General features: G+C 37.9%; 3 protein-coding genes across 3 annotated transcripts; all 3 read right to left on the reverse strand.

Moving 5' to 3' along the window:
• Window positions 1–100: 100 nt before the first annotated feature.
• Window positions 101–3,504, reverse strand: SPINK14 (serine peptidase inhibitor Kazal type 14 (putative)). The gene is made up of 4 exons (XM_045795063.2): window positions 3,435–3,504; window positions 2,374–2,417; window positions 1,103–1,239; window positions 101–146 (listed from the first exon to the last, which is right to left on the reverse strand). Exons 1-4 carry the CDS (start codon window positions 3,502–3,504, stop codon window positions 101–103), a joined length of 297 nt encoding a protein of 98 aa, XP_045651019.2.
• An 8,913-nt stretch (window positions 3,505–12,417) lies between these two features.
• On the reverse strand, window positions 12,418–18,581 carry LOC148110094 (double-headed protease inhibitor, submandibular gland-like). The gene is made up of 5 exons (XM_087861901.1): window positions 18,500–18,581; window positions 17,008–17,131; window positions 14,684–14,726; window positions 12,997–13,106; window positions 12,418–12,540 (listed from the first exon to the last, which is right to left on the reverse strand). Exons 1-5 carry the CDS (start codon window positions 18,579–18,581, stop codon window positions 12,489–12,491), a joined length of 411 nt encoding a protein of 136 aa, XP_087718027.1. The 3' UTR covers window positions 12,418–12,488.
• Window positions 18,582–29,425: 10,844 nt separating this feature from the next.
• SPINK5 (serine peptidase inhibitor Kazal type 5) lies at window positions 29,426–106,124 on the reverse strand. The gene is made up of 34 exons (XM_087862455.1): window positions 105,994–106,124; window positions 104,948–104,961; window positions 104,665–104,690; window positions 100,281–100,408; window positions 98,536–98,608; window positions 82,849–82,976; window positions 80,962–81,025; window positions 79,941–80,068; window positions 78,174–78,237; window positions 74,593–74,720; window positions 72,731–72,818; window positions 70,531–70,658; window positions 69,183–69,264; window positions 67,442–67,569; window positions 65,588–65,669; window positions 65,117–65,244; window positions 62,341–62,389; window positions 60,281–60,408; window positions 58,385–58,472; window positions 55,658–55,785; window positions 54,947–55,010; window positions 53,787–53,914; window positions 51,970–52,069; window positions 50,472–50,599; window positions 47,290–47,362; window positions 46,277–46,404; window positions 46,046–46,124; window positions 42,318–42,445; window positions 41,466–41,538; window positions 40,239–40,366; window positions 39,277–39,373; window positions 35,470–35,600; window positions 32,993–33,083; window positions 29,426–29,604 (listed from the first exon to the last, which is right to left on the reverse strand). The coding sequence occupies exons 1-34, from the start codon at window positions 106,122–106,124 to the stop codon at window positions 29,596–29,598; spliced, it is 3,270 nt and encodes a 1,089-aa protein (XP_087718581.1). The 3' UTR covers window positions 29,426–29,595.
• Between the last annotated feature and the right edge of the window lie 38,055 nt (window positions 106,125–144,179).

Raw genomic sequence — 144,179 nt, forward strand, 5'->3', positions numbered from 1 at the left:
TCTCTGCCTCCATCACGTGGGAGGAGGGACGAATTCTAAGAGAAGGATTGTCATGATGAAGAGAAAAAAGATATCCTCTTGGGCATCCAAGTGCACTCAGCTAGCACTTTCCATCATTTTGAAACCTAATTTTCCCCTGAGATTTCCTAAAGGAAAAAAGCAGAATCAACATTTCATGAATAAAATGTCAGAACTACAAAAACTCTTTAAAATTATTTTATCTATCATCCTTATTTTATATTCAAGGAAACTAAGAGCCAAATCACGAAGGGAAGTGACTACATACAAGAGTCAGGTTATTGGCTTTCCTACCCAGGTATCCTTCCATGATTCTAATATACCATGGACGATATTATGACCTGTGCTACAATCTCTTTGAAAATAAGTTATTCAGTCTGGCCTGAGCTTGTGATCTAGAAGATACATCAGTCCTCATCTTATTCTCTTAACACTCTCATGCTTTGGCCCAATTACACATTCCTGTCATTGTTCCTTGTACAAAACTACAAAATGATTGTTGGGTTGAGGGCTCCAGTCTGATGCCATGAGGAGAATTTTAAGCCCTGTGAACTATACTGGCTTACACAGAGATCAAGTTGAAACCATGGTTTTGGGAGACCTCAGCGTCTAATCACTGATAATCATGTCCCATACATCCAAAAACCTAAAAACACTGATTCTTAGCAAAAGGACACAAACTTTGCAGTACCTCATCCTAGCTCAGAGTTTCAGACACGTAAGAGATTGAAGATATCTGAGAGAAGGCAAAACTGCAATTTGTCTTCCAATAAAAGAATTTCAGGGCTGAATGGAGTAACTGAAGCTTGACTTGGCCTATGGGAACTGACATCACCTGGCGTATGGGAGTGTGAGGGCTCAGCCAGAAGGGCCTGAAACACCACAGAGTACATGGAGTCTGTGTTCCACCCCAGAGGGCTTTCTATTACCACACGCTCTTCTGACTGGGGACTGATTAGTATCTGGGCAAACTGGAGCAAATTCCTGGCTTCAAGGCTGATGCACTTGGTAGAAGAGGTACATAGTCATTTCTGTAGGCTAAGTTGTCTTTGTTCTCTCCTCCCCCCACCCCAAGAGTACTCACAGGCTCTCAATACACAAGATGCAGGGGTTTTCATAGGTTACAAAATTAGTGCCACAGATGGGTTGATATAAATCAGGGCAGGGGTTCACGGTTCCAGTGAACCAACTCAAGTCTACTTTCTTATATGGACATTTCACCTGAAATTCAGTTGAAAAGAATGATATGATTACAATCTCTCCCACAGACAGGTAGGTCACGTCTGGACTTGATTAGGAAAATCTAAACACAGTCAGGATCCCATGACAGTCACACAAAGTGCTTACAGCTGCCCCTCCACAAAGCAGTGGAGGCAGAACCTATGTTCACCCCATCTGACAACTACGATGCCCTCCTTGTGAGGAGTTCCTGCCAGTCACAGGGCACAGAGGCCTGCTACCCTCTGGTGGGAAAGAGAAGAGTGGATAAACAGGATGTACTTGGGAAATTTAGTTTCCTCAATCTCCTTTATTCCCAGAGTATCAGACATGGGAATAGTCTTAGAGATTTTGTGTGCCAACCGGGCAAAAAAAACCCTTGAAAGCCCATAATTGGAGAAGATGCTTCACTGAAACCCATACGCTTTGATTTAAAATATGATTTAAAAATTTTATCCACTCTCAAAATCCCGAAGTCAACCCTTTTCTTGAAGTTGTGAAATGTGAAAGCGTTTAGCATAATGCCCTGCCTTTGTAGGGAACATGAAAAACAAAAGGGATGTGTCTCATCAGGGAGGAGAATCCATGTCCACTCACAGTGCTGCAGTCAGTGGCGACTGGAAGCAGTGACACGGGGTTGCTGGGACTTGAGAAGGTGGTCTCAGGGGCTCTATGAGAGCCATAGACACATTGATAACGTGCCTCTGATACAAGGTAGGAGAGAGTTTTGGCTGAGTATTTAGAGAAAGAGGGATCATATCCAAGCGTAGACACTCTTCTTCCTCTTTCCTTATCCAACATCAGCACCATGGCCAGGCCCCATCGTCTCCTCCTGTATGTGTGTCACCCAGAGAACCCCTCCACTTCCTCTAGTCCCCTGGCAATTGTCAGTGTTCATAAACATCTCCTAGGCTCTGGAGAGGGTTCTCTGGTTGTCAGAGGACCAAATCTTGGCTTGGTTCCCGGTTTAGATCACTCTACTCGGGGCTCTTGTACCAGCAGCGTACCTGCCACGTTTCTGTGGGTGGACCCTTAAGAATGCCACAGAGGGCATTCCTGAAGTAAGGTTATAACATAGCAAGTTCAAAGAAAACTCAGATTAGAATGTCAGTCCGGAGAAACAGAGTGGAAGATTACCTTAACAGTTCCATGTGGTGGCCACCACTCTCGACGGCCTGAAACTAAGACATACATGAGAATAGTTGCAGAACATTATATCTGGTAAATCCTAGCTTAATATGTTGATGGAACTAAAAAATTCTAATTTGTTACTGAGGAAGCTTGCAATATGAACACATTTTTATTTATACGTGCATTCATTTTTTTCCCTCAAAAATGTGGAATAATTCTTCTACTCCTGATAGATAATTAGCAAGCAGCCACTGCTCTCATAAATGTTGTCAGTCCAGCATACCAAATAAATTTTTGATTAATAGGAGTTAGCCTGGGCTTGAGATGATTCAGAACTGGCAGCCAATACATAAAAGACATGAAGAAATGTAGAGAGACCGTTAGCCCAATCCCCATATTTTACAGAGAGGGGAAGGACACTTGTTAATGTCCAGGAAGTCATGATAGACAGGTGAAAATTAAAGCTCTTCAGTCCTTGAGCCTAAGTCTCTTTAAAACTCCCTACAGAGCTCTTCTCTAAAAGAGGACAAAAAAGGTAACACCCACTCAAATTCATGGCAAAGCAATTTCAAAAGTTTTACGTCTTTGAGACGTGCTGTGCTGTGAGCATGTTGCCCACCACTGTAACATCATACCTCACTGAGTCCCCATGAGTTAGGTTTCATAATCTGCATTAATAGATGGGAAAACAAAGGCCCTTGTACATTGGCTGGGAGCCTTTTCTTGGGACCACACTCCATTGCCTTTCTCTCTATAGTAAAGTGATACCCTTACATAAATAAATTGAAAATAATTCCGAAGCATTCTTTCAGATTACAATGTCAGAGCTCACAAATCAACCCTACATAACAGCCAGAACCAGTCAAATCACTCACCAGAGGGGCGCTTGGGTGGCTCAGTCAGTTAAGCATCTGCCTTCAGCTGAAGTTGTGATCCCAGGGTTCTGGGATCGAGCCCCGAGTCTGGCTCCCTGTTCATCAGAGAGTCTGCTTCTCCCTCTGCACCTCCCCCTGGCTGTGCTTTCTTGCTCTCTCAAATAAATAAAATCTTAAAAAAAAATTACTCACCAGCAGATACTGCCCAGTGTATCAAGATGAACAACAAAAGTGAGCAGAATACTAGAAGATATTTGGCCATGTTTCCTCCTGGCGTGTGTGTCCTTAGAATGATGCTCTGAGATATTGCCTCAGGATGTTCCCCTCCAGTACAATCACTAGAGCAAGGTAATCAAGACAGTAAGACCATCTTTGGAGTGAATAGCCATCCTTAGCTTTCCCACTGTAACCACTGTATACCACATCTGGAAAGCCTATTATTTCATCCTTCCCCAAGAACAAAAGTTCAGAAAAACCTAAACTTGGTTCATCATAAATAAAAGTATAGAACTCAGTGACAGATCTGTGGCCACTTAGAAGAAAGAAGTAAATCAGAGGTTACTCTTTGGACAGAATTATATTATTTTAGTGGGGAGATATTTTAAGTGTCTTGAAAAGGCAACCCCTTACCTGAAGATTCACCTCAATTTTTTTCTTTGAGGGGATACAAAGAAAATGATGAGGCCACTAGAGGCTTCTGGACAACAAGACCTTCTCAACAGAGTAAGCAGGTCTGTACTTGCTCACAAAGCAGAGACTACCTCTTTGCAATAAGACAAAGATTATATTTTAGGCATACTTGGCTGTGCTGAGAATCTTCTGACATGGACTGCTCAACTTTCTTGGAGCATTCTGAGAGAGTACATAGGGAGAAATACCATTCCATCTATCTCATGGGGGCCCCAAAGTTATTTTCAACTAGACATCTGGAAAGGGAGAAGTCAGTGAGCAAATCCTCCTATGGGATTGCCTTCCCTTGTAGCAGCCTTTCTGACCCTAGAGAATGGTAGAGGCAGGTTCCAGGCCTGACCAAGGGACCACATTGAACTCCCCTATCTTCTTAACCCTATAAAAGTGACCTGGTCCTCCCTACGTGCTCTGGCCTTCCTCTCTGCTCTGTACCATATATGACTAGGCAACTGACATAAATTCCCAGATGCTACGGTGTGATATGTGATATCCGAGACACTGTAAAGTCTCCAGGGTACTCCATTCCCCAAGATGGTTGGAGGTTCTTGGCAGTGTCCGGAGCTGCCTAGCTGCCTACCTTGCCTGCTCCTGGGACAATGTAGGACATGTTTTTGCTAAGAACACCCCATCTCTTCCTGACATCGTCCCTGGCTTCCTTTGGGAATGAAGCAGCAACAGAGGAAGATCCCGCTGCATGAAAGCAGGATGCCAGATGCCCACTCCCCTTGTCACTATGTCCCTTTCGACCCACCTCAGAAAGAAGACAGAAGGAAGAGAGATGTAACATGCTCCTTCGTGGCTTGTGTCTCTTTTAAGGAGCAGGTATTAGGGCTGCAGGAGGGGGGAGAACAGCGATGTAGGAGAGAGAAGGCACTGAGGCATTGTGTGCTGGGTGGAGCAGGCCCTGGAGGCCCCAGATTCAGGGTAAATAAAAGTCAAACCTCTGCAGGAGGCATTGGGGAAGGAAGCACAGAGCTGCCTCGAAGACTTGGGGGTGGGAATGGATCACTGGACACCGGACAGGGCAGCCCTTGGCAGGCAACCCAAAGAGGCAATGGCATGAGGAAACGTACCACAGTTGGAAAGAGCACAGAGGCAAAAAGCAGAGTATGTTCCCCAAGAGTTAGTACTTCTGGCCAGCGTGCAAGAAAGGAGGTCGGTGCTGAATCAGGTCTCTGGATGCCATTTTCCGTGGGTCTAGCCTTGTTCTTGAGCTGAGCCAGAGACTTTGCAGCTTTGTGACCTGGAAGATTTGTGGTCATGGCTGAGTTTCCTCTTATCCGAACTTCCTGTCTCCATCTTCCTTCTAGTAAAGAACAATTGTTCTTCCACCAAGGAAATATGTGAACTTGAGAAAATTGGAAAAACAGGAATTTGAAAAAAGAAATAAAAAGACATGAATCTCAAAACCCAGACGTTAAACATATATTGAATTATATTGTTCCAGTTTTTAAAAACCAAATTTTTGTAGTATTGTATATTGTTTCCTGCCTTTTTTGCTTAGAAATGTACTGTGACGTTTTCTTGATCTTTAAATGTAGTCATATAGTACCTGAATTTAGATGCCTGTTGCCGTATTCTGTCAATATATGGGTTTTTATTATATTAATATTCTTCCATTGTTGCTCAATTAGGTTAAAGCAATTTTCATCATTATTAACAATGCTAGAATGAACAAATTTTTATTTACCTCAGTTACTTTATTTCTTATTAATTTTAATAAGTGCCTAAGAACAAACCTACTGGACACTTCCAGAAAGGACCCGAGTCACCTAGAATATGAAAGAGGTGGTTTTCACCCAATTTGTGGGTTCTGTGCTTGTAATCTAACATGGAACATTTTGAAAATACAGTGCCACCTTACTAAGAATCATTTTTTCCTCAATTCAGAGAGATAGATAGAGGGACTCCATTGCATAGAAAGCATTATAGAAGAAAAGGTAAAACATCATAGGAAACAAATAAGGCTGAAATATCTATAGCTTTTCCAAACTCTCCCAAAATCCAGTTGAATTAATAATATTGGATGAGGAGAATAAATAAAATTATGTAATCACATCTCCCTCAGAGAATCCTTAGTCTATGACTTCCTCATTGATCATACCCATGGCTTTATGCTAAAAGCTATAACTTGGGGATTTTCCCTGGATGGCAGGCTCCTTTTCCTAGTTATGAAATGATTTGATTTGTATGTTTGCTTATCACCTTTCAGGGATACCAAAATCCTCTACAAGATTTAACCTACAGCTCCGGTGTTCTCCTGCAGAAAGGAAAGTTTCAACTCCACTACTCAAATTACAGAGCTTTCTTGTCTAGCCCATTCTGTTAACTAATTTTATTCCCACCAGAGCACTGAACTGCCTTCCTTTATGTCCCAATAGCTGTCCTTCCCTTGCAGAATAGCCACCACACAGATGTCAGTCCAACCCCAGGCTATAGGATCAAGTCTTTTTCTTCTTAAGGATTTTACAGAAGCCGTAGGACACCCTTAGCCAGACTCGCATAATCTCCTGTTCCGGTCTTGAGCATTGACTGGGGTAACAGAATTCCTGACCTGTTCTCCTGACTGACCAAGATGGCCTTAATGGCCTTCAAGTTCCCCTCAGCTTGACAAAAAATTTACTCAGGCTTCTACCTGACTCCATTCCCCTGACCTCCCTTATCTTAGAGAATTTACTTTAGAAATGTTGTAACTGTGAATTCTGTTGCCTTGAGATGTAATTCTTTTCGGAAACCCCTCACCAGTTTTACAACCAGAAAAGTCTTTCTTGAGGACCTGGGCGGTGTCCCTTTAAAATTTAGCCATCAGGAAAGACCGAGAAGTTTATATTTCCTTTAGATAAAACCGAGTTTATATTTCCTTAGATAAAGCCATTTTCCTCTACCCTCCTCCAGTACTTTCTCACTAGCTCACCCGGACCTTAAAAATCTTCCTTTTTTTTTTTTTTTTTTTGCCCCAGCAGCATTAAGTTCATTCTGAGCTCTGGCTTCTCTTACCCAATAGCATTGGGAAAGTCTTCTTTGCCTATTTAATCTTACCTGATGTAATTTTCATTTTGACAGGAGCATCCCACATGCCCAAAAAGACAAATTTTCTTGTCTCTTTTCTTTGGACAGAAACACTGTTTTGTTGCTATTTCCTATCTTTTTAACACCAACACTCAACCTTGCAGAATTCAGGTGTCGGCCTTCCTACCTTTTGGATGCACGCTTCTAGCATAAAATGGAAGCACTTACTCCTTGTTAATCCTACTTCTTTCCTTAACTGCCCATTTGTTTACTCCTCTCTAGCATTCAGAGATCCTCCCTGCACTATGCACTCACTGGTCTCCTGGTCCCTGTTGGTAACTTCTGGCTGCCACTCCCTGTCCCCTAGGATTAACTAAGAGGTGGAATTGAGACAGGTCATGCTTCCCTTTTAGTGTCCTCATCTTTCGTTCTCCCTAAAACTCCCACCCCTGGTTGTACAGATGTACATGAATTTGTTTACTATAAGGGTGGAGAAAGGGAAATCTTTAAAGCGAATTACCGAGAAGGGGGAGAAGGTAAAAAGCCGGTAGGACAGAGATGAGTTTCTTCAAAGAGGAGAAGGAAAATAAATCCTTAGGGCAAGACACTGACGGTGAGCTCGCCCAGCGTCTGATCTGATTCCTCTTCCCTCAGGCTTCTATCTCTTTTCAAAGACTGATTTGCTTTTTTTCACTTCGGGGCAGCAAATCCTGCCCATGATCTATTACGGGACATCTGGAGGACAGGGTCTGACCGTCGAAACCGTGGGGGCCCAGGTTAAGTGTGGGCACTTTGAGTCAGCTCTCCTTTGCAAAGTTCTGATCATCCCACTTTCTTTTCAGGGCTGCCCCTGACACACAGGTACAAGCACACATACACAGACACACTTCTGCTCGCCAAAATTAAACATTAAGTCTCAGACGGTACAAGTTTTCAAATTCTATATTATGACCCGTTAGTGGGGTGTGAGATTTATTTTGTTACCACCACCATTTTAAAATAAAATATAGTAAAATGGAGTAAATAGAGTAGAATAACATAAAAATTACAGTGTAACTTCAATAGTGTGTGTGTTTCTAGGTATTGAGATAGAATACAATTTTTTTTTTTTTTTTTTTTTTTTTTTTTTTTTTTTACTGCGAGTCACATTCAGTAACGTTTCAAAACCCCTAGAATAAATCTACAGGTAAGGAAACAAAAATTTGCTATCTGCAAGCTGTGTACCTCTTGCAAGGAGAAAATAAAGTCTTTTTTCATGTTTCCGGCCGAAAGCCTGATATAGTGGTTTGTTCTTAGCAATTCAGCAAGCATTTCTTATATCCCTACTTGGAACCCTTCTGTCTTCCCCTTCATAGTTACTGGAACATCAGAGGCACTTAATAAGCTTACGTTTCTTAAAGGACTGAATGAAAACTTCCTCTAGTTGCAACATACCATGCTATCCCCCAGAATCAATCTAACTTGTACCAACATTGGAAAAAAGCAAAGTGTTGTGCTAAATGTTTCAAATGACACATTGATATTATGAACAGCCTAAGCCCTCGGGTGTTGTATAGTCTGGTGGGGTTGGCACAGAGGAAAAAAGCAGATGAGAAATTGTAATTCAAAATGTGCCAGGAATATGGGTTTTCAAATCAAGTACTGGCATTATTAATGCTGGATAAATGTATTTACACTTGTTTTAAGGCACAGAATATGCTCCATCTTGATAATCTTCCCCTAATATTGATATATAGCAATATAAATTTTACCCTAAGCACTGCGTTAGGAGGACTCCACAAGTTATATTACTCTTCTTTTCATTCAGCTCAAAGTACTTATAGTTTCTAATTTGATTTCTTCTTTAAGTCAGGGTTTATTTATTGCTGTGATATACACATTCCAAATACTGGGGATTTTCCAGAGATTTTTGTTTTGTTTTGTTTTCTTATTCAATTCAGTTGTGGTCAGAGGACATGTGCCATGTGATTGAATTCTTTTAAATTTATGCATACTTGTTTTATAGCCAAGAAAGTATTGGTAAATATTGGTAAATATTTCACGTGTACTTGAGAAGAATGTTTACACTGCTGTTGTTGGGGGGAGGGGTGTTCTCAGGTCATGTCACTGATAGTATTGCTCAATTCTGCCACATGATTGCTAATATTCTTGTTTTATTAATTTTTGAGAGATGGATATTGAAATCTCTGATTATGATCTTGGATTTGTTTATTTTTCTTCGCACTTGGATTCATTTTTGATTTGTGAATCTTGAAGTTCTGTTATGAGGTTCATAAACATTTAAGATTTTTATATCTCCTTAATTGACAACTTTATCATTATAAAATGAATTCTTATCCTTTCAATTATTCTTTGCTCTAAAATCTATTTTGCTTATATTAACATTGCCATTCCAGCTTTCTTTTCACTAATGTTAACATGGTAAATCTTATTTTATCCTTTTATTTTTATTCTATTTGTGCTTTTGCTTACTTACCTATTTACTTACTTACTTACTATTTTATTTTTAAGTAATGTCTATACCCAACATGGGGTTTGAACTCACAACCCTGAGCTGAACAGTTGTATGGTCTACTGACAAAGCCAGGTGGGTGCCCTTGTGCTTTTATTTTTAAAGTGTTTTTCTCATAAACACACTTGGGTTTTGTTTTTTTTTTTAAATCTCATCTTTTTAAAAAATCCAGTCTGGCAATCTCATCCTTTAATTGGAGTGTTTAGACCATTCATATTTAATATGATAACTGATATACTTACCATAACGGTTAATTTTATATGTCAATGTGGCCAGGCCACAGTGCCCAGATACTTGGTCAGACACCAGTTTAGATGTCACTGTGAAGATATTTTTCAGATACAGTCAACATTTAAGTCAGTTGATCTTGTTGTTATTATTGCTGTTTGTAGTTAAATTATTTATTATTATGAGGTCAACACCCATGTACCCACCACTCTAGTGAAGAGCTAGAATGGCTATTACCCTAAAAACCTCCCCCATGTTATTGCCTGCAATACACTGAATATTTGTGTCCCCATCAAATTCATATGTTGAACCCAATTCCCAATGTGATGGTATTAGGAGGAAGGACTTTTGGGTGGTGGTTAGGTATGAAGGCAGAGTCTAGAGAGCTCCCTTGCTCTTTCTGCCATGTGAGGACACAGCAAGAAGACAGTTCTCACCAGATACTGAATTTTCTGACACCTTGATCTTAGAATTGCCAGACTCCAGAACTATAAGAAATAAATGTTTGTTGTTTAAGCCTCCCAGTTTATGGTTTTTTTGTTATAGCAGCCCAAACAGACTAAGGGACTGCCTAACCACAGCCCCCTGTCACAGACTCTATTCTGATTTCTATGTTAATCATTCACAGGCATTTTTAATAGTTTTACTACCTATATATGCCCCCCTAAAAAGATATTTTAGCCTTTTGGATTTCCTCTTTGGTGAGGTGTCTAAATCAGTAGACTCTGAGTAAAGCACACTATTGCAGGGTGGGCCTCCCTCAATCAGATGAAGACTCTAAGAGAAAAAGCCTAAGGCCTCTTGGGGAAGGAGAATTCTGCCTCTCGACTGCCTTCAGACTTGAGCTGCAACATCAACACTTCCCTGAGTCTCCAGCCTGCTGACCTACTTCCCAGCTCCCATAATCACATGAGCCAATTACTTAAAATAAATCTTTTTCTTTCTCTCTTGTCTCTGTCTCTTTCTGTCTCTCTCTTTCTCTCTCCCTCTACACACACGTGCACACACACACACACACACACAATTGGTTTTGTTTTTACAAAGAACCCTAACTAACACAATTATACTGAGTTTACCATCTTGCTACTTGCTTTCTATTAGTTCAATCTGTTTTTCCCCTCATCTCCTTTGTCTTCTTTTGCACACACAAATATAGTATTTTTTCATTATTCCATTTTATCTCCTTTGCAGCATATTTAGTGTTGCTTTAGGATTTCTAGTATACATTCTTAGCTTCTCACAGTGTACCTTTAAGTGGTATTATACCATTTAACTTAGCACAGAATCTTAGAACAGTTTCATTTCTTTCTTCTTTCATTATGTTGTCATGCATTTTATTTTCACATATAAAAAATAAAAACAAAGTTCTGGCAACCTAGCTGCTATGGACAAAATTGTGTCCCCCCCAAATACAAATGTGAAAACACTAATTCCTATTGTGACTGTATTTGGAGATAGGGCTTTAGGAGGTAATTAAGGTTAAATGAAGTCATAAGAGTCAGGTCTTCCTTCCAGTTCTTATTGAACCTTTAATAATTCTTGAGTATAGCCTTTTTTACATTTTATAATAATCAACTTCAAAAGTGTGTCTCTGATTAGTCTACAAACTCTTTAAAGGCATGGATTCTTTTCCCGTTTGTATTACCTTTCCCTACACAACAGATTGCTTGACCTATGGTGATCTTTCTATGTGTGTTGTTAGAAAAAACACACAAATCTCTACAAAATAGCTGGCAAGCACTTGACTAGTCTTCACTAAAAGAGCATTATGCTGGGGTGCCTGGGTGGCTCAGTCAGTTAAGCATCTGACTCTTGATTTCAGCTCAGGTCAGGTCATGATCTCAAGGTCGTGAGATCAAGCCTTGTGGTGGGCTCCATGCTCAGCAGGGAGTCTGCTTGAGGTTCTTTCTCTCCCTCTCTCTCTGCCCCTCCCCTCCTGCATGTGCACGCTCTCTCTCTCTTTCTCAAACAAATAAATAAATCTTAAAAAAAAAAAGCACTGTGCTTTTGGACAGATGAATTTATAGGGCAAAACTTTGTTCCTATTTAAAGACTTACTGTTAGAAAATTCTTCTCTTTACCAAGGCAAAATATCTATCTTTGCATGTTACATTAATGACATGACTCCTCTCTGTGGAGCCCCAGAAATGAGAAAGTTCTGATCTCTCTATCTTATAATACTCCCGCATATACCCTCATCTTTCCCAGTTACCTTGAACTTTCCTTGGGCCTTTTAGTGACTTCAACAATTTAATCAGATTATACTGTTTTTATTCTCTTCCCAACATGATCAACAAAATGTCTTCCTTTGTGCATGCCACTTGTGACTGAGTCCTCTTTAAATAGATATCTAACATCTAATGTTATTCCTGATCTGATTAGTTTACAGTATTATGGATTCTTTATCTTTCTCCAAAGCTGAATTTTCCACTTTTCACTATTGTGGCTAAAGGTACTAATGTTAGACTCATGGTCAGATCTGCCCCTTGATTCACGTTTACTTAAAAATTGTGAGTTTGTTTTTAAAAATTGGATGCTAAGAGCAGATTCTTCTCTCACCAGTGTGTATACAATCTTTCCAGCTCTCAACTTGAGTAGAAATAGAGGAAATCTTTCCATGTGACCTAATGAGGGAAATGGCCATAGACATTCTCCTTAAGAAATAGTCACATCCAGAGACAAACCTGAAAGCTTTCTGCTGAGAATCTTTTATTGAAGAATCAAATCCATATATTTCCTCCCATAGCTGTCCAAGAGATTGGTTCTCTACGTGGAATTTGCCAAAGGGAACTCTGCGCCCTGGAGCATCAGGGCGACTCAGCACAGTCCTTGCTTTGCCAAAGTGTGCCACGACTATTCCTACAAGAGAAATCATTTTTTTTTTTTAAGGGAAGGCTCTGGAGATCTTAAATTGAGACTTTAATATTCTTAGATCAAGCCAGCCAAATGAACACAGTGCATGAAAGGTAAGAAATTAGTAACTGAGCTCCAGCATGGTAGAAAAAGCAATTCAATGTACTAGTCAAAGCCAGTGTTAGGAGCCAAAAAATCTATAAATATCTCTGTTATCTGCCACTTAGTAATATTATGATGTTGATCAAGTCTCCTTTTCCAGCTTCAGTTTCTTCCTACTATCCACTTTCTTTCTCTTGCCCTCTCTCTCTCTTTTTTACTTCTTTTTGTAAAATATTGTACTTACCAGTGAACCATCTCACTTTTCTGTTTTGTAGGAGCATCTTGCTTATTAGGTAGGATGGTTTCTGGCTCTGTGGGAAAGGCTTTTTCTGCAAATAGTACATTAAATTCAGCACTTACACAACAGCATTGCAAAATACACATTTGTTGGCATACTGCTGTCCATCAGATCCACAGAGAGGTAAGAATTCCATGGTGCATATCTCAGAATATCGGGTGCACTCAATATCCTGCAGTCCAAAAAAAGGAAAAAAAATAAAGAACAACTTCAAATTGTTAAATTATAGAAAATAAGCTTTTTTAAAGGCCGCAAGAGGTCATTTAGCCCTCAATCTTACAGGCCAAAAGACACATCCTCTTCAATTTACAAAATCTGACCCAACCATGGTGGCAATCTTGTCACAGTAAGAGATAGCTTAGCTTGAGGTTAGGGCTTCCCTCTCACTCATTCTCCACCAGGAACAGGTGAATAGAGTACATCCAGTGGGTTCTATATTGTACCTAATTTCCAAACCAGTCCTCTCCTTGCCACACACTTATCCACTTTTTTCAGGCCCTCTGGATATCTTGCCCGCATAGTTGCAGGTGTCTGCCAGTTTGCTGCCCAACGTCCATGCTTAGCTAAGATTTCAGTCACCCCCCACACTAATGTCAGAGTGATCTTTTAAAAACCAAATCAGATCTTGTTTTTTTGATTAGTTAACTGATTCCCCATCTACAGAAAGTTCCCTCATGAGCCGTGCTTACTTCTCCCATCTGTTCAGCATCTAACTCCAGCTAAACTTGACTGAATTCCCAGAGTGTTTCCTGCTCCTATACATTTCTGTGCCTTTGCTTAGGCTGTTTTTCTATCTTAGCTGACCTTACCCACTGTACCCTTCAGAACAAGTCCTAAGACTCCTAGTCCTCCTTAGAAATCAGCTTAACTATTTTTATTACAGTTTCATGACAACATTTCTCTCCCTCAAATTGGGTCAGATGCCACTCCTTAAAATGAACTGTCTTTACAACCCCCGGTTTTTATTTCTCTTGTCACATTTCAACCTCTATTAAAATCATTGACATCCGTTCACTTAGTTCTTTACTCCTGAATTGTCTTTACATTTGTTCTTGAATTTTTTTGTTTTTTAAAAAATAACTTCCTTTATTGTTATGAAAGTGTCCTGGAATCCCTAATGTCCTTTCTTAACCTGGTAATTAGTTGCAGTGTTAGAAAACAACCACATGTATACCAATCTGCCCCAATTAAGAGCTATGAGTAAAATTTGTGGAGTTTTCCTCTGGAGAAGTAAACTAACTGTGGTCAGGTCTTCTGTTTAGGCTGGCCACATGACTTATCCATCATTATACATACTCACAGACAATTTCTCTTTTTTTAATAATAATATTTTTTATTATACTATGTTAGTCACCATACAGTACATCCCTAGTTTTTGATGTAAAGTTCGATGATTCATTAGTTGTGTATAACACCCAGTGCACCATGCAATATGTGCCCTCCTTACTACCCATCACCAGCCTATCCCATTCCCCCACCCCCCTTCCCTTTGAAGCCCTCAGTTTGTTTCCCAGAGTCCATAGTCTCTCATGGTTCATTCCCCCTTCTGTTTACCCCCCTTTCTTTATCCCTTTCTTCTCCTACCAATCTCCTGGCTATTCCTTATGTTCCATAAATGAGTGAAGCCATATGGTAATTGTCTTTCTCTCACAGACAATTTCTAGAATGTCTATTTTAAAACTTTCATAAAGGGAGGAATTATTGTAACATTTTATATTAAGAATAAATGAAATTTCTGTGTATACTTACACATTCTTTATCCTGAAGTTTTCTGACTTGAAATCCTTTGTTTCTGAAAGAGAAGATTTTATTGAAAGGGTAATGCATTACTTGACATTTCACAATCCACAGAGTAAAATATAGTCATATATCATTCTGTACTCTCTGTCTTGTACTGAGGATGAGGAGCTCTGGTTAATATTCTACCCAGGTTGGCTAATGTTGACCATTAACACCTTTGATGGATGATCATTTTTGTAAACGAATGAAAATATAAGAAAATAAGATCAACACTAAGAGGAGGTTGGGCATTTAAAAAAATTAGTCCATGAATATTCAGGTGGAAATCAAAGGCATAATATAGTGTGAAAACATTTTTTGCAGTTAAGAAAAAGAAAATATGGGGGGCGCCTGTGTGGCACAGTGGTTAGGTGTCTGCCTTCGGCTCAGGGCGTGATCCCGGCGTTATGGGATCGAGCCCCACATCAGGCTCCTCCGCTATGAGCCTGCTTCTTCCTCTCCCACTCCCCCTGCTTGTGTTCCCTCTCTCGCTGGATGTCTCTATCTCTGTCAAATAAATAAATAAAATCTGTAAAAAAAAAAAAAAGGTTAAAAAAAAAAGAAAAAGAAAATATGTTTAAATCCATCTCTGGCATTTATAGTCTATGTAATTTTGTTACAGTCACTTCTTTCTATAAGATTTCTGTCTTCTAAAAGGAGGCTATGAGATGATAAAATCAGTAAAATCTCATCTTTAGTCTCTTGTGTTTTTATTGGTACATGAGTTTGCATATCCTGAGAGACTTCATTCTGAATAACACTTGTTATTACATTTGACTATAAAATTTCAGAAGGGTGAGAAAAGAAGGAGAGAATGATGAGAAGGAAGAAGAGCTCATTCCTGTAAGTATTCAGTCTGAATTAGCTGCATAGCTAAGATTTGACGTGTTTTATCACCATGGATCCTAAACACTATTATAATTTCTATCTTACAGATGAGAATACTGAAGCATGAGCTGGATTGGGTATTTGCCTAAGGTCACACATCTCCTAAGTGCAGTCTGGATTCTAATGCAGATGTGTGATGCCAAAGCCCATGATTTTAATCATTAGTCATAAGGTAGTGAATTCCAAATTTCTGGAATGGCTGGTAATAACCATTCTTTCATTCTCCTAGAAGCTGAGATGTTTACAGTGAGGAACTCATATGTAATTTGTGGGCTGCTGGTGGTGGGGGTCCCAACTATCCATTTGTACTTTCAATCTCCTCCCTAGACTTTTCCAGATAACCATAAGAAGCAACATGGATTTTCTCTGGGGTAGGAAGGATAGATCAAAGTCTTAAAATAGCACCCGTGGCAAAGAGCCTACGTAGAGAGAGCTGTCTTCTGAGCTCTCATTATGCAGTAAGAAAGGCACAACAGACTACTGGGTATTTACCCCAAAAATACAGACGTAGTGAGGAGAAGGGCCATATGCACCCCAATGTTCATAGCAGCATTGTCCACAATAGCTAAATCGTGGAAGGAACCGAGATGCCCTTCAACAGATGACTGGATTAAGAAGTTGTGGTCCATATATACAATGGAATATTACTCAGCTATCAGAAAGAACGAATTCTCAACATTTGCTGCAACATGGGTGGCACTGGAGGAGATAATGCTAAGTGAAATAAGTCAAGCAGAGAAAGACAATTATCATATGATTTCTCTCATCTATGGAACATAACTAGGAAGATCAGTAGGGGAAGAAAGGGATGGTAATCAGAAGGGGGAATGAAGCATGAGAGACTATGGACTATGAGAAACAAACTGAGGGCTTCAGAGGGGAGGGGGGTGGGGGAATGGGATAGACTGGTGATGGGTAGTAAGGAGAGCACGTATTGCATGGTGCACTGGGTGTTATACACAACTAATGAATCATCGAACTTTACATCAGAAACCAGGGATGTACTGTATGGTGACTAATATAATATAATAAAAAAACATTAAAAAAAAAGAAAGGCACAACAGAAGATTATGGAACTTTGACCAAATACATCTTCTGCCTGAGACTCAGCTTCCTGAAATGTAATGAGGGAATAAAATGTCTATAGGTAACAGCTAATGCCTGAGGAATAGTGTATAATGTGAACGAGAATTTGGCTGGATAGCAAAGAAATATATCTCCTTTAGAGATACAGCTAGACTTATTTATTTTTTATTTGAACAAAGCAAATGTCCAAAGGGTATTGGAGGAGCACGACAAAAGGTAGGATTTATCAAACCACATTGTTAGAAACCAACCAGATTTTGGCCAATATGGACTTCATGATCTTTAAAAATGAGGGGATCCAAATTGAGTATGATACTTACTTAGTTAGCATGCAAAACATGCATTCATTACTGTAAGTATTATGATCTGTGCCACATATTGGGTCCAGGTGCCTTGGGCATGGAATGTCAGAGCCTTTTGTTTTGTATCTGGAACAGTCCACCTATAATTGGAACAAAAAATAATGGCTTACATTGTCTTCCTTCAATTCTGTAGTCTTTCTCGTATCAAGTTGGTAAGACAGAGAAGAGAGTGGAAAGAGTACTAGCCTCTTTAAATTTTCAGCAAACACGTCTAGAAGACCTTATCTGGATCAGGTGCTGTGCTCCGGGTAGTTAGGTCAGACAGGTCAGACGTGAAACATTCCGTAAATAACATTAGAGTTAGCTGTTTCAGAAGGAAATTTTAGTCTCTCCTTTTTGAGTTACAGTGAGAGTACGATGGAATAATGAAAGGGAAAAATACTCAGAACAGTTTAAAATGTCACCTAAAGTAACAGTTTACTTTATCTGCTGTTCTCCTTTTGCAAAGAGATTCCTTTTTGACTTTTAAAGAAAGAACCACCACCAGGAGAAGCGGAGTAGGAATGATCTTACCCTCCTAGGAATTATTTCCATCTAGAGTGAGCTAGCTTCGCTACTTTCACAGCTCGGTTTACACATCAGCTCTGATTTCATTTTTACCAAGACCCCACAGAGAAGGTTACACTCACCTTTTTTACCACTGCTTGATCACCGGAAGAGACTGGCATGAGATGCATTAGAACAGAAGGAATCGGAGAAAGAGCAAATTCCACAGTTAGAAATGCAAGGTTAAATTCATCGTTCACAGTAACTAGAACCCATTTCTGCCATCCCTTGCCCAGGCCAAACCTAAGACAGGTCACTTCTTTACTCAGGGCCAATTCAGGACGAAGCCAGAAATGTATGTGACTCTGATTTAAAAAAACAACAACGTGGGGGAAATCCCTAGTCATTGGAGAAAGGGCTGTCACAGGTATCCAGTATTCCTGTGAACAAGTCCAGGGTAGGGTTGGGTTAAGGTCTCAAAGCTGCATAAGTTGTTTCTGAAAGGCAAGTCAGAAACCTGGAGTCTTGATCAGGAATTGAGCAGGCTGCCTACAGTCCTTTTATTTATTTATTTATTTATTTATTTATTTATTTATTTATTTATTTTAATTGAAGCATAGCCAAGGCAATGTGTTTCATTAGTTTCAGGTGTACAAGATACTGACTCACTAAGTCTATCCATTATGCTGTGCTCACCACATCATGCTGTAGCTCCCATCTGTCACCATACAATATTACAGTACTACAGACTATTTTCCCTATGCTGTACTTTTTATTCCCATGACAATCCTTTTATTTTCCTTCTCAGTCACTCTTCCTCTTCTAAAAGGTCTGAGCCTCACGCCCCCCTTTGCTATCAGACAAATCCAAATAATTAACTTCTCAATTTTTCTTCTGACTTTAACATCTATTGTTACTGAAGGTTGAACAAACTACAATTAACACAAAGCCATTGATGTTTAAAGGAGTCCTAACTCACCAGGTGGAGGGGCAGCCCACGCAGTGGCTACAAGAGCAAAGATGGCGAAAACAGTGACAGTCTTCATAGTGATGACGAGTGAGGCTGGCTGCTCTGAGGCCCACATACACGTATATATACGCACATGCGTAAGACAGGGTCCCACCTTCCTCAAGACTGACCTTTTCACTGATGATTGGTTGTTAATCCAAGCTAGGATGTTAATTTCATTTGTCAAGGAAAGCTTCCTTGTTACTTGATTTATAGGCAGCTGGAAGAGTTATACCCTGAAATTCACCTACCAGAACCGTCTTGCAGAATAATCCTCTGGTTTCTTAGCAAATACAACAGCATGGCTGTATCTGAGAACAAATAAAATCCTAGGTGTAGTAAAGAGAAATAAACAATAAAATGACATGTATGAAGGGTTTTAAGATTATATGAAATGCAGGAAAGTTGAAATAGAAAACAGGAGCAATGAGAGCATTTCTTAAAAATGTACAGTAGCATACGACACGAATACTTAGCACTGTAATACCTTTTCTAGAGTTCGAAGATAATTTACAATGTTCTATGAAGGCTTGTTAAGTGACTAAAAGGAACTTGTGAAATATGCAGACCAGTATTATTGCTACTTAGCAGATGGGACAACAAACACAGAAAGATTAAGTGTTTTCTATTTAGTCACAGAGTCACAGTTGGAAGAGCCAGTTCTCTAGAATTCTAGACCTATACTTCTCTCCTATTTTTTTTTTTTTACTAAGATATGCTACTTCAATAACAGCAACCAATATTTATATTGAAATCCAGATTTTAGCATGGTGTCTCATGTTTCTTAAGATTATAACTGTGATATTCTGTTTGACATGTTCTCCTGTGCTCACATCTATATATGTTCTGTCCATTCACATAACCAACATTCTTTCAATAATACAGGCCTATGGGGCACCTGGGTAGCGCAGTCGTTAAGCGTCTGCCTTCGGTTCAGGGCGTGATCCTGCCGTTCCGGGATCGAGTCCCGCATCGGGCTCCTCTGCTGGGAGCCTGCTTCTTCCTCTCCCACTGCCCTGCTGTGTTCCCTCTCTCGCTGGCTGTCTCTCTGTCGCATACATAAATAAAATCTTTAAAAAAAAATAATGCAGGCCTAATGATTTCCAATTACTTAGCACTTTCACCTCTATTATCTCATGTGGATGACACTATCTCATGTGAAGACATCAGCTCTCCAGAAGATAAAGTTAATACAGAGTTAAGCTAGAGTCAATTCCCAAAGGACAAACTCAAAGATTGGAGGAGTTAAGCAAATTGCCCAAAGCAGACAGCTAATGAGTGACAGAATCTTGACCAAAATCAGATCTTTCAACTTCAGAACTTATGATCTCCCAGTAACTGGTTGCATTTATTTCTAATTTTTTAAGACGTGTCTCTCTCATTCATACTTTCCATTCTCCAATACCACCTCTTTTTCTCCAACATAATTCTATAATTTTGGTTTATTCTATTGGGGAATTTGAATACTTACACCTCACCCATATTTCAGTGCTTCTTCAGCATTTGAAATATGTATACTACATTGAAATGTGCTCCAGAAACTTTTCTTAATCGGATAAATGATCTTCTTCCTAAGTCATAGTGGAGCATCTGATTAGAGTGACCAAGTTCTGAGTAGATGACAAAAATAAGAAAAATGGCTCAGGAAGGGAAAAATGAAAGGGGGGAAATAAGATCATCAGAGACTACGGACTCCACGATACAAACTGAGGGTTTCAGAGGGGAGAGTGGTAGGGGGATGGGTTAGCCCGGTGATGGGTATTAAGGAGGGTACGTATCGCATGGAGCACTGGGAGTTATACGCAAACAATGAATCGTGGAACACTACATCAAAAATGATGTACTGTACGGTGACTAATACAACATAATAAAAAAAAAAGAAAAGAAAAATGGCTCAGTGATGGTAGAGCTGGCTAGGTCAGGGGCAAGCACCTGGGTCTGTGGTTTTCAAACTTTTCATCACTGTTATTTAAGTAAGAAATGGAATTTTCCCTCTCCCTAAACATAATTTTATGAGGCGAGCGAGAAATGAAACAGATTTTTAAAAAGGCAGTCACTTAAATAGAAGCAAGACAGGATTCAAGAGGGCCTGCATTTCCACCACATAGCGTGAGTTTCCATGCAAATCCAGTTGGAAACTAATCTAGAAGACACACACAAAAGGAAGTGAGGCCCTGGAAGGGAGAGTATCTTGTCCATTCAGTGACATAGATCCCCAGATTCTAGTACAAGATTGATTCTGCTATGCCATATCTTGTCACACCATTACACAGCCCTGCGCGAACATGGGATGTCTGCCCCTACTTGCTTTCCCAGAGAACGTGAGTAAGTATCTGCCACCTGGGCCCTAGACTCAGTTCTCTACTGCTTATTGGATATTACCTTCCTGACACCCCAAAGGATCTTCCAGTTCAACATGTTCCTAGAAGACCTTGTTGCTAAATCTCATTTTTAGTGGCTTCTCTTCAGTTTCACTTTGTTAATATCTGTCAGTAGCAACCCAATCCAGGAAAATTTAGGAATCGTCATTTCTTCTCTGATTTTCACACTCACACCTAATCTCTCACCAACTAGGTTTTCATTTGAGTGTGTGCCTTTCTCTCCAGGAAGAATATAAGTATTGTTTGTTTGTTTATTATTTTTTAAAATTCAGAGTTCAAGAGTAACAGCTTATAAATCTATCTCTAAAAAAAAAAAATCTACTTCCCATGTTTCCTCCTTTTGGAAATTCCAATCAGAATGACAGAGAGTTTAACCCTGTCAAGAAATTCTAGTAAGACTGCATTTTTCTTTCTTCTTTTTGCCCCTACTCAGTAACTGTCTAACAGTTTAATTCTCAACATCACTTGGCATCAGGGAAATACAAGTCAAAACCACAATGAGTTACTACCTCACAACAGTCAGAATGGCTAAAATTAACAACCCAGGAAAGGACAGATGTTGATGAGAATGCAGAGAAAGGGGAATCCGCTTACATTGTTGGTGGGAACGCAAGCTGGTGCAGCCACTCTGGAAGACAGTATGGCAGTTCCTCAAAAAGTTAAAAACAGAACTCCTCTACGACCTAGCAATTGCACTATTAGGTATTTATCCAAAGGATACAAACACAGTGATTTGAAGGGGCACATAAACCCCAATGTTTATAATAGCAATGTCTACAATAGCCAAACTATGGAAAGAGCCCAGTGTCCATCAACAGATGAATGGATAAAGAAGATGTAGTATATATACACGATAGAATATTACTTAGCCATCAAAAAGAATGAAATCTTGCCATTTGCAACAGCATGGATAGAACCAGAGGGTATTACACTAAGCAAAATAAGTCAGTCAGAGAAAGACAAATATCATATGATTTCACTCATATGTGGAATATAAGAAACAAAACAGATGAACAGAGGCGAAAGGAAGGAAAAATAAGACAAAAACAGAGAGGGAAAAAAACCATAAGAGACTCTTAATTACAGGAAACAAACTGAGGGTTGCTGGAGGGGAGATGGGTGGGGGAATGAGATTACTGGGTGATGGGCGTTAAGGAGGGCACCTGATGGAATGAGCGCTGGGTGTTATGTGCAACTGATGAATCACTAAATTCTACCTCTGAAACTAATAATACACTACATTTTAATTAAATAGAATTTAAATAAAAATAAATAAAAATAAAAAACAATAACAGTATGTAGGATTATGTAAACTCAATACCATCACAACACATTGCCTAGATCAAAAGTTACTTCAAAGTGACTTCAAATTCACTCCCATTTCTGTTACCAGTTCTTTAACAGGCTTAAGATTTTATCTCAGAAAGAATTGATTGGCTGTGATTCTAGGGTAGCCAGCCCTCGAGGTGGATGTGCACTGCACGTGAATTCTTAGCAACCTCCAGTATGATTCCCCCACATAGTAGGGGTGATCAATAAGTGTAGATGTACAAAACTATCTATCCCCCTTTTGCTCTAAATAAAATTGTGTCTGATTCCAAGTCTTCTGCTGGGCTTTGGGGACATTTGGTCTCATTCATTACTGAAGTTGATGATGATCTGAGATGATTAAGGAGTGCACAAGAAAATGAGGAGAGGCCCTCTAAGCTCTGGATAGTCAAGGCTGCTGCCCGAATCCTGATGGTCCAAGCCAGCTGTAAATGGTTTCCTTCCCTGAGGTAGTTAGTTCCTTGATTCTGTGCCACCTATGGGACGTGGTGACTTTTGGTTGCGATTGAGAACTCTTGAATCCGGGTTTGGCAGACACCTTTTATAGTCATACACTCGGCAGTCTTTTGCCTTTCGGGGCTGCTGCCAATCAGCAGTGTTAGTCAGTGTTAGAACTTGGTCCCTTTCATTTTTCTTGAAAAGTTTATTGCTTCTCCTTTGGTTACTTTCCAAAGCACACAAGCCATTAAGAATCATTTCTTTCCCATTATTTGTTTTTGTCCAGTTTAACTCAAATATTCTCTAAGGCAAATGTACACACTGTTTTATAGCTTTGTGACAGAGGGGAAGGAAAGATACAGGGAAGAGTAGTTAACAGTTTTTAACTATTGCTTTTATTGTTGATGTTGTGTTATTATTTCATGTTTGACATATTGATATTAAATGACTATCAACATTCCATTCTTCTTTAGAATATTATCTTGTGCTAATCTGGGGTTTTGCAGTTCCACCAGCAATCCTTCAGTGGGCACTTATATCTGGATCCCATTCAACTATCTATTGCTCTTTTGAATGCATAGGAACAGCTTCTGGGTGGAGAAGGATGTGGCATTTCCTGCTTGATGTAGCCATATCTGTCCTGTGATCAAAGGCTGAGACTTAAGCAAATATCCCCTGTGAACACAACTTGTCCATTAACTCATTTTTAGAGACCTTGGCAACAGCAGTTCTGGCAACTTTCTCACTTAAAATTCCAGGAGCAAAATGGATCCAGAAGTAAAAATATAATTGTTGAAAACTTTTCATTTTATTACTGCTCCCAGGACTTCTTTCACATAAGTCAAGCCATTGGAATTCACTTTTCATTATTATTAATCCCATTCCTATACGCTAAAAAATCAGCATGTGTTACTTTCTCCTGCCACACATTCCATACATTTGGAATTGAATTATTCCACGAATAAACACAAGTGACCATTTCTGTAGATAATGAGCAATTTTCTGGATCACCATATGCAAAATATAACTGTTTTGTCTGCAAACATAAGAAGATAGATAACATTATTTGTCTGAAGAGCATGGAACTGGGGTTCATGAAGCCAGAGGGAGTGGTATAAGGAACATGAGATTAAAACACACTTACTTGAATTTGTATTTCTGATTTAGACCAACTTGGATAAGCTCAGAAAATCACTTTCGGGGCGCCTGGGTGGCACAGCGGTTAAGCGTCTGCCTTCGGCTCAGGGCGTGATCCCGGTGTTATGGGATCGAGCCCCACATCAGGCTCTTCCGCTATGAGCCTGCTTCTTCCTCTCCCACTCCCCCTGCTTGTGTTCCCTCTCTCGCTGGCTGTCTCTATCTCTGTCGAATAAATAAATAAAATCTTAAAAAAAAAAAAAAGAAAATCACTTTCCCTCTCCAGGTTTCAGAATTCCCATATTTGAAACATGCTGGATAAATTATCTTTAATTTTTCTCTAGCCCTGTTGCTCTGGGATATTATCAACCTGAAATAAAATGATCTTTTCCCGATTGTGACCTTATCAGTACGTATTACATATTTAGCTGATAAAAACCAATTAATTATTTGGAAGTACAATGCCAATTACAACAGTACACTTCACAGCATATTTTTCTGGGATCATGCTACTCATTGCATTCCTCTTTAGCTGCAGCTTTTGCTAGGATTTCTGAAAAATACCTCATGAATCTAGCCTTCCAGGGCGGGGACAAAGTGGAGAGACACAGAAGTTCATGTTTTCATGTAACTAGTTTGTTTCCAGCTATTAGTGTCAGCATTTTTTTATTTGTACCAGGAAGGGAATGCAGTTCCTTCTCTAAATTCCTTGAAATATAATGGTCTTCCCCTATCCTTGTAGGCTTTATGTCATTGACCAGAACTGAGAGTTTTGTCCTATATTCCCTTTTCTTAAGGGTCTAGTTTTACTCAATAACTTTTAAGAAGCAATTGCTCCATGCCAGACATTGTACCAGGCATTGGGGATATAATCATGAATGTTAAACGGTTTCCTCTTAAAAAACTCACGGTCTAGTGAGAGAGAGATAGATTTCTAGATAAACAAGTACACAACACAGCTGGCCATGCAGGTGTAAGGAGAGGATATTATGGGAGCATATGAAAGGAATAACTAATTCATATTCTTTTGTAAAAATTTATTTATTTTTAGAGAAAGAGTGCACAAGCGGGGTGGGGAGGGGCAGAGGGAGAGAGAGAAACTTAAGCAGGCTCCACAGCCAGCACAGAGCCCATTGTGAGGCTTGATCCTAAAACCCTGAGATCATGACCTGAGCCAATATCAAAAGTCAGATGCCTTACTGACTAAGCCAGCCAGGTGCCCCCAACTAAATCATATTCTAAGGGGAAAGAGGTCATGGAAGGTTTCCAGAAAAAAGCTATACCTTCAACGAGCAATAACAAATTAGAGTTTGGAGGGATGGATCTTGTGAGATGGAAGAAAAACTGGGAGAAGGACCAGGGGTAGATAAAAAGAGTATGTTAGGAGGGGACATGAAGGAAGAAGTTCAAGAAAATTATTCAAGGGAAAGAAGACAATATAACAGTGGAGGCTGGAGAGGTGAACAGAGGCCTTGCATGTCAGAAGAGTTTGGACTTTATCTTGGGCGTTAGAGAAGCCACTTATAGGTTTTAAGAATAATGCTATCAGATCTGGATTTCAGACCATTATTCTAAGTACAGTAAAGAATGCAGTGGAAGGGAGAAGGATGAAGGAGGGAGATCATTTATTAGCGATGATCATGAAGTGATGATGATGGCTTGAACCAGAGTTTATCAGTGGTGATCGACCCTATAGAGGATGAAAGGGGTGGAAGTAGACCAAAGCCAATGCCTAGGCTTCAGGTTTGTCTCGTTTTGCTTTGTTCTAGTACAGTGTGGTGGTTTAGTAGGAGTTTTCAACAATTTAAATTGGGGAATTAAACAGATCAGTGCTTTGAAGAGGTCATTTGGAGTTTTTTTTTTTTTTTAAAGAGAGAGCTATAAAGGATGGAGACAAGCCAGTCAGCTCGAAGGCCATTAGAAAAGTCCATTGGAGAAAAAAAGAGGGTCTAAAATTCATTAAAAAAAATATTACAAGCACTGTAACAGATAAGAATGGGAAAAGTATACACTGTTTTCTGCTGATTGCTTTGTGATAGAGGGCAAGGAAAGATACAAGGAAAACTAGTTAATGGCATAGAATGAACTAAAGGAAGACAGTGCATCATCCCTCAAAATAATCTGGAAGGAGCTCTATGGTCATATGAAATTTCCATCAAGGATGACAAATATTTTGTTTGACTGTTTTCCTGTCACTAATCCTCATTTGACAAAGTCCTCTCTGTTCCTTCTTCATGCTCAAAAGTGATTTATAGTCACATGCTATTTAGATAGAACTTTAATTTCAATACTGGAAAGAAAAAGGCACCTGTGTGCCATATGCCATCAAAGAAAGAACAAGAATGTCTTGCTATGCTTTTTTCCCCAGGAGGTAAACAGCCCTTGTCATTGTAAAGGCTGCAGGACATGCTCACTTTATGTACCATTCTCTCTCTGTATAATATATGACACTGGCCTTGGTCAAAGTCAAACAAGAAGGCCACAAAGAATATTGGATTGGGGTACAAATCTGAGTCTTGCCATGTGCTTGTCTCAGCTTCACGCACATATTAAATGTTTAGAAATGTCAACATTTATTATTTTCTATAATTCTACTCAACTATTCTATTTTTATTTTCTATTATTATGGACTGAGAAGTGTGGTTGGTGGTTAAGAGCATAAAAGAGGGTGAAGAGAAGACCAGTAAATTACAAAGAAGGACAAGAGTCAGATTCTCACCCATTACTGAGTTACAGCCCACAGGTCAAACCTGGCTCACCACCTGTTTTTATAAATATACTTCTATTGGAACACAGACAGGTATATTTATTTACATAGTGTAAATTCATTTACTTACACAACAGCATGATTGAGCAGTTGTGACAGAGCCTATATGTCCTACGAAGCCGAAAATAATTACTATCTGGCTGTTTACCAAAAAAATCCGCCTACCCATAGCCTAGACAAATGCTCTCCTTGGGTGTTTTTGAAGCCTTGAGAGAGGAGAAAACTTCAGGTGAGTTCCTTACATGAGAAAATAAGGAGTTTGATAGTATTAGACCTCTGAAAACCTATATTCTTAAAATGGAATCTGAAACAGCATCAGTTATATAGAGCAATGTGTAAGTCTGTGATAGCGACCAAGTAGAGGTGATATAGTTTTGCTTTTTCAGTTTCAACTCAGGATCATTTGTCACCTCCTGGGCTAGAATTTTAGGGCTGGTTTGTGAAATCTCAGTGACATGGGTCTGGTTTTCATTTGCCTCCCATCCATTGAGCCATAACTCAAGAAGCAACTAAAAAAATTAGTTCACTTCAAAAAAAAATTAGTTTACTTGATATTTAATGCAGTTATTTTGTTGTGAACATTTTGACACATATGACATTTTATATTCATCTGTTTGTGTCTGCCAAAAAAAACCAACTTTCAGCTTTTTAGGAATCCCAAGTAATGTGTTCAACACCTTCACATTCAACCCCAATCCCTGTACCTCAGTCCATTGTCTATTTTTCTTGGTCCCCATCCCATTCCTGATGTCTGTTCCTTCCACTTTACCCTTGACCTTCCCTGGGTCCCTGGGCCTTTCTCCATCCCCATATGTCATTCCATTTCAGACCATCCTATCCTCCACCTCACCCTATTCCTAAGCCACACTTTCCCTGGGGCGCAGAATGATTATCAAGGATTGGTTAAGTCTTTTTTTTTTTTTTTTTTTAAAGATTTTATTTATTTATTTGACAGAGATAGTAACAGCCAGCGAGAGAGGGAACTCAAGCAGGAGGAGTGGGAGAGGAAGAAGCAGGCTCATAGCGGAGGAGCCTGATGTGGGGCTCGATCCCATAACGCCGGGATCACGCCCTGAGCTGAAGGCAGACGCTTAACCGCTGTGCCACCCAGGCGCCCCCAAGGATTGGTTAAGTCTTAAGTGTGCGATAACAAAGGCTTATGTGCATATTACCTAATAATCATAATCATCATAAAAATACTAATGAAAGAAGGTAAAGGGTTTATTGTTTATAGCTCAATAAAATGTTCAAAATGACTAAAAAAGCAACTACTTCTCAAAAAATAATAGGTCTTAGTCATGGACACCCTAGCCATCCAGAGTTTCTGGATTTCCTAGAACTACCCAGGAAGGAGATACAATCTCATGTTACAGACTCCCTAAACCCTTCCCTTATATTCTGGAATTGCCAAAGAAAATAGCAACATTGTTTTCTCACTTTTTTTTTTTTGAAATGACAGTATTTTCATGCTTGAAAAATGATTTACAAGCCTTTTTTTTTTTTCTGTTTTCTTGATGATAACATAGGGAAAAAAACTAGTGTGGAATTGATTTTTCACACAGTTACAAAGGACAAAGATCACAAAATCCTACTACAATTGCCCTAGGGACAACTTACCTAAAAGACAAGGGCAGAGGTGAAAAATACAAAATTAACTTCCCCAAACCAAGTAGACCTGCCATTCTGGGTACAGTTCTTCTATAGCTGAGAATAACTTCAATCATGATGGATTCTGCATAGCTTTCCCCCTCTCTAGGATGTATTCAGCACCAGCCCAATATCTGTAAGTGAACAACGTAACTAGGTACAGTCACAGGACGCCAGTATCAAGATGCTGAGCACAACAGAGTTTCAGCACTGAGGCAGGAGCTTACAAGCTGTTCCGTCTCACCCCTACCTACTGCTTGTATTGCCTGGTTGATTTCTCACGTGCATGAGCTCACTGTCTGGTTTAGTGGACTCTAGCTACATGTAGCTATTAAGCACTTGAAATGTGGTTGGTCCAAACAGATATGCTGGAAATATAAAATACATATACTAATATCAAAGACCTGGTTAAAATAAAAGTTTATATTGATTATATTTTGAAATGATAATAGTTTTGACATACTGGGCTACATAAAATATATCATTAAAGTTGATTTTACCCATTTCTTTTGTATCTACTTGAAAACTGGAGATGACACATGATTTGAGTTCTATTTCTAATGGACCGTGCTGCTTTAGAGATATGCGACACACTGTTAATTCTCATTTCCTTAGTCTTGCCCCAGACCATGGGTCCGAGGCCCTGATAGAGGAAATAGTCAATACGCAACATGACTGAATATGAGAAACTACTGGTTTGTGTCTTTGGACGGTATCTGTGTGACACAGGTAGTTATGCTCTGTGGAAGTACAGAAGCGAGGCAGGAGAGCTGCCAGGTGACAGGTACCGAAGGTGATTCATAGCTGGTTTGGTCTTATACAGCTCTTGAATGCCGGGGAGCCCATACCTCCCTACCTCTCATCTAAACATGTCTTCCTAACTATGACAACAACTTGAATCTGAAAAGAAGTGAGCATTCTGTGTCCACCAATAGCTTAGCAAGACAAAAGGGTAGAGTTTTCGGCTTCTGTAAAAAAAAAACAAAACACCAAAAACAAACAAACAAAAAACAGTGTTCCTATTATCCAGGCAGTGATGAAGAAATCCCAGAAATGGTGTTCTGCTGGGTTTACTTTTATTGAACAAGTAGTTGAACAGATAGCATTGTGACCAGGAGGTTTTCAAGTACAGACAAATGGAGATGTCTCTGTGTACTCAGATCACAGAATCTAGGAGGAAAGAGACGGGAAAGACTGAAAGTCAGTGAGTCCATTCCCCCAACAGCTCTGTATTGTTTTCTATAGTAAATAAGACAAGCTCTGAAGAATTCTTTCTCTATACAGATGGTGAGGGTTAGGCGATTCAGAATTGGGGCATATATTTTCCCTCATGGCTTTCACCAATTCTTCCATTATTTGTCCTGGAAGAGAAGATGGATAGGTTAGGTGCTAGAAACTGAGAGATATTATAGAAATGTGGATTATACATTTATAGGTGTACTTCAGTCAAAGAAATCCATACATCCTTTCAGTCTGCCAAGGACTCACCATTTATGATCACTTCGCATTTTACTCAATTGATTCAGTGAATACCGGGCACCTAGTACACACTACCTACACACTACCACACTAATTCTGCCCTTGATCACATGTGACCCTCATGGTAATGAAAAGAGGTAAATGTCAGAGGAGGGAACAGAGCTCCAGAGAAGGTTAGTGACTTGCCAAGGTCTCACACTGGATCAGAACTTAAATCCAATTCCTCCAAAACTAATGCTTTGCTATTATAATTTGTTTGAGGCTATAAGAATTTAATCAGCTATCTTCCTTGCCTAACTTATCCAATATTCACACACTCTTGAAATTGACATTCAAAACATCAAATCAACACCTAAACATTTTTCAAAAGAAGGTAAGGGCCTCAGGAAGCTTCCCCCCACCCCCAAAACATGTTTATTCATTTGCTCTCTAGTATCTTCTGGGCATGTGCTAGGTTACAGAGCAAGGATTGTCAAGAAGTCAGGACAAGCCATCAAGGAATCGATAATGAACAGACAATTAAAATTCAGAGGGATAATTTCTACTAGACATCCAATATTAGCTTTCTGTACAAAGTGAGATAAAATGATACTTTTAAATAAGTTATTATTACAATCCACCCTCCCCCAAACCAATAAGCTCATTCCCAAAGATACCTTATGGTTCATCACTCATAGCATTTTCATATTGCTGCTAACATCATAACTTACTCTGCTAATATAACCTCACAGTGTCAGCCAGTACCACCTGGAACACCAGCAGCACTATCGTTCCAAGCCCAGACCTCCATCTGAGTTCTCACATCCACCCCAGGAGATTTCCTTCGGTTTGAGGGTGGCAATCGAAGGTCTTGTGATATCTTTGAAAATCTTTGTTATGGAATTGAGAATAGTCATTTATTCATCTCACAAAACAGTACTGGTATTTTCCTTAACAGAGAAATGTCCTTTCAAGGTAGCTAATTTTTATTTAATTGAGATATGTAATCCCTTTTCTAGCCCCTGGTTTTCAGAATTTCCTGACAACTAAGGGATGGTGGCAGAGTATAAGCTATGAAGCCAGAAAATCTACACCAGATGCAAAATAGAATGTTGAATAACTTTGATAATAGCAGGATCTCCCCCAGGCTGATTTTCTGTAAAATGGGAAAGATAATAATCCCTGTCCTAACCACAGGCCTACTGTGAGGGTGCATACAGGAAAGAGCACATAAAATTCTGAGCTACATAAATCTTAGTAGTTATTGAATAACAGAAAATACTTCTTAGGTCTTAAGCATGAGTACACATTCTAGGATCTTCAGTTTATTTTTCTAGGAAAGTTGTTGACTGCCTGGCCTTGTATTCATTCTTCAAATTCCGGACTCTCTTAGAGAATCTATACAGGAACAAAGTTCAGGCAATCACCTTCAGCCTCCAGGATATGCATGCGTCATAGTCATCAGAGCAATGCTGGGCCATGACCCACCCACTTGTCCCACTTTAGTGTATCCAAAATCACACCCCTGAATCATACAGAGGGAACTGAACCCATGTTCAGGACACCTTTTGTTCTAATGATTTATTCCATCATCTAACACCATAAGTAAGTCCTATCATTAATAATATGTTACATAATTCTAGTGGAAAGAAAACACCCAAAAATGAAAAGAAGAAACTCTCTTATAAAACCTTTTATGCTTAGCCCTGTCAAGATTCTTCCTTATTTGAATAAACACATCTTATCATTTTTATCCTACGGCAAATTTCTCATAAAGTAGTTTTGTCAAGTTGTCTACATGAGATCACAGCAAGATGTGGTCTAAAGTATGATCTTTAGGATTCACATAAAGATTATTTTTATCTACCATCCTGAATTACATGTAATCAGGTATGTTTGTGAGATGGAAGGGATATTATATTCTGTTAATAAAATAAGGAGCAAACCACTACGAGTTTATATGTAATAAGACAGCAAACACAATATGGGGATAGAGCAAAAGTTGAAACTGTCTCTTTATGGATATGTAAAGACCTCGAATATACCGACGACTGTCAAGTGCACATGAGGAAAATGAAGGTCGTCTGGCTTCACCCCAATACTCTGCCTTCCAGCTGCTAATGTAAAACCAAAACCACCTAGTTTCCATCTTTTGTTTTTCCAGTGTTCCATATCAAGACTCACTGAGTAGTTCTTCTGAATGTGGTCTCATCTAGTGTTGCTTAGGAGCCCCAAATCTGGCAGAGTAGTCTCCAATTGCATTATTGCCAGAGCTTTTTGTGGCCATGGCATGGAGTGAAACCAGTTGTGAATAATAATAAATATTTATTTAGTAAGTGTAATTTATTACAATATTTTGTTTTTATTGAATGTAAATATATTTTAACATCAAATATAAGGTTATTAAACTATAATCCATTATAATTATTAAACATACATAAGTGCTATGCCAGGATCCATTTCTCTAAGTTTACACTATGGATTCTTCTCTTTGTCTAAGTTCATACTTTGGTCTCTTTGGCATAATAATAATAGTGATAATAATAATAAATGCCCTTAGTTCATAGACACTGTGCCAAATGTTTAAAAGTCAGTATTTATTGAGTGTTTTCAATAACTTGGTGAGATCTTTGGTTTAGATCTTTGATTTGCCAAAGGTCTCATATATGAGAGATATAAAAAACTGGAATTTAAACCCATATTTGCCTGGTAACAAACATTTTCTCTTCTTTGAAAATTCCTACATTTCCCCCCAAGTTACATATCATCTTGCCTGAGGAAGAGCATCCTCGAATGCAGTTGCCAGGGAGAATCAAACTCAATAATGTCTGTCAAAACATCCTTGCAGGGATTTAAATGAAAAGGCCAACTTTTCATGTTGGGAAACAGTTGAATGCAATGCGAAGTGCAAGAACATGGGGGTTACATGGAAATGGCTGAAATTCAGTTCCGTCACTATGCAACCTCTCTCAATCTTTTCTCATCTTTTTATAGAAAATCACAGGAAATAAAACCTACTTTGTAAAAGTGTTATGTGAGGGACATTGCTCATAAACAATCTACTAATGATCCCAGTTAACAGTAAACATTTAAAAATATTAACTATTATATTATTATCCCTGCATATTTCGGTAATTACTTAATGATCTTCACAATGAAGACATGACCAATTCTGGGGTTATCTGACCCAGTATCATTGCCCTAGCCAGAGAAATGTCCATCAGTCGGTGGCAGACACAGAAGCGGAACCAATCGGCTCTGGCAGTGTAACCGCGAATGCAGTGTACTTACAGATGCTGGCACATTGGGAGGGGTTGTTTCCGGGATGCTGTTCTCTTCACACTTCCCTTCGCTGCGTATGTGTGTATTAGTCTGGTGTATTCTAAAACAGAGTAGAGGAAATTAAAAAGATGGAAAAACTGACAGTTATGATGAGAAAAGAAAACAAACAAGGATCAATGTGGGTGACATCTGGGCATCAAACCAGAACTGAAATTACAGGTAGAACCCGGGATCTGAATTCAACTACTTCCCAGTAGGAATCACCCAGGTTTTGTCTCTCTTCAGATTCAGCTCCAGATTCATTCCCCAGTCCTGGATTCATTCCATCACATTTCATTCACCTACATACTCATAAAATTGTTCAATGTTAGAAATAAACTTGGAGACCATCTATTCCAAAAGCCATTATTTTACAGACAGGAAAACTGGATCCCATGAAGAAGCTTCATTTTACTGAATACCTATAATGAGGGATTACAAAATACAATACATATATATAATAAAAATATATAAAATATATTTAGACTATTGATTTTATAAAATATAATAATACATAATCATACAGTTTGAAATGTATAGCTGGAAAAAATCTTAAAAGGCATGAATTACAATGTCTCTCTCTTAAGAAATATTGCATAGCAAACATTTGTTTGTTTGCCTCTGGTGATCGGAAACTCACTGTCTATCAAGGCAGTTTGACTTGTCTTTGGATATTGCTCAAGTTGAAATGGCTTCCCTCTAAAACCACAGAAACCAATACTCTTTCCTCTTGCCTGGGATAGCCTGGATCTTTCCTCTATAATATATACTACCAGTTCCTTTAGCTAAACAATCCATCCTGAGGCATGATTTGTTAATATTTTTACCATTGAAGTTTCTGACTCCAAAGTTCCCTTGACTAGAGTATCACTTGTTATGGGTTTACACAGTTAATGGGATACTTAAAGAACACTGGGTGGATAATTTAGGCCCTGACATCTGCAATAAAGGAAGTTGAAGAATTTCTGGGCTGAAGATATAAGGCATACATAGTAACAAATTCCTGAACGGTTGCATTCATTTCTTAAATGGAGATTTCTTAATTCTTTTTTTTACTATGTTATGTTAGTCACCATACAGTACTTTATTAGTTTTTGATGTAGTGTTCCATGATTCATTGTTTGCGTATAACACCCAGTGCTCCTTACAGTATATGCCCTCCTTAATACCTGCACACAAATTGTTAACGTTGCTTCATTTTCTTTTCTTTTCTGGAAAGAGGTAACTTTCTCCATAGCCCTAAATGTTTAAAGAACTACTACTTTGGATATAACAGTAGTGTAGTGGAGAGAAAAGAGAACTGTATTTATATCCAAACCAACAAGGTGAAAATCTCATCTGATCTACTTCCTAGCTTTGTGACTTTAAACAAATTACCTGGACTCTCTGAACCTCAGATTCACCCTCTGTACAATGAAGATAATAGCGCTTATAGCATGTAGTGAGGATTCAGCGAGAGAATGAATGTGCGAGTGTCTTACCTACACATGTCAGAACACATAAAGCACTCATATTCAGATATTATTCTAAGTGTATAAACTGCAGAGTGTCCCATCCTCACATTCTGGGCTTTGCTTATGGTGTCCCCAGAAGGCAAGAACATACACGGACTACAGTGTAAATCTGGGGTGGGGCGGGGTGGGAGTGGGATGGAAGAGTCAAGATTTGTCACCACGCTTTCACTGACAGCTGGTCAAACATGAGGCATGTGAATGGAGGTGAGGGTAAGACAGTATTTGAGCAGAAAAGCAAAAAGCTAAAACCCATAATGACAGTAGTAAAATAAATCCCTCCTATTTAATTTTAAATAAAAATGGCAATTCTTCTAAAAAACCCAGTGAAGCCAGCTGGCTCACAGAATGGTCTGCACTTCCCCAGTGGAAAAAGTGAACCTGATAATGATGAGATACTATGCCCACAGATGCACAGACAGCAATAAATCTGAGAACCCACCCTAGGCCGCCATTTGTTCCAGGGGGCTTTCTCTTGAATGATACTGCCTCTGCTCCAAGAAGAAGACTTGGAGAGGATGAGAAATATGTGACTATCAGGTAGTCAGAGGGCCCAAAAGAGATTACAGGCTGCACAGACTCAACATAGCAATGATTCTCACCTTTTTTCTTTTTACACAACATGTGGATGATATTCACATTCCCATGACTGTACACAGGCTAATAGAAACTTTATCTAATTGTTGTAACCCCACCACCTTTTCCTTTCTCTATACTCGGTAAAGTATATAAAAGCAACTTAATCAAAAGGATCATCTTCAATCCTCTCTATTTTATATTTGAATAAGATCATCCACAAAATTTGAATTTTTAATCGCTACGATTAGTAAATTGGTGCAATGCAACTCCAATTGATAGGAATGCAGTCCTGTGGGTCAACACCGTAGTCAAGAACCTCTACACTCGAAGATACGATAGTGCAACCTGTATACTTACAGGTTTTCATGACAGAGCATGCAGGGATTGTTGTATGTCTGGCCATCATCACCACAGACAGGCTGTAAATTCTTTGGGCAAAGGTAACCCATCTTGGGCAATACTCGGTACTGTTTGCACATCTCGGAGTCCTGAAGAAGTAAAACATAAATTAGATTTTTTCAATGGCACTCAGGAGGGATGGTCTTGGAAAAATCTTTTTTTGATTTCCTTAATCACATCTGAATACAACATTAGTAAAGGAACTGTAACATAGGTCGTAGAAACTCACTATTTAAAAATCAACAAACACACTTATAAATAACTCATGACTCAAAGTAATCATGATGCAATGCGGAAATGTTTTAAACTGAATGATAATAAAAATATAAACAACCAAATCACAGCATCTAAAGCAGTGATTTGAGGCAAAGTTGTAAATAAATACGTAATTAGCAAAGAAGAAAGCTTTAAGATCAACGATCTAAACTTCCATGTCAAGAAGCTAGCAAATAGGGGCACCTGGGGGGCTCAGTTGGTTGAGCAGATGCTTTGGCTCAGGTCATGATCCCAGGGTCCCGGGATCGAGCCCCGGGTCAGGTTTCCTGCTCGGCAGGAAGCCTGCTTCTCCCTCTCCCTCTGCCTGCTGCTCCCCCTGCTTGTGCTCTCTCTCTCCGTCAAATAAATAAAATCTTAAAAAAAAAAAAGAAGCTAGCAAATAATAAACAAATTAAGCTTAAAGAAAATAATAATACAGAAGAGAAATCTATGAAATAGAAAACAGAACAAAGTCAAACACTGGTAGTTTGAAAAGATTAATAAATTGATAAACCATTTGCAAAATTGATAAAAAGGCAAGAAATATACATTACCAATATTAAAAATAAAATGGGGGTTTCACTATATATAGATATTAAAAGGATAATGTGGAAACGTTATAGCTATATGCCAATAAACTTGACAACTTAGATGAAATTTAAAAATTCCTTCAAAACCACTTTCTGAAACAAAGAAATAGGAAATCTAATAGTCCAGAGGCATTCATTCCAGGTATTCATTCCAGAGGCATAAAGAAGTACTTGTTTGCTAGTTTGTTTTGATAAATGGTTCAAACACCCAGGGATGCCTGGGTGGCTCAGGCTGTTGAGTGGTTGACTCTCGGTTTCGGCTCAGGCCAGGATCTCAGGGTCATGAGATGGAGTCCCACTTTGGGCTCATGCTCAGTGTGGAGTTGGTCTGACCCTCTCCCTACCTCTCTGCCTCTCTTCCCACTATTTATTTTATTTGAGAGAGAGCGAGAGCACGCAACTGCACACACACACACGTGCATGCAAGTGGGGAGAGGGGCAGGGAGATATCCTTAGTATTTTCTTACGTAGTCTATCAACTCTGAACCAATTGTGGTTGATTCCACCTTCAGAGCAGACCCAGGATCCAAGCACCTCTCGTGACTTCTACCACTACTGCCATGGTATAAACTAGCATCATCTCTTCCATTGACTACTGCTATGACTAACCAGCTGTCCAGATTTTGCTCTTGCCTCCCTGTAGTATATTTTCAATATAAGAGGCAGAGTTATTCTTTTAAAAAATAAATCAGATTACATCACTCCTCTTTTCAAAACCTTCATTCAGAATAATAGTCAATATCTTTAATATGGTCTACAAAATCCTACATAATATGGCTTCCTATGGCTTTCTCTGAGGTCCCTCTAATTCACTACACCAGGCTCCTTGTTGTCCTTTGACCCCTTCCTTGACCTCTTTTCTTGGAATCCTGTTCTCTCACTTCACATGTATGGTATTAATCCGTTTAGGCCTCGTAAATGTCACCTCAGAATGCTTTCCTGTACAGTCTACTTAAAATTGTACTCCCTGCCCCACTCTGATCCCAGTATTTATATCATTATTTTATTTTATTTTCCCCTTGGAGTTACATTTTATTTATTCATAGTATCTACTATCTATATTCTTCAAACATGAACTCCATGAATGTAGAGAGTTCTGTCTGCTTTGCTTATGACTATTGTTCTCATATTCATGAACAATGTTTGGAAAATAATAGGTGTTCAATAAACATTTGTAAAATGAATGAATGGGTGACAAAATGAATAATGAATGTGGTCCTCTTCTCCAAGAGAAAGCTCAGCTCAAAACCAGATTGTACATTAGGAAGAACCTTGATGAGGCTTCTGATCTGCTGGCCGTATCCCATTTCTTGATGTAGGCGCTAATATCACAGCTGTGCTCACTTTGTGATACTGCATTTAGCTGCACACTCATGCTAAGCATACTTCTTATATATGACTATTATACTTCAGTAAAATGTTTTTTAAAAAAGAACAGATTTTATTATTCACGATAGCCAAGATACGGAAACAACCATCAGTGGGTAAGTGGATAAAGAATACATGTTACACACACACACACACACACACACACACACACACACACAGCACTGGAATATTATTCAGCCATGAGAAAGAAGGAAATCCTACCACTTATGACAACTTAGATGAATATTTAAGGCATTATGCTAACTGAGATAAGTCAGACAGAGAAAGACAAATACTGTATATGATATCACTTACATGTGGAATCTAATAATGCAAACTCAGAAACAGAGTGTAGAATGGCGATTACCAGGGAAGGGGATTGGGGGAAATGGGAGACGTTGGTCAAAGTGTACAAAATTTCACTTACAGGATGAATAAGTTCTGGGGGTGTGATGTACAGCATGGTGATTATAGTTAATCATATTGTATTCTACACTTGAAATTTGGCAAGTGAATAAATCTTAAATGTTCTCACCACACACAAAAATAGTAATTATGTGAGGTGATGGTGGTGTTTGCTAACACTACAGTGGTACATTTTGCAACATTAGAGTGTACTAAATCAACACATTGTACATCTTAAATCTACACAGTGTTATATGTCAATTATATCTCAATAAAGCTAGAGGAAAAAAGAACAGATTCTGTGAATAGTTTCTTTTCATGTTTATGGGATTCCTAGGGTAGTAAATTTCTAATTTACCAGAAATCTGTAATTAGTATATATTTCACTAGTACAAGTCATCTACTATCCTGCTTAAATTGGGCAAATAATAAGATTAAATTCATGTTTGATACTTTCCTTTCTTTTTTTTCTGGGTCATCAGATTAGATGCTAAAGTTTCACTTTTAGAGGCCAATTTGATATGCTACTTCATGAATATATTCATGAATATGCTCTTATTCCCTTTGCTCCTTTCTATTCCTGACTTGGCAAAGCTCTAAAAAAGCAAACCTGTTAGGCTAATTTACACTAAGGTATATGTTACTGATGGCCATCAGCTTGTATTTTGAATAAACAAGTTTTAACCACTGTGAATCGTGGATTAGTGGAATTTCACAAGTCTGAAAATGCTCCACACACTTCTCTAGGCTATTGGGAAGAGGGCTGATTTGGGGATGGGGAAAGAGAGGAAGCTGGGTGAGGAGTGTTTCTGGCCTGCTGAAATGACAGAATTGAGGCTCCTAACTACTTATTTGACCATATGTGCAATAAGCCACATTCATGACACATCCACGTTTTAAAATTCAATCGTGTACTAAATTGGCTTGGGACAGGGCTAATAATCTAAAAGAGTACAGAATACTGCATTGATGAGTCATCCCAGAACTCTCACTGAGCACGGAACTACCTACAAAGGGTTTGAAACTATGCTGAATTCGCCTTTCCAAGGCCTCTCTATGGAAATGAAGCTCATGGAGGGGGAGTGTCAACAGACCCCAAACATAAATGCATTAACTTAACACGTAGCTTTTCAGCAGTCATTCTTACCAGAAAAGAAATGGAGGAAGCCGGGCTGTTTTCCTCTGTAGATCTAATGTGGAATGATTTCTCTAGAATTCTTGCCCTTTCCAAAGCTTCTTTTTGACTGCAGAAGAAGACAAAAAGTAATTTACAGTTATAGGCACAAAGACTAGCACCTATAACTTCCAGTGTGAAGCTGTGCAATCCTAAATAAAATATGACAGAACCACAGAACATTCAACCAGAGGATGGTGTAAAGAAAAGTACACAATGGGGAACTGGTTTAGAGCACTCATCACTTAATAGATGTATGGCCTTGGACAAGTTGCCTAAATTCCTTGAGCTTAGCTTTTCTAGAACATCAAAAGAGGGTAGTATTGGTAATTCCTGTCTCCAGAAACATATTACAAAGAGTTAAAAAAAATGCTTATTATTATAATTGTGTTCACAGTGTTTTCATAACCATCGTCATCAGTATCTATCATGTCTATTGGTCCCCAAATATGGTAGTTCATCAAAATAACCTAAAAACCCCTTCTAAACAACAAATTCCTTAGCCCTGAATTTTCTGCCAAATAAATTTTGGGGGTAAAAATCTGTATTTCTGAAAAAGAATTCTCTGTTGAGTCTGATCTAGTTGTGGAACAAAGATTTGGAAGAATTTCTTATAGCTATGATCCTGAGATTTAAAAAAACATTTTCTCCAGGGACACAGCTAGGAACTATGCTGGTTAGAACTCACATCTGGATTTCCTGTCTCCTGTATCAGGTGTTCTCAACTTAAGGGCCTTGAATCTAAAGACTTATTTTAAAGACGCCATGGATTCATGAGCACACATTTATTTAATTGGCAACTTCTAAAGATGCAGTTCTCATGGGTCCTGTCCCCATGCTTTAATAAAAACACCTTTTGCACCGAAAAAAAAAATTAAATAAAAAAAAATGCAATTCCCCACTAGCTGGAGGGGTAACAGGATCCTCTTACTCACATGACTGTTCTGCACATGTGGCACTTATTTTTGTATAGTTTTCCATCAGCACCACGCACAGGGTCATTCTCTCGAGTGCACATGAGCCGGTCATTTCTCACGTACTGCCGAAAGTTACTGCACTCGTCCTAGAAAATGCGAAAGGGAAAATGAACAGGATTTTTCCCCTTTCTAAAACTTGGTTTTAGAAAGTCCCTTCTTAGCTCTGAGCTCAGACTCACTGCCCCTATCCTGGCAATGGAGACTAAGGAACGCCCAGACTTTAAACTCTCCATCCCCTGCTTCATTCTGAACCTCTCTGCCCGGGGCCTGGAAATGCAGGGGCGAACACTTGATAGATCATGTCTCCCTCACCCTTTCCTTCCTAGCTTCCTTCCTTCCCCTCATTTTCCATATGGGCCGTACTCTTTTTTTTTTTTTTTTTAAGATTTTTTTAAAAATTGATTTGTCAGAGAGAGAGAGCATGTGAGCACACAAGCAGGGGGAGCTGCAGGCAGAGGGAGAAGTAGGCAGAGGGAGAAGCAGGCTTCCCCTGAGCAAGGAGCCCGAAGCGGGGGCTCAATCTCAGGACCCTGAAATCATGACCTGAGCCAAAGGCAGATGCTTCAACCAACTGAGCCACCCAGGCGTCCCCCATGAGTTGTACTCTTGACCAAAGGACAATATCACAGGAATCTAATGCTACAATGTGATTATTACTGCAAAGGACTGAATGAAGATGTCTTCTTTGCAGTCTTGAAAAGTAAATAGAAAAGGCAGCATCACACATACACACTATTGATTCATTGATGCCAAGAAGGCTATCTGGAGGAAACAGAAAAAAAAGACATCAAGGAGAGAAGCTAAAGGGGAAAATTAGTGTATATTACCTGAATTGTAAAAATCAATGTCAACAAGCTACCCGAAGCCTCATTTCACATTTAGTGTCAGAAGAAAGCATGCAGTTGAGGTGGTAAAGAATTTAACACTCTATTTTTCAATCCATATTTCTCCCAAAGAGGAGAGCAATACTTGATGCACACTGTGGGCAAATTCTCTACAAAACTGAGAAAAATATTAAACCTTAAAGCCAGACAAAAATGTTGTTATAACCAAAATGAAATATTAGCAGTCTATTTTCTTTGAAGCAAAACATTGGCATTTTTATTATCCAAAAAACTGGAGGAGAATGTCAGATTCTGAGGATGAAAGGTAAAACAGTTATCTTCGCATCTTTTAAGAAATGACCTTTGCATCATCTGAGGGCTTGGCACTTGATTTCTCTTCGTCATTCTTTTTTCTTTCACTAGCTTCTCGCTCGCTGCAGAATAAAAAAGGATAGGATTGTTTTTCTTTTAGGGTTCTTGCCGAGTTTTTTAAATGAAATATTTCTCTAATTCTAAACCGTAGCAAATCTAACATTATTTTCTCATATCTAAAAAATACCTAAAATACTTTTTTTTTTGGTAACTACTGAGTCTTAACTATTGGAATTTTCATAGTGCATTTGGGGCAATGCTATCAACTTTCATAAATTCGGCTACTACACTGTCATCCAGAATGCTATGTTCCTAAAAGGACGTTGCATTTTTTCCTTAATAAAATATTTATATGGCTCTCATGTAGAGTTGCTTCATTTCTCCTTTCTCTTATTCATATTAATTTAGAACTGAACTCTCTAATATTGATATTCTTTATGTACTTATATTGCTTTCAAGTTTATAAATATTTGAAAAACATTATCTCCTTGAATCCCTATGAGAAGTCTATCATGTAGAAATTGTTTCCTTTACATACAAGAGGAACTATGTGGCACATGGGGCATGACTCAGCTGATGTGTTTCCTCTCTGAAGGCCAGGGATTTGGGCACCATCCAACAGCTGTCTCCCTGTCCCAGATGCTCCGGGTCTAATTATGCTTCTCATCATCAAAATAAACATTTCTGGCAAGAGTGTCCTGGAAGCTCACTGTCCTCTTCTAAAGTGAAGGCCTAGTATGTTTTTCATGTGCAATGCCCAGGGCCTTAAGTTTTAAATTAAAAAGATCTTCTTGCAAACAAGCACACCCCATCACACTGATCAATAAACCTCTTCACGTACAAGATGCTCTGACACATAGCACACTTGTTGACGTGCATCTTGCCATATGGACCTCGAACAGGGTTATTTTCTCTGGTGCAGATAAGCTTCCCTTCTCTCACCATATTCCGGAACTCGTGGCACTGATCCTGCCAAGAGAAACAGAAAAAAGATGTTACCATGATAGTTTGATCTCTAAAACTCAAACATGATTTGTGAGATATAACATAATACTTGGGGGTGGGGGGAATAAAAATCTAGAGAAAACAAAATTTTAGAGACGGAATGTGTTTCAAAGGCTCTTTATTCAATATCTGCTTAGGAAGCTAGAATCCTCTCCATAGCATCCCTCTCCAATAATTACCTTGTCTCAGGGGAATTTCACTACTGCGTCAGGCAGCCTGTACTGTATTAACATAATTTTTAGCAGGCTGAGCTCCAAACCTATCTCCCTGAAGCTGTACTCATTACTCCACACATAAGAAAGCCCTGGAATGAACTGATAGACGCTCTTTTGGCAAGACATTTAGCTCTGTTCCTCAAGAACAAAATAATATTTTATTATATGCCAGGCATTTTGTTGTGTGCCCTAATGGACTTACGAGTACACAAGATAAAACACTCATTATCTTCATTTTATAGATGATAAACCCTCATTATTCTCATTTTATAGAGGAGAAAATAAGGCTCAGAGTGATTAAGTAAAGTCAATGTTGGAATTGTGATCAGAGATCTGCTAACAAGCCTTGTTATTTTCTGTGCTTTTACCTAGCAGAGAATAAAACTCCTAAACACTTGTAAAAAGATAAAGCTGCCTTTTATATTCACTGAAAAATAAGAACCTTAAAAAGAAGACAGTGAAAATGAATCCACAGGATCTGGCCTCTAATGAAATTTTTGGACATCTACAGAAATTTGTCATAAACTACCTGTAAGCTCAAAGAGCCAAAGGAAAGACGAGAAAATTACCTTGAAAAATACTGCTAGTAACGTGGATGGCAGTTGCCCTCTCTCCCTCCAGCCCTCCCTCTTTTCCTCACTTCCTTCCCAGCTTCCTTCCTTTCTTCCTCCTTTCCTCCCTTCCTCCCTCCCTCCATTCCTTCTTCCCTCCGTCCCTCCCTTTCTTTCCCTTTCTCTCTTTCTTTCTTTTGAGATATTTTATCTATTTATTTTAGAGAGAGAGAGAGAGGGTGACTGGGAGGAGGAGCAGAGGGAGAGAGACAAGCAGACTCCACGCTGAGCGCAGAGCCCAACGTGGGGCCCGATCTCATGACCCTGAGGATCATGACCTGAGCCAACATCAAGAGTCAGACGCTCAACTGACTGAGCCAGCCAGGTGCCCCTGTCCTTTCTTTAAATTGTGATACCCATGAAAACTCTAGACCTACTTTTATCTGCAGCATTAAAAAAGTTCTCTGGAATTAAATACTTGATCAAAATATTAAATTTCTCACAGCCATCATTTTTGGAAGTTGCTAGAATTATTTACTTTTCCAGCTACACAAAATCTCACACACATATATGTTTATGATAACATCCATCTGCCCGTACTTCTGTCTTTGCTTTATGGGTGCAATCTCTGGCTCTTCTATCGATCATCTCTGTGTAGTTAACTTATTTGAATTTTTCTCAACTGAAAAACTGGAACAATACCACCTACTGCATAGATTTGGGGAAGGCTTATTTATTTTTCACTGAGGTATGATTGATACTATATTAGTTTCAGATATACAACATAGTGATTTGACATCTGCATACTGGCCACCCCAATAAGTCTAGTTACCATCTGTACCCATACAAAGTTACCACAATGTTACTGACTGTATTTCCATGTAGACATTATATCTCCCTGACATTTATTCTAGAACTGGAAGTTTGTACTGGGTAGGTGGCCTGTATGGATAAATTTATTATGATTTGTCCCTCATAACCGACCACATGGACCCACATGTACACAGGCAGGCTAAGGAACGCTGTTTGTGAGACTCATGCTGTGTGAATAACCTTGGGAGCCTGGTTGTTTGAAATATATTATCTGCCCTCCATACGGCCCTTCTGTTCTGGGTGCCAAGAGCCACAAATCTTGTCTCACACCCCCTCCTGCTCAAGGCTGGGCTGGACCCCTAGAAGGGAATCCAGGAGGGGAGGCAGACAGACATAGCCCAGGCTCCTTGAAAATATAGAAACATGGTAACATAGAAATGCAGTTCACTGTAAACTGCAGGTAGGCAGACAAATGTTTAATTTCAAACCCTATTATTTGCCCTGTAAATATGGCCCTTATGGGGAGGGTTGGTTGGAAGTCTCACCTGAGAGGAGGATGTTCAGCCCAGGCCTCTCAGCCGGGACTCCAGCCTGGCTGTTCCCATGGGCTTCCCCAGCTAAGAAGGTTGGATGTTGTAAGCACCTGATTTGATGTAACTTTGCCTTATTCTCATTTATTGCCTACTATGACTTTCATCTATGTCATTGCTTTTTTCTCCTGTGTTTCTCAAGTTGTCCTCGTCTTTCTTTTTATTTTCAGCTGCCTTCCTCTTCTGTTCCTATTAGGTTTCTATACTAATAATAAACTTTTCTTTTCTTTTTGAAACTGAAACATAGCTGTTGTGAATCTTTTGTTCAGAACAGCAGGCTTAAATATGATAATGCATGTGCTTTGTAAAAAATTTAACTTTGCAGATGTAGATAAGACCATAGCTCTCGTTTTGCCACACAAACACACAAAATGGATATTTTTCATATATGAATATACAGAGCATTTTTTTGTTTGAAATTTCTAAAATGGATATTAAAAAAAGAAAAATATTGACCAAGATTATAAATAGAATAGATGGCCAGTACAGATGATTTGAAGTTGTACAATAAAATCTTATCTCAAGACCAGTCATTTACCAAAATGCATAATAGATATTCCCAACATATTTTTTAAGAAAGAAAATTACTATTAATGGTTCATTTTGTAAGTCAGTAGAAGACCTAATGAAAAGTTCCCTCATGAACATTCATTAACCAGAAAACTTCCCTGGGGAAACTTGATGATTTCTCTTTTCTATCTGGGGTCCATGGATGGATTAGAAGAGATTGTGCTGTGTCATATTCTGTGTGTTAGTGCTGTAAAGCATCAAACGTTATTTTTAAAGCCCTAACTGAATACAAGATGGCACTGGAACGCCAAGTCAAGAATTTATGATCTGGAGCTTCAAGTTTTTGATATTTGCTTTCTTGTTTGTAATTTTGGTATCTATTTGCTTAATTATTTGTTTTAAAACTTCAGAGAAGAGGGGCACCTGGGTGGCTCAGTCAGTTAAGCATCTGACTCTTGGTTTTGGCTCAGGTGGAGATCTCACGGGTGGTGAGATGGAGCCCCATGTTGGACTCTGTGCTCAGCGGGGCGTCTGCTGGAGAGTCTCTCCTTCTGCCCCTCCCCGCACCTACACGCACATGCTCTCTCTCAAATAAATAAATAAATGTTTAAAAAAAAATAAAACTTCAGAGAAGAAATCCTTTTGATAATATCAATAGTTTGTTGATTGTCATTGGTCCTGCAAATAGGTGGTAATTATATCAGAGCTGCTTTCAGGGCATTGAATAGCATGCTATTTCTTCGCAAGATCTGGCCATGCTCTCCTGTTCATTATTATATACACAATGAGTGGGACAGAGTAAGCATTCCATAAATATTTGTTTAACGAATTAACCTTACAACCAAGCTTCCAGCTTTAGATATTAGTATATCTAACACATGCTACCTGGTTTTCATTGCTTTTTTCTCCTGTGTTTCTCAAGTTGTTCTTGTCTTTCTTTTTATTTTCAGCTGCCTCCCTTTCCCTTGAAGAAAAAATGGAAAGAACATTTCAGCCAAAGCAAACTCATTAGTGATTAGATCTGTTTTTAAAAAGAAGTCATTCTCTCAAACTGCTGAGAAATGATTATCATACTTCAATATTCACAATTAAAGGCCCATTTTTGAAAATACTCACAGTTTGTCCTTACACATAGCACACTTATTGCCATGTGTCTTGCCATCTGGACCCCGGACAGGGTCACTTTCTCGGGTACAGATAAGTTGTCCATTTTTCATTTGGCTTCTAAACTCATCACACGTGTCCTAAAAAGACAGAAAGATTATACTGGAAATGACTGTTTTCACATAGTATTTGATTGGGCTTGAAAAATCTGAAGATTTTGATTCTAGAGTTAGGCAGCCACTTAACTTGCTGGGAGGCAGTATAATGACCTACAAACACATCCACATTCTAATTCCTGGGACCTGTAAAAATTAGTCTTATATGGTAAGGAAAAATTAAGACTGAAGATAGAATTAAGATGGCTAATTAGCTGCCCTTAACATGGAGATATTATCCTGAATTATCTGGGTGGCCCAGTGTAATCACAAAGGTTCTCATGCGTTAAAGATTGAGGCAGGAAAGTCAGTATCAGAGTGATGCAGCATGAAAACAATTCAACTGGCCACTGCTGATTTTAAAGGTGGCCACGAGCCAAGGAATGCCGGCAGCCTCTAGTGATTAGAAGAGGCTATGAAACAGATCTTCCCTAGAGTCTCCACAAAGAAACACAGTGCTGCTGACACCTTGGTTTTAACACAATGAGACTTCCAAATTCCAGAAAGGCATGATAATGAATTTGTGTCATTTTAAGGCACTGTTAATAGTAATTTGTTACAGCAGCTGAGCCTCATTCTCCCTATGTATAAAATAAAGTTAAAAAATGTATTTGACCAGGTTGTTGAGACAATAAAGTAAACTACTATTTTAAAAGTGCTTTGCAATAATGTTAGACTGAAAGATTCCCATTTGGCATTAAATTTCTACACTGAACAAGTTACCAGCAATATTGACGTGTATGATGGCTTCTGACCTTCTTAGGGCAAAGATCTTGGTTGGCAACATTGACATTCTCTTTCCATATTTTTGATTGCCAAGCATTGACTTACAGAAAGACCATTCTTGTCAAAATCTAGTTAGCGACTCACCTTTTCTGATGCAGATTCAGTTTCATTTGATCTGTAGCTGGAATGCTGATTTTTTTCCTCTGCTTCTCTTTCCCTGGAAGAGAAAAGAGTCAATGGTCATCCTGTTAACCCAGACTTAGGTTTGGAAGTAGCATTTAAGTTTGGGTATCCTAAACCACCTCCTTCACAGAGAATCTCTGTGCATCCCTGAGGCAGATAGTCAGTTCGGTTATTAGGAATCTTCCTCATCATAGGGTATGTAAGGTAGATATTATAGGTAGATCAACTCAAGTAATTTCAAAGTGTCCTTTATTTGTGTCCAGATTTAACTCTGTCTAACTTCTGTCCTTCAGCCTTACTTCATTCACAATCCCAGGACAACACAGAACAGGTTTGCTGATTCCATTACCTCTTCTTGATATTAACCCATCAGATATTCAGAGGCAAGTTTCAGGTCTTAAGCCCAGTGTCCTCATCTTTTCATCATAAGTTGTGGTTTTTAATTCACCACCAACTCACCATTCTAATGCTCTGATGAGTAAGGCAACCCATTAGAATATTATTTCTTAAAGTATGGAGCCCAAGATAGAAAACAAGTAATCTAGAAAGTACCTTAGGATCATGTTTTGTTGTTGTTGTTGTTGTTAATCTCTTACTTTTCTGATAAAATATTTATGTCAGTGGTCCCCTAAGTTTTCATGTGCATTAAGAAACACTGAGATTTTTAAAAATTCAGATCCACTGACCATCCCAACAGGTTTACTGACAAGATCTAGACTGGGATTCTAGCCTGATTTTTAACAAGCCAGGTCATTCTTCTTTCAAAGTTTCATTTGGTTTTGTACACAAAACAAACATGTGTATGAATGTATATAACACGAATATATATATATTTTTTAGGGAGTTCCCTTTGTGTAGTAAAGTGGTAGTAAAACATATCCTGAAGATTCAAACATATATAAAGTCATGACATTTTAATCAAGTACTATAGGAAGAAGAGGGTACAGTAATGATTCAGTTTAGTGGAATTCTAGTGATAATCACGGCTCTGATCAAAAGCTCCAGTGACCTCTGATCACATATAGAATAAAATCCAATGTCCTTCTCTTGGCCTAAAAATGCCTTATTTGATCTCTCCAAATTCATTTTCTACAATTTTCCATGTAATAATTTTGGGACATGATGACCTCCTTTCTGTTTCTTGAGCTTGGTAATTTTACATCTTCAGAAGTTTGCATTAGTTCTTGCTCTGCCTAAAACTTTCTTCCTCCAGGGGCGCCTGGGTGGCACAGTGGTTAAGCGTCTGCCTTCGGCTCAGGGCGTGATCCTAGTGTTGTGGGATCGAGCCCCATATCAGGCTCCTCTGCTATGAGCCTGCTTCTTCCTCTCCCACTCCCCCTGCTTGTGTTCCCTCTCTCGCTGGCTTTCTCTATCTCTGTCAAATAAATAAATAAAATCTTTAAAAAAAAAAACAAACAAAACTTTCTTCCTCCGGATGTCCAGATGGTTCACTTCACTCAATTTTACAGGTATCCCTCACATATCAGGCCTTCCCTGAACACCACAAACAAAGCAGCAACTGAAATCCCTTTCTGTTGCCTTGTTCTGCTTTATTTTCCTCATTACTAAAAGGCCTTGTGCTATGTAGTTATTTCCTTATTTGTTTATAATCTGTCTTTTCTATATTATATTGTAGTTCCATGGCAGGAACTTTGTTTTGTTCACATCAAGAATGCTTGTCCATGAGTAGTGCCTGTTGCATAGCAGACAATCAAAAATCATTTATTGTCAGATGAATGATTTCCAAAGATCGTAAAAAATATTCCATTTGTGTTGTGTTTTGTTAAATACTCCAGGTGAGTATCTTATAACGTAGAAGACACTGATTACAATGGCAAAATTTGGTCCTCATAATTTTCTGCATCTGAGAATCATTTGTTCCTTAACCAAATTATCTACTATTAATATGTGATGCAAAAAGAAACAAAGTCATAAGTAAAAAGCTATCTCGATTATGTTAGTCATATCTGCAAAGTAGAAGTTGTGCAAAAGGGTAACAGCATAGTGTAAGAGATCATAAAATTAGTTATGCTGTTACGTATTACTGAACACGAATGATGGTGTTAAGAGTGACAATTCACATTTACTGCGTGCCTACTTTGTGCAAGGCACTGTATTAAGAGTTTTACATGGTTCTTCTCATTGAACTTTCAAAAGAAATATTATGTGGCTCTGATGATTATTGTTGCCTCTACCCCCATTATAATTACAAGCAGAGGAAGCCTGGGGAAGTGAAATAACCTGGCGTGGAACATGAAGCTGAAATCATCTGATGCTAAAAGCCCAGCACTGTTCTGCTCTACTGCCCTGCTTCTATTAAAGACTTCTCATAATGTGAATAAATATTAGGCTGGTATTCAGAGGAACTGAATTCTGGTTTCAGCTCTGAAGTTCACGCCCCCATGAACTTAAAAAAAATTTCAGGTTTTCTCATCTGTCAAATGCAACATTTGCATTAATTAGATTTTCTCACATGGCCTATACTGTCACAAGATTATAATTTCTTTTCGAGGAGAAAGGTGAAAACGGTGTATGTGTGGAGAAGCATTACTTGTTAAACACACATCAATTAAATGCTATACTTAATAGCATTATGCTATAGGCATCAAATTTTAGAACTATGAGTACCCATCGAGGTCACTTAGAAAACTACCTTAATACACAGCAGTGATTCTGTTACTTGCCTCAGTACCACAAATCAGGTGTGGCTGAGTTGGGTAATAGGGGACTCCCATTCACGATGGGAAAATAGAAGAAACACACCTTGGATTATACAATAAATGTGTTGTATACACATAAGAAACAACCCTCTTCAACTATGCCTATGAACTATCCCAAATGACCTTCACAAATTCTCCACAGGATTTAGGCCTTATATGTTCTAAGGCACAACTATCTACCATGATGGCACTGACAGGTCACAGAATTATGATAGAAAAAATAGACTAGGAATCAGACATTGATTAGCTGCCAGTTCTAGGGCTTGTTGTTCCTTAGGGGATACATGAAGAAGAGACAATAATTGGGAATTAACAAAAAAGAATAATTTTCCTGGAGGGAGTGGTAAGTAAACAAGAAAGAGCCAGTCATTCAGGAGGAGGTGGTGACTATCTTTCGCACTGCCGGTGGACAGAAGTACTTACAGTATCGCTTTACACATGGTACACTTATTGTTGTACGACTTGCCGTCAGCATCACGTACGGGATCACGCTCCCGAGTACAGCTGAGTTTTCCATTTTGCATTTTGTCCCGATACTCTGCGCATTGGTCCTGAAAAAGGAGAGGAAAGTCGGTCTCTGGATTACCTGAACTAGTGTACTGCTGTTAAGTTTAACAAACTTCACTCAAAACCACTTGAGTAAGAGAAGTTCTGATATACCTCCTCTTATATGTAACACCTTACCACTGCTCTCCACAGAGAAAGGGGGCTGGAATTACCCATATTCTAAGATGTCAGTTGTCATGGATAATAACACTGCTTTTAAGGTTCTACACAGGGAAATTATCAAGCTGGCTGTGATTTAATAGCATGTATGAAGGGTCCGCAAACTATAGTCTACAGGACTAATTTGTCCTGCTGCCTGTTTTTATATATGGGATTTTATAAATAAAACTTGAAACACAACCTCACTCACTCAGGTATATTTATGGCTGCTTTCTGACAACAACGGCAGAACTGAATAGAAGCAGCAAAGACTATATGACTCAGAATGCCTAAAATATTTGTTATCTGGTGTTTATAGAAAAAAAAAGTTGCTAAGGAAGACAGGCTCAAGCCAACTGTGGAGAAGAGAGACAAAGGGCCTTACCAGCTCTCCCTAAGAGTGAGGATGTAGCCTCCTTAAGGAGAAAGATGGAAAAACAGAAGAGCCAGAATTTATCAAAGACATATGTTGAGCCTGTGTCAGATTTGGAAGCAAAAAGATGGTCTTGATATCCCAAGGTCGTAAGAAGAGAAATCAAAGCTGTCATCTTATGCAGCGGTGTGCACAGGCCCGAGGAGGGGGCTTACAGGCAATTACTGTCATTCTGACCCTTCAAAATGTCTCAGCAAATGTGTTAAAAACTTGCCTAACTTATTTTATTTTATCCCTGTAAGAGTGCTGCTGAAGAAGGGAAACTAGAGTTCAGGGAGATGAAGTAATTCATTCCATGCTGCACAAGTCCTGCCTGGCAGGGGCAGGGTCGTACCCCAGACTATCTGGCTCTGAAAACCCTGCTGTCACCATATTGTGCTGCCTTGGATCCCAACAGAAAATCTGCCTCTAACACCCAGTTGCGCTGAGGGAAAGAGAGAATAATAATAGAAAAGGAAGAGCATGTGATGCTGACGTGGAACGCCTAGAAGTCTCTCCTGAGAGAATGCCATGGTCTCTCCTGTGATCAATTATTGGCATGAGAGCTACATTATGTAAAAAAGGGTCAGGAGACTGGGATGATGTCAACATGTTAATTATTTCCAGGTTTAAAGAAGTCAAAATGAGCCCTAGAGAGATGAAAAATTACCGAGATATTACCCTACAGTTTCAAGGGGGAAGTCCCCTGTCCTTCCAAGGACGCTTTCACACCCAGCATGGCATCCGCTCCCCTCGTCAGTGACTTGCGTCCACCCTGCTTGTGCAAATCAGAGGTTCTCTCACCTGAGCTTCCCCTCCTCCACCGCTGCCGTGCGAGCTATGCCCCGCAGCATTTCTCTGATCTTCCTCTTCTTTTCTCTTTCTTTCTTCATCTTCTTTCTGGCTGGAGATTAGAAAGGGGGAGGTAGGGAATAATAGATTAACAGTGGACTGCATTTCTGCGAGTTCCTCATCCTGTGACCAAATTAGATTTGTATAGAATTCACCAGCATTTACCGAACATCTACCATGTTGCAGGCCCTCCTCTGAAAACAGAAAGATAAATTACGTGGAGTCCTTCTGCCTGGAAGAGCTCTCCCTGCTGTACAGGAAAACCAACATGTACGGAAACACAATTGAGACCACGTGAGCGACTTATCAGCCCTTCATAAATGCTCACTGTGACTCCCACCTGGATTCTTCTCATATACCTCGGAGCCAAGAGGTCCAAGAATAATTATCTTTTCTACCAGATGTGCTCTTGTTCCTGGATTTTCTACCTTTCATGAAGAACAAAACAATGGCCCTGCTCCCGCCTCTCAGCTCCCACAGTTGTTGCCACCATGACACTGATTTCACGTCTCACCTTCTCTCTGATTTCTCTCACTCTAGTTACTGCTCCGGATTCCTGCAAACCCCTTCCACCACCAGCAGCATTCCGAATCTCAGTCCTTTCCCTCTCTTTTTTCCCTTTTTACTGCCAACATATCAATCTTCCCAAAGGAACCATATTTATGCCACTTACTCTCCTACCTGAAAAATTTTAGCAGCTTCCCACGATATATAGATCCATGATCTGGCATTCAAACCCAGCAAAGTGGCTAAGTTCTAATGAAATTAAATGACTTGTTCTTTACTATTAATACTGTTTCCTAAGTTTTAGAGCTTTACTATGCTTTTTCCTTCTTCTCCTCTCATTCCTTCCTGGACTGTTCCCTTCTTATCCAAATTATAAAGTCCAGGTCTACTCTCCCATAAAACTTATTAACTCTCTCTTCCTTGAAGTACTAGAACACATTGAACACATCATTTATCATTTAGTAATTCCTCCTTCGTATTTTTAAAAAATATTTATTTATTTATTTTAGAGAGAGAGCAGAGGGAGGGGCAGAGGAAGAGGGAGAGAAGCAGACTCCCCACTAAGTGCAGAGTCTGATGTGGGGCTGATCCCAAGACCCTGAGATTATGACCTAAGCCGAAACCAAGAATCAGATGCTCCACTGACTGAGTCACCTGGGCGCCCATCCTCCTCTGTATTATGTGAACTTGTACCCATGTGTAATCCTTAGTCAACTGTATGGTTTCTGAGAAGTCTATTTCAGCCATCTATGTACAATCATTATTCCCATTATACGTTGTCGATGTTCAGTAAATGGCTATTGAATGACTGAAATATTTTATGTGTACTTCTGAACTTTGTGTAAAGAACTTTTTTCATTTTGCGAAAAATGTGATATTTTCAAGAACACAGGTAGAAAGTTAAACTGACAGTAAAATATGTTTATTATCTTCCCAGAGGTATTTAAAAGATAATGTAGAGAAGTGATCCATCAGACAGCAAAGGACTTAAAATCTTACCAAGAAAGATGTTGTGATCTATTAATAGGTAGGCTCTATTCCAGAAATTATAGAGAATGTAATACCCTAGTCATATATTGTCTAGTTCTAGAATTGTGAAACTTGGCCTTTATAAAGAAAGATTTGCCCAAAAATGCTCTACAGGGAATCATTTGCTCCCTTTATATGTGAAGAAAGGAGAAACACAATAGACATTATCTTCCTGGCTCTCTGTCTCCCCAACTCTGCCAACCCCCTGGCATGAGCTTCATTTGTGCACTCACAAGACAGCTTTACACATGGCACACTTGTTGCCGTGGGTCTTGCCATCTGGGCCACGCACGGGATCATTTTCTCGTGTGCAGAAAAGATTTCCATTTTGCAAAAGGCTCCGAAATTCACTGCATGTATCCTAAAGGAGGAGAAAAGGCAAGAGTGTGGGTATTTTTTATAAATTACTTTGTTAGGTTCCTTCCAAGTGCTTCCCAGTAAAACAGGAACAGAAAATGACCTCTGGGTATTTTTCTTCCTGACAATTGTTTCATACAATTCCTACTAAACACACATGACTTAAAAAGAAGTTTCTCTTTCTTTTTCCTTGAGATTTAGCCCCAAATCCATACTGAATCTGCACCCACACATAAGAAGCCCTTAATAAGCTGGGTTCTTTGAGAACTGGCCACTCATCTTTGATCGGGACAAACAAATGACCTCAAACTTGAAAAAAATCTACTTGAATTAACCTTTTTGAAACCCAGAACATATCATCCCAGATTATTCTAGTGTGCCAATGTATTATTTTTATTTCCCCCAAAATGCTGGCACCAGAAATAATTAAAGATAAAGTGAAGAACACAACTGATGTGATCTAATGTGGTCATTCAAAACGACACAGTGGATTAGGAATAATGCTAGATTTGGGTCTAGAGGTCTAGGTTTGAACTCTTTTGTTTCCATTTTTCAACTGTGAGAACTCTGAAAAATAAAGATGTGGAATCCGATGCCAACAGTCCCACTGCAGTTTTTTCCTTCTCTCTGGATTTTAAATCTTCAATTAAAAATATGGGAATGAGGTGAATCAGATGTTAGCAAACTATGGTCTATAAGCAAAATTTGGCCCACCACCTAGTTTTGTAAATAAAGTCTTCTTGGAACACATCCACGCCCCTTTATCTGCATTATTACCTATGGCTGCTTTACAGCTATGACAACAGAGTTGGGACAGAGACTGAACGGCCACAACCTAAAATGTCTACTATCTGGTCCTTTAAGAAAATTCTGTCAAATCCTAGACTAGTTGAACCTTGAGTTCTCTTACATAGGCTTTCAGTAATTCCACGTTTTTTTTGTTATGTTTTGTTTTTGTTTGTTTGTTTGTTTGTTTTCATAGAGAAACTGCAAAAACTCATCCTTCACTGTGGTATTAACCTTCCAGGATAACTACCTTTTCAGCTTCTCTCTTAGCTTTTGTTCTGGATTCAGCTTCTTTTTCTTTTGCTTCTTGCTGGCTGTAGGAGGGGGAGAGGGGAGAATCATTCCTAGCACCTATTACCTATTATCCTAAAGGGGAAATCTCTCCAGATAGAAATATCTCATTATTTCCATACCTCTATCAACTGAGCTTGGGAGTAGGAAGGTACATGCACAGCTCTCCATATTGTTTTTTGTTTTTAATGTTGTTTAAAAAATAAGACACATGGGTCATAGCAAGCAGTAAACAAATTTTTAGCACCACATTCTTCTGGAAAATAAAGATATTGTTCTTCTTCCCAAAAAGCAATGAGGATGCTTGAAAATATTTACTAGATGTCAGCAAATTTTCAATTTGTTAGTGCCTAGTAATCACATCTTTGGATTATTCATGGTAGTATGTATGCAGAGAACAGGTATCCCAGTCCTTATATGCCATTAACTCTGGGGGAATCTGCTGTGAGCACATGGTCCTCCCTGGAGCAATTCAAGTACATTTTAGAACACTGAGAATACCTCAAAGAAATGCACAAAGTATATGGCTTTATAACTGTAAATCCTTGAACATCACACAAAGATAGCTTCCAAATCTACTTCCTTGAGAAAACCTTCAGTATGACTACCCTTGCCTGCCCCAGGCCTATCTTCTCCCACACTCAGCAGCAGTGGCTGAGGCTCGACTCACAAAAAGGCTTCACACATGGAGCACGTATTGCCATGCATTTTCCCATCTGGGCCTTCAATGGGGTCGTTCTCCCTGGTGCACGGGAGTCGTCCGTTTCTCACATAGTTACGGTATTCACTGCACAGCTCCTGCCAAATGAAGGTGGATTTAAGAATCAGGTAATTAAATACTGGATAACTCCTCCACAGCACCCCTCTGAAAACTGTGATGGAATGCTCCCAAATGTAGTGGATGCATCAAAATGGTGATGTAGAAGGTCAATATTACCAAGATACTTTTCAGGAACCCAGGTCACACATTATCTGCAAAGTAAGATTATGTTACTGATATCATTAGAAAACCTTCAGTTCAACTCAAATATTATTCAGGGCTAGGTACCGTGAGATATACGAAGAAGAATTATCTATTGTTCCTTTTGTAAAAAAAAAAATTGTGATTGGCAGAATAATAGCTCCTACCCCCCAAATTTGTCCAATCTAATACCCAGATCCTATATATTACCTTACTGGGCAAAAGGGATTTTGCAGATGTAATTAAGAACCTTGAGATGGGGAGATTCTCCTGGATTATCCTAGTGTCCCCAATGTAACTGCAGGGGTCAGTCCTTAAAATTGGAAGAGTGAGACAGGAGAGAATGAGAGAGAGTTACAACTGCAGAAGAACAGTCAGAGATGCGACGTTGTTGGCTTTGAAGATGATGGAAGGGGTCCAAGAGCTAAGGAGCACGATGGCTTCTAGAAGTGAGAAAAAGCTAAGAGACAAATTTTCCCCTAGACATTCCAGAAAGGAACAGAGCCCTACCAACCCTTTGATTTAGCTCAGTGAGATCTAGGTCAGCCTTTTTTTTTTTTTTTTAAGATTTTATTTATTTATTTGACAGTGAGAGAAAAAGAGAGAGAGAACAAGCAGGGGGAGTGGAGTCAGAGAGAGAGGAAGAAGCAGGCTCCCCACTGAGCAGGGAGCCCGATGTGGGGCTTGATCCCAGGACCCTGAGATCATGACCTAGGCCAAAGGCAGACACTTAACTGACTGAGCCACCCAGGCACCCCCAGGTCAGAATTCTAATGTAAAAACCAAAGATAATAGGTTTGTATTGCTTTAGGCCACCAGGTTTGTGGTAATCTGTTAGAGCAACCATAAAAACCAAATATAGAGTATTTAGAGTCTTTGGAGAAAGTGCATAGAAGCATCTATAAGTTAGAATAAAACCAACAATGTAATTGAGAAATAAAGGAAAATTGCTGGCATAATAGATGATAGAGCTATTAAGTATATTGTATAAATGGGGAAAATCTTTGGAGGGCAGCTAATACTTATTCTGAGCCATGAAAAGTGACCAGAATTTTGACAGAAGGAAGGGATAGTTATGTCTGAGTATGAGGGGGCCATACAGAAAGTAAAGTTCATTGCATGTATAATACTGAAGAATTAAGGCATGTGAGGGAATGTGCTGATACACATGGGTAAGTTCCTCGGGACTTCATAAAAATAATACACATAATAATATTTTATAAGTGAAGAAAATAAGACACAAAACTGTCTGCCTTGCTGGTAGGGAGACACAGCCAGTATTTGAGCCCTGGCAGCATAAGTCCAGAGTTCAGGTTTTTTACCATAACGTGACTGAGTCCATAAGACGGATACCTTGAATCAATGCTTGGTGTGTCCAAGAAGCAACAAGGCGGCCACTGTGGCTGGCACAAGGGTGGCGATGGGTAGAAAGTAGGAAATGAGGCCTGAGAGGTGGCAGACGTCAGATCATGCATGGCACTGTAAGCCACTAGAAGGACCTTGGTTCTTACTCTGAGTGAGATGAGAAGCCACTGGGTGGCACAACCTGCCTTATGTTTTTAAATAATTACTTTGGTTTCTGAGTTGAGGGTAGATTGTAAGAAACAAAGGTGAGAGCAGGGAGAACAGTTAAGAAGTCAGGTCTTCCAAATTATAAAAGGATACAGGAGAGGAGAAATGAAGACCTGAGGCACACCCCGTCAGAATCTTACAAATGGTGACAGGGTGCAAGATCTAAGGTGTATCATGGACATTATAGCCAGAACTTGTGGTCCAACTGCTGGCTCTCAAATTATTAACTTTATATATTTCCTAACTTCTTATCTGAGCCTCTGAGTCCTCTTCTATAAAATACAGACAATAATACATACCTTGAATGGTTACTACAAAGATCAGCCCTAAAATTGCTATACCCTATGGCGTATAGCAGCAACTAAATAATTAATAGCCATCATCATCATCATCATCATCATCATCATCATCATCATGATGTGAGAATGCAAACCCAAGGCTCAAAAATGCTGTTAAGTAATTTCCCCAAAATCTCACAGGAAATTAATTGGGATTAAAACTTAGGGTTTGTATGTTTTGTTTTGTTTTGTTTTGTTTTGAACTACCCATCCTTATATAAAAAGATAGAGAAAAATCTGAAATCTGCCTCAATTGGTTTGTATTCAAACAAGATAGCCATCTATATGTACTTCTTTCTTGGGGATAATACAATTCACATGGTCAGTGGAGAAAATGGTGACTGACCTCTTCTCAAATACACAAGCAACTAAATCAGAGGGAAGAAGGAATCTTCTCATACACAAGGATCCAAATAAATGTTCTCAGTCTGTAAAGTCACTAAGGACACTGGGATGAGGAGGCAGGAGCGGGAGGCTAGTCTAGGGGAATGGAATATTTACGTGTTCTAAAATCTAAAACAGTTACCTGCGCTGCTTCTCTTTTCACTTTCTCAGGCTTTGCTTTGTCCTTTCCTTCCTTGACATTATTTTTCTCTTCTTCTTCTTCAAGTTTGCTGCAATTAAAAACAAAAAAGATACAAGCTAAGCAGGATTTCCCATTCTCTATGAAAATGTATTTTATTTTATTTTATTTTTTTTTTTTAAAGATTTTATTTATTTATTCGACAGAGATAGAGACAGCCAGCGAGAGAGGGAACACAAGCAGGGGGAGTGGGAGAGGAAGAAGCAGGCTCAAAGTGGAAGAGCCTGATGTGGGGCTCGATCCCATAACACCGGGATCACGCCCTGAGCCGAAGGCAGACGCTTAACCGCTGTGCCACTCAGGCGCCCCTGAAAATGTATTTTAAAAAGGGATGAGGATCTTCCAGACAAGGTCAGATTCACTCTTCAGTAAAGATCTACCCAGTCTAAGAGATACTATCACTGTGCCAAATAATGCAGATAATAAACAAAATAATAATGAAATACAATCCACCCTAAAAAAAAACTAACATGATCTTTTATCAGTATTAAACCCTCAAGTAGTTTTGACTCCATCAGTCTTATTCCATCAATCAGTGACTTCAGTGATCTGAAAGAAGCCACAGTCACCTTGATTTCTAAAAATCGTGCAACTTTTCCTATGTAAATAGCAACCATATCAGTGAGGAAAGCCAGAGGTGATACCAAGACAGACGATTGGCCCATAGTCAAAATAAACCATGTTTCACTATAAAATTAAAATTTTAGATATTAGTTTAAGGGGATTAATATTCAAGTTGAAGTTCAAGTTTTAGAATAATTATCCAAGTCTAAGAAGATTCAACAATTAATATGATAGGTTGATCATGAGCTTAAGCTTCTGGCTTTCTTGCCATTTTCTATTGATACACAGCTTATCAAAGCTGGAAACTCTGTAGCACTGATCACATCTCATTTAGTCATCAGCACAGCATGGACAAATGGATCAAGTGAGAAAAGAGCCTTGATGTCCTGAATCTCAGGTCACTGTGTACACTACTGGCATAGTCTGTCAATCTCGCCTTTAAGGAAATATGTGCACATACCTGAGACTGGACAAGGACATGTGAAAGTTAAGGGACAACAATAACTTTGCAGCTTTTCAACAGATATTATTTAAACACTTTCCTCAGCATTTACCTTAGCCTGAGACTCTGTAGAGGATGAGGAATCTAAGAAGGAGGAGACCCTGAGGAGGTAATAGTCAATTTCTCCTATACTGTCTCACTCAATGGAGTTTTGGTCCCACTCACCAAGACAATGGCCTAAGAGTCCCTTGGACTCGGCTCACAAGAAGACATTTCAATAAACATGTATTGTATGGGCTTGCCTCGTACAGGTTTTACTCTCTATGCTAAACCACTTAACAGAGTGTTTATTTAAGCTGTGCACAGTAATGTCCCTGAAGGGATAAATGCAACTTTCTCCATTCCCTCTCTCATTCAGGTTATTTTAACACTTCTTTCCTACTGGCCTCATAAACCTCTATGCAACTGGTTTTCCCTTAGCCAAGAGCTGAATATATTCACAGAATCATAAAATGTCAGGGGTGAGAGAGACAAAGATATTACTGTATCCAGATCATCAAACTTATGGTGTCAGTTATGAATGATGATTATTAAGTGTTAAAAATATAAATTAAGACTTTCCCATGACTTAACTAGAGGATAGAAGGATAACTGGATACAGAATCACATTGTCACTGTGTGATTCATTATTACTTCATGTCTTGTCTCTGTGCTTTTAAACTTACATAGCATACAAGCCATGGTATATATTCTACACACTTCTGAGGAAACTGAGACTCAGACGTGATCAATGATGAAGAGATTCAGTGGGACAGACGAGGGTAGGTACTCACAATAGGCTTGCACACATGGCACACTTGTTTCCGTGCATTTTGCCATCGGGGCCGCGGACAGGGTCATTCTCCCTGGTGCATATAAGCATTCCATTCCTCACTTGGTTCCGAAATTCACTGCAGAGCTCCTGGAAAATATTTTCTCAGAATGACTGTCTACCCTTTCTGCACCTTTGCCTCTTCTGAGGAATAAGTGACGCAGAGTAGAAGAAAAACAAAAAGCGATCACAAGGAGCAGTAAATCGATAAGTCTTTACAAAGCTTCCATCATGGACTCAGAATTGTCCTTGCACTAGACTGGATCCAGAAATATTTCTCATCATCATTCTGCTCACACTCTAGGTGCAGAAGAAGGCTGACAAAATTAGCAGAGAACAATGTATATGTTTGTGTTATGTTACATGTCACAGTCTATAAAGGGGAGGGGCTTCCATGGACCTAGAAGAAGAGGCTTCCTGGAGGAATGAGAATACTGCTGAGCTTCCATGAGAAAGAAGGACATCCTGCATTTCCAACTACTCGGGTGAAACTAGAGGACACTGCTGAGTGAAATAAATGATACAGAAAAAAAAATTCAGTACAATCTCACTTATATGTGGAATCTGAAAAAGCTGAACTCATAGAAACAGAAAGTAGAGTGGTGTTTGCCAGGGGGTGGGGGAAATAGGGAGACGCTGGTCAAATGGTATACATTTCCGGTTATAAGATGAATAAGTTCTGGAGATCTGCTTTACAGCATGGTAATTATAGTTAACAATACAACAGTATTACGCAGTATAATTGAAAGTTGCTAAGAGAGTAGCTCCTAAATGTTTTCACCACAAAAAAGAGATGTATTTATGTAATAACGTTATGTGATGGAAGTGTTAGGAAATGCTAAGGGAGTATCATTTTACAATATATAAGTGTACCAAAGCAAGACAATATACACAATGTTAAACTTACACAATGTTGTATGTCAATTATATCTCAATAAACCTGGAAAAATTAAAATAAGAATAATGTGCAAAAAAATTAGTGAATCTCAATTTGTCTTTAAGAAGGCTGAGAAGGAAAAGAAAAACATGCTTAAATTAAGAAATAAAGATATATTTAAAATAAAGATATGGAGGAGAGGAAAAGTATGAGCGCTTGGAGAAACTGACACCTTTCTGGGAGTTCCTTGAAAAAGAAGAGGGATAGGGGATTTCAAACAGGAGAGGTACAGTAGGAGCAGAGGGAAGAAAAAAATGTGTTAAGACTGACTGGAAAATCTAAGATGATTTAGCAGCTCATCAGATATTATGGATAAAACAAGTGTCCAATTCTAAATTACCAATAAAAGGATGGTTTCAACTAACAGAAAGAAAGTTCATGAGAAAGTGAGTCAGTTTAAAGGTAGACTTTTATTTTTATTTTTATTTTTTTTAAAGAGGGAAGGATTTTTTTTTTTTTAAAGATTTTATTTATTTATTCAACAGAGATAGAGACAGCCAGCGAGAGAGGGAACACAAGCAGGGGGAGTGGGAGAGGAAGAAGCAGGCTCACAGCAGAAGAGCCTGATGTGGGGCTCGATCCCGGATCTCCGGGATCACGCCCTGAGCCGAAGGCAGGCGCCCAACCGCTGTGCCACCCAGGCGCCCCTAAAGGTAGACTTTTAAACTGTGTCTACTTTTCCCAAATAAATATTAGGCTATATTTTGCATTTATTAGGTAATAAAATCCATAAAGGTAAATTTTGTTTATGGCCGTTATATGAGAGTAATCTGACATCACATACAGTCAGATTTTATTGTGCTACTTGTGAGAAGCCAAATATGGAGAATATGCCTTACGGAGTAAGTTAACCCTCTCCTTCTTATAAAATGAAACTCAAAATGTGAATTATCATGCAATAAAACTAGTACTCTAGAAACTTCTACTTGAGACCCCTTTTGACAAGTGACAGGCTTTTTGCTGCTGTTGTTCATTTCAGGCATGGCAATTGAAAAAGGAAAACATTTCTGCTAATGAGGTATCTAGAATACTTTAAGAAGAAAAAAATGTCAAGGCATAGCATTAGCAGTCCCGAGAAAAATTACCTTTGTAGCTTCTCTTTTAGCTTTTGCTCTTGCTCTTTCTTCTTGCTGACTATAAGGATCAGGGGAAGAAAAAGAGGGAAAAAGAAATGGGTCTTAATACAGTTCAGTAGATTCTTAACATTTACAGTTTGATCATTCGTTGCTTTGACAATTCTCAAGCACCCCCAAGGATCCACTCACAGCAATTTGTAATTTTATTGGAAAATAAACTGAAATGATTCACTTCACCTCAAGAAACTAGTGTGCAAGAGAAAGTCCCTTAATGAGTAAACCCATTAGCTGCCAGCAAGTACACTGCAGTAATATTTTCCTATTGGCTGATTCTTTTACATCTGCAACAGCTCTCTACAAAGTGCTAATATTTGGCTTCTGGGAGGCAGTGTAGCATGGTGGTAAAGAGGACAGAGTCCAGAGCCATAAGGAACACAACAGATGTCTGAACCTCTCTGTGCCTTCCTCATCTTTAAATGCAGAAGGGGAAGGAAGGGATAGGAGGAGTAATAACCACATTCTTCTCATAGGATTGCTGTGAGCATTAAGTGAGCTGATACGTGTAAAGCAACTAGAGGAAATATCTGGTACATAATGAAATGATTGACAAAGGTGATATAAATGATCGCTATCATCATCACTGTAGTTATTATTAAGAGTGAACCCTCCAAAAAAAAGGCATATGAAGGAAATAAAGTGAGGGTGATAGCTCTTAACCATTTTAGGTAACTAACAGTGTTGCAAATCAAGTTTAGCACAACTGGATCTATAATCTAAACAATTTAATCCTGTTAAATATGTATAAAGTTTTCACCATAAAAGGTAAAAATGTGTAAATAATATGTAAAAATGTTACGTTTCAATCAACATAAGACTTGCTCATTGATTAAATTAAAACTTTTTTTTTAAGATTTTATTTATTTATTCGACAGAGATAGAGACAGCCAGCAAGAGAGGGAACACAAGCAGGGGGAGTGGGAGTGGAAGAAGCAGGCTCATAGCGGAGGAGCCTGATGTGGGGCTCGATCCCATAACGCCGGGATCACGCCCTGAGCTGAAGGCAGACGCTTAACCGCTGTGCCACCCAGGTGCCCCTAAATTAAAACTTTTTTAAATGGTGAAAAGACGGGGTGCCTGGGTGGCTCAGTCAGCTAAGCGTCTGCCTTCAGCTCAGGTCATGATCTCCGGGGTCCTGGGATCGAGCCTCAGCAGGGAGTCTCCTTCTCTTTCTCCCTCTATCCCTTCCCCTTGCTCATGCTTTCCCTTTCTCTCTCGAATGGATAAATAAAATCTTAAAAAAAAAAAGGTGAAAAGACAGTTTGCATATGGTATTAAAATGTGCAAAAAAAGACTATGGAGGGAAAAATTATTCTCAAAAAAGGCAAGAGCCTTTGCTAACATACCCACAAAATACGACATAGTAAATATTTCTTTTTGATAAGGAATTTTTATAGTGATGGGAGAAAATTACTAAAATACCTCCAACTGTGATGTTTCTCATACTTCTTTATATGGAAACTGATCTAAGCTTTACCATGAGTCTACGTTGACTAAAAAATTAAAGAAGCATTTTCTTTCCATACCGGGAAATTATCAGAGGAAGCAACAGAGCTGACCACTAGGTGGCAGAATTACTTCCTTGTCACCGAAAGATAAATATAAAGAAATGTAAAGAAAAAGAGACTGAGACAAACCTAACTACAGGCAAATATAATTAATTGCCAGAAGTTATAACGGCATTGCTAAATGATTGTATTACATTTACAGCATACAATGGAAAACATCATTTTCTTCATTTTTTTTCTGCACGGCTATTTCTCATTCCCAACTTCTCTGGGCCTTTATGTTGTCATCTTGCGATAATACAAGATCCACTTCATGTGTTTATTGTGAAGATTAAGGTAGCAAAACTTTTAGCAAGTATATGCCGATTACATGCATTCAATAAATGATGGTTATGATGATTTGGTTTTTAGTGCTTCTATGCCCAAACACTACTGGACAAATCTTCAGGGTTATAATGTTCTCCACCAGGGGAGACTGAATGACTGAATCCTTTCAGAAATTCTGGGTATATAGAAAATCAACTGGAGTATCCCTTGGGAATAAGATAAAAAAACCTTAAGGAATATCATAGACTTTTGTTTGAGAGGATACATCTTGTCATTTATTCTACAGTTGTATTTTACTCGCCTGAAAATGAGCATCCAACTTTTACCATTTCTAAAACAGTCTTCACCTACTTCAACTATTATAAAATTCATCTTCATTTTGCACCCAAATCTGTGTCCCTAAAGCTCTCAACCATTTTAATTCTACTTCTTGAGGTCACACAGAGTGAGTAAGAAGAAAGGTAGTGAACTAAAACAGAAAAAAAAACCTTCTTCCTAAAATTTTCCATGCACCATAATGATATTTTATATGTAATCTCATCCATTTCCTATTTTAGCTGATAATCCTTCAGAAAACTAAAAGCAATTCTTATGGTTATCATATTCTCTTCTCTGAATAAAAGATCTCGAGTTACCTCTAAAATATCCTAAAACAAATTATTATGGCTCTCTTCAGATCACAGTAATCATCATCTGAAAGCTCTCCACTTGCTTTTTCGTTTTGTGTTTTCTTCTGTGTGTGTGTGTGTGTGTGTGTGTGTGTTTTAGTTCATTTAAATGTGACACCCAAAAATGATCACTGCCCTGAAGAGGAAAATGCATTATTTGCAACTGTTTAAAAACTTCCCTCAGTTCCTTCTCCCTCTCTTTCTGAAGTCCTGAGCTCTACTCACAAGAAGGCCTCACACATGGAGCATGTGTTGCCATGCATTTTCCCATCTGGACCCTTGATGGGGTCATTCTCTCGCGTGCAGAGAAGCTGTCCATTCTTCCTTAACTTGCGGTATTCACTGCACAATTCCTGTGAAATTGAGGAAGGAAGTTTGAGGTTTTGAACACAGGTGGGGGCAGACTGGAAAAATAGCTGAAGTTCAGGCTTTTTTTCTTAAATGGGGAACAGCAATTGGCTTATTTTAGAATAGTTCTTAACTGGGAAGACATGACTATTTTTAAATGATAAAAGTTACACATCCTCGACCAAGAAATAGTCACATATGCACATGGGTATATGCTCACATATAAACAAACACAGACTGTACAAATGTTTCCTACAGTTTCAGGGGATTTATGAGTTTCCTGAATGCCATCTATGGAGGCCAGGTCCACATGCCTCCGCCTTCAACTTCTGGAGAAGTTCCCCTCACCTCAAAGGGGGCTGTGTTTTCAGATTCTCTCTTATTTCTTGACTCATTTTCCTTCTTTTTCTTTTCATCTTCCTCTGTTTGGCTAAAAAGGAATGATTAAAAAAGAGATCAGTAAGGATCATAGAATGTCCAGGTTGAAAGTGACCTCAAATACCATTTAATTATTACAGTTAGTACTTATTAAATTCTGGGGCACCTGGGTGGCTCAGTCAGTTAAATGTCTGCCTTCAGCTCAGGTTGTGATCCCAGGGTCCTGGGATTGAGCCCTGCATTGAGCTCCCTACTCCCTCTCCCTCTGCTCCTCACCACCTTCCTCCCCTGCTTGTGCTCTCTCTCTCTCTCTCTTTAAAAAACAAAAAACACAAAACAAACAAACAACAACAACAACAACAAAAACACAACTTACTAAATTCTTACTATGTGCCTGACCTGGGGCTCATTCCATGAAATCTTCCCAACTGCATGTTACAAAACTACTATTTATAACCCCTTTTACAAATGAGAAAACTGACAGAATGGATCATTTTCCCAAGGACACAGAACTGATAAATGTACACCACATATTTAAACCCTAATCCACAGGAAGTTTTTTGATCTCCCACTACTCACATCTTCTAATACTCAGTATGTCTGGTTACTGTCTAGCTTTGCTTTAATCTGCTAGTAAATTCTCTACCTCTATCATCCTTGAAACCCCACACAGGTCATTCTACCCTTGAAGTCCCCAGACGGTTAGGAAGTTGCTTCTGGCATTGAGCCAGACCCCTTCCAGAGCTTTCTCTCTTTGTTTCCACTTTCATCCACAGAGACAACCTAGAACTAGTGTTGATTCCACATTTAAAAACAAAAGCTACTTGGATATTTCAAGACCATGACTCCCCCCTTGATAAATGTACCAAGCCTTAACAGTCCTCGAAGGACATGGTTTTTATTCATTTCTTCTAAATAGTTTTTGCTTTCCTGCTGAAGTGGTCCTCTCATAATGGAACACAGAAATGCAGCAGAAAGTTAATCTGAACTCACTGCTTACATTTTCTAGAATCCCTTCCATAACAACAACTGTCTAGTAGAAGAGAGAGATATTGAACATATAGTCACACGTACTAATTTACAGCTATTAACTGTGCTTAGTGCTATGAAGCAAAATCCTGATCACCATGAAGGAGAAACTGTGGGGTTAGGAATGTAGAGTAGGCTTTACCACAGCTGTTTAAGCTGACGAGACACATAGGAGGGGTTCACTTCACCAGATACTCATCATTTCTATTCCAAGTCATTTCCCCAGGTCCTGTGTATGAACTAATGTACCGATTTGCATATCGATATGTTTGCTTTGTGATGTGTTGTGTGATTTCAGATGACTTCACAGCCTGCTCTGCAAGGGTAAGATCCTTGTTTTACATCCTGTACACTTCCAAAGGAACTCAACCAGTGACTGATAAGCAAGAATGATTCTTTGGAGTTGAATAGGAGTGATCTCACCATGATGGCAACATAGATGGTTCCTAACTTCCCTTCCCCTCATCAGAACAACCAACCTGTATTCAAGAACATGACATGACTGAGAGAATCCTAGAACACAGGGACGAGGCTGAAGTACCCACCGTACCTCAGTGACCAAGCCAGACTGCATTAGAAGGGTACGAGAAGCAGCTACATGTGGACCTCATTGCCCCTCTCTCAGGACAGAGCAGGAATTATTCTTTGATAATTATGACATTGTGTAAAGATGCCGTTGACAGGAAACAAACACAATTTAAGAAATAAAATATAACAAAGTTAAAATTAAAAAATAAAAAATGAAGCAGAAAGGACAAAACTCTCCCTCATTTTCCCAGGCGTAGTGCTACTCACAAGAACACCTCACACATGGAGCAGGTGTTGCCATACATTTTCCCATCTGGGCCCTGGATAGGGTCGTTCTCTCGCGTGCAGGGGAGTTTTCCATTCCTCACAAGCTTGCGGTATTCACTGCACAGCTCCTGCCAAGACAGAGAAAGCAAGCTGGGGATACGTTTTATTCCTATTCCAAGCAGAAGACTGGAACATCAACTTTGGCAGAAACTAATATTATGCTTCTTTGACACCAGGACTTTAGTTGTGTTTCTCTCAAGAGTAAAATTTAACACAACAAACAGAACTCATCATTTGCTAACAGACGGGAACACGTAAGACATAATGGGATGTCACAGTGTAATAAAAGACGTGGACAAGTAAACTCCACTATCATCTAAACACACTAAAATAAGGGCTGGGGAGCCTGGGTGGCTCAGTCTGTTACGAGTCTGGCTTTGGCTCAGGTCATGATCCCAGGGTTCTGGGATGGACCCCCAGGTCAGGCTCCCAGCTCAGTGTGGAGTCTGCTTCTTCCTCTCTCTCTGTCCCTCCCCCTGCCCTGCCCCTCTCCCTGCCCTTCCCCTCCCCCTGCTCATGCTCTCTCTCTCCTGCGCTCTCCCTCTTTCTTGCAAATAAACAAAATCTTAAAAAAATTTTTTGTAAGAATAAAGTAAATGCAAACATACAGGTACAGGAAAATCTGAGAACACAGAGGTTAGGACCATGAGATCTGACTGTGAACACCCGGGAAGATGTCACATAACAAGAATAATTTGAGTGAGACTGAAGAGTAAACAGTATTTTCGTGGGTAAGAAAAGGATTGGGGAATATGTATAAGAGACCATTAAGCTGGGAAACAAAGTAGGAAACTACACGGGCATATAGCAGAATATGAATTTCTGATTAAAGATAAGCCAAATAAGAAGGGAGAGAGAAGGAAACTGAGGTACACCCTATAGTTGATGATGAGCCTTTCGTGGCTTTTAAGCAGAACAGTATTGTGATCTGATTACTATGTGAAGCTTTACTCTTAGCTCTGTTAGGGAGGATAGTTGAATAAGGGAAAGAATAGAACCTAGAGGGAAAAGCAGGAGACTTTCATCTTCTAAAAAATAAGTAGTAACAACTTATAGAAGGCTATGGAAACAAATATTGTAACATCTCAGAGGTAAAAACAGGCTTTCCGTGTGCGGAATGAAGGTATTTTTATCCCAATTCAGATGTGAAATTTTAAAAATTCATATGTAGAAAATATACACGTACAGTCTCTGGGAAGTGGTTTGCAAAAGCTAACACAGTCTATAAGTGATGAAACCAGTGCTAGAACCTAGTTTTTTCAGACTTCAAATAATTTTTACTCGACAAGGTTAGTCTTGGAAGCAGCAAGAATTGATCAAGTTCCCATAGCATTCATCTCAATGTCATCTCCAGATTAAATGGTTAGGATTTCCTGGCAATTTTTACTGGACAATATTCCACCCTTTATTATTTTTTTTTTAATTTTATTTATTTATTTGACAGAGAGAGAGAGAGCACAAGTAGGCAGAGTAGCAGGCAGAGGGAGAAGGAGAAGCAGGCTCCCTGCTGAGCAAGGAGCCCGATGTGGGGCTCGATGCCAGGACCCTGGGATCATGACCTGAGCCGAAGGCAGCCGCTTCACTGACTGAGCCACCCAAGTGCCAATATTCCACCCTTTAGACTCTGAAATATGTTCAAATTAGAATGCAAAGTGTGACTCAATGGGGGCATTCCACTCACTGCATATAAGGGTGTTTTTTCAGATTCTCTTTTATTTCTTGCTTCTGCTTCAACCTTTTTCTTTTCTTCAGCTTCTGCTTGGCTAAATGAGAGAAAAAATGAGACGAATCCATTGGCCCAGGTATAGGCAATTATTTGTCCACATTCTTGCATTGCTAATCTGTCCTCCCTCCTTAGGAAGAGCAATTTTGTCCTTTTATCACTACATACCAATGAGAAGCAAAAAAACAGCCTCCAGTATGGTAAGATACCATAACTTCTTCATACTTTTTGCTTAACATTGAAAGAAAGATAGTGATTGTGGATCTGGAAAGCTTGTTTTCTATAAAATACCTTTCTTGCCTGTGGTCAAAAAAGAAATAGCATCAATGTCCATCAAGGAGATATCAAAACTAGTATCATTGCGACATTATACCTGGAGGCTAAAAGTGACCTTTACAAAGCACATAGACTGGTTCCCTTGTTTTACAAAGAGCAGCTGAGGCAGATAGGGCTTTGGCTATACTTTTTAGGAAAGGACTAAATTAACCGAGGTCTCTCCTCTCAAGTTTATAGTCTATCACATCATGCACACCCTAGCTTTATTAATACACCTTAAATGTATTGCTTACTCATGGCTGTGTTATCTAAAGACAAAATGCAGTGTGGGTGGAAAAAGGCCAATAATTTCCATACGTTGATAAACCAAATGAGCCTATATTTGCTTTTTACAACAGAATTGCATGGTATGTACAGTTAACTGATGCTATTTCAAACACACAAGGCTATCAATCAAAACAAAAGACCATAGATTCGAAATGTAAATCAACTACTTAATCTGAGTTCAATCAAATAAACTGGGAGTAGTTCCAAATTTTGAAAGCAAACTGCCAATTCTAACTTATTGAGAAATGTCACATTATATAAAGTAATATTTACTTTAATTTTGTAAGGGCTCATGATTGTTTGATGGGCAACCTTAACTCTAATAATCAATATCTGCATTAAGTGCTTCCTTTGGGCCCTAACCTCTCTGGAAGATGAGATGCCTATAAACTTGTACCACAGGTTCACATATGAAGCTTCAGCAGTAGGGAGAATGTGATACTTGCACAAGCTCATGGCTGTCAGGATGTTCCAGTGGTAAGAGAATGAGTGTCAGGAAGCAGACATATTGGAGTAAATGGCTCTAGGCCCTCCTCCCAACTCTACTGCTAACATTTTCAATGTTAAGTAGTCAACTTATTCAACTCCCTTTCCTATTTTGAGCCACAGTTTCTCCATTTACATAAGTAGTTAGAGTTCTATTAGACTCTCTGTTAAGTCCCTTCTCTGGCATTCTTTAGACACTCTGACGTTCTATACTCACTAGAAGGCTTGACACATCGAACACAAGTTTCCATGCATTTTCCCATCTGGACCACGAACAGGGTCATTTTCTCTGGTACAGAAAAGTATTCCATTCTTTGCATGATCCTGATATTCACTGCAGAGTTTCTAAATAATGAAAATGAGACAGCTTAGATATAGTTCCCTATTCTGTTTATACATTTTATTTTATTTTATTTTATTTTATTTTATTTAGATTTATTTATTTGAGAGAGCGAGAGACTGAGATACCGAGAGAGAACAAGAGCAGGGAGGAGAGAGAGAAGAAAGCTCCCTGCGAGCAGGGAGCCCAACATGGGGCTTGATTCCAGGACCCCAGGATCATGACCTGAGACAAAGACAGATGCTTAACCGACTGAGCCACCCAGGTGCCCCTATACATTTTTTTTAAAGATTTTATTTATTTATTTGAGAGAGAAGAGTGTCAGAGTGAATGGGCAGGGAGAGGCAGAGGGAGAGGAAGGGAGAGAATCTCAAGCAAACTCCATGCTGAGCATGGAGCCCAACATGGGGCTCAATCTCACAATCCTGAGATCATGACCTGAGCCAAAATCAAGAGTGGGATACTAAACCAACTGAGCCACCCATATGCCCTCTGTTTATACATTTTAGATGCTGTTAACTAAAGATAACAGAGAAGAGGAACTAAGGATAAAAAATAAAACTTTTAGGATGTAGGATCATCCCAAAATTTTGAGATATTTCTCTCTGTGTTAAAAGTCACCCATTTAAGTATTCAACAAATGTATTAAGGGAATATAAATATAAATGTGATTTAGCTCTTTTATCACTCAAGTGGACAGGATAAGGAATTACAGTATAAAAAACTAAGAGATTTGACACAGGTCTGAGTTAAATCTGTACAAGCACAAAGGGAAGAATGATTCATGGAAGTACAGAGAAGAGTTTATAGCTGAGTTCTGTATCTTTAGGATGTGTCTAGGTAAACAATGTGGCAAAAGGTCCTCCAAGAGGAATTATGACATATGTGCAAACACAGAGGGGCATAAAAGACCATGTTATCTTGAGATAATCTATTATTGTCAGGAATAAAGAATTAGCTGGATAAAGAGAGGAAGGTTTGGGAAGTGGTCAAAAAGGAGACCTTGAAGATAAGTCAAAACTAGATCACCGAACCTTGAAGGGAATTTGGACTTTACTCTTAGGAAATTGGAAAATGATAAATATTTATGGAAGAGAAGAATATGAGCAAATCTCTGTTTTAGAAAGACCACCCAGCCAGATATGTGAGGATTTGAGTGAATGGAAACTGAAGTTTGAGAAACTATAGAAGAAAATAAGGAAAGGAAGGGAGGGAGGAAGTGTGGAAGGAAGAAAAAAGAACCAGGAAGACAAAGAGGAAGGGAGAAACTGGAAATGAAAGGTAAAAGGAATGTTTTGATTTGAGAAATAAAATTAAAGGATTGAGGGAAAGAAATCAGTTGAAAGTGAGGCCTAGACAATACGATGGAATTACATGAAGTCAGAAGGGGAACTCCTGAAGCACGCTGTTTTATGAAACTGTGAACTACACACTACAGAAGGTGGGAGAACACTTGCTGTTAAAAATAAGGAGTGAAATGGTCCAGATACCCTCTAGGATACCCTCAAATGTTGGCTTTTCATAAGTCCACTGAGTCATGGAAATATTTCCCACTCTATAAAAACAATGTGGAAGATGCATTGAATCTCGAGGATTGTGGAAGATGTTGGCGAGAAGCATAGAGACCAGGCAGGATGCTAATGAATCAACACAAAGGAAATCCATTAGATGTATGAGCTAAGTTGGCAGCAGGAGGAAAAAGACAAATGACTAGTTAAGAAGTGTTTGGAGAGTAGAATGTGGTATGATTTTAAAGGGAGAATATTAAAATGTTACAAAGAAGACCTCCAGAACACTACCACACATACCAAACTTTGAATTCAGATAATGCTTTGATACATTACCTTTGTTTAGGAACTATTCTACTAATATGACTTGATTAATTTCCTCCAAATAGAGCTAAAAATTGTAATGTCGAATTATTCTTATAAATCTTATGAAATGTCAACCATAAACTACTTTGCAGAGAATCCATCAGTAGTGGAGGAAAAAGAACCAATATCGAAAATGCATTCTAGAGTAAAATGCACACATCCCCCACAAGAGTCATAACTAAATCGATCAAACTAATCATCACCTCCGTTTCTCTCTTAATTTTGACTTTTTCTTCAGTCTTCCTCAGGTTTTCATGTGCTTTATTTTTTTCTTCTGAAAAACGCTGCTTGCTGGAGAAAAAACCCAAAATAAATAAATGAATACAGATGCTTCAAATCCTTGTGTTATAAAATAGTCATTTAGGGGGCTCCTGGGTGGCTCAGTCAGTTAAGCATCTGCCTTCAGCTCAGGTCATGATCTCAGAGTCCTGGCCTCAAGGCCCACATGGGGCTCCCTGCTCAGCAGGGAGTCGGCTTCTCCATCTCCCTCTGCCCCTCCCCCTCTGCTTGTGCTTTCTCTCTCTCTTTCACTCTCTCTCTCTCAAATAAATAAGCAAATCTTATTTTAAAAAAAATTAGGGGGTGCCTGGGTGGCTCAGTCATTAAGCGTCTGCCTTCGGCTCAGGGCGTGATCCCGGCATTATGGGATCGAGCCCCACATCAGGCTCCTCCGTTGTGAGCCTGCTTCTTCCTCTCCCACTCCCCCTGCTTGTGTTCCCTCTCTCGCTGGCTGTCTCTATCTCTGTCGAATAAATAAATAAAATCTTTAAAAAAAAAATTTTTTTTTAAAGTCATTTAGGTGCAGGTGGAAATACAGCCATGTGTTCATGAGTTCTAGAACAAACATTTTCCAATCATCTTAAGGCTCCTTATTAGATTGAAATCTTCACTCTTTCTCCAAAGAATCCCTTTTATTTTGCCTTCGCGTATGACATTTCCTTCCACTGCAATGACCATTTTTGTCATCTTGCCTTCTTTTAAATCTCCCCAACTTAAATTCTACCTCCTTCAAGAAGACATTCCAGACCTCAAAGTGGAAATGAACAATATATCTGTCATTATATTTTCATAGCTGAATATTCTCTTATGGGATAGTTCTCCCTCTGTCTTGCAACGTGTGTGGGTGTGTGTGTGTGTGTGTGTGTGTGTGTGTGTGTGTCCATGGCTTATTTCTGCTATTTAACTTTAAGCTTCTTGAGAGGAGGGATCTTCATTCACACATTCATTCAACATTTGGCTAGTAACTATATTTTGTCAAGTGCTAGCCTGGTGCTATATATAAAACAGACACATACCCTGTGTTCTTGGAACTTAGAACCCAGTCAACAAAGAATCATAGAAATAATTACACAATTACTAGCTGTGATGACTGCTATGAAATAAAATTATTAAGAGTTATAAAGATTGATTTCAATTAAGAAATTTTCAGGAGGTCTTATCCAAAGAAGAATAATCTTGAAATGTGATCCACAGAAGAAGAGACACTAGCTGGCCAAGACTGAGACAAACTGGTAGTAGGACAGCGTAAAGGAGAGAGCTTCGAGAGTTCAAGGATCTGAAAGAGTGATGAGACCTGGTCTGAGACATCTCCATAAATGCTGTAATTTATATGTTGTGGGATTTGTCCTTCCCCCCAGATCAGATGCCCAAGATGAAAAGATAAAGTTAATGCAAGTCACATATAAACATGAAGTTTTTGTGGGAGACAACGTCTATTATGTCACAATGGGATAATTACTGAAGGAAAACAGTCAAAGTCTTGGTACCAACTTTTACCCTCATTCTGTATTATAACTATCTCGTAAAAAGGCTCACAAAGGTGCTGGGAGGAAATATTAAGAAATGTTTTGTAATCCAGTCCTCTAACTGGAAAATAGAATCCATTTGTACTCAGGCATACATCATTAGGATCTATTTTAGGTGATATCAGGATTTGCAGACGACAGAAAACTGCTCAAAAATTTTCAACAACAAAGCTGCACCTCAACATTGTTCTTACTCACCATTCCCATTAATCTCCACTTTACCTGTCCCATCACTCCAAAGAACCCACATCTGTACTCACAAAATTTCAGCACACAGGGCACATTTGTTGCCATGCATTCTGCCATCAGGGCCACGAACTGGGTCGCTCTCCCGTGTACAATAAAGTCTTCCATTCCTCACTTGGGTTTCATATTCTTCACAAAAATCCTGCAAAAAAGGTATGTAATTACATTTAGCACTTTTCTACTCTTTCACATAGAAAATGTATATCATGGATTTATAGTCAAAGAATGTCAGGCCTAGAAGGTGTTGGTAAATGTATAACATATTAAGGAGGATTAATAAGAAATAGTAATTATGTAATGAAATTATTATTAGTATATATTTTATTACTAATATATTAGTATATATTTTATTAGTATAACTAATAATAAATTATTAGTTACCTGTATCTACTATGTGGTATATTTATTAAAAGATAAAAGAACCATGGGGTGCCTGGGTGGCTCAGTTGGTTAAGTGGCCAACCTCTGGTTTGGCTCAGGTCATGATCTCAGGGTCTTGAGATCGAGCCCCCCTTGGGCTCTGCACTCAGCAGGGAGTCTGCTTCTTTCCCTCTCCCCTCCCCCACTGCACACGTGTTCTCTAAAATAAATAAATAAATCTTTAAAAAAAAAGGTAAAAGAGCCTTATAAAGAATAAAGCTGAGCAAATATCTCATAAAATCAGATAGTTCTTATTAACTTTCAAGTCTATGAAAAAAGGATTACAAAAAATAAAAGATTTTTCAACAAATTCCAAGAAAGACATAACAAAATGCAGCTGTCGAGACAAAAGAAAAAAGTTGCCAACAGGCAGAATAAATAATCTATAAGATGAGATGCTTAAACACTATTTAATATGGATCAAATAAAGAACAATCCAATCTGGTTTGCAAGGAAAAAGAATAAGGGGGCATCCATTGTCTTCTCTGTGACTGTGGCATCCTTTACCGATGTCCACTTTGATTTATGGATGTCCATTTCTAATACAGTAGGTGGAAAGCACAGAGAGTGAATCTAATTTTCCTTCACTCCCCACTAGAGAGAGGTAAAACACCAACACTAAAATTTAAATTTAAAAGGCTGTGACTTCCCCAAATAACTCAAGAAAAGTTTGTATCCAGGTTTCCCAATGCTTTGGTTTAGTACTTTTGGGTTTTTCTGTGTTTCGAAAATTCTACTATCTGAATTGAAGGCTAAACTTTATATTTACAGCTATAATTATGTCTATCTACTCCAAATTACTCTAAATTTAGGAATCTCTATGTTAATAAACATGTTTTATAATGGCATATATTACTACATAGCCCACAAAACACAACCTACAAAAAAATGCTTCTCTAAGCCTTTTTCAACTATGTGAAAAATCTTCCCATTTCAGCCAGGAAAACATGAGCATAAAGAGTATGGTTTGAAGCTGGAAGACCTGAGCAGCTAGACTATGCCTCTAACTGGGAAATCACAGCAAAGGCCCATCACCTTAGACACCTCAATCTTATCAACTATACAATGAAGTTTTTGGAATAATGCTCTTTAGGGCCTTTTCTAGATGTAATAGTCTCAATTTTTAAAAAATAACTCATATTTCATTAGGACACTTTACAAGAGAATCCTAATTGACTCCTAATAAGAAGACATTTGTTTTTGGAGGAGCAATGGGTGTGCTCCAAACTTCCTGGTTGTAACAATCTAGGAATAAAGACACGGAAGACAATCACTTGATAATCATAGCATGGTAAGAAAATTGTTCAATGGTTCCCATAAGAGAAACAATGATAATTTCAGTTTATAAGTTGTGATTCATCCAAGGAGATTCTGAAGAAATGCTTTTGTGAGCAACCCAATGACAGGTTAATTATGGGGCAGATATTGAGACATCACTATAAAGCAGCCGTATTCAACACAATCATGTCCAGTGACCCCACCAAAACAACGACCCCAGCCACAGAGAAAAAGAGAGAAAAATGAACAAGACCTAGTGATAGATAATGGAAAAAAACTGTCTGTGTTTATCGAGTGATAAAATGCTCAATATTACAAGATGACCCAAAGTTTTTAACTGAAATTTAACAACCAAAAGAATCGCTTTTCAAATCTCAGTTAATATTCAACAAATTACTGAGGACTGATTGCTCCATGTTCATTCATTGAAACTCTGTCGAACACCCTATTTAGGGTGGGAAATTTGCTTGACTGAATAACACCATGATGTAGAAGTTTAGTCCTTGACTACCAAAAACTGGAATTGTGTCTATCCTTAGGAAAACATATGACCATCATCCAAAAAAATAGTATACTTGTTGTGCTATCTCTCCCGATTGGATGGGGGCCCCCAGTATGGGACAACCTGATGGAGTGGGGGCTGGTGGCATAGGCAAGTGAAAAAATTCACCTAGGGCAGAACAAAAGAGATAAAAGTTTGTTGGATACACCACAAGAAAGGGCAGGAAGGACAGCAAAGATGACCATGAGGCACTGGGTGGGGGCTGTATATAAAGAAGGAAGGAGAGGAGGTATGGGAATGCACGGAATTTTCTTTTTTTGGTACCTATGTCCCAGTGTTAAGTAGCCCATTAGATAGTTAGGGCTGATGGATATTTTGAGGTGGTTGCTTGATGGGCCTGTTTGTATTCAGGCAGGGGATTGCTGTGGGCCTTTTTGCCTTGATCAAGTTTCCATTGTTCAAGCCTGTTGCCTAAAAGAGGCCTCTACACTTGTATTAACACAAAAGAGTACAGGATATGGAATCACATTCCAACAAGAAAGTAAAATTGAGATTGTTTTCCAAACTCCTTAATTTGGGACAAAGAAATTGAGGCCCAGAGAGAAGAGATGACTTGGTCAGTTTCACACAGCCAGAGCATAACAAAACCAGGGGTAAAACTAAATTGTTCTGACTTCTCAACAAAAAAGTCGTCATTTAAGTAAAGTAACTGCTATCACTTACAGTGAAAGTAGGGTTTAATAAACTTGGCGGTTTAGGAAATTCAAGCTATGACCTACAATGTTTATTCATTTGCTAAAAGGAATAATTTTTTATACTAAACAATTAAACCATATAATAATTTGAAAAAACTCAATTTTAAGGGTACTTTAAAAACCACAATGTCAATATTTGATATTTTTGTTTAAACAGAAGCAAGACCTTTATAAATGCAGGCCTCACTGTAATAACCAAATAAGTCCAATTTACATCAGTGGGAGGATACATCAAATGGCACCAGTGCATACACTGTTCAAAAGACTCTAGAATTATTTTCAAGTTATTCCTGTCTAATTTATATTATGTTTTATTAAAAAAATTAGTCAAAGCAAAATTAATCTAAGCCAGAGAGAAGTCTGGTGGAAATTAAGCAGAATTTAATTTGCATATTTTCTGATTTATATTCTTTCTTTTTCTTAAGAATAGCTTTTGAACTTTAGGTGGGAAACGCTATTTTAATTCTGAATCTAATGATTAATATACTTGAAACAGTCAACTTGGGGAAGTTTGAAATTAAGGGAAACAATTTATTGTAAAAATTAAGGACAATGACATTATTGAATTACTTCCAAGATTCAAGCCCAACTTTGTTAATACTTTGGCCACAAGATCAAATTATGTTGGTGAGGAATTTACCTTTTCGGTACTTCGTCGAATTCTGGTTTCACCTCTCTTGGCATTTTCTTGAGCTTCTTTTAAGCTGTTAAGAAAGAGAACAGTTGGTCAGTTTATGTCTCAATCATATTTTCAGTGTTCAGTTCTGTGCTAGGCACTTTCATATCCTTGGCCATAGCTTGTTACACCAATCCACTTAACGTGAGACAAGCTTTTCCCAGTCTCGAATTGGAGCCAGAAAATTGCCAAAGATAAGGAAGGGTGTGACACTGACTCACTAACAGTCAATTAGAAGCTTTGTTCTGTAAAAGTAGGTGGGTGTGACTCCTTGATTGACAAACAGAAGATCGTTGGGGAAAATTCCCTTTAAACAAACAGAAGATCATTGGGGAAAATTCCCTTTAACTGGCAGAACCAAGAGCTTTTTAACACAGTGTTGTGACAAGGGTGAAACCAAACTCAGCACTTGAAGTACTGCCATCCACACCCTTATGTAAACCTTTTCCAAACCTTGTAAAGTATTTGCTTGCCTTTATGTAAAATCACTGCTGTAAAAAAAGTGACACTGAACTGAGCTTAAGTCCTCTGGTATCTATTACCTAATTATAGTCCTATCCAGAGACAGGCATTATTAGTTCCACAGAGGAAGAAACCGCGAGTTAGAGAGGTCAAATTCTCTTTTTTTAGCTAGTGCATGAAAACAAACAGAAAGTCACAGAATTGGGGCGGTTGGAAAACTAAAAGCACATGTCTCCTAGATAAGAAAGTAGAAATTAGGCTTATTTCCTGTGTGGAAAACAGATATAATCACTGTTTTGTAAACCTGACAGGACGTGCCCTTGAATTCTCTGGCAGCACACTGTAATTTTCAAAGGCAGGAGTGAAATTTATTAATCTGTTAGATCTTCTTCTGTCCTGATTTTAAAGATCCATGGAAGTAAATGGAGCACCTTAAAGCCTGCTGACATAGAGAGTGTCTGTATCTTGTTTAACAGCCAGAATATTAAAGACTCATTGGATCTTCTTCACATCTCAGCCTCAGTACTCACAGATGTCCAGGCACTCAGAGAGAGTTAAGCTTATCGTTCCCTTTCCTAAAGTTCCACCTTTTCTAGTAATAATGAAGGCAGCCACATGACATTATTATTATTATTATTATTATTATTATTATTTTAAATTAGACTGTCGCTTTTAGTAAGAGTCTCTACATATTCAAATGAAGCACTGCACTTCAAAAGACTGACCTAGATTATTCCAGGAAAGTGTTTTCTAAATTGTAAAATATTGCGCCTTATAAAATACTGTGCATTGTCCTATCGTTATAATTAAGCAAATTAAGAGTCTTGGATTTAATAATTAACATAATTACCTTATCCATGCCTTTTAAGAAACTCTAGCAGATACTATGAATTAAAAAGAAAAGTTGGGGCGCCTGGGTGGCACAGCGGTTAAGCGTCTGCCTTCGGCTCGGGGCGTGATCCTGGCGTTGTGGGATCGAGCCCCACATCAGGCTCCTCCGCTATGAGCCTGCTTCTTCCTCTCCCACTCCCCCTGCTTGTGTTCCCTCTCTCGCTGGCTGTCTCTATCTCTGTCAAATAAATAAAATCTTAAAAAAAAAAAAGAAAAGAAACCCTTCGGAGAGCAAGGACTATTTCACCTCACGAAGACAAAGAATTGTATGCTTCATGAAAAGGACTGTATCCCTCTGTGGAGCGTTTCTCCGACAGCAACCAACTGTGTCCTCATCAAATCCACCTACTTGGGCTACGTGGTGATGATGATACTTACAAAAGCTCAGCACACATGGCACACTTATTGCCATGTGTTTTGCCATCAGGGCCAAGGACTGGATCATTTTCCCTCGTGCATCCAAGTCTTCCATCCTTCACATAAGGTCGAAAAGCACTACATAGATCCTGAAGAACAGGGAAAAGAACTTAACATTCATCATCCTGATTGTAATGCCTTCCACACTGTTTTCAGAAATTTTATAGTACTCAGTGCTTTTCTGCCCAATGCACACTAGCCACCTAGAGCAGTGCCAGATGCCTAGAAGTAGCTCAGTAAGTGTTGCATAATTCATGAGGTTACGTATGGTGCTCATTTACTTATTCATTTATTAGTAACACAGATACCCTAGTATGGCTAGAACTAAGGTGGAACACAGTCCTTGCACTTGCTCACAATCTACTGGATGACACAAAGAAATATTTATATGTTATATTTATAATATGACGTGCTAACTGTCCTGGTAGGTGCTATAAGAGCATAGACAGGGCACCAAACGTTGACTTAGGGAAAACAGTCAGCTAGAAAGAGTCCAGTGTGACATGTCTGAGATACTCATTTCTTTCTCCTATAATCACAAGTTCACAGAATGTTAGCATAGGGAAAAGCTATTTAATCCAAACCTCATTTTTAGATATGGAAACACTGGGACGGTGTGGGTAAGTAATTTGCCCAAAATCTCCTGACAGCAAGTAACAGTGCTAGAGTTTCAATTCAGATTAAGTTACTGAAGCATAATGCCCTTTCAACTACAAGTGTAGTTTCCTTTTGATGGATGGATGGATGGATTTTTTTTTCATAGAAAGCAGAAATAGAGCTGAAAAGTCTAATTACCAAAGTCACTTGCTCCAGTTGCAGGAACTATCAACTGCTTTTCATCTAAGCAAGCAGTGCCCCATCTTAGGTAAAGCAAGAATTGCTTTCGTCCTAACACCTCACCAAAGAAAGAAGAGGAGAGCATCTTTTTTCTCTCTGAAGTCAGCCTCCCAAGATTTCCCACCATTTTAACACTTGTCCTCACCTGCTCTGGATTACTGGTCTCACATTCCCCTTCGCTTTTTATGCCAACTTGGGACCTGGTTTTACTGGAATTGAAAGTTAGTAGACACACAAGTTTAGTATTACATAACTTTGTACCATTCAAAAATAACTTATTGTCACTGTATTATGATTCTCCTTTGCCCTTGAAAACAGATGTCACATTGCGTTCTTTTCCACACTTACTCTTTCTAATGAGAGACTGTGTTTATAACTTGTAGTTAAAGAAATAGAATTATGTTGGAGGACTAATAAGAGTCAGACCTATAAATATTATTTCTAGAATTTTCTTTCCTATGTCTAAAGAGGATCCATATCAGAAGAGAAGGAAAAAGTACACCTTATAACTAGGTATTAGATGCCTTCAAAGAACTATGCTGTTTTTGATGATGTTGTTTTGAATAAACAAATACAAGTTTATAGATCTAAGATCCTACTATATTATTCTTTGTTTGGGTTATGCTGACTAATATTTTAGTTGTCATGGAAAGTACCTAAAGTCCCAAGAATTAAGTTTATTCAGTCTAATAGAGCTTTAACACTATCTGAAAATAGAACCATAAATGTAAAATTTACTTCCTGCTTTTTAAAAAGGTAAGACAGCTTAAAACCACAGCATTTGTATAACAATTAAAAAAACAACAAAAACAAGATAAAGAGGAAAATGAAGTTATTAAAAGTGATAGGAGAAAAGTATGTCAAAAGATATCATCTGAGGGAAACAATAAAAAAAATTGAAACCCAATGTTGTTGCACAGTCTCTTAGTAGACAAAGCTAAGGAAGAAACACAATGAGCAGTACGGCTCTCACTGTGTAATGAAGGAAGCATACTAGAAATTAGGGGTGAGAAACTTAGACCTGAAGAGATTTAAAGAATTTATCACAGGATCCCCCACATAAAACATAGTAGTAATTAAATGTACAATGTGCTCATAATAGTATTACAAAATACATATCTAATAAAACCTGACTGTTCTCCCTATGTCTGTCTGTGTTTTCCGTTTACGTTGACCACCGGTGAGAGGTGAACATCATTTCAGAGTGCATCTCTGAAAATGCAATGATGCAATGGATCACAGTGATTTGATTCAGTTATGTTTTGGTAAAGGTACTTATTACAAAGAAGGATAACGCTTGCAGAACCTTGAAGACTGAATATTTATCATATCCTTTACTAGCTTCAAGCACGGGTTGTTACTATATTTGCAAAAACCAAAGAGCAGACAATTCAGGACTGAGGCCACAGGCCTGAACTTGTGAAGCAGGTGTACCGTCTTGTTTACTGAAGACAACTGACAACCAAACTTAGCACTGAGGGTGGAGAAAGCACCAAACGGGGACAAAATGTTGGACAACGAGATGCTTTAGCTATGTGACAAAGGTCGAATCAATGAAAAGAAGTTCAGTATTAAAAGTTCCAATTATCCATTCTAATATTATAAATTACCAAGCACTGAGTTAAAAAAATCATTTGATAATTAAATAATTCTCTGTGAAAAAAGATATACTCACAGATAGACAGAAATGGACAGATGTCTGTATGTATATGCATATGTATGTAAGGGTATTACATACACGTGTGCTTATATGTGCATGCAGGTAGATACGTAGATTTAGTTCTATCAGATGTCTACTTCACAGAGACACTGATTACTATCTGATAAACTGCATACAAAAGTGCTTTGTAAAATATAAAGTGTTGCACTACATATTTTTTCCCTCAAGAATAGTAAAAGGAGTGGTCCTAATAATTTATGGGTGGCTAAGTCCTACAAAATGAATTGATATTTTAAAGACTGTAAGGGAAAATGTGTCATGTACTTATATGGAGAGCATGCTTTAGGGAGAAAGCCTGCTGCAGATACTCACGCGTTCTCAGCACACAGCGCACATTTGTTGCTGTAGGTTTTCCCATCTGTGCCGCAAATGGCTGCGTTATCGAGGGTACAGATAAAATCCCCATTTCTCTCTTCTTTCCTGAAATCATCACAATTCAACTGCAAGAGACATTATGAAGGAACATCAAAATAAAAGATAAAATATTCCCTAGATACATAAATCGGTTAACATTTTAAACCCACAACAATATAACCTACTAGAGAACAAAACAGACTGAAGAGACTATAGTGCATGAATAACTTCATGGATAATAAAACATGGCCCAAGAACAGAGATGTAATTAGATTTCAAGAGAAAGAATTGCTATTTGATTTCAGCCACTTGCTGTCTGGGTGAGGTAGGCCCAGTCACCCCTCTGAAACTTAGTATACTGTTTGTCACATCCTGCCTGCCTTCTCTACAGAGTGGTAATGAAGTCTAGTACATAATGGATAGGAAAGCTCTCTTTGAACTCTAAGCTGCAATAAAGTTTTTATTATTATAGACTAGAGTAGTGATCAGGAGCCAGATTGCTGGGTTCATAATTCTAACTCGGCCACATACTGGCTGTCTGATGTGGGAGTCACTTAACGCCTCTGTGCTTGAGTGTCCTTATTTGCAAAATGTGTACAATATTATTAACCTCTAAGCATTTTAAAGAGGTTTCGGTGTACAAACACATGCACAGCATTTACAATGGCACATAGCATATTATAACCACTTACTGTTGTTATTGTTGTTATTTTAAACATTTTCTCTGCTGACTATCAAGCCAATCATGAAACATGTTTTGGGGATGATGGAAGAAATTCCCAAATCTCAGCTCAAATAATAGGACACATACTTAGGGACATACCTCTATGGTGAGGAAAACAACTACACTAAGTGGTAACTGGAGACTAGGGTTTGATTCTCACATCCGCCACCCACTCACTCCACCTCTTTGAACCTTACTTTACTTATCTGGCAAATGGAAATTCACACCCCATCTGTACTACAGATTTGTGGTGAGCCTCGAATGGATACTTAGGAAACCTTATTTGGCAACACTATTGTGACATGAGCTAACTAAAGAAGACCTAGACTTAACTTGAATTTAATTTCTATCTAAAAAGCAAAGAATGACACTGGAGAATTTTTTAGTTATATCGCACGACGAAATAAATTTTTGATGTTACTGTCATAACAAAAATATTTTAAATATAGATATGGAACACTTAGATTATAGACCTGTGACCTAATATGTTACACAATAGAAAGAATAAAAGAACAGTGGATACAAATACATAGTCAATTTGTGAACCAAAAGGTTACATTGAGGAATACTTCCAAAAGACAATAAAAAAGGAAAAAGAATTTAAAATAGAAAAAAAAAAAAGCTATGGAACATAACCCACTATTCATGTCATCTGTTTGCGAAGAAGTTAAAATAGAGTGGAGATAAGTAATGGTTATATGTGTTATTTCATTTATTCGGTTGTTCATTTGTTCCTCAAAATCCACTATACATTTGCTAGGCTCTGGCCTTCTACTAGACTAAGACACTGCCAAAAAAAAAAAAAAAATTGGAATATGTGCTTTAAGGAACTTACATTCTGATGAGAAGGTAAAGACCATAAATACGATAATTTTAAATTAAAATAAATGCTATTAAAAATAATCTGAACAATAACTAGAATGGTGGCTATTTTAAATACAGTATCAAAAAAGATCTCTCTGTAAAGGTAACATTCGAGGTGAAATGGGATTAATGAGGAGAAGCCAGCCACTAGAGATCTGAGGGAAGGACACTCCAGGCATAGCAAAATGCAACTGCAAAGGATTTGTGATAGAAACTAGACTGTCCTGTTCAAGGGGCACAAAGAAGTGTGGCTGAAGCATAAGGGAAAAGCAGGAGAGTTGCTGGTTTTCTCTCTAAGGTCATTTCTGGAGAAACTAACGAAGCATGGGTGATATGGATTGATTTTATTAACTCGGGACAATCACTGCTATCCCCCTTCACCAGCAAAAGCAACAGCAGCATACTAGGTCACAGGTGTTGGCAGGGTGATGACAGGGCAGATAAAAAGCCCAGCTGTGAGGTGATGAGAACAGGTGTGGGTATTTACTACTCCACCCCCACCTCCCCCTCCAAACTCCAAGGGCTGGTAGGTCACAACCTACAGAGGACACCTCTTCCTAATGCGAACAGTTTCTGAGAGCTTACAGATGGATTCCCAGCCTGGTGGAGTGACAACAAACTGGAGGGGCAACTCTGGTTCCAGAACCTTCTGATCTAGGCTTTATCCCTTTTCCTCTCCTTATACTCACCAGGAGAGGCAGAGACTGAGTGTAGCCTTGAACACCATCTCACTCACTGCAGCAGAAAAAAATAACTAAAGCTATTATGGAATCTTAGAGTAAAAATACCTGTATATGTGAAGAATAAAATAAAAGAAATATGGTAATGTGAGCAATACCCAGTATCAGCTGAAGCACAATTATTGGAATGCATAGAAAAATAATTTTTCAAGAGTATAACTATGCTTTAGAGAGATAAGAGAAAATATCTGCAACAGGAAACAAGAAAAAAAGAAGTTATAATGGGAAAAAAAGTAGAAGATTTAGACATGGAAAATATTTAAATGGTAATAAATAAAACAATAGAAAGAATAAAAGTAGGATAGATACAAGTACCTAATAAATTTCTAAACCAGAAGATTAGATCAAGAAACTCTCAGGGAAGCAATGGTAAAGGAAAATGAATTTAAAATAGAAGAGAAAATCTAAAGAACATGGTGAATAGAATTAGAAGTCCCAAAAAGGAGGCAATCATATATAGGAAAAATATTTGAAGAAACAGGGAACATATCTAGAATCAATGAAAAATGAAAAAACAAGAGAAACAGAGAAAGAGCCATAGCAACTCAAAGAATCTGGTCAATAACAAATTAGAGAAGTTTAGGGATTTTTAACCAAATAAAAGCAAGCTAACATATGTTAGGGGAGAAGATACAGACATTAACAATAAACAAAGACATTAGTAATAGTGATGATATATACTTATAAATATGGATATTTGGTTAAGGGGAGTCATATTAAGAGCAAAAATAGATATGCAACCTTTAATTCATCATCAAAGAAAAGCTGGAAGGAAGAAACTACTTTTAAAATAATTTTTTTAAAAGTCTGGTAACTGAAAATATGAAAAATTGGGAGAACCAAGTCTTAGTACAACAGAAAACAATCTGTAAATGAGCTAAACACACAAATTAAAATACAATTTGTGGTCGGAATCGAAAAACAGGATCAAACCAGGTATGGATGATAAGAGAAAATTAAAATTAAAGAGCACACAGATATTAAAACAATAGGATAAGAAAAGATACAAGGTAAAAATGAATAAGGAGAAAGCAGATGCAGTAATATTAATACTAAAAATAGAGAATTCAGCCCAAAATGCTTCATAAGGGACAAAGGACAGTAAATAAAGTAAAAGGAAAAACAGAACATGAAGGTATAATAATCAGTGGGCATACATTCACTTAATAGTACAGGCTCTACCTCCGTCAGACTGCAACCAAAAAAATGTGATCGATAAATCAGTAACTGGACTTAGGGATTTTAGCATATACTTCTCAGAAATTGATAGATCAAGGAAAAAATTAAGATGCCTAAGCCATTAGATTTTTATAGAAAACTACATCCAAGAAACAGCAAATAAACATTTTTTTCCAAGACATAGGAAATATTTATAAAAGTGGAATATTTATTAGGCCACTAAGAAAGTCAGGAAATTCCAAAGGACTGATGTCAGTCATATGGCCTATGTTCTCTGCCCAAAATTCAATAAAATCAGTTAGTTTAAAATAGACAAAGTGCAACATATTTGAAAATCAAATAATGTATTACTTGGAAGGCAGGAAAATTAAGGAATGTTTAGCAAAGAGTGACAAATGGAAACACTTCAAGCACAAATCTTGAGATAGATGATCATTAATGTCTTTATAGACCCTTGTCATAGAATCTTAAAATTCTTAAATTTTAAAAACTAGGTATTGCTCAATCCATTACAAAATGTGCAGCAGAGCAAACATAAAGAAATAGGAATAAGTGACACCGATAACAAAAACAATAGAGAAGAGAAAAAAGCTGATATTCAGATTTCTATGACAATTGGTAAGAGAGAAGATGGAAATGAAAATACATGCAATGATCATTGTAATTAACTGTATAAAAATTGATATATACATACAACAAAAGTATATTATCAGTACCTATATGCTAAAACATCTGAAAACTAAAATAGAGATGTGGCTATAAAAAAAGTGTAAAATACCTACAGTGATTTAATAAGAAAAGATGAATAGACCAATAAGCATTAACCCAATTGATATTCCGGTCTGAGATATTCCCTCCCCAAAATGCCCAAGTACTAAAACCTTTAAAATACATTTTTCTGAACTGTTAAGAAAAAAGGAAAACTTGCATTGAGTAATAATAATTTATAAGTTATTCCAAAAATTGAGGAGGTATGTAAACTGAAAAATAATTGTAGACAGTTTTATTGAGCTTTTACTTACATACCATAAAATTCATGAATTTTAAGTGTACAATTCAATGATTTTTGGTAAATTTATGGAGTTGTACAGCCATCACCATAACCCACTTTTAAAATATTTCTGTCACCTTAAGAGTTTCCCCTGTGCCCACTTGCAGTTAATCCCAGTTCCCAGCTCTAGCCTTAGGCAGCCACAGAATTTTCTGACTATAATTTACCTTTTCTGGATATTTCTTATAAATGGAATCATAAGTATGCAATTGTTTGATTCTGGCATCTTGCAGTTTGCAAAATGTTTCTGAGGTTCATCCATGTCATTACGGTATCAGTGGTAGTTTCCTTTTATTTCTGAGTAATATTTCATTCTATAAATGTAGCTCATTTTGTTTATCCATCACCGGCAGACCTTCAGATATTTAGATTGTTTCCAGTTTTGGGTTATTAAAAAGAATGCTGTTATGAATATTCACATGCATGGCTTCGTATGGACATATGTTTTCACTTCAGTGGGGTAAAGTCCTAGGTCCAAATTTGTTAGGTTATATGGTAAATTATGTTTCACTTCTCAAGAAGCTGCCAAACTGTCTTCCAATGTAGTTGCGCTCTTGAATACTCCTTCCTGTCATCTGTAAGTGTTCCAGCTTGTCCACAACCTTAACAACATTTTGTATTTTCTGTTTTTATGATTACAGCCATCCTTGTGGGTGTGTAATGGCACCTCATTGTGATTTTAATATGCATGTCCCTACATAATAATAATGTAAAACATCTTTTTAAGTGTTCACTAGCCATTAAGATATTTTTAGTGTAATGGCTATTTCTAATTGAGTTGTCTTCTTATAATTGAGTTGCAAGAGTTCCTTATATATTGTAGATGGAAGTCTTTTACCCCATATATGAATATTTTCTCCCAGTCCATACTTGCTTTTCTATTGCCTCAATGATTTCATCTGAAGCCCAAATGTTTGTACAGGCATACTTTGGAGACACTGCAGGTTTGGTTCCAGAACACCGCAAAAGGCAAATATTGCAATATGGCAAGTCAAATGCATTTTCTGGTTTTCCAGTACATGCAAAAGTTATGTTTACACTATACTGTAGTCTATTAAGTGTGCACAGCATTATGTCTAAAAACCACGAAGTATATACCTTAATTGAAAGATACTTTCTTTGCTAAAAAATTCTAATCATCATCTGAGCTTTCAGTGAGTCTTCATCTTCTTGCTAGTCGAGGGTCTTGTCTCAATGTTGAGGGCTGTTCACTGATCGGGGTGGTTGCTGAAGGTTGGCATGGCTGTTGCAATTTCTTAAAATAAGGCAACAATCAAGTATGCCATATCGATGAACTCTTCCTTTCTTGAATAATTTCTCTGTGGCATGTGATGCGATTTGACTGCATTTTACCCACGGCAGAACTTCTTTCAAAATTGGAGTCAATCTTCTCAAACCCTGCCACTGCTTTAGCAACTAAGTTTATGGAATATTCTAAATCTTTTATTGTAATTTCAACAATCTTCACGGCATCTTCACCAAGAGTAGATTCCAGCTCAAGAGCCCACTTAAGTGACTCCTCAGGGCGCCTGAGTGGCTCAGTTGGTTAAGTGCCTGACTCTTGGTTCTGGCTCAGATCATGATCTCAGGCTCATGGGATGGAGCCTCATGTCGGCCTGTGAACTCAGTGAGAAGTCTCCTTGAGATTCTCTCTCTCTCTCTGTACCTCCCCCCACCCCACTTCCCTCCCTCAAATAAATGAATAAAAATCTTAAGAGAAAAAAAAGAAGTGACTCCTCATATGTTCAAGTTTTATCATGAGATTGCAATAATTCAGTCACACTCAGGCTCCACTTCTAATTCTAGTTCTCTTACTATTTCCACCACATCTGTAGTTGTTCCCTCTGCTGAAGTCCTAAATCCCTCAAAGTCATCCATGAAAGTTGAAATTAACTTCTAAACTCCTGTTAATGTTGATACTGTATTTTGACCTCTTCCCATGAATCACGAATGTTCATAACGGCATCTAGAATAGCGAATCCTTTCTAGAGATTTTCAATTTACTTTTCCCAAAGCCATCAGAGAAATTGCTATCTATGACACCTAGAGCCTAACTAAGTATATTTCTTAAATAATATGACTTAAAAGTAAAAATTACTCCTTGATCTATGGGCTCCAGAATGGATGTTGCATTAGAGGCCATGAAAACAACATTAATCTCATTGTTCTTCTCCACTGAAGATCACTGACCACAGATAACCATAACAAATTTATAATAACGAAATTTTGAAATATTACGAGGATTACCAGGAGTGACACAGAGACATGAAATGAGCAACTGCTATTGGAAAAATGGCATCAATAGACTTGTTTGATGTGGGATCGCCACAAACCTTCAATCTGTAAAAAACATCTGAGAAGCACAATAAGCAAAGTGCAATAAAATGAAGTATGCCTGCAATTTTGATGAAGTCCAACTTATTAATTTTGTATTTATGGATCATGTTTCTGGTTTCATATCTAAAAAGTCTGTCTAACCCAAATTCATGAATTTCTTCTGTTATGTTTTAGTCCAGAAATGTTATAGTTATGGCTCTTAAATTTGAGACTCCAATTCATTTTGAGTTAATTTTTGTGTATGATGTAAGGTAAGAATCTAAGTTTATTTTTATGGATATTAAATTTTCCAAGCATTTGTTTATCTTGACAAGTCAGTCAAATATTTGGCCATAAATGTAAAGAATATCAATTCCATTCCACTCCACTGATCTTTATGCCTGTCCTTGCCCCAATAACATACTGTTTTGTTCACTGTCATTTTATAATACATTTTGAAGTCAGTTACTATTAGGCGTCCCAACATTTCTATATAAATATTAAAATCAACTTGTCGATTTTTACCAAAAAAGAAGTCGGCCAGGATTTTTGTAGGGAATATGTTGAATTTATAGATGAATTTTGGGACAATTGCCATCTTGATGATAATTTTTGGATTGTTCATTGCTAGTATACAGAAATACAACTGAGTTTGCATTACTGATTTATATGCTGAAATCTTGCTGAACTCATTTATTAGTTCTAGTTCCTCTTTATGGATTCTTAGGATTTTCTATACATAGTATCATGTCCCTACAATGAAAAACAATTACTTTCCTTCTAAGCAAAAAGTCTTTAATTAAGAAATTTTGCCTTATTATATGGCTATACCCTCCAGTTCAACATTGAATAGAAGAGGTGTGTTGAATAAGAGTGGTGAGAGCAACCATTTTTGCTTTCTTCTCAATCTTAAGGTAAAAGTATTCACTCCCTAACCATTAAGTATGACGTTAGCTATAGCTTTATGATAGATATCCTTTAACAGCTGAGAAAGTTTTTATCTATTGATAGTTTTGTGCGTGTGAGTGTGGGTGAGAAACACAGAGAGAGCGAGACAGAGAGACAGAGAAACAGAGAGAGTGTTTTTATATTGAATGAGTGTTGGGTTTTGTTAAATGCCTTTTCTGTATCTATTGGAAAAATGATATAGTTTTGTCCTTTATCAATATGGTGTACTAGATTTTCTGTTGTTAAACAGAGAACTATGTTAAAAAGAGAACTATTTCTTTCCTGGAATAATTCCCATTTGGTCATGGTTTTATCTTTTTGTTTTGTTGTTGTGGATTCTCGTTGCTAATATTTTTTAAACATTTTTCTGTGTATGTTTATGAGTAATATTTGTCAGTGGTCCTCTGTAGTTGTGATATCTTCTTTTGGATTTTGTATCAAAATAATACTGGCTGGTAAGTGTTACTTCTTCTATTTCCTGAATGAGTCTATAAAAGATTAATATTATTTCTTCTTTCAACGTTTGGTGGGAGTCAGCAATAAAATCTGAACTTTTCTTTCACTTAATCATGGATTCAGTTTGTTTACTTACTATACATTTATTTTGATTTTTTATTTCTTCTTGGGTCAGTTTTTAGTAATTAATGTATTTTTAGGAATTTGTCTATTTCATGTCAGTTGTCCACTTTTTTGGCACAAATTTATTCATAATATTCTATTATAATCCTTATAATTTCTCTAGGGTTATATATTGTTATCACATTTCATTCCCAATTTTGGTAATCTTTGTTTTCGCTCTCTCACTTTTTTTTAAGATCAATTTGTCTAAAGGTTTTCCAGCGTTGTTAATCTTCTCAAAGAACCAATATTTGGTTTATTAACTTTCTATTATTTCAATAGATATTTTTATTGATTTATTGATTTTATTTTATTTATTTCTGCTCTAATCTTTATTATGTCCCTCCTTCTGCTTGGTTGAGGTTTAGTTTGCTCTTCTTTTTCTAAGTTTCTTAATGTAGAAGTTAAGATTATTAATTAGTGACCTTCCTTCAATTCTGATTTAGACATTTAAAGCTCTATACAATGCTTTAGCTAAACTCATAAGTCTCAAATTGTGTTTTTTGTATTTATTCAGTTCAAATTATATTCTAATTTCTCTCAAGATTGTTTATTTTATCCATCAGTTATTTAGAAGTATGCTGCTTCTTATTGTCCAAATATTTGGGGATTTCCCTAGTTTCTACCTCTTGTTGGTTTTCGATTCAATTCTATTTTTCAGGAAACATACTTTGTATGATTTTAATTCTTTTAAACTTATTGAGATGTATTTTATATCCTAGTATTTAGTCTATTTTGTAGGATTTTTCATTGTTCCTTGAAAAAAATGTACCTTCTGCAATCATTAGGGAAACACTCTCTATATTTCAGTTAGTTCCTAGTGTCAATAGTGTCCTATATATGTCAATTTCTTTCCAGTAATTGCAATTACCAGAAACTGCAACTACAATTTCTTTCTGGTAATTGCAATATGCCTCCTAACTTCTCACAGTCTATTACAGATTAATATTTAATTCTGGCAAAATACAGAAACTTTGCCTGAATACAGCTCTATTTCCTTTATTCTCCTTTGCACAATAGTTATCTTAAATATTTTATCTATATATCCAATAAAACAGCATTGTAATTATTGCTTTATATAATATTTTATCTTTAAAAGAAACTAGGTGAGGGGCACCTGGCTGACTCAGTCAGTAGAGCATGGGACTCTTGATCTTGGAGTCATGAGTTCAAGCCTGATGTTGGGTACAGAGATTACTTGAAAAATAAAATCTTAAAAAATTTTTAAAAAAATAAAAGAAACTAGGTGAAAATAAGGGAAATATATTTATAAAGTAGTTCATATTAACACATATATTTTTCATTTCTGGTGCTTTTCATTTCTTTCTGGAAGTCCAAGTTACCACCCAGAAGTCATTTCCTTTCAGCTAAAGGACTATCCTTATTATGACTTAAAAGACAGGTATGAAGGCAACACATTTTCTCAGATTTCATTGATTTGGAAATATCTTTATTTGACTTAATTTTTGTAGATTAATTTTGTTGGATATAGAATATTGATAGACATTTTTTTTTCTTTCAGCAATTTGAGCATGCCATTCCATTGTCCTCTGGCCTTCACTATTCTAGATGAGAAGCCAGTCATTAATTGTAACCAGTATAAAGAATGTGTTGTTTTTTTTTTTGCCACTTTAAAAATTTTCTCTTGATTTCAACATTTTGATCATGATAGGCCTAAGTTTCAATCTCTTTATATTTATCCTATTTGGGACTTGCTGAAATTCTTGAAAGTAATGAGTAATTTTTTTAAATCAAATGTGATACATTTTAGGCCATTATTTCTTGAAATAATCTTTCTGTCTATTTTATCTATTTTTGCTATTTCTATTGCACATGCTTTGGCATGCTTGCTACCTCAAAGACTCTGTGACTCAATTTTTCATCAATATTTTTTCTCTACTTCTATTATTAACTTTTACTGATCTTTCTACAAGTTTGCTAATTCTTTCTTTCTTTCTTTCTTTCTTTCTTTCTTTCTTTCTTTCTATCTTTCTTTTTTTTAAAGATTTTATTTATTTATTTGACAGAGAGAGAGAGAGACAGCAAGAGAGGGAACACAAGCAAGGGGAGTGTGAGAGGGAGAAGCAGGCTTCCCACCGAGGAGGGAGCCCGATGCAGGGCTCGATCCCAGGACCTTGGGATCATGACCTGAGCTGAAGGCAGACGCTTAACGGCTGAGCACCCAGGAGCCCCTACTAATTCTTTCTTATGCAACCTTGAAGCTGCTTTTGAACCTCTCTACTGATGATTATTTGAGTTATGCTTGTCAACTCCAGAATTTCTGCTTGAGATATATACCTTTGTCTACCTCCATCTCTAACTCCTGAAAATTTCTATTTGTTTATTCATTGTTACTATACTTTCCTTTAATTATTCAGATATAGTTTTCTTTAGTATTTGAATATTTTTAAAATAGCTGCTTCAAGTCTTTGTGACTAATATCCAGAGACACTCAGTGATAGATTCCATTGGCTTTTTCCCCTGTGTATGGGTCATACATTCCAGTTACTTTCCATATTTCATAATTTTTGTTCAAGATTGGAAATTCTGGATGATGATTTCACTATAAAGATTATTTTTGCTGTCTTATTGCTTATTTGCATATTTGGCTGGGCTAATTCTCTGATTTCTTGCTGTCCCATAGTTTACAGCTGTTGATGTGTCTGCTATGAAAATGTTTATAGTTTTATTGTTTTAAGACTGGCTCTCTGGGGTGCCTGGGTGGCTCAGTTGTTGGGCGTCTGCCTTCGGCTCAGGGCATGATCCCAGAGTCCTGGGATCGAGTCCCACATCAGGCTCCCATGCTGGGAGCCTGCTTCTTCCTCTCCCACTCTCCCTGCCTGTGTTCCCTCTCTCGCTGGCTGTCTCTCTCTCTGTCAAATAAATAAATAAAATCTTTAAAAAAAAAATAAGACTGGCTCTCTAGGTTTTTCTTTCTGTATCTCTATAACTTAGTGGTTGGCCAATGATGAGACACAGTTTAGGCTCAAACACCTCAGACTAGTAAGGCTTCCACTGCCTATACATAGGCCTGTATATAATGGGGAGGGCATTCAAAATGCAGGATATATTTACATCCACCCCAGCATTTGCTTTCCACTAAGGTTTTTTTCACATGTGTTTTCTTTTCTTTTCTTTTCCGGTGCAAAAAAAAATGGTCTTATTAAAGTACGGGGACAGGAAGTGGGCAGAAAGAGCTGCTTTATGTGTGTTTTCTAAGTGCTTGTGCACAGTCTTATGGTCAACTAAAACTCTGTGAATTGCTTGGTCCATCTTTGCTCTCTGCTGCCCATGTGTGAAGACCCAGCCAGAAATAGGCTTGCCTCAACCATGCTACAACTTCAGGCCACTATCCTTACTCTTAGTGAAGATCATAACATCCACTGAAAACATCTCTGGATATGATTGTTGCCCACTACTCTAAATTCCTTTAATAAAGACTGCAGTTGCTGACCCTCAGAGCCTGCCCTAAGAAGGTAAACCTTCCATACCAACCAAGCAACAGGAGTGAGATGGGAGTATCCTTAAACAAGAATATCATAGACCCTTCATTGTTTCAATGCAAAATGTAGCACTTTTTCAAGCATAAATGCTTGTCAGAGTGACACAGGCTATTGGTCAATTTCCAGAGTGCTATAATGGTTGTTTTGGTCAATTTTGTCTCAATTTATAGTTGCTTTATGGATAAAGGATTTGCTGTTCTCCTTAGTCAGCCATAGCCTTAGGTGCTACCACTCAGAGTAATTCTATATTGATTTCAAAACCAGATAAGAATAATTAAATTATAATTATAAAATATAATTTTAATTATATAGTTTTAATTATTTTAATTATAAAAATAGTTTCAAATTTTCTAAATAAAATACTAACTATCCAAATTCAACAGTGTATTAAAATGTATTATGATTAAGTATGATTTATCCTAAGAAAACATTAATAGTTTAACATAAGCAAATTTTCTAAATAAAAATAAGAATTAAATTATAATTACAAAATATAATTTTAATTATATAAATAATTTTAATTATTTTAATTATAAAAATAGCTTCAAATTTTCTAAAAAAATACTACATATCCAAATTCAACAGTGTATTAAAAATGTATTATGGTTAAGTATGATTTATCCTAAGAAAATATTAATAGTTTAACATAAGCAAATTTATCAAGAAATTTATTACATTAATAGACTGAAGGAGAAAAATCAGAAAATTATTTCAACAGTTGTAGAAAAGACATTTGATAATGATCAAAACAGATTCAGAAGATTAAGAACAGAAAGGAATTTTCTAAACTTGCTAAAGTTTATTTAAAAAACACTTACAGTAAACATACTTAATGGAGCAACTCTAGATATATTCCTTTTAATATATGAAGAGAGGGCAATCTGATGTTCATTATCACCACTACTGTTTAACTACAGAATTCTAGATCCTGGCCAATGATATAAGAAAAGAAAGAGAAATATAGGAGTGATAAAATGGAAAAGAAAGTTATAAAACACTTATTATCTCCTATTATGCAGATAATGTGATCAACTACCAAGAAAAAAATGATAGAATTAATAGATAAACTATCAGAATTAACAGAAGATATCATAAAGCTGTTCAATGTGAGATCAACCTGTAGAAATCAACAGAATTTGTCTATACCAACAATAACCAGATAGAAATACCATAAACAACAAAATACCAAACCAAATATCAATAAAATGACTAATTTTCTAGGTATTAGCAAAAATTACAAAAATTTGTGGAGAATACTTAATCGATTTCATAAAGTACACAGAAATTACCATGAATTAATGATAAAGTATTCTGTGCTCTTGAGTTGGGCAGGTTAATATTATAAAAAGTCAATTTTACTCAATTAATTTATAAGTTCTTTGTACCCTAATCACTTTGGGTTCCCAAACTCAAGTTGGATTTTATATAAACTCAATAAACTTTTTATTTCTAATATGTGGGAAAATACATGTCTATGCATAGGTAAGTCAACTTGGAAAAAGATGAATTAACGAAAGGGGACCTGCCTTATTAGTTATTAAAGCAATGAGCTCATATGAACAAAATAGGGAACTCAGAAACACACATACGAACTTAATACCCTGCACAGTTGGCAATCTACATCAATGAGAAGTACTGAATAAATGAATCAATCAATTTAGAAAATAAAAGTTTCTACATGGACCAAATACATTAAAGATTATGAGGAACTGGACTACGGGTGATAGAAATGAAAATGGGGAAAAGAAGTCATATTTGAGAAAGACTTTGGAGACAATAGCAATGATAGTTGGATTGGATATTAGAATTGGAAAGTGAAAAAATGACGTACTAGTGAAGAAGAAATTGATGATGCAAGTGAGAGAGGCTGTAGGAGGAAAATTCTTGAACAGAAAGAGCACCTTATTCTGAAAGTGAGCATCCAGGGTTGATTTCTGATGGGAGGAATCTAAGCAGACAAAGTAGGTAGATTTTTCTTATAGGGGAAAGTAACAACAAAAACAGTGTAATTACATGAATCCATTCAAACATAAACAAGTAAAAATCTAAACAGAAATCACCCAAAGGGCCCACAGCCAAACATGGACTACCTTAATTTATAAGTAAGTACGTTCCTAGGTAGCAAAACAAGTAACCATAAGGACTTAAGAGGTAAAAATTATAATTCATGCAGAAAATGATAACAGAAAGGTATGTCTTAGAATTCCAAAGTTTTATTTCTTAAAAATCTTATTTGATTAAAATTCAGTAAATGTGTGCCTACATGTGAAAACATCTGAGTAGCAATATTTAGAAATAGTTTTGTTAGAACTGGTATGTGTGTGTATTTCATTTTTTTTGTTTGTCATTTGCTTGTATTTTATATCTTAAAACATCACTGATCAGTTTCTCATGAAAGAAAAAGATGGGGAAGAGAGGGTGGAGAAGGAGACTAGATCTCAGTGAATGAGCCTCTCTCTAAATGTGACAACTAAAGGCAGAATTGGAACTTACCAGGAAACTTTTCTGATCTCCATAGATTTTGTAGAGCACAGAAGCTGCTCTTTTTGCTCAGATAAAGGATCTGCAGTGATTGACCAATTGAATGGTGACTGTGTTATTGTTTTAAAAGTGAGACCAGCTGAGTTCAAGAATTTGGTTGAGCAGATTTACTGTGGAGGCTAAGATTCTCAGACATTCCCAAGTAACGTTGATAGGGAAAATTTTAGCTTGGTTAGACCCGGGATGTTACAGTAATTTGGGTGTGTCTCCTCTGACTGATTGTTTTAATTATGTGTCAGGAACAGGAGAGGAGGGACAGAAAGAAGATCTGGAGTGCTATGAATAGTTGTCAGGATTCAAAGTGATAACCCCCAGCTTCATCAACAGCTTACTGTGACATAGTATAGGCCAGAAATTTCCCTCAATCTGGGTCGAGTATTTTTATTTTTTTGTAGAAATAAAAAATCTTTGTAGAAATAAAAAAATTACAAAGTGAAATCATTGTGTGGGGGCTTGCATCTGTAGAGTTTCTTTCATTTTATTCCATTTTTTATTGAAAACCTTTTTTTTTTTTTTACCACAGAATACTTTTCTCAAACAAATATCAGCCTGTTTTCCAAACTGCAAAATAGATGTAAAAAAGCAACTCTAGTTGAGTTAGAGAAACTCTCCAGGTATCAGAAAGGACATGCAGTAGGAAGTAAAAGAATAAAAGAAAAAAAATGAATCAAATGCCTGCTAATATATGTTAAACACTATATCTGCCGTTTTAAAGTTAGTTTCTCATTTGATCCACATTCCAGTTCACAGATGAAAAAATTGAGACCCCAGAGATACATAAGTTACCCAAGTGACAGACAGTAAGAATTCTGACATTTGGAATTAGTTCTGATAGTTCCATAAAGGTTCTTACTGAAGCTGAGACAGGACAGGAGGAATGAGCAATGGCCATGGAAGGCAGATATCACGCTCACTTACTGCACCTCTTAGCGTCTGTCAGTGCCCAGAGTGTTTTCTGAGAGTTGGGTCATGGGTTGGGCATATGGACAAGATGTACCAGAGATTTAGCCCACCCCTGGACTAAGCCATGTTCCCTCCCTTCTAAGTAGTTGGCTTCACAACAGGTATGACCTAGTAATTAGGAAATAAACAAATAGCTCTAAATAGAGTCAAACATAATCTTGAAAGCAATTACGACAAGTTGACTTCAAATAATCTCACCTTTTCTGGGGCAGTGGCCCGGGAGGCTCTTGTTAAATAGCCAGCCCTTTTCTGGGATTTTGCTTCTTTTTCCCTGGAAAACAGCAGGGAGTAACATAGCTTAGACACGCTTTCACAATTTGGGGGATAATAGCATGCACGTCAACCTTAATTTTGACTCTTTTCCTCAGCTCAATCTAGTATATCAGATGTGGAGGTAGGTATGTGCAGAAATTAGCTAAGCGACCATCAATCTCTCCTCAATGCTGAAAAATATCTCAGACATGACTCTACAGGAGGTGAGAATCTCTACCTTTAACTGCACAATCAACAGACTCCCCCCGCCCCCCGACCCCTTTAAATGCTTCCAACATCCAGGTGGTCACCAACTCTAAAAGTCATCTTTGCCATCATTGGAACAGTCTCTTTGAAATACCATATTCACACTGAACCAAAATCTATCTGCCTTTTTTGATTTTGGTTCTAAACTGTAAGGTCCCATAGAGCAAATTCAGAAATTTAAGGATAGCTTCTATGCCTTGTACATCTCCTTTCCAGTTTAAGAAACCAAGTTTATTCCAACATACTTTAAATAGGTAACAAAAACAATAATTGAATGAGTGATTTCAACGAGATAAATAACTTGCCTTGTATGTCTCAAGGCATTTCATTTTTGTTTTAAATTATTTTTCAGTAAATGTACTATATTCATAGTTTCAGTCTCCTATCAAGACATCCTATATAACAAGAAGGAAGCTTTATAGTAAATAATACATCTGGTGGTTTACATTCAACTTTCAAGAGAATAAGAAGAAACTGCTCAGCTTCCCTGAGTCTCCCCCATCCCCACCCCCTAAATCTTCCCTTCCTCCTCCCTCTTCCACAATTTCTTCACTAGGAGCAGCATGTGTGATCGCAGCTTCATTATCCCAATATTATTGACTATGTCAAATTAAATCCCCTGAGACATACCATCTGGCATTTAAAAAGCTAATTATAATAACATAATTATCTTGAATGGATAAGCTAAGTATTGGCTTGGTATCAGTGTTAGGTTTTGATGGTGGTCAGAAAGTAAAGATGACCTCCTTGTTCAAAAACAGATTAGAACACTTTGATTTGAGGATTTTCAATTGATAACAAGCCTTCTTTCACCTTTGGGTGTCATTGAAGAGAAGGAAATTAAGCTAAGAAGCATTGCATAGATGTCAGTAAACCTCCAGGACACTCACCCTTCCTGAGCTGCCAGGAGGTGGAAGCTAAAATCAGTTCTTCAGACCATGTCATCCTAGTGTAATCCAAAATGTCTAAAGACACTGGCAGCTCACAGGATCAGGGTGTGTCCCGCTTAAGTCTTTCTACTGGTTGGCTGCCAGAAGGTGAGTTTGGCATCATTCCCAGGGGGCTTTCCTCAGTCCGAGGGTACAGCAGAGTCAGGGCTTAACAGACCCAAGAATTCTTTTTTCCCAGAGTCAGGAAACTCAGATTGGAACTACTTCCTCAAAAGACTAAGTGCTACGTAAGGTATTAACCCTGGGCCCTCTGGACCCTCTGGAATGCTTCGGAATACCATTTCAGTGATTGTTAAAATCTTTTCAGATAGGTGGCACTTATCCAAATTCACCTGATGAAAGGTGTCAGAATGATCTGCTAAGCTTTTTTATTTATTAACCTTTAAGATTTAGAAAAATATATTTGACAGAAGATAAAAAGAATACATTTACTAGTCCAGAGAATAGCTGGACTTAAAGGGGAATTTTACTCACAGTATCATTTTGCACGTGGCACATCTATTGATGAAGGCTATTCCATTGGGGCTTTGAAAAAGTTTTTTATCTTGGGAACAAAATAATTTTCCATTTTTCATCAATGCCCGATACTCATCACATGTTACCTAAGGAAAAGATGAAAAAAAGCATGTTTACTGAGATCTCATTAAAGCAAGACTTTACATTCCAAGAACTTCCTTGAGCAATATTATTTAAAGACCAATACCTGCTTTGTATAGAAGCCATTCACTCAATCGACACAAATAACACAAACAAAAGCAATGATTGGATTGTCTGCTGGAGCTTCCAAATCTACATAATAAGCTTTCTTCCAAAACAATTAGTGAAATGGAAAGACCTGCCTTATATTTCAGGTTTGTCATTTACAAGCCCAATAGTCCTAGCAAATTAACTTCTCCATGGCTAACTTATCCTATCTGTAAAAATAGAGGATATAATTTCATAGGTTCCATAAGTATTGTGAGGTTTAAATATTACAATTATGTAAAACTTTCAAAGTGCCTGACACATAGTAGATAATCAATAGTGACATTATCCTCCTCCCCTCTTCTTTGTCTCTTTTTTATTATTGTTGTGATTATTATTATTGGAATATGACACACATAAAATACCTACTGCACAGCAGGTCAATAATAATGGCTGTCAAAAGGAACACAAAAGGATTGCTGAAAAGGTTAATTCAATATATTTTATGGAAGTCTTGCTATCTGTCAACTCTTAAAATCAATGGTGCATTTGCACTATCTCACTAAGTACTGATTTAATATGTTATACTCCCTATTAGAAAATCCAGTGGGCCTTTAGAGCAGGCCTTTGGAATCTAAGTTCTGTGGTTTCTTGGTTTTCGATTTTGCCAAAAAAAAAAAAAAAAGGGGGGTAACAGGTGATCGGCACCCATAACAGGGTGATGGGCACGAGATGTAATGAGCTCTGGTTGTTATATACAACTAATGAATCACTGAACTCTATCTCTGAGACTAATAATATACTGTATGTTAATTGATTGAATTAAAAGAAAAGAATTCTGTTCAGCCTCCTATATCTTTAAAATAATCATTAAATCAGCTAACAAAAGCTCATTATGGTATTAATTTACTTTGCTAGGTGTCACAGATATAGCTAGGTTCATGGATATAGCAATAAGCCGGAAGCACCCTTGCCTAAACTGTGCTTACCGCCGAATGGATAATAATGTACTTCACCTAGCCTCTTAAACATGGGAGGCCGTTGGTAGCACTTGCAGAATGATTAATGGTGAAGAAAAATAAATAAATAATATCAGAGACTAACCCTGGGAAATTTTGCCAATGGTGACCTACAAAAATATCTCTAAAATTATTATCACCACCCAGTGATCTTATCTGAGTAGCACAGCAATAATTTCTGGCAACAGACTGACGACTGGGCCTCTTGATGCTACAGTATCTTACGCCAACTTCGTAAGTTACTGCTTAGATTGCTGGATATAACTGATTCTAGAAAGTCTAGATAAAACTTTGTGTTAGAATCAGAGAAGAGCCTGGTGTGGATAGGCTGGTGATGGGTATTAAGGAGGGCACGTACTGCATGGTGCACTGGGTGTTATACGCAAGTAACGAATCATGGAACTTTACATCAGAAACCAGGGATGTACTGTATGGTGACTAACATAATATAATAAAAAAATATTATTAAAAAAAACCCAAACATATCCCTAATGAGGCAGGTCTTAAAGTATTGAAAACAAAGATTCATGAAACACTAGAATGAAGCTTTTCATAGTTTTTAGTGGTCGACTGAAAAAGAACATTACCAATCAGGATAAGTCCTGAATTGGACTTCTCCAGGATTACAATCAGCTGAATGCCTAATTTCTAGAAAGACCCGCTTTTTTTTTTTTTTTTTTTTTTTTACAGATGGACAACCAAGACCCAGAGAGAAGGTTAAGATTAATTAGCTTAATTAGTTAAGGTAGAACTCAATACTGCTTTTCTGAGTTATGAAATAATCCAACATATTCTCTTGGCAAACAGGAAAAGGCCATACAAATTGAAAGCAGGAGGTAGGTTTTCCCTGGGAAAGAAGGAATGTCCTCTCAATTACCCAACCCTGAGAGAGGGTTGAAACAGCAGCAGATCTACACCGAAAAGACATCCCGAGGTGGAGAGATTGCTTTTCAACAAGTGTTTACTTGCGGTCTTTTGGCTTATGCCCATTTTGTTTTATTTTGTTATTGTTGCTGTTGTTTGTATTTTCTCCACACGTCTCAGAAGAACTAAAGCCCTCCAGGGCCAAACTCCTTCCTTAACTGGCTGCTCTGTAGCCCACCCTCCTTCAGCAGAATAAAATCCCCCAGGAGCTGGCATCACCCCCACCCTGTCTTAGGGCACTAAAAAGCTCCTTTTGGCTTTATAATAATGTGATGACAAATTTAAGTATAAGGTAAAGATCCTTGCAGGGCACTATGGTGCTTTTCTGTGCTGTGCTGGCTTGCGTTTATAACATTCAACATGCTTTTCTGGAACTAGTAAGAACTCAAACTACTGAATTTGGAAAATAAAAATTCCAGCACCATAAGAAAGACTAAATCAGTAGTTTTCACTTTTTTTTTAAATTAATTAATTAATTTATTTATTTATTTGACAGAGAGAGACAGCCAGCGAGAGAGGGAACACAAGCAGGGGGAGTGGGAGATGAAGAAGCAGGCTCCCAGCGGAGAAGCCTGATGTGGGGCTCGATCCCAGAACGCTGGGATCACGCCCTGAGCCGAAGGCAGACGCTTAACGACTGCGCCACCCAGGCACCCCAGTAGTTTTCACTTCTGATGAAATATACAAAGACTGTTGTAAGAAATATTTCCAGAGACATATTTATTTCTTTGTGTTCTTGCTTATGCCAACATAAAGGGTGGCTAAATTTTTTAAAAAGATATTTTCCAGTGAAATAGAGTTTAATGGTATAAAAAGTCACAGTTGTAAAATTAGAAATATCCACCAGAATCACCACCCATTATCAAAGACTGAAAAAGAAAACTATGGCTTCATGCACAGTGAAATTTTACAATACTCTTCTTTTTGCCAGTATAACATGCAAGTAAGATGCTCTTTGATTGCCCCAAATCCAACTTTTTTCCTTCTCTACTATATTACCCTGCTTATTCCATAGAGGTTTCCGAGCCTCTCCTTACACAGCAAATTTAGATGAAATAATAAAAGCTATGATGAAATTTTCTAGAACATTCCTGAAATAAGTTTCTTTAAAAAACTGTTACAGTAAACTATAGCAAGAGAGTATTTTAACAATAGTTCTAAGAGTTTCATTATAGATAAGCATTGTTTTACTGTTTTATTATTTTAATGTTCATGGCTTTTTAAGAAACATGGCACATATTGGCTATATACCTAGAACTATTTTAAGTGCTGAATTACTGGCATAGGTGTGTGTGTGTGTGTGTGTGTGTGTGTTTGTGTGTGTGTGTGTATGTGTGTATGTATTTGGCTCTGGACTTTTTTCCCAAATAGATAAAAAAATTAACTTCTATAGAAAATGATTCTTTTATTGCTCAAACAAAAGATCTCTAAGAGTTGGCTAAGCACCCTCCTGAGTCAAGGCCTCTACCATCCCAGGTTCTTCTCCCTGATCTGCTGTCATCTGCAAAAATCTTCAGGACTTACTACCTTCAGATCCTTGGTCTAATACTATCTTTTCATAGAACACTTACTTGAGTATCCTAAGAAGAACTGATACCACCTCCATCCCCCAAAATTCCTATCTTCCATCCTGCTTCATTTTCCTCCTAGCATTAATCATTATTTAATGTGCTGCATATTTTACTAATTTACTCATTAACGTATCTGTTTTCCTCCACTAATATGTAAGCGCCACAAGGGGAGGGTTCTTGTCTATTTTCTTTATTTTCTATTATTCCTAATAACTCAAACAGGGTCTGACAAATGACAGATGCTCAGTAAATGTTTACTGAATGAAATATATACACTGACTATATACAAGGTACAGACAACCGCTTTATAAACAATGACCACAAGGACACTAATTTCTGCTTTCTGTGTCTGTCATGACTTTTTCAGCTATTAAATCGAACAATACTAATTCACTGGTTTGTTTATGGAATTTGAGAGCACTCCTTTAGCATGGTAGATTGCCTCTTGCAGGCATCCATCATCATTAATACATCGTGTGTGTGTGTGTGTGTGTGATTCATGTCTTCCTTCATAAAGACCTGTTTCTGTATTTTTAATAAAAGCAATTAGTACCTATCAGTATAATATGTCTGTATTATTAATGTGAAGGTGTTGGCCACAGTCCATTTTTCTTTAGAGATTTTGGAATGGATTCGATGAACAGAAGAAGCAGGACTAACCTGATTTTCATCCTCACTGGCAGCATCTGGGACAAAAGCACAGAAACCAAAGTTAAGGGAATGTAAAATATTCAACAAATAAACAATTCACTCAGTGCGGTGCTTTGCTTATTTTAATACCTGCATGTTATAAAACCACAAATTGCTTTTGAACACATTAAAATTCAGCATGGCGAACAAAATGAGGGCACCGCACCAGGAAATCAGTACATGTACTCACGGAGGTCTAGTCACTCATAAAAGTCAAATTACTTTGGAAAATAATACTCATGTTCTTTCTTACCCCCTTCATAATATCTAATTTCAAAGAGATCCTTTCACAGCAAAGTATGGCAGACCTCTTTTAAAATTATTATATAACAAATATATCATGTCAATTATAATTTGAAAGTATAATGTAGCACAAAGTTTATATCATATATGCACATAAAATGAAAGTTTCTAAATTCTTTCTTGTCTCCTTATTAAAGCTACAAAAATTAGAGATCTGACAAAGATCCAATTAAAATATAAGCTATTATACTCTCTCATTAACAGACTCCCGTTTGTACTTACACACTTATTTTAGGAAAGTGGCATCTTTTATGTATAATGATCTCCTGACTCTCCATCTCTGAGATTTTCTTTTAAAAAATACAAATGCTTCAGAGCAAGATTGAGTCTAGGAAATTCATGTTCCCTTCAAATTCAAACAGCAAATACAAAAACCTACCTTCTACGTCCCACAAAAGTCTCTTACCTTTTAGGAGAAACACTTTCAATCCATTTAGGATTTGATAACACAAAAATAAAATATGCTAGAAGGCACTACTACTTTAAAATAAGAATAGATGATTGAATTTGATTTTTTAATAGTGTATATAGTATTATTATTTATAAAATATACATCTAAGTTTTAAATATCATATACATAATTCTTATCAGTATGAATTTATATGCTTCGTATCATATATATGTACAAATACATAATTCGTAACAGTATGAATTGATATGCTTGGTGAGGGGAAGATGAAGAAGAATCTATTAGCTTTTCAGAATGAATATAGAATTAATAGAAGGATTTATCATGGATAAAAATTCAGATTATGTCAAACTATTTGCCATTTCTAAAGTTGACAACATAGTTATTAAGCCACATATATAATTCTTCAAAACTCTTTTTTTGCCAAGATATTTCAAGACAATACATAAACATATACGTATAATCACACAAACATACTTACATACATACACACACACACATTTGAGGAGTAGGGGGAGGGAGACAAGTCCCTGCCCAGGGCTTTGCCATGTGTGGCAAGAGGCTTAGATTACATGCAAATTGCTCACCTTGTATGAGGCAAAGGGCCAGGGTCAGAAGCATTGGCACTTTGGCTATCTTCATGTTGAAGATGATGTAAGTCAATTACAAGTCGGCTCCGTGCATTGCTCACCAGCTGGTGCTCTAAGACTGAACCCATGGCGATGCAGCTCACTTTTTATATACTTGGTGACACCCATAATAACAACCAACATTACAAAACCAGTTGTTCTAGGTCATGCTAGACTTAATATACCACATCAATTTAGTTTCCATCCTTTAGCATCCTGTCAAGGTGGCAGATTTGAACAGATAGTGTCTACTTCCACAGTTCTAATATGTTTTCATGATACCTCTCCCAAAAGGCAATAGATTGAGTCCAAGAACTCTATTAAAGTTTAATGATCCATACTCCTATGTAAGAATTGAATCCTTCACCAAGACCAGACATAACTTTGCAGACAAACATGTTTCTAACTGGGCTCCCTTCATAAGTGGGAGGGGAGGAAAGAAGACAGATGGGTTATCCTACTAGTCAAGTCGAGACTTACAGATTCCCACCTCTGGAGAAAGTTGCTGAGAGTAAGAGAAGCTAGAATTCCTGGTGCTTCCATCTGCAGGTGTTTTGAAAGGACTCAATTCAGTGCCACGGACTCACGTACAAGTTAGAGTGAACAACTCAAAGAGATAACCCAGAAAGATTTTAACATTGAGTACATGGGAAAGCCAAAATTCAGAAAAGGGACAATGACTTTCTCAAGAGCACATAGTTTAGATGGAAGAGGCAGAGGTGGTACTTGAGGAAGACCACAGTTCAATACTTTTTTTTTTTTTAACTCCATACACTGCTTCCATCACACATTGATAAAGGCAGAAACTATGTGAAATCGAAGTTTGCACATAACTACTTTCAAAAATTCTCAATCTGAAGGATATTTTCTATCCTAAAGCCTTATCTTTTAGTCTAATCAAACATTGTATTCATAAATATTAGAGGCTCAAGCTTTAACTTTCTATAGCCCATCACTCCCTAAATTACTGTTTGAAAAGCGTGGCTCAATTTCCCCCTAAATTAACTTTACTCCAATACTGACTCATTATTTAGTCTCCCAGGAAGAAAAGAATTAAATACTTAAAAATATAAATTTATCAATGTAACATTTTTCCAGAGGAAGTATCTTCTCCTTAGTTCCTTCATCCATTTTACAAGTAATGCCTTTTGTTTACCAGCTAATTCTACTCTAATTGCTCAAGAAATCACCTGAAATATTATGCAAAAGGCAGAGCCAAATGGTTTGATTCCAGTCCTCCAAAGGGTCTCCACATCCACAACAGGAAAGTTTGGGCCTTTATGGCATCAAAGCCCTTTTGTAGTTTCTTCTAGAAAACTGATCTAAGGTTAGACAATTTGAGGATGATGTCAATATTCTGAACACCATCAAACCCAGAATATTTTCTTTTTTTTTATGAAATAACTTATTTCCTCTAAAAGTGTAATCATTGGTTTCAAGGTCTGTGCTTTGTTTCTTTCCAATGGTTTAGTAAAATGAGTACCTATGGAAAGCAAGTTCACACTACATTATTGTTACAGATTAGAAAACTGAATCCATCATAGCTTAATAGAAAGAGAATGGAACAGGGAGTCAGGAAATTTGTTTCTATTCCTGTCTTTGCAACTACACAGTGTAATGGAAATGAACCTGGCTTTGACGTATGGTAGACGTGGGTTCAAATCTTGACTCACCGGTTACTAGCTATGTTGCCTTGGGCAAGTCATTTATCTTCTCTCTGCCTCGGCTTCCCAATATGCAAAACAGGGGTGATAAAATTACACTGTAAAATTGTTGTAAGAGTTAGAGGTAATTTGTGTGTATGTGTGTGTGTATGTATCTGAGGCTTAGAACAATTTTGAGAATAGTGATAAGTTTTATAGTTAGTGATAGCTGGTCTTGCATTTTTATGTCATTACAATGATGTAGTTGTATTATTAGGTAATTTCAAAGATACAAGAAAAGGCAACATCTCTTGGACATTAACCCCACCAATAGATTTTAAGCTTACTCAGCATGTAATGACATCCTCAAAATATTCTAAAGTGAAATTAAAAAGTCAAGACAAAAGTCCTCTTTTTCATTTTGTTATTATGTTCTAAACCACAATACCTAAAACAAATCAAAGCATTTGCTGTTTAAAACTTGTCAAGGGCATTGCAAGATTTCAATCAGCATTGATTCCTTAGCTTTCTCTGTAAAAGTGTCTTCTAAATATTGACATACAAGTACTAATTTTTTATTTTTTATCTGCTCTGTCAGATCATATGAAGTGAGTCCCAACAATACACTCTATCATTGGTGGCAAGAAAGCTTAACTCCTTACAGTAGAATTGGTGACTGTGTAATATCCTCCGATGAACCTGAAATCTAGCCCAAATGGATAGTATTCCCAGGAGTGGAAGTGGTGTGAGGGTAGAACAAAAGAACTAAAAGATTACCGTAGCTCTGAAGAATCTCTGCTATGAGGAAAGGTTGAGGAGTTGGTTTCCTTCTTACTGGAAAAGTGCTCCTTACTGACACCCAGGACATCCTGAAATGATGAATAAGAGGCGTGGAACTGAGAACCTCTTCTATGAGGAGAGGGAGCCAAAAGAGGATTCAAGGAGCACCCCCAGTATTGGAAGGACAGTCAGCTGCCTCTTGGCATCAGGACTCTTTCTCCATTTCATTTCAGGAATGTTTTAAATCCAGAGGTGATTCATTGCATACTCTGTTAATCACTCCATGTACTAAAAACTACAAAATTCAAATGAATAGGATTGAGATTTTAGAAAATTGGGGTTTGGGTTATCAGAGTGCTTTTTGTGTGTGGTTTTGAAAACTGTTTCTTCTTTATTGTTATTTTACAATGTTGCATGACCATCTCTTCCAGTCACATGAGTGAAAATGTCCTACTGACAGGAACACCGTGGTTGGATGAAAACGCTGCTGGTAATAAGAGTGACACCTAAAGCAAAGTTTCAACTTAAGGTTAAAGCATGTAGATTGGCAAATGCCTGTCAGGGAAAGCAGGGTCAGCAATATTCGCACCAGAGAAATCAGAGTTAAATGACAAAGGCATTAAAGATATGGGATACCATGTAAGCCCCTTTGGCCCCTACCTCCACTCCTGACTTCACTGACACCTGTTGCCCCTTGAGGAGAAATGATCTTGTACATCTTATTGTATCCAATGTAAATTATCCATTTTCTGTTTTTTCCTTAGCTCTTCCTGAGCCCTTAACATATCTCCACATTCTCTCATCGTCTCCTCACTATCCAAGTGCCTTTCCTTTTTTTCTTTGGTTTGAAGTTTTTATTTGAATTCTAGTTAGTTAACATATAATGTTATATCAGTGTCAGGAGTAAGATTTAGTGATTCATCATTTACATACAACACCCAGCGCTCATCCCAACAAGTGCCCTGCATAATAGCCGTCACCCATTTAGCCACCCCTGTTTATCTCCCCTCTAATAACCCTCAGTTTATTCTCTATATTTAAGAGTCTCTTATGATTTGCTTCCTTCTTTCTCTTTTACCCCCTCCCCTATGTTCATCTGTTTTGTTTCTTAAATTCCACATGAGTGAAATCATATGGTATTTGTCTTTCTCTGATTGCCTTATTTCACTTAGTATAATACATGCTAGCTCCATTCACGTCATTGCAAATGGGAAGAATTCATTCTTTTTGATGGCTGAGTAGTATTCCATTGTATATACATACCACATCTTCTTCTTCTTTTTTTTTAAGTGCTGGGGACTGACATGCAGAGCTGTGGGTCTGGGAAGGGCTGCGTGTTCTAGGGCCTAGGGGTCCAGAAGCCCACACACCCCTGCTGGCTTCCCCACCCCCCTGCCGCTTAGGGACAGGTTCCCAGCGGGCAGTGGGAGTGGAGGACACAAGGACCTGACAACCAGACAAGCCGGCGAGTGTGAGTACTTTTCCTTAAATTCCAAATTCCATCTTTTTTCTTTGGCTCTTTTAATTATTCATCAGACATGTAGAACCTTTTTTTTTTTTTTTTTTTTGAGAATGGAGCTAGATTGTAAGAAGTACAAACTTTACAATTCAGAACATTTATCAAGTGACCCAGAATCTGAATTCACATCAAGGATATTGACACAGAAGGAAGAGATGAGAAAACTATAAAAGTAAACAAGGTTTTGTAGTTTAGTTTAGTTACTGAACATAGAGGTTGATTTCCAAAATCCAAAGTTATCAGACTGTTGTTCAAATCTTCTCTTTTCCTATGTACAGATACCCTTGATGATCACAATAGTTTAATAAATAACTATATTATAGATAAAGATCACCTACATCTTTCAAAATGATCTGCCATTATTAGCTCTCTTGATTTGTTTATGCAATGACGTGAGGTAGCAAAGTAGGTGTTATCCTTTTCTTACCTGCTCCAAATGGTACCATGAATGAGCCCCAGAGCAGGAACGAGTGAGGAAAGTAATCCCAGCCTTGCCACTTTCTCACCTTGTACACCCAATGTGGCTAACCCAGATTCTTACAGGGGCTTCAGAGAGAATCCAGACATTACGGTTCTGTAAACTAGTGACAGCGTGCTACTGCTAATGTAGTTTGTTCTTCTAATACCTTCTCTTGCATGCTCAAATGCACACACACACACACACACACACACACCCCATATACTTATAATGACTACGGCAAAAAGAAGTGTGTTGTGATCATGACTCAAAAGTGTATGTTCTAACAGATCTTGGAAGATGAAATAATTTATTTCTTATTTTCTTAATTCTTAATTTCCTTTCCTAGAATTCTCATATTTTCCCCCATTAATTTAGCATGTCTGTATTCTCTTTTTTGAAAGACACTAACTGGAAAATAGCCTTTACACACCTTCTTATCTTGCACTTCTCTGTTCACAGCTAACTTCACTCCCTCTCTGAGAATTCCTTTCTGTTTGTCTACAAAAGCTAAGAAACTATAGAGATAAACATCTCTTTTTATCTAAGAACAAGATGGGATGGGCATTGCTGGATCACAGAACCTGCTATTTATAGATATAATTGCTGCTTTTATTAGATTAGGATTAAGAAAACAAGAAAGTCTCAATATCTAATTTTTAATTGGATTAACTTTTGCATTTTAGTTTATATTTGGTTCTTAAATACAACATCTCTACGGTTGATGTTACAGGAACCTCTGTTACGTGACTCCACACTGCCCATCACCTGGAAATTCCATACATTCCAAAGTCTCCTAGGATTCACTTTAACTATAGGAAACAAGTTCATGGAGCTACAGTCCTTTGAAAAAAATCACAGTGAATTAACTTTGAAGTAGCTAGTATAAGGAATTTTGGGGAAAGAATACTGCAAATTTTATGTGTGAAATATTTATATGTGTTTGTGCATACAGTAAGCAAGAACAAAATTGTTATATCTATAAGCAAAATTTGGATAAGATAATTTATGTGTTTTTTGATTTATAAATCTTTATAAAACTATTTGCAAAGAAATATATTTGCTGGCATTTATTGTGCACTTACTGACAGGTATAACAACAGACCTAAAGGGTAAATATTTCATTCTTTTTTACAGGTAAAGAAATTGAGGTTTGGTGAAATACTGTAACTTTCCCAAGGTCATACAGCCTGTAAGCAGTAGTCTTTGCAACTGATAACTGTCATTGCAAATAAAGGCAGTCAAACTCCAAAGCCCATGCCCTTAAATACCACACACTGTAGAGACCACATCACCTGCACCTGTAATTAACTCAGCTCAGACACTCAACTGGTATGGTCTCAGTTGTGTCTCTCCACAATTCATATTTTGAAGCCTTAACACCCAGTACCTCCGAATGTGACTGTATTTGGAGGTAGGTCCTTTAAAGAGATGATTACATTAAAATAAGGCCATTAGGGTTGGGCCCTGACCCAAACTGACTGGTGACCTTATAAGAAGAAGAAATTTGGACACACAGAGAAATACCAGTGAGGTGTGTGCACAGTGACTTACACCAAGCCACCTGGCTTGGAGGTGGTTAACCTGGGAGTCATATCTTGGTCTTAAGATTTAGATTTCATTCAATCAAGTAACATATTGATGCCACAATCTTGATTCATTAGACAGAAAAAGGAAATAAAGGAATGAATAGAAATCATAGAGTTCTCAGGTAAGGGACCAAGTTCCTAAAATGTGATTTAAAACGTTCAAAATGTAAGTCCACAGTGAAGTGTTAAGGTATTCCAATGGATTCCGTAATACTCCCCACATGAATACAACAAATATTGACTAAATGCCTACATTTGCCTGGTACTGTTTGAGAGCCTGGTGCTAAATTTTTGAATAAAAAAGACATGATCTCTGATCTTTATGAGATTATAATCTAGTGGAAGAGGTGGAAAAAATACAAATCACTGTTCAATCAAATCTGTCAAAGTGTTTTTATTCTTTATTTTTTAAAGATTTTATGTATTTATTTTAGAGAGACAGAGAAAGCACGAGCAGGGTGGGGGAAAGCAGAGGGGAAGGGAAAGAGAGAGAGAGAGAGAGAGAGAATCTGAAGCAGACTTTGTGCAGAGCATTGTGCCTGATGCGGGGCTTGATCTCACGACTGCAAAACCAAGAGTCAGACGCTTAACTGACTGAGCCACCCAGATGCCCCAGTGTGAAAGTGTTTTTTAAAAAGATGTCCATGGAGTAAAGCTAACCTATAACACAGGTTTTAGCCCCTGGAGGGGGATTCCCTGATGAAATCAGGCTCAATTTAAAAAAATGAACTGGGATTAAAAAGGTACAAACTCACCCATCTGAAAAATTCAACTAATCAGAATGAATCCTTCCTTCAATAATTATGAGAACCAAAATTTTGCTCTGGTAATTTCTTCTATCTGACATTTTCAGTTTTTACTATATCTCCAACAGAGCTGCGGGAGTTACAATTAAAATTGAATATGGGAATGATTTTTAATTTAGTGGGTTTTTTGGTTTATTTTGAGTGATATCTTCTGCATGATATTAACAGATTCCAAATCCTTACTAAAAAACTGATTTAGTTAAGAAAATATTTTTCCTTAAAAGTAATTTTAATATTTCTGAGCAAGGAGCTGTAAATAGTGGACATTTATTTGCCAGCCACATAAACAGCCTTGGAAAATGCAATAACTAGTTTCAGTCTACAGTATAGGATAGGGGTTATTTTTTCTCTCACATAGAAAATACTACTTATGCTTCTTTAGCTCTCTTGTTCTCCCCAACTCTCAGCTATGTATCTGCATCTCAGGGAGACTGGTAGCTTCTACCTGTGTTTTCTATGTGTAGCTTACTTAGCATTTGTTCCCTCTCCCAGGGATCACTGACCTGCACTATTCCATGTCCAATGTCAGAAAACTATGTCATTTTTCTGTTTTGTTTAAATTGTTTCAGGTGGGAGGAAATATCCTTTCCTTGTTACTCCATTGTAACCAGATGCATAATTCTTACTTTGTTTTTAAATATTTATTTTTCTCTTTCAATGCATGTGGTGTCCTTCTGTTCTCTTTACTTCTTTCTGAATACATGCTTCTCTTTTTACTCTCCATATTTTTTGTTACTCAAGGGTAGAAAAGAAGGAGAGGGGTGCCTGACTGGCTCTGTCAGTAGAGCATGTGATTCTTAACCTCGGGGTCATGAGTTCAAGCCCCACGTTGAGCACAGAGATTGCTTAAAAATTAAAAAAAAAAAAATTAAAAAAAGAAAAGAAAAGAAGGAGAAAATATTGAGAGCACAAAAGATTCCAGCCAAAATGAAATAAAATGTTTCAGATTTTCCTGAACCATCTACAGGTGGAGCCAGACAATGTCTGGGTAGAGAAGATCAGTTCTCCAAACTGCACCATAGACCAGTGATTTTTTGGAAATGTGAGACTTGTTGGCATTTTGACCTCAGGCAAACCATGATAAGAGTATCATCCACTTGACAGCATTGTTGAGCAGATTGAGATGATTATGTGAAAAACCTAAAGCAACTATTATATTGGTAACAGTGCAAATCATATAGTGAAGACTACTTGAGAGCCAGAAGGACATAAAACTTAGAAGTTAAGTGTTCAGCTTTGCAGTGACACTACTTGGGTTCAGAAACTGGCTTTTTTGATGTGTGACCAGGGACAATTTATCTCAACTCTCTGTCTCGATTTCTTCACTGCTAAACTGAGAATTGTGACCGCCATGAGGATCACAGGAGGTAATTCATGTAAAGACTTAAAATGATACCTGGTGTATGGAGAGGCACAGTGTTAGATATTATTAGAAATGTCTTGTTAGTCTCTTGACAATGTTGAATTAGGGATCACAGTGGGGAAATCCAATCCTGGGTCTTTGAAAGTATTGAATATTTAATGGGAAATGCCAAAAACCAGGGCCTAATTTTAGGGGCACAAACGAATAGCCTCCAGGGTAGAAGAGTCATTTCCTCATCAGCGCCCCTTCCTTTGGACAGCTTATTGTACTCTAGGTGGTAAGGCCTTTGCAAGGAATTGGGTCAACCTCAATGAACAATAGCCACACGTGGCTGGATGGACTGACAGGTTATTTGAGACATGAAAAAGTGACACCTTTGCAAACAGGTCAGAAACCAAACAGCTCATTCTAAGCTCTTAAATCTTCAAATATTTTCCCCCTTTAAAAGAAAGGAAATGTCTTATCACCCATCTGAGGATGGGGGTGGGGGAACTGCCTTTTCCTATTGTTATGAGTTCCTTGTAGACCTCTAACTCATTAGCAAGTTCATGAATATAGTCAAATAGAATCTAATGTAGAATTAGGGAGTCTGCATTTTAATTCCAGTCCTCACTTTTAGCTGAAGCAAGACTGTGAATAATGGATTAAATTCCTAAATTACTGATGAGGTGTGAGGCACACTGGAAAATGGACAATGGGGACAAAAAGAAGGTAGACCAATTAAATTTTACTAATTAAGTATACCAACCTGTGTAATAAAAATACCGTCTTCACATAGAGGATTTTTAAGATAGCGAAACTACTCTATATGATACTATGAGGGTGGACACATGTTATTACACTTTTGTCCAAACCCATAGAATCTACAACACCAAGACTGAACTCTAAAGTGAGGCACCTGGGTAGCTCAGTCGGTTAAGTGTCTGACTCTTGATTTTGGCTCAAGTCATGATCTCAGGGTCATGGGATTGAGCCCTGCATCAGGCTCTATGCTCAGTGGGGAGCCTGCTTGGGATTCTCTCTCCCTCTCCTCCTACTCTTCCCCCTGCCCATGCTCTCTCTCTCTCAAAGAAATAAATAAAACTTAAAAAAAAAAAAAAAAAGAGTGAGGGGCGCCTGGGTGGCACAGCAGTTAAGCATCTGCCTTCAGCTCAGGGCGTGATCCCGGAGTCCTGGGATCGAGCCCCACATCAGGCTCCTCTGCTGTGAGCCTGCTTCTTCCTCTCCCACTCCCCCTGCTGTGTTCCCTCTCTCGCTGGCTGTCTCTATCTCTGTCAAATAAATAAATAAAATCTTTAAAAAAAAAAGAGTGAACCCTAAAATAAACTATGGACTCTCGATGATAATGATGTGTCAAGACAGGTTCATCAATTGTAATGAATGCAGCACTCCAGCAGGGATGTTGATAATGGGGGAGACCCTGCATGTGTGGGGGCAGGAGGTATATGGGAAACCTCTGTCCTTCCACTCAGTTTTGCTCTGAATCTAAAACATCTCTAAAAAATAAAGTCTAATAAACAAAAAAAAATTTAAAATATTGTCTTCAAAATCAGCAATACCTGGTACATGGCAGCATTCAGTAGATAGTGAATTAACTGATGACCCTTTTGATGAAAACATTCTATCATCAAGTCATTTAGGGAACCACTGTGAAAAAGAGCATAAGATTTGGAGTAAAAAAACTGGGTCCCATAACTTATCTGTGTGATTTTAAACATGTTTATTTTTATCCCTGAGTCCATTTTCTCATTTAAAACATACAAATAATATTGCCATCTACAAATCAGTTTTGTCATGAAGATAAAATTAAATAATAAAAGTGGAAGTAGTCCATGAGCTGTAAGGTGCTAAGCAAAAGCTCATTGATCTTCTTGATCCACACTGGTACCGTGCGCCTCAAGCTGCCTCAACTCTTATCTTGATCATATTCACTTATAAGGCTAATTCATTACATCTCAAAATCTTTAAAAGAAGGGGAGTGGGGAATAAGGAAAGGAAGAGCTAACACTCTTTTTTTTTTTTTTGCCCTTAGATTAATTAATACATGCAATTTTAACTAAAGTTAGTTCTTAAAAAATATAATTTGTTGTCATTTGGGTGTGGTTGTATAGTAAGATGCCACTGCTCTGAGGGTAGCTGGCACCAGGCCAAATCCATCTTGGGTGTGGAGACATCTAGAATAATAAAGTATCACTCCACCCAGCTGTCTGTCACCTAATTAACTGGTGTGCTCTGAAAACAACTCTTGGGAGTCACAGTCATCTCTCATCTTAAAGTTGTGATGCAATGGAAAATGGCAGCCTACTTATGGCAGAAATGCAGAATATCCTCCAATGTTTGTGTTCTGGGAAGAGAGGCAAATGGAGAGAACTGGGCTCCACAATTTCCCTGGAAGTTCACCCTTGATTCCTTGCCCACTCGGATTACATTTGTGAGCTGGGCAAAAAGTGCTTGCATAACCAAAACTGCTTAGCCCTAGGCTTCCTCTCTAGAAAGGAAAAAAAAAAAAAATGAATATTGTGAGGCAAAACAGATGCCTTAGGCAGAGCACACTCTTCCCTTCCATTTCTCACAGAATTAAACAGCAAGGGTAGATATAGCAATGAGCCCTGTTAGGAAAGATAAATAGAAGGGGGCGGGGGGGAACCTGTTGGGTTAGACTTGACAAGAACACACTCAGCCCTAAAGAGAGTCTACAGTCTTTGAGAGAATTCAGTACCCAAAGAACCAGGTGAACATTTATGAATGGTCACAAACTTATTGTAGTCTTTGAACTGGAATGGGTCTTGGCACATTCTAGTATATTCAAATATTTTCATTTTATCAGTAAGGCCAATGAGGGGAAGCCATAGATTCAAGGACAGACAGCTAGAGAGTGACAGAGTTGGAACTCATTCCACATCTCCTGACTTCCAGCCCCATGTGCTTTCTCCCACACCACTTTTTCAATCACCTACTCATGCCTGATTCTGATATTGACTCTTCCTTCATCACCCTGTATTTTGGGAATAAACTGAGACTCATCTCATATGCAGAATTTTGTGCAATGGGTTTGACTGTAGGTTACATTTTAGTTAGCTTTACTCTACCTTAACTGGAGGCAATTTTACCTCCCCCTACCCCAACCAGGGGACATTGGCAATGTCTGGAGAGATTTTTAGTTGTTACAATTAGGAATGTTCTATGGCATTAATGGATAGTGGCCAGGATGCTGTTAAACAGTACTGCAATGCACAGGACAGCACCTTCCACCCCCAACGAAGAATTATCCAGTCCAAAACTCCAATAGAGATGTTCAGAAACCCTACTCTATACTTTTTTTTTTAAGATTTTATTTATTTATTTGACAGAGATAGAGACAGCCAGAGAAAGAGGGAACACAAGCAGGGGGAGTGGGAGAGGAAGAAGCAGGCCCATAGCAGAGGAGCCTGATGTGGGGCTCGATCCCATAACGCCAGGATCACGCCCTGAGCCGAAGGCAGATGCTTAACCGCTGTGCCACCCAGGCGCCCCCTACTCTATACTTCTTAACCAGAATTAGTTTAAAAGTTTTATTAATTATCTTGGTGATTAGACAGTTGCTTCTGGAACAAGGAATTTTGCTATGACACACAGAAGGTATAAGGGTACCGAGAGAAAAGCCAAGTAATATTTATTTTTTAATGATTTACTAGATTAGGCAGTTTCTCATTTCTGATTTAAAAAACCATGTCTTCTCCAAGAGTGCAGAATGCATGCACAAATCCTGAATCCATCAATAACCTGTCTCAGCCAGAGACACACTTTCAAGAGAAGATGTAGAATACTAGATATTTTACTTTGGCCTTCTTTCTATCCCTTTCCTCCCTGTTTTCCAATCATTATTTTGTCATTAGCATCTCTGCAGTCCAATTCCTCAGAGATCTAACTTCCAAGGATGTTCTTTGAGTGGCTTCTCACCTTTGCTGAAACTTCACCAAGCTAGCTACGTATTCACAGTTGGACACACTTTAAAGGTTTATTCGTATTTCTGACTCTCTTCACTGTTATCACTATGGTGTATCTCAAATTTGCACTCCAAAGACTGTTTCCCTAACTTCCTCTCTTCTTGCTCCTTCAGAACTTTCCTACAGGTCTTCTGTTCTTTCTCTGGGGCTTACATGTTTCTGTCTTTGCTATATTGAATTCAATGTTTAAACAAAATTTGTTCAAATAAGATCATGAATGTAAGCATAACATATGTAACAGCTGAAAGTGTTTTGTTTTCAAGTAGAAAGGGAAAGACCAGTGTGCCTCACCCAGCTTCCCGGTTCATTACATAGAAGATAACTTTCTAATTTTTTAAGTTTTTATTTAAATTCCAGTATAGTTAACATACAGTGTAATATTAGTTTCAGGTGTACAATATACTGATTCAACACTTCCATACATCACCCAGTGCTCATCACAGCAAGGGCACAGAGAGGATAACTTTCTAAATCACCGGCGTATATCTACTATCTAGTACAGGGAGTACATGCAAAGAAGTTATATACATATTTATTGATCAAAATGAAAGAGGGAAAATGTATAAACAGTTTGAAAATCATAGTGATGCCAAATGTGGACTTTTCTCCCTGCTACATTTTCTCCCACACCTCAATTGCTCTGAGTATGTTGAATTCTGTATCAGTTGAATATTACTCATGTTATGAAGAATTGTATCTTTCCTCACTGAACATGTTACTGAGATTTCCTACACTCTATCTTCATTTTTAAACTTTACTTCTCATTTTCCATTATCTGTATCAAGATGATTCATTTATTGTACTCACTTCAGTAGCAAATAAACTAAAATTATTAATTGATTTGCTGAGTCATTATTGATCATCAATTTCAAAGTCTGGGGCGCCTGGGTGGCACAGCGGTTAAAGCGTCTGCCTTCGGCTCAGGGCGTGATCCTGGCGTTATGGGATCGAGCCCCACATCAGGCTCCTCTGCTATGAGCCTGCTTCTTCCTCTCCCACTCCCCCTGCTTGTGTTTCCTCTCTCGCTGGCTGTCTCTATCTCTGTCGAATAAATAAATAAAATCATTAAAAAAAAAATTTCGAAGTCTGTGGAAGTTACTAAAGATGAATCAGCTATAAACCTTGCCCTCAAAGATCTTCTAATCTAATAGGGTAGATTAGGCTAATTCCCAATATAGCTCTACTTTGAAATAAACAGGGATAACTGGCAAAAGATAAAGTACCATGGGAGTTTGGATTGGGAAAATTTACTATCAGCTGAAACATTAAGAAAAGATATATAGGAGATACAAAATTTGACAAAAGCCATTAGAGATGAGTGATCTGAACATAAAGACATGCAGGTGAGGTTCAGGAGAAGTATATTTGGAGGAAAAGTGATATTGTGGAGTTTAATTAGGCTGTAATAAAAGGTGAATGAAAATAATGATAGATACAATTAGAATAGGATATTGGGACCCAAATATAAAAGGCACAATACCTAAATCTCGAGTCTCTGCTTTATTTCTCATGGCTTTTTCTACATGATATTTCTAAATAGCAAATATTTTCTTTACAGGAACTCTGTGGGTTGGGTTAATGTTCTATTAAAATAAATATCTTGATTATTCTGCTTTAAATATTTTCTGAGTATACACACTGACATGCAAATTGAACAATAATCTAATATATCTTTATAAGTTAGAGAATACAATCAGTGGGAATGGTTATCACTTACATACAATCAATAAGGAAATACTAAAAACTTGGCCAAAGATGGGGCGCCGGGGTGGCTAAGTCCGTTAAGTGTCTGTCTTCTGCTGGGGTCATGATCCCAGTACCCTGGGACTGAGCCTCATGGCAGGCTCCCTGCTCAGTAGGAAGTTGGCTTCACCCTCTCCCTCTGCCCCTCCTTCCCCCCACGAGCGATCTCTCTCAAATATATAAATAAAATCTAAACAAAAGAACTTGGCCAAAGTTAACACAAATGACATTGAAAAACAGAACTGACTTAGCAATTTACTGAAAATGAGGCAAGCTTTATGAATAATATTTTGAAAAAAGTAAAATGAAAAATTATCAGTTATTTAAAAAGAACACTGCAAGCTTGTGGTTTTTAAATGTACCTGTATACCTGTATGTCTATATTGACTGGTACCTGTTACTATCTATCCAGACATTCAGTGGCGATAAACATCTAATGTGACGAATGCAATAACAGATTTGTACTGCTAAGAAAAAGTTCCCACATGCTAGTTTTCTTTAACAATGCTGATTCTCAGGGGCACCTGGGTGGCTCAGTCAGTTAAGTGTCTGCCTTCAGCTCAGGTCATGGTTTCAGGGTCCTGGGATCAAGCCCCACGTGGATCCCCACATCTCCCTCTGCTCCTCCCCCACTCCCGCTTGTGCTCTCTCTCTTTCTCTCTCCCTCTCTCTCAAATAAATAAATAAAATCTTTTTAAAAGAACAATGTTGATATCACAATGATAATACCTTGTATAGGAGAAACATTGGAAATGGAAATCTAGAGACAAAAACTACAACCTTGGCTACTAATTACAAGTCATTTGGCCTCAGACAAACTGCATTGTCCTCTTAGAAAAGAGATTACTCATTTATGCCATACTGAGAATAGACCCAAAACTTCTAGTTTCAAATAATGACAGTAATAGTGATTTTGCCTTCCATGATGTCAGACATGTCTACAAAAAATTGCCCCAGCCAATTTCTTTGAGGAAAAAGAAGCTCTAGGCTGTTCTTTCAGAATGGGGAGGCACGGCTACTAATCAGACAAAGGTGGACATGTGGTCCAAGGGTGCCAATCCATAGGCTGAGGATACTTTGCACAAGGGCTTGGGCATAATAGGGGCAATGGATATTATTTTAGCTAAATAATCCCCCCTGCTGGAATCTGAGTAGTGTAAAATGGAAAGAATCAACATACCAATAATTGGGAAAAGAAATAAGATACAGAAAAGTAGCTGTGGCCAGGATAGTGGTGTCAGAAGAACAAGTGAAAGGGATGGCAAGAAAATCCATCACTCCCAGAGATGAAGGCAGGTGTCCTAAGCATTGCAAATATATTGACACACCTCTCTACAAAATACAGAATTCAAAATTGTAAGATTACTAAACATGAAAGCATGTGCATAGCAGTCCAACACACTTGAGTTTTTCCCTTATAACTATGCTCTGAGTGAAATGAAATATCAAAACCTTAAAAAAAAAAATTCTGGTACCTTGTCTATGAAGGTCCCTGAAGCACATTCTCAGTCTTTCCTATTGGATCATTTATTTGAACTGCTTTTGATTGTGAACCAAAGCCCCTCCAGGGTCCTTCTAGGGTCCTTCTTTCTTTCTTCTTTCTTTCTTTTATTGTGATAGAAACTACATAACATGAGGTTTACCCTTTTAAAACATTTTTAAGACTCCAGTATTGTTAACTATAAGCACAATGTTTTACAGCAGATCTCTAGGACTTTTTCATCTTGCATGATTAAACTTCCATATCCACTGAACAACTCCCCGTTTCCCCCAACCCCCAGCCCCTGTCACCCATCATTCTACTTTCTGTTTCTGTAAGTTTCTGTGACTGTCTTGTTTCACTTAGCATAATGTCTTTAAGTTTCATCTCTGTTGTAGAATGTGACAGGACTTCCTTCTTGATGAAATCATATTCCATTGTATGTATATACCACATTTTCCCTCCGGGATCCTTCTTTTTTATTGTCACATGTTATCCTCACAATACATTCCTGTTACTAGAGGTACCTTGGGTAAAACCTCTTCTCCTTGGAACTTAAGACAACTAACTAATACAATTTTTTCCACCACCATCTGATTTAATGTTCCTCAAAAAACCTATAAGTTATTATTATCTCCATTTTAAAATTAGGAACTGAGGCTCAGATTCTTATCCCAAATTACAAAATTAGACAGTGGTATAGACTGCCTTCAAACCTAGAAATGTGTGACTACAGAGCCCACAGTATTGTGGTGCCTTCCAAATAAATGTAAAGTTCCAATGGGTTGTTATCCCACACCTCTACTGAAAATAATAATGTGACATTTTTCAAAATACTTCCATATTTTTAGCCCATATCTTCATATTTTTGTTCCAATGTGGGAGATAAATGAGAAAGGTAATATCATTTCCATTTTGCAGATACAGAAACCTACGATCCCACCCAATCTGGAAATCATATAAAGCAAACTATTGCAGAGGAAAGGACACATGCTTGTCTCCTCCACTTACCAGCTGTATGAACTTCGGCACTTCACTAATAAGAAGTTCTATGTCAATAATGACGTCGATCTCACAGAATAGTGTGAGGATTAAAATTAAATGAAATCTAGCTCTGTAAGTGGCAAATAAAAGATGTTCAATACATGATCTTTCTCTTCTTTTTTTCACTCCTGATCCCACCCACCCTCTTTTTTTTTTTTTTTTAAAGATTTTATTTATTTATTTGACAGAGAGAGAGACAGCCAGCGAGAGAGGGAACACAAGCAGGGGGAGTGGGAGAGGAAGAAGCAGGCTCATAGCAGAAGAGCCTGATGTGGGGCTCGATCCCAGATCGCCGGGATCACGCCCTGAGCCGAAGGCAGACGCTTAACCGCTGTGCCACCCAGGCGCCCCCCACCCACCCTCTTTTTAAGACTTAAATCACATTGTGTTTAATATCTATCAGACTCTCAAAGGTCAAATTATAATGTGAAATGCATGAAGATGATTCATCATATAGGATTTCCTTAGATTTAAAGAGTGTCATTTTATCCAGGACTACTCATGTTCTATTTCTGCTCACTTGCTAATTTATTTCCACCCCGCCTTGTTCTAAAAAGCATTTAAGGCACACAACTCAACTTAAATCAAATTGCCAGTATATAAACAGTGACATAAACATGAGAAAGCTCATTCTTTCAGTGGTCTCCCAACTTAAAAACTCCCTGTAGTAAAGGAAAGACATGCTAATCTGAAAGCCAGAAACATTTAGAATTGAGGATAATTTCATCATCCAAAAAGCTAGATTTCACAAAAATCGCACCCTCTGAGTCTCAGTTTCCACTTCTGTGAACTGAGGGAGTAGGATTAGTTGATTTTTCATTTCCCTCCCAACTTTTATGTTGCAATGTTATCATGGGAGCAGAATATCAATCAGGGAATCTGGCTGCTACCTTAAAACTGAAGTGGAGAGGAGCCCCAGCTGCTTCAGAGAGACTTCCTGTCCACCTGGGAACACTCCCTGCAGTGACCTCCTCTAGCATATTGACTTGATCACCCATTTGACGCATTATTTTAATGATTAAATTATGAGTTGGTTTTTGTTTTCATAGGTGTGTAGTTAACTGAGAAGACACATAGTTAACAGAGCCTCATACACGTTGGTAACTACAATACGTGATAGAGTATCTAAAGACAGTGAATACTTGCTGATAAGGGCAACTTCTTTTTGTGTTCTCTCAGATTTAAAAAATTAAATACCTTGAATGTGTTTACAATTATGTGTTCTCTGGTTCATGCAAAATAGTTTCTGTCATTAATGTTGGTCCCAGACATTTTAAAACCTTTTCACCTTAATTATTACGTTTGATGCCCCCAACAGTCTCAAATCCTGCACAGTGATCTACATTCTACTACCAATCTACATTCCTATGAAGAAGTCTTAGAATTCGACGATAAGAAACAGTATGATTTGGGGGCAGTTGGTGGCTCAGTTGGTTAAGCATCTAACTCTTGGTTTCGGCTCAGGTCAAGATTTCAGGGTCATGGGATTGAGCCCTATGACGAGCTCTAAGCTTAGTGAGGAGTCTGCTTGGTATTCCTTCCCTCTCCTTCTCCCTCTGCCCCTCCCTCCTCTCATGCATATGACCTTTTTCTCTCTCTCTCTCTAAAAAACAAATAAAATCTGTTTTAAAAAAAAGAAACCATCTGATTTTAAAACGGGCCAAAAACCTTAAAAGACACCCCACCAAAAATATATATATATATAGATAGATAGATAGATAACAAACAAGCATATGAAAAGATGCTCCATATCATATTTCATCAGGGAAATGTAAATTAAACCACCAAAGATACCACAACATACCTATTAGAATGGCCAAAATCTAGAATACTGACACATCACCAAATGCTGGCTAGGATATAAGCAATGAAAATTCTCATTCATTGCTTGTGGGAGCGTGAAATGGTACAGCCACTTTGGAAGACAGTTTCGCAGTTTCTTACAAAATTAAACACAATCTTACCATACAATCCAGCAATACCACTCCTTCGTATTTGCCCAAAAGATTTGAAAACTTACCTTTACACAAAAACATGTAAATGCATATTTACAGCAGCTTTATTCATAATTGCCAAAATCTGGAAGCCACCAAGATGTCCTTCAGTAGGTGAATGGATAAATAAATTGGTATACCCAAAAAATGGAATATTATTCAGTCTAAAAAGAAATTAGCTTTTAGAAAGAAAAAGCTATGAATAGATATTGAGGAACTTTAAATACATATTACTAAATGAAAGCAGTCAATCTGAAAAAGATAGGTATTGTCAGATTCCAATTGTATGAAATTGTGGAAAAAGTCAAAAAAACAGTCGTGGCCAGGGATTAGGGGTAAGGTTAGGAATTAATAATTAGAACACAAAAGATTTTTAGGGCAGTGAAAATAATTTGTATGATACCATAATGATGGATACATGTCATTACACATTTCTGAAAACTCACAGGATGCACAACATAGCGTGAACCATAACGTAAACTTCGGATTTTGGGTGATGATATCTTATGCTCACCAACTGTAACAAATGTTCCACTTCAGTGGGGGAGCTATGAGTGTGCAGGTTGGCAGGGGATGTACGGGAAATCTCTGTACATTTCCCTTAACTTTGCTGTGAACCTAAAACTGCTCTAAAAAATAAAGTCTTAATTTTTAAATCTTACCTTGTGATTTCATCCACAAAAATCTTCCAGGAACTCCTCCCAGCCTCAGAATCAAAATCTTCCTATTCACCTTTGCTTTTCAAAGACCACATTATCTGTGTGCAGCTTACCTGTTGGAATACATTGGAATCTGTGTGAATCCTTAGACCTTGACTACCTAGCTTTTGAATCTGTCTTCTTGACCCTCCATTTGTCACTGTAGAAAGATTAAAGATTTTAAAGCTAGTCATAGACACAAAAACTGAGACTGAATACAGGCTCTGCCACTTCATATCTCTGGGATCTTATGCATTTCACTTAACCTAGCTCCATCTGTGAAAATGTGATGGTAATGTAAGGATTGCTGCTAATACCTATATTGTTTATAACTCAGGGCCTGGCACACGGTAGGCACTCAGTAGTTGGCAGTGATGGTGATAATGAGGGAGATGATTTTCTGGCCACTGAGCAGAGATGCAGAAAGTAGAAAAAATTTCTTTCAATACTTTAACCGAGTTTTAACTAAATCAATATAGACTTATTCAACCCACACGTATTTTTCCCTAACTATTACACAGACTGACATCTGAACCACATAGGCTATCTCACATTGTTGTCTTTATATAAATAAAACATTCACCGATCAGGTGTCTTATAGATTGTCAACAGAATGTGATGATTAGAAGGATGGATTCTGGAAGTAAATTGTCTGGATTTACATCAGCCACTAACTGTGTAAGCTTGGACAAGTTAATTTATCTCTCCTTGTCTCCGTTTGCTCACATGGAAATTCTGGATAATAATAATAGCTATCTCTTAAATAAATAATTAAAATTAAATAAGTTAGCACACATATAAAATACTTAGAATGGTTCCTGGCAATCATAAGCTCTCAACAAGTATTTGCTGCTATTATTATTATTATTATTTCATTCTTTGTTCTCTCTGATAACCCTCTCGCCAGCAACCCCCCAAAATATTTAGCATTAGCTGGCCACAGAGAGGGTCCTGAATATTTAATAACTTGAAATAGGATGTAATTTGAATTTACAAGCTTAAAAAGAAAGACACTGACTATGCTGGAAGAGTTTGTGGAAACCCGTACAGCCATTCTGAAGAGCAAGGTAGAGAGTCCACAACTATTTTAAGTGCATATCTTAATCTGTAATCTACTTCTTTATGCCAATGATATAACAGATCAAATTCACTAACCTAAACATAAAAGTATGATAGTTGTATAGCTCTAGAAAATAACAACTTAAGAAAATAACAACTTAAACGTACACCTAAAGGAAAATGGTAAAATAAGCCATAGAGTATTCACAGTTCAGCTATTTAGACTTGAGCCCATCGACCTCTGAACCCTAACTGTACCCTGTTACCTATCCCACCTATCCTGAGTGTATCTCAGTAAATATATTTCTCAAACCAAAACCTATGATTCTTATCTGACTCCTTTCGACCTAATCTTCCAGTAAGTCAAGTTTTCCTAACATACCTGCCTCCACACTGTGACCTGAACCAAAGCATCTCTCATAAAGACTGCTGCCCCAGTGTCCTCATTCATTTCCTTGCTTTCATTCTGACCCCCGTGCCAGTCAACTTTTCACACAGTAGTCTGAAATATCTTTTAAAAATACAAATCAGATCAATTAAACCACCTTCTCAGAGCTTCTGATTGTTCTCCATCAGACCTCACGCTGCAATTAGATCCAGACTTTCAGCTCTGGCCGACAAAATGCTAATGAATCTTTCCAACGTCAACCTGTACTGTTGTTTCTTCTCACTTATTATAATCTATCACCATCAGCCCTTTTCCTGTTTCTCCAACACGCAAGCTCATTGCTACCTTAGAATCTCAGAGTTGCTTAACCTTCTGCCTAGAAAGCTTATCCCCTAGATTGTGAGGGGTTGACTCCCATAGAGAACTCAACTTAATTTTTCTTTTTTTTTTTTTCCAGACAGACCTTTCTTTGCAACCAAATCTAAGCAGACCCTCGATCTACTGCATCCCCAATACTGGTCATTTTCATGACAGTTCATTTTATTTTCTTTATAGAATAATCGGTAACTGGAATCCTCTTGTTATTAATCTGTTTACTTCTTTACTATTTGTCTTTCCCACTACAATATAGGCTCCATAAAGCAAGGACCTTCCCTGAGAAAGAACTCTTTCTCAGATTTTACTCCCTGGGGATGTATTTCATGATTATTGTTATTGGTATTATCACTGTCATTATTATTTATTGTGTGACTTGAGAATTTCCTCTTGGTTTCCCCTATTTCAGAGCAAAAGTAAGAGCATTCCTTTATATAAATAGATCGCATAAACCACAAACATAATTTCTACTACTCATTTTTTTCTTATGCTCCCATTTAAAAAAGTAGTAAATTCATTAATTTGGTGCTGATGATGTTTATTTTTCCTTAAATCTTCTTATTCTTGATCACATTTCCGGACCTTTTTTTATACATTGTTATTTTTCTATAGCAATAGGATTCAAAGTGTCATCTATATCTGTGTCAGTCATCTCACCTATGGTGTCTCATTTAGATGACCTCGACAACCTGAAGGGGTGGATACCATCAGGCCCATTTCATGAATAACAGCTAACATTTGTTGACTTATTATTTTGTATCAGGCACTGTTAAAAGGGCTCTTCTTATGTTAACCAATCTTCATGACAACTAACATTTTATAGGTCAGGAAGCCAAGAAGAAGAGAAATTAATGAACCAGTATGATATTGTACAGATGTTGTTAATGACAATAACAGGACTCAAACCCAATTTGTCTGGCTCCAGCCTCATTTTTTTAACTTCTACATTAAATTGCTTTCACATATGACAAAAATTTCCTTTGGGAGAGTTTGAGGAATTTGAGAATAAGTGGCAGAATAGGGTTTGAATGAAAAACACAGACTAAACCATTCAACTATTTTGCTATCCCCAATGATATTTAGTGCTTCAGTCAAGACTGTGAAATGTTTCATGACCAGACAAGTTGTTAGAACCCGTTTCTCATCCCTTAGACCAGTGCTTGCTCTTCTCATTTATCTGTCCCACTCCATTCTCTATTGGAAGTTTCCCTCTTCATAGAATTGATTAACAATTCTGTGGCTGTTCCCTACCCATTGCTTATGCCCACCTTTATCCCAGCAAATGTGAACAAACAGGACTGGCGTACAGAGGAAGCTCAGGGAAACAGCGTAGATGCAGGTGACTCTGCAGTCTGTCAGGGCTGATAGCCATCCTCGACAAAGCTCTACCCGTGGGCCAGGCACGGTGAACACTCTGCATGCGTTCTCTCATTCGGCTCTTCACAACAACCCTGTGAGGGAGCTAGCCTTATCTCCATTTCCAGGTGAGGAAACACAGACTCAGAGAGTTTAAGACTTGCTCAAGGTCACACAGGAGAAGTGAAGCACTCGGATTTGAATATGAGTTTTCCTAACACCATGGATAGTGCTTAAACTCCTTTCTTTTTTTTGAAGATTGTATTTATTTATTTATTTGAGAGAGAGAGAGCGAGTGCATGAGCAAGCAAGCAGAGGGATGGAGAGGAGGGTGGGGCAGAGAGGGAGGGAGAGGGAGAGAACCTCAAGCAGGCTCGGAACAAGGAGCCCCATGTGGAGCTTGATCTAATGACCCCGAGATCATGACCCCAGCCAAAACCAAGAGTTGGACGCTTAACCAACTGAGCTACCCAACTCTTAAACTCTTCAACACTACACATATGGATTTCTAAATGAAATTAGGAGGGAGCTTTTCACTAGGGTTCTATTCTAAGCCTGTTTATCAACAGCTTTTAGAAGTGTAATATAGGTAATTCAACTTAGTAAGTCACACAGAAAAAATGCTGAATAGGGGAGGACCCAGAAGTCAGTGAGGGCATCCTGAGATAGAGCATGGTTTCTGTCCTTACATAACACGGGTGCATAAAATGTTCCCAGCCCAGACATGCAACATGAAAGCTCTCACTGGATTACACATTGAAAGGTGTCGTTCCCAATGTTGTTATGGTATCATGGCAACTGATTCAGGTCAGAATTCCTGCATTTTAATTCTTGCCTAACAGTGGAAAGAGCGTCTCACTTACTGTCAGAACTCAAGAAGCCCTTAGAGCCCATGTAGCCCAACCCATTTCATCGTATTGATTAAGAGAATGAAGCCCTACTGACATTAAAACACGAGGTAGCAACTTGGATGAATCTCAAGACATTATGTGGAGAGAAGGAAGCCAGATACAAAAGACTACATGGCCACCATGTAATGTTTTTTTTTTTTTTTAAGATTTTATTTATTTATTTGACAGAGATAGAGACAGCCAGCAAGAGAGGGAACACAAGCAGGGGGAGTGGGAGAGGAAGAAGCAGGCTCATAACGGAGGAGCCTGATGTGGGGCTCGATCCCATAACGCCGGGATCACGCCCTGAGCCGAAGGCAGGCACTTAACCGCTTTGCCACCCAGGCGCCCCAATGTTTTTATACAAGAAGAATAGAGTGGGTTAAGCCTGTTTAGAAAAAAAAAAAAAGACTACATGGTATATAATTCCTTTTACATAAAGTTCCAGACAAATGAAGTAGTGCTGTAGTGACAGAAGTTCAAACAATGGTAACCTCTGTGGCTGGGGTAGGGGGGTGGGGGTGGGGTGGGAAGGCATTGACTGTAAAGAGGCACAAAGAAACCTTTAAGACAATTTCTATACTTTGATCTGAAGGATAATTACCAGGTCTATGTATTCATAAAAATGCATCAAACTGTACACTTAAGACTCACAAATTTTAGTGTATAAAATTTTATATCTAAAAAGAAAATGAAAATAGAAAATAACTGCCTGTATACTAAAAGGCCTATGGGAATCTCGTCTTTTATACTCAGAGGCCATTTTTTGGTACACTGAGAATTACATTTAGGATTGCAGATGTGGAAAATTGCTTGTAGAACAGGGAAGAAATTTACTCAAGATCATGGAATAATGAAAAAGCCAGGTTTGGATTTTACATTTCACACTATAATGACTTGGAAATACCTGGAATTGTAAAGAAGTTTTGATGGAGGCTCCTGCCATACTGTGGAAAAAGCACAGTATTTGAAGGCAGGTTTGAAGTTTGAAGGCGGATAATTTGTATTTAAAGATCAACTTCACCAGTATTTGTATAAATGACAATGTCTGGCACACGGTAGGCATTCAATTTATTTTTAAGGGGAGGGGAGTGTGAAAGGATGATTGAATGAAGTATGATCAATAATTTAACCTCTGAATTTAGGAACAATAAAAATAAAAATCTTTTACATATTCTAAAGCAGTGGCCTTCAAAGTATGTTCCATATAAGACCAAGTATTTACAAATTGTACCATTAGATAAAAGCTTTTCAAGGTCAAATGTGGTTTGACAATCTTTTTTTTTTTTTTAAAGATTTTATTTATTTATTCGACAGAGATAGAGACAGCCAGCAAGAGAGGGAACACAAGCAGGGGGAGTGGGAGAGGAAGAAGCAGGCTTACAGCGGAGGAGCCTGATGTGGGGCTCGATCCCAGAACTCCGGGATCACGCCCTGAGCCGAAGGCAGACGCTTAACCGCTGTGCCACCCAGGTGCCCCTGGTTTGACAATCTTGATTAAAACAAATTGAATAACTTTGCTTAGCTGCACGACTTCTTTCAAGTGCTAAAGCACATGTGAAATCCCTAGAGAAAGATTAGCTATATAGCATTTTCTAAAATCATTTAACCACTAAATTATCATTAGATTGGAATATTAACATCTCACAGAACAAAAATGTATCATAGAAGGGAAAAGTCCTATCTTTTTAAAGGATGAGGAAAAATGTCAAACTTAGTCCATGATATCTGGAACAAAAATGAATGAAGTGAGATGAAATTTCACTTTTACTAACTCCCAAACCCAAATTTAAACATTTTTTTAAATTAATAACTTTAAAAGATGTGATGCCCTAGGGCACCTGGGTGGCTCGGTCTGTTGGGCATCTGCCTTCAGCTCGGGTCATAATCCCAGGGTCCTGGGATGGAGCCCTGCAGGGGGCTCCTCACTTGGTGGGGTGTCTGCTTCTCCCTCTCCACTGGCCCTCCCTTCCACTCCTGCACTCTCTCTCTCTCAAATAAATAAAATCTTAAAAAAATTTTTTTTTAAATCTCTAAAAGAATAAAAAAAAAATAAATGATGTGATGCCCTGAAGTTAAATATATTTGTGGGTTTATTATATATAAAGAAATTAAAGATGACCACAATGGTATGAATGACTGGAGAGAGGAAATAAAAACATTATTATAAGGTTATTTCATGATGAATTGTTGGCATAATATTTAATTATAGACTGCAAAAGCTTAAAATGTATATTGAAAACACTAGAGTAAAACTTTAAAATTTTTAAGAAGGTATAACTAATAAACAATGGTGGAACAAAAATGGAATCATAAAAAATACTCAATGCAAAAATAGCAGGAAAATGAGAAAAGGGAACAAAAAACAGGAGGGAAAACTTGTAAAATCTATAGTAAGATGGTAGATCCAAATCCAATTATCATCAATTCAATTCTCAATTATTAATTTAAAAAAACACTAATTTGAGAAGACATATGCACCCCCTATGTTCATAGCAGTATTATTTACAATAGCCAGAATATGGAAGCAATGTAAGTGTCCATTGATGGATGAATGGATAAAAAAGATACACACACAGACAATGGAATATTACTCAGCCATAAAAAAGGAAAGAACTTTTGCCTTTTGTCACAACATACATGGAACTAGAAGATATTATGCTATGTGAAATAAGTTAGAGAAAGATAAATACCATGTAATTTCACTTATATGTAGAATATAAAAAACAAGACAAATGAACAAACAACAAAAGAGAAACAGACTCATAAATACAGAGAACAAGCTAGTGGTTGTCAGAGGGAAGAGGGGTGCAGGGATAGGTGAAATAAGTGGAGGGAATTAAGAGGTACAAGCTTCCAGTTACAAAATAAGTTAGTCACGGGGATGAAAAGTATAGCATAGGAGATACAGTCAATAATATTGTAATAATTTTATATGGTGACAGATGGTGACTATACTTGGCAAGCTTTGTATAATGCATAGAATTGTCAGATCGCTATGTTGTACACCTGAAACTAATATATGTCAACTATACTTTAATTAAAAAATAAATTTAAAAACTGTTTAAAAAGAATTTTTTAAATAAAAAAATGTAATGCCATTTACAATAGCATCAGAAACAAACATTTTAGGAATAAATATAATGAAAGATGTGCAAAAGCTCTATGAAAACCATGAAACAATACTTGAAAAGAAATTAAAGAATGCTAAAATAAATGGAGAAATACAACATGTTCATGGATACAAAGACTCAAAATTATAAAAACTTCAAATGTTCCCAAATTTAATGTACAAAGTCAACTCAATAGCATTCAAATTCTAGTAAGACACTGTAGAAAATGAGTGGCTGAATTTATACTACATATAAAAATGCAAAGGGCCAAGAAGAATCCAAAGGTCATCTACAAGGATACTGAGGATGGGATATTAGCAATAAGTGGAAAGTTGCAAGTGATGATTCCTAAAATCTTTCCCTTCAAACTCTGAACTTCATATTTCTTTGAAATAATGAAGCTCTTGGGGGTGAGAGTTGACTTCAGAAGACCTAGGTTTTCACGCTGGTCATCTTTAGTTACTAGGGGAAACAACCTTGGACAATCATTTGACTTCTCTCATCAGTCAGTAAAGCTAAAATAATTCCAGCTTTCTCACATTATTGGAGTGAAGATAAAAACGTGCCTATGGAAGCATTTTGAAAACTACCATATGTATTTATTATTGGTTTTATTACTTGAGGAATTGTACTTGTATCAGGAGGAAGACAAAAGAACTAGATGACAGAAGCTATTTTGGGAGCTATTAAAAATACTGAGTGGGTAGGAAGCAGCTGGAACTCTCAGGTGGAATGCAGGTGGGAATTTCCTGAATAGTTATCTGGAGAAGGGAAGAGCTTACCAAATATGGTAGAAGGGCTGCTCAGTTGGAATACCAAAGAACAGAGATGTTTCTTGGTATTCTGAGGACTTCTGCACATACTGGCACTATACTTGACAGACACATAGCCAACTTGGCCATGTGTGACAGAAGAACCAGTTAAACAATTGGACCAGAACATGAAGCGAGTACACAGGTAGTGGGAATAATTTTAAAGAATATGATATCAGTAAGCCAACACCTTAGAGAATTACTTATTCGATATGGTCAAGTTTTCCAAATAATTCAGAATTTACCCTTTACATGCCATATGGTTTAACCATGTCTGGGGAGAGGGAAATTCTCTAAAAATCTATACATACATATTTTGCCTTCCTGAAGAAAATGTAATCCACAAAATTTTATCTTTCCTTGACAACTCTATAAAATACAGATACACCCTTTGGATTTTATTAAGGTACATGGGGTTATCTGCCCTGCACTGTTTTATCCCCCAATTTACATGTTCTTTGAGTACTCCTAGAGGCTTTCTTTGTGGAATTTTCTACAAATTTTCTATAGATTGTTATGATCTATACGACACAACCACACTCCAGCCGTCATCGTTATGTGGATATTCTCCACCCCCAAGATGCAAAACTTGAAGTGCCCTTTCTGATCAGATTACCTCTTTCTGTCTTTCCCACTCTCTAACCTTCACTCATCTTGCTCCTCACATTCACCACACCCAAAGTTTCTTCTCCTCTTTCTATTATTGCTGACTGAATATCCTGTCTTAGTTTGCTGTCTCTCTATTCCAGCCTAAATTCAACGCTGAACACATCAGGTACAACCCTACCTTTAGTGACACATAATCTTGAGCCTCTACCAGTCTCTTAGCAAAATTCCAAACCTAATCAATAAAGGACAGCTATTTTCATGTGGGGGTATAGCTTATATTTAAGACACGAGGCTCTAAATTCAGGCACATCTAATTTTTAATTCCAATTATTCCACTTACTGTTTCTTCGAACCAAGGCCATTTATTTAACTTCTTTCTGCCTCAATTCTCTCTGTATGGTATATTCCCTGCTGTGTACCGATCATGGTGCCTGACAAAAATCAGATGCAAGGTGAGTATCTGTTGAATGAAAGGAACATTACCCTCCTTAATGTCATGGAAATAACCATTAATTTCAATTACTGTTCCTTTTCTTCACGTTGAAATACATCTACAGTTTCAGTCAGGCTTTCTGTTTTCCAATTTGCCTTAGGAGAAGGATGACGACAATTCTCCAAGGCTAATCACCCACTTCTCTGTAGTCCAAGTTCTCCCACGTCTTCAGTGCATTGCCTTATCAAATTTCCTTCTAATATTCTCACCACAACAGGATGTTCTTCCCTTAACCCACAAACATGCTTTATCTTTCTCTATAAATTACTCCCTCAGTTTTCCCTTGCCTCTTGTCTTCCCAAGGTCCTCCAAAGGGCAGTGTCTACTCATGGCTTCTACTTTCTTGCCTCTCATTCGTTCAGCATTCACCAAATTTAATTTAGCTCCTTTCCTACAATTGTACTGAAAAACATTGAGCATTAGCTATTTAAAAATAAATTCTTTTTTTTGGTTTTATTTAATTTCTCATAAAAATCTGACATGATTGGGGGTGCCTGGGTGGCTCAGTTGGTTAAGTGTCCAGCTCTTGGTTTCGGCTCAGGTCACAATCTCAGGGTCGTGGTTTGAGCCCCATGTGCTGAGTTCTGTGCTCATCATGGAGTCTGCTTGGGATTCTCTCTCCCTCTCCCTCTGCCCCTCTGTCTGTCGACATGCATGCTCTCTCTCTCTCATAATAAATAAATATTTTAAAAGACATTTGACATGATTGTTGCACTTCCCTCTGAACCTTCTGCCTTCCCTTTCAGTGCCATTACTCCCTTCAACTATGCTCCTACCATACAAAACATTCTTCCTCAGTCTCATTTCTTTATTTTTCTTTCCTTTACTGCCTAGCTTTCATACCAGGTATGTCTCACTGTTTAATTCCTGATCCATTAAGTTTCAGCTACCTGATGTCAACCCCAAATCATTATCTCCATATCAGTGTTCCCCTTCATCCAGACTTCCAACTCTCCATCAGTCATTATTACTCACCCATCCAAAACCAAACTATTTCTTCCTCACACCCAAGTCTCCTCCTCTTTTGTTCCCTATAGTTAGAGCTTCCCCTCCCCAGCTAAAAATGTAGAAGTCATTTTAACATTTTTTAAATCTAGCTACATCTAACTGATCACAACATCTTATTGGGTGTATCCATAAAATCCCAAATCTATGCCTATATGTTTAACTTCATTACTAAGGCTTGCATGCTTGCTCACTTGTTTTTATTCATTTAAGGTAGAACTCCTGACTTTCCCTACCCAAACTTGACCTCTACCTGCAGTCTGTCCTATTACAGTGAATTACACTATCATTCTCCCAGTCAGAGATGCTAAAAACCTAGCATTTGTCTTTGATTTCCCACTTCTCCTAGTGGTCACATGCAATCCATCATCCATTCTCGAAGATCCACCTTCTAATGATCATGAACTAATATGACATTCTTTCTACCTCTACTACATCCTTAGATCAGGCCACCCAATGTCTCTCACCTTACTTTTAAAATATTAAATAGCTGTCCTACTTTCAGTCCTAACCTATAACCCCCTTTCAACCTATTCTGTATACACAAATTTTCAAAATATTAAAGAGCAGATTGCATTTTAAAAAGGTAATCATAATCAGAAACATAATACAGACACATTGAATACATGCCAGGCACTGCTGAAGTGCTTCACACATGTTAATTAACTTCATCTTCACAACACCCCTGTGAGGTCCAAGACTCAGAGAAGTAAAATAGGTTGCTTCAGGCCAAAGACCTAAATGACACCAGGTCATGTGTCTCCTTTCCTAAGCAACCATTCAACAGATTTCCGTTACATTTATAATTAAACACAAACTGTTTACTGCAGCCAACAATGATCTCATCCTTGCCAGCTCTTCATCTCCGTCCTGTGCTGCTCTCACCTGTATTCGCTGGGCTCTGATTGCACTACCTTTCTCTGTAAGGTATCACCAACTCGCCTAACTCAAGAGTTTTGAGTTCTTTTACCTGGAAAACTATTCTACCTAATTCTTTCCATAACTTACTTATCTCAACTTTCATATCTCGAATTAAATGTCACTGTTTCCCATGAAAAACTTAAAGGCCCTAAAATAGATAAAGGCCCTGATTATTTTTTGTCGAAGCACCATTTTGATTTCTTTCATGGCATTTATCACATTTGTAACTATTTTGTTAATTTATTGTTTACATACATATTCTTTCTCTTCCGTTACATTATAAATTCTACAAGGTCAAGAACCGTGCCATTTTGTGTAACACTGTAGCTTCAGCACAACACCTGACACAGTCTCTAGGACAAGGGATACACTCAGTAATAATTACTGAATTATTTATTCGATAATTCACATTTTTAAAATCTACATTAGTTCCTACTAAGTTCTAAGTGCTTACAAATGATGATCAATGTAGTTTACAAGAATGTGGCCTTGTACAGAAATAGACAAATAATGACAAAACTATGTGACAGATGCCATACAAAGGCAGTTGTAGGAAGAGATCAACGCTATCTTTCTAAAGGAGTCAAGGAAGGCTTCATGGGTAAGTTGACACTGCAATTAGATCAAAGGTTCTCACATGGTTGAAATTTTGTCCCCCAGGGGACATTGGGCAATATCTGGAGCCATTTTTCATTGTCACACTAAGAGAGAGAGGGATTGTTATTGGTATCAGGTAGGGAGACACTAGGGACATCCTGCAATGCACAGGACAGCACTCCCAAAACAAAGGATTAACCAGCTCAAAATTTCAATTGTGTCAAAGTTGAAAAACCCTGAATTAGATCAGAAAAGATTAATGAAGATTTTTTACCTGCTCGAAAACATTCACTCTACACCTGGATGCCATTAGCTTTCTAAAATATAAATCTATATATATCATGCCCAGTTCACCAGGTTTTCTGATACTAATCTCTAAAAACTTACTGATCCATTACCACATGCCAAGCTCTTCACAACAATCTTGTGAGGAAGGCATTACTGCCCCCATTTGACAGAAGGAAACTAAGATTCAGAGAAGGTGAGTAACCTACAGGGTCTCACAAGTGATGGCTTCCTTTGAAACACCCTGGCCCCTCGGCTTACTGCAAGTCTAATTCCAGCCTTCTTTTCCAGCTTTATTTCCCAATAGTCTTCTTAAACACAAAAGTTTACTCATGACTAATTACCAATCACTAATATTACACACTTCCAAAAACACTTTGGAAAACAACACTATCCAGAAAAGTTGAAGATCTATGTACCACCTGAGCAAGCAATGCAAATCCTAGATGAACATGTCAGAGATACTCTCGTATGCCCACACTAGGGGACATGTACAAGAATATTCAAATATCAGTTTTTCCAACAAAAAAAAGGAGAAAAAGAAAAAGTAAATCAACATGAATATCCATCAGCAAGAGCTTTACATAAGTGAGTTGTGATTTATTCACATGGTAGAATAGTACAGAGCAATTAACATATATATATATATATATATATATATATATATATATATATATACACACACACACACCTATCAACACAGATAAAACCTTACAAATAAAACATTAAGAAAAAATGCAAGTGGCGGGAATATAGTGTATAATAACATTCATATGCAGTTCAAAACATACAAAAATCTAAATGGATTACCTAGGAACAAACTTATAAATGTATATAAAAAGCAAAAGAATCACAAAAAGCACATTCAGGACAGTGGTTATCTTTGGAAGGAAGAGAAGGCCATGAGATCTAGGAGCTTCAATATATTTGGTAATATGCTACTTCTTAAGATGAGTATTCATTGTATTCTCTTTATTCTATATAAGCTTGGTCTACGTACATATTATTAGTATTGCTATTATTATTATTTATATGTAGTAATGTTTAAATTTATACCATATAATTATTTTTTAGTTTATGTTTTGGTTCTTGCTATTTCTTTTGCCTGAAGTGACCCCTTTCTTTTTCCACTTGGTGGAATCATACTCTTTTAAAAGTACTGTGGAAGTTCACAGGGAGAAGCTTAATTCAGGCTGGGTAGCCAAGGAAGGCCATAAAGTAGAAGTGACGTTTGAACTGGGTTCTAAATTTTGAGAAAAATAAACAGTTAAAGAAGGTCATTCAGGACAGAGAACTAAAGCATGACAGATAATCGCAAGTTCAAGGTTCCAGGGTGGCTGAAGAGAGGAGTCATGACAGAAGAGGATGGGCTGGAAATTTAGAGAGATAATGAGACATTTTGAATGTCATTCCAATACCCTAATAAGAGAGCCATTGAAGATTTATACCATTAAAAAAAGAGAGATATGTTTTGGGAAAAGAATGGTGAATATAAAACAAAAGGATAGAATGGGGTGGGCAGCCGGGAAAACCATCTGGAGGGTATGGTAAAAGATAGTTGGATCTGGACTAACATGGACTAACTGGGGACAGAACATACTCATTTACTCATAGCATGAGAAAAGCATGGGAGTTTTAAAAGGAGTTATCTCTAAATTTCTAAAATTTAAGTATAATAACGTAAGAAATTAACCAACATAACCTCCCTGTTGCTAAATCATCGAACTTTACATCAAAAACCAGGGATGTACTGTATGGTGACTAACATAATATAATAAAAAATATACTATAAAAATAAATAGAGACATTCTTTGAAATGAAATCAGTCACACTGCATTAACTCAACACGATGCCAACTTGACAATGAAATTATATTACTGAACCTTTATTTTCTGGAAGGAATAAGTACGGCTTTCAAGATACTTACACAACTTTGTACGAGCTCTTACTTGTTTCCACAGCAGGCCTCAGAGTTGGAAGGGTCAAAGAAATGCAAAGCGGAACATGGTATTAGAAATTATCTAGTTCAACCCCTTCATTTTACTGACGAGGAAAGAGACGCCTGGAGAGGGGAAATAGCACACATCCGAGGTCATGGGACAAGTTATTTCATCTATTCATTTAGGCGGATTTTTATGGAACCCCTACCTTGTATCCAGTACTGGGTTGGTACCTGAGCCAGGAATAAAGTCCAGGTCTCCAGATTCTCAGCTTTGGGCTCTTGTGTTGCAACATGTAGAGCTCAGCATTTCATAGCAAATTCACTCACCAGGGACAAATTTCAGTTTATATTTCTGTAACTGCCAGGCTCCCAGCACTAGAATCCTGGGTCCTAACCTCACCCTACTGAGAATCTCTAGGGAAAGGTTATAAAAACTGCCTTTTATAGTTCCTCAGGTAATTCTCATTAATATGACATTTGAGAAACACAGCCATTAGGGAGTGGACAGGAAAAAGCAAGGATTTAGACCTTTCATTAATTTAGGAAGCAAACAGCTAATACCAGTCAACATATTCCCAGAAGCAGGAAAGAAACTGATCCTCTAGTCCAGATTTATGATATCTCAGAATCTGACCCACTGATTAACCATTTACTTACAAAGTATACTGTACTGTTTTCAAGTTTCTCTATCATTCTCCATTTTCTCCAATAGCTGAGGAAGGTTAAGTGTCTTATAGGTCACACAGCTAAGAGGCCAAAATTCCTTTGACTGCATCAAATTTCCTCATCTGTCAAATAAAGAAATTGTACTTAATGAAACTTAAAACTCTCTGTATGATGTATGAAAACTAGGACATGTGTTTGCCAGGGTCTATCCATGTAGTTTCATTCACTGCAGAGTCGAAGTCTGTGGAAGAATGCAGAGGAAGAATGAAAGCCAAGCATCTCTCTCCAGACCCAGACACCAAAACTACTGTAGGGAAGAGTACCCCATGACAATTCCATCTTTGGTGCTGCAGGAACTCCCTCCCAGGCCAGCTAGCTGCCCATGTAAATCCTTTCCCCAGCAAGTGCTTCCTTGCAGGTGTCTGTCTGACATCACAGGCCTATTTCAAACATTGCCTACTATGCTCTTTCTCCTGGAAAGAAACTGAGTCCACATTCCTCCTGCTACTACTAATACTATCTTACATAAGCCTAGCACTTTGTAGTTTTGAAAAGGTCTTCAGAATCTTTTTATCAGACGCTAGCTAGTTCTGGGTTGCTATGTTCTTCTACTAGCTGTTGAGGCTTCTGGGCTCCTCATTCAGATCCACCCCAGCCTAGCACTCTCAGGACTCCCCCTGATGCACTCTTCTTAATATTCTCCTTCACCCTTAGGGGCCTACGCAGCTTGCTTGACTTCCGCTTCGCCTCACGTCTTATTTACCCAAAGAAACTGCCATCCCCTTTAAGCTTGGGGATTTGCATTGCTTTTTCTCTACCTGCCCACAGCTCAGAACATTAGGTAGAGCACAGCTACGTACTAATAGAGTTCTCTGATGCTGTCACTTGACAGGATGCCCAAGTAATGTCCTCTCCACTTCCTGCCATAATGCTTGGCTTTGTCCATGAGAAACCACTCCCCCAAAATTTAACAGTAAACTCCCTTCATGCTAACAGCTTAGTGATAACAGCAATACAATATACTGTGTCTGGGAGACGGCTAAGTGCTTTATATGCATATCTCACAACAGTACTGTAGGAAAAGTATTATTATTTTCATTTTACAGATAAGTGAACCGAGGCCACAGAGACTAAATACTTACTCAAGTTACACAGCTAATAAGTGGAAAATGTGAAATAAGGTCTGTGAAACTTGAAAAGCCATGCTCTTAACTAGTCAGCTAGATAGTCTACCTTAACCACTACCTGCCTCTCACTCTACCCTTCTTGGAAATACTGAACTGTGTTGACTGGCTAAAATTCCTAACTGCACCAGCTGCAGCTGAGTCCCTGCCCCTGTCCCATCCAAGTGGGTGGACGAAGTTCCAAGTTCCAGCCTCTCCCAGTCATTAAATCCCACTGAAGTTCACCAGGCTATGCTTGGAATGATATGACACGTCATCTATTTGATCCTCCCAAAAGCTCCGTGAAACTGACACCACACAGATCATAAATCCCACTCTCTAGTTGAGGGTGGCTAAGGCACAGATAATTTGACTACTCTGGGTTTAATATAGCTAGCAAGTGGCACGGCCATGAAACTCAGATTTCAAACACCAAAACACTGTACATTAAGGACGCTTCAAACACGTTTAAGTTAGGCAAGGAATACAGAAAATTAAATGCACTGAGTCTGATCCATCACTATGTTGAAGTGCATAGAAATTCAGTTCTGTATAATTGCTTGAGGCTAAGATGTTATCAGCCTCTTCATCCTTCCTCACCACATCTTTGTACCACAATGTCCCTTGGGGTAGAACAATAATCCACTCAGTGCATGAAGTAGCCACATCCAATGTTCCAGAGTGTATGACCCAGTAGATTTGAATAAAATTATATAATTAATGGTAGGAGAGAAACAAGGAATGAAGTAACAGTGAAGCAAGATCCCAGGTAAATCTGGATAGGAATCACGAAAGGGAAGATTTTGTTAATGGTATTGAAAGTTTACTGTGATAAAATAAATTTGCCTCCTAGAGTACCCTGGCTTTCCCTAACCAGTTTTGGCTAAGCCACATGAACATTCAACACTTCTCTACAAGCAGGATCAATCACCACCACTGAAAAAAGAATCAGTGAATATGGAGACTTCTACCAACCCTTGCTAATTTTTACTGGAAAATCACAAGGGAAAGGAAAAAAACCTCCAGAAGCCACTCATTCTGTGCTCTTGCTTTGACATACAATCACCTCCATTCAGCTCCTGAGAGTGGTATAGAACCTTTGAGTAGGAAAGGCCTCAAGGGTCATCTCTTGCAACTCCCTCACATTACAGATGATGCAATTGATGCACAGAAAGAATAAATGACTTGCCCGTGGTCACATGGTGAGTCACTGTCAATGCTGGACATCAGCATCCAATGTGCTGTTCCTTCCTCTCTGGAGTTATGCAACTGAAGCTCTATCTATCTATCTATCTATCTATCTATTTATTTATTTATTTATTTATTTATTTATTTATTTATTTATTTATTTATTTATTTTACTCACTTACTTACTTAGAGAGTGGGGTGTTGGTTGCAGAGGGGGAGAGAGAGAGAATCCCAAACAGACTCACCATTGAGCACGGAGCCCGATGCAGGGCTCAATCCCAGGACCCCGAGATCATGACTTAAACAGAAATCAAGAGTCAGACATTCAACCAACTGAGCCACCAAGGCACCCTGAAGCTCTTCTTCTTATTATTTTATATTTTATCTTATTAGCATGGTACAAAACCTGATTATTTATGAGATAGAAAAAAAGGAAGCAAGATACTAGTGTGATTACTGTGTTATTAGTATTGTGAACATATGTTTGGTAAGGGAGATGGTGAAAAATTGATGTATCCCATTGGCTACAGTAACTGTATTTCTCTTTTCTTTAGAGTATAAAATAATGTTGTGACCAACTAATTAATCAGACGTAGGATTAGTCCTTAAATTAAAATTGGGTTAGACTATATCACTTTAAGATTCCTGAAAACATCTGAGACTCTATGATCCCAGACAGACAGTGGACTGAGCATGAGCCTTGGACTCTGAGTCCAGAGATACCAACTGAAATTCCAATTCAAACATGACCAGCTCTGCAACTTGAGATAAACCAGTTAGTCTTCCTGAGCTTCATTTTCTTTTTTCATGAAAAAATACTAATAATCCCTGTCTAAGCCTCAAGCCCATAAGGAAAATATGAGATTGTGTATTTGGCAATCATTTATATTCCATATTATTAGTATTACTACTAGTCTGTAATTACAAAAATCCCAGGTACCATATATGTGTGTGTGTGTGTATGTATATATATGCATGTATATATGCATGTATGCATGTCTGGAAGGATGGCTTCATATATATTTCTGCTTTATCTTTCTGTGCCTAGTTTGATTCAGCTGCACTGTCTCATAATGGCAGCCCTCCCCGAGAGTGGACCATACCTGCCCTCATTTTGCCTCCTATGAACAGTCATCTCCCTGTCCTTCCTCTTGCATGCATCTGCCAAGGTTCACACACCTGACCTTCATGCCTCTATACCTCCCGAGCCTGTGGATGTTAAGGCTTACTGTTCTGTTTCTCAGTATTCTATTTTGTGATTTCAGTTTCAAGTTACATTTTTAAAAGAACAAATCAATTTTCCTTTTGTTTTTGTTTATTTTTCCCAGACCTGCCAGGATTTCTTGTAGAAAATACATGTGTAATTTTCCCTTCTGAAATTTAAGTGCCAACCCTACCTAGATATAAAGCCTGTGAATTGGAAGTCTTTGAACTGAGGATGTAGACGTTTTATTGAGTCTTTAATTTATAGATGGGACAGTAATAATCAGCTATAATTCTCTGGGTGTATACAATGTCTAGCATAAGCTAGGATTTCAAGATTTGATGAAGTGACATTTTTATGCCGAAGTATTATCATTGAAAGTAAATGAAAAAATTGGCAAGCTTAAAAAAGGGACAAGTTTTTCAAATTGCTACCTGAAAAGTGGTATCAATCTGGAGATGGGTGGGAGAGGAGAAGCATAGTGAATGAACAAATGATTAGCTCTAGCAATAATATCATAAGAGAAATTACCTCTTCCATGTGGGATGTGCTTTTGTATTTTCAACGCCCTTTTATTTGTTGTATCTCGTTTAACTTCTCAGAACACTGCTAGGAAAACACATCAGTGATGTATTTTTCTCATTTTACAAACAAGTATCTGAAGTTTGGCAAGGTCCCCTGTATAGGGACTGGAGAATTGAGACTACTAATTGAGGACTTTCGCTGAAACATAAATTGCATTCCCCAGGAGTGAATTTCCACTGTTCTGTTACTCTTTGATGTTCTCAGAGCAACCTATTTTTACATTATCAAATAATTTTTAGGATTTAGTGAATCAGAAATTGTACCTTCATTTACTCAGTCTACCGATGATACATGATGTGCATACAGACCCCTTAGCAGCTTGCAAAACCCCAGGAACCCCTCCTCACCACAGAAACTTGAGAACCACTACGTTTACACGGTTTGCAAAATG

The sequence above is a fragment of the Ursus americanus genome, chromosome 5 (assembly GCF_024610735.1).
Source record: "Ursus americanus isolate L20-20 chromosome 5, mUrsAme1.1.p, whole genome shotgun sequence".
In the NCBI taxonomy this organism is placed as follows: domain Eukaryota; kingdom Metazoa; phylum Chordata; class Mammalia; order Carnivora; family Ursidae; genus Ursus; species Ursus americanus.

Bases quoted from the DNA above. Each gene is read 5' to 3' on its own strand.
- SPINK14 (XM_045795063.2), bottom strand. From the start codon at position 3,504: ATGGCCAAATATCTTCTAGTATTCTGCTCACTTTTGTTGTTCATCTTG. The intron at 2,418-3,434 runs GTGAGTAATTTT...TGTATGTCTTAG, and splicing joins ACACTGGGCAGTATCTGCTG to TTTCAGGCCGTCGAGAGTGG. The intron at 1,240-2,373 runs GTAATCTTCCAC...ACTGAATTTCAG, and splicing joins CACCACATGGAACTGTTAAG to GTGAAATGTCCATATAAGAA.
- LOC148110094 (XM_087861901.1), bottom strand. From the start codon at position 18,581: ATGAAGACTGTCACTGTTTTCGCCATCTTTGCTCTTGTAGCCACTGCG. The intron at 17,132-18,499 runs TTTAAACATCAA...TGTTCCAATTAT, and splicing joins ACCTGGTGAGTTAGGACTCC to AGGTGGACTGTTCCAGATAC. The intron at 14,727-17,007 runs GTAAGTATCATA...CTTCTCTTTCAG, and splicing joins ATGTTTTGCATGCTAACTAA to AAACAAAGGATTTCAAGTCA.
- SPINK5 (XM_087862455.1), bottom strand. From the start codon at position 106,124: ATGGGTTCAGTCTTAGAGCACCAGCTGGTGAGCAATGCACGGAGCCGA. The intron at 72,819-74,592 runs GTGAGTACAGAT...TTTTTTCTCCAG, and splicing joins GCCCTGTGTGCTGAAATTTT to CAAGCAGCGTTTTTCAGAAG. The intron at 50,600-51,969 runs GTGAGAGAACCT...CTCCTTTTTCAG, and splicing joins GTGGAGGAGGGGAAGCTCAG to GACCAATGCGCAGAGTATCG.